Source organism: Saimiri boliviensis, chromosome 13, assembly GCF_048565385.1.
Source record: "Saimiri boliviensis isolate mSaiBol1 chromosome 13, mSaiBol1.pri, whole genome shotgun sequence".
Lineage (NCBI taxonomy): Eukaryota > Metazoa > Chordata > Mammalia > Primates > Cebidae > Saimiri > Saimiri boliviensis.
In genome coordinates, this window is record NC_133461.1 from 27,451,140 (window position 1) to 27,595,318 (window position 144,179).

General features: G+C 41.1%; 2 protein-coding genes, 1 long non-coding RNA gene and 1 other non-coding gene across 7 annotated transcripts in view; 1 reads left to right on the top strand and 3 right to left on the bottom strand.

The window, feature by feature from the left end:
- Nucleotides 1–35,822: 35,822 nt before the first annotated feature.
- SMAD4 (SMAD family member 4) lies at nt 35,823–90,183 on the bottom strand. Of its 2 annotated transcripts, none has more exons than XM_039463633.2 (12): nt 89,771–90,183; nt 73,297–73,672; nt 72,020–72,194; nt 71,559–71,588; nt 66,216–66,428; nt 63,107–63,226; nt 62,894–63,010; nt 61,435–61,485; nt 55,341–55,524; nt 53,480–53,648; nt 44,018–44,156; nt 35,823–42,546 (listed from the first exon to the last, which is right to left on the bottom strand). In XM_039463633.2, the coding sequence occupies exons 2-12, from the start codon at nt 73,543–73,545 to the stop codon at nt 42,335–42,337; spliced, it is 1,659 nt and encodes a 552-aa protein (XP_039319567.1). In that variant the 5' UTR covers nt 73,546–73,672; nt 89,771–90,183; the 3' UTR covers nt 35,823–42,334. The 2 variants fall into 2 exon arrangements, with proteins under 2 accessions (XP_039319567.1, XP_039319568.1); XM_039463634.2 differs by lacking the exon at nt 35,823–42,546 and adding an exon at nt 42,553–43,492.
- A 126-nt stretch (nt 90,184–90,309) lies between these two features.
- On the top strand, nt 90,310–105,729 carry LOC141580778 (uncharacterized). Its single transcript, XR_012513094.1, has 2 exons — nt 90,310–90,485; nt 96,945–105,729. It is a non-coding gene; the product is annotated as an uncharacterized LOC141580778 (long non-coding RNA).
- On the bottom strand, nt 101,346–101,407 carry LOC120361719 (U7 small nuclear RNA). The gene has a single exon (XR_005577854.1). It is a non-coding gene; the product is annotated as a U7 small nuclear RNA (small nuclear RNA).
- Nucleotides 105,730–130,688: 24,959 nt separating the features above from the next.
- The window catches only part of ELAC1 (elaC ribonuclease Z 1), a 15,189-nt gene continuing 1,698 nt past the window's right edge, over nt 130,689–144,179 (bottom strand). The window contains exons 2-4 of one of the 3 annotated variants that reach the window (XM_010336802.3): nt 139,263–139,427; nt 133,310–133,744; nt 130,689–131,175 (exon numbers count right to left, since the gene is read on the bottom strand). In XM_010336802.3, coding sequence (XP_010335104.1) covers nt 130,709–131,175; nt 133,310–133,744; nt 139,263–139,419 — 1,059 coding nt within the window. In that variant the 5' untranslated portion in view covers nt 139,420–139,427 and the 3' untranslated portion in view covers nt 130,689–130,708. Of the gene's footprint in view, nt 131,176–133,276; nt 133,745–139,262 lie in introns of all 3 variants that reach the window. The other 2 variants (XM_003926064.4, XM_074383428.1) reach the window with 2 other exon arrangements.

The following is a 144,179-nucleotide window of genomic DNA, read 5'->3' on the forward strand; positions in this document are numbered from 1 at the left end:
GCCTGTGGAACTGTGAGTCAATTAAACCTCTTTTCTTTATAAACTACCCAGACTTAGGTAGTTCTTTATAGCAATGTGAGAACGGACTCATACACCAATGGATAGGCACAGATCTATGGAAAAGGCAGTACTGCAGGGCAGTGGGGAAAGGATGCTCATTTCTCTTCAATAGCTCCATAGATATCCACATGAAGAAGAAAAAGAAATGTCACCCTACCACACAACATAAACAAAAATCAATCTAGATGGTAGATCTAAAGATCAAAGGCAAAACAAGATTTCTTACAGAAAATAATACAGGAAAATGTCTTCATGCTGTCAGGGTAGGGGAACTTAAAACACAAAAAGTACTGAACATAAAGGAAATGGTTGCTAAGTTTGAGTGCATTACATTTAGGAACTCCTGTTCATCAAAAGGCACCATGAAGAGAATGAAAAGGCAAGCCATGGAACTGGTGGTAATCATTGGTGCACAAATTAAAGGGCCCATCTCTAGGATATAGGAAGCATTACCAAACACCGATATAAAAAAACCAATAGAGAGAAGATCCAAGATGGCCGATTAGGAGCAGCTCAGGATTGCAACTCCCAGCGAAAGCGCAGAGGGTGAGTGGACGCCACATTTCCAGATGGATTTTTATTGCCCACAGACCAGGAGATTCCCAGGCAGATGAGACCCACCGGTCACGAGCGCAGCTGTTTTGGCCGTGGCTGTTTTGGCTGGCGTGGCTGTTTTCATCGGCACGACTGTTTTGCCGACGCCCCAGCACAGCAGTTTTCTGTACAAAATACATGGGTCCGGGCACTGTTTTAGCTGGCAATTGGAGCTCCTGGGAGACAGAGTCGCCCATTCAGCTGATTAAAAAGGGGACTGAAACAAGGAGCCAGGCCAGGAGATTCCCAGACAAAAAAGCACCATGAATCTCAGCGTGGCTGTTTCAGCCAGCGCAGTGGGTCACCACACAGAAAATCACATAGATCACGGTGTCTTTTCAACAGGTGACTGGAACACCTGGGAGAGAGTCGACCTTTCAACTAAAAAAATAAAAAATAAAAAAAGTGCTCTGAGGCAGGGAGCCAGGTGATCTGGCTCGGCTGGTTCCATCCCCACAAAAAAACAGCAATCGGAAATTCTCTGGATTGAGAGTTTCACAGCAAGCACAGCTGAACCTGGGATGGTCCAGCTTTGTGAGGGAGGGGCATCCACCATAACTGAGGCAGTCCACCACTATGGAGGTGGTTTGCCATTGCCGAGGCAGCCCACCATTACAGAGAGAGTCCGCCATTATAAAGGTGGGCTGCCATTGCCAAGGCAGTTCTAACTATACCAGTATAAACAGGACTGCAGGGAAGTTCACACGGCAGCTGGGTGGAGCCCACAGCAGCTCAGCAAAGCCTCTGCAGGCAGGCAGTGACTAGGCTCCTCCTTGCTGGGCAGGGCAGCTCTGAGAAAAGGCAGCAGCACAACAGAAACTCATAAATAAAGCCCTACCTCCCCAGAACAGAGCACCTCGGGGAAAAAAAGGGGGGGTTATGAGTTCTGCTGCAGCAGACTAAAACATACCTGCCCAGCAGCTCTGAATGAACAACAGAGCTCACAGCTCAGCACTTGAGCTCCTATAAAGGACAGACTGTCTCGTCAAGCAGCTTCCTGACCCCTATATATCCAAAGAGTCATCTCATAAAGGAGAGATCAGACTGACATCTGGCGGGTATCCTTCTGGGACAAAGATAGCAGAAGAAGAAACCGACAGCAACCCTTACTGTTCTGCAGCTGCTGCAGGTGATCTCCAGGCAAGCAGGGCCTGGAGTGGACTTCAGCACTCCTACAGCAGAGGGGCCAGACTGTTAGAAGGAAAACTAAGAAACAGAAAGAAATAGCTTCATCATCAACAAACTGGACATCCACTCAGAGACCCAATCTGAAAGTCAACAACTACAAAGACAACAGGTGGATAAATCCACAAAGATGGGAAGAAACCAGTGCAAAAAGAATGAAAACACCTGAAACCAGAATGGCTCTCCTCCTACAAGGGATCACAACTCCTCACCAGCAAGGGAACAAGGCTGGATGGAGAATGAGTGTGATGAATTGACAGAATCAGGCTTCAGAACCGCACAGCTTCATGGAAACTGAACAACTGGCTCTTGAATGTTGACTGGATAAACAATGAAATGAAGGCAGAAATAAAGATGCTCTTTGAAATCAATGAGAACAAAGACACAACATATCACAATCTCTGGGACACATTTAAAGCAGTCTCTAAAGGAAAATATATAGCTATAAATGCTCACATGTGAAGCAGGGAAAGATCTAAAATTGACACCATATCATCAAAATTGAAAGAGCTAGAGGAGCAAGATCAAAAAAACTCAAAACCTAGCAGAAGATAAGATATAACTAAGATCAGAGCAGAACTGAAGGAGATAGAAACACAAAAAAAAAAAACCTTCAAAAAAATCAATAAATCCAGGAGCTGGTTTTTTGAAAAGATCAACAAAAAAGAACACTAGCCAGATTAATAAAAAAGAAAAGAGAGAATAATCAAATAGATGCAACAAAAAACGATAAAGGGGATATCATCATAGATTCCACAGAAATACAAACCATCATCAGAGATTATTACAAACAACTCTATGCACATAAACTAGTAAACCTGGAAGAAATGGATAGATTCCTGGACATTTGCATCCTCCCAAGCCTAAACCAGGAAGAAGTCAAAATCCTGAAAAGACCAATAACAAGGTCTGAAGTTGAGGCAGCAATTAAGAGCCTACCACCCAAAAAAAGCCCAGGTCCAGATGGGTTCACAGCCGAATTCTACCAGACATACAAAGAGGAGCTGGTACCATTCCTTCTCAAACTATTCCAAACAATCCAAAAAGAGGAAATCTTTCCCAAATCATTTTATGAGAACAACATCATCCTGATACCAAAACCTGGCAGAGACTTAGCAAGAAAAGAAAACTTCAGGCCAATATCCATGATGAACATAGATGCAAAAATCTTCAATAAAATACTGGCAAACCGATTGCAACAGCCCATCAAAAAGCTTATCCAAAATGATCAAGTAAGCTTCATCCAGGGGATGCAAGGCTGGTTCAACATACGCAAGTCCATAAACGTAATTCACCACATAAACAGAACCAAAGACAAAAACCACATGATTATCTCAATTGATGCAGAGAAGGCCTTTGACAAAATTCTATGCTAAAAACCCTCAATAAACTAGGTATTGATGGAACGTATCTCAAAATAATAAAGCTATTTACAACAAACCAACAGCCAACATCATACTGAATGGGCAAAAACTGGAAGCATTCCCTTTGAAATCTGGCACTAGACAAGGATGCCCTCTCTCACCACTCCTATTCAATATAGTATTGGAAGTTCTAGCCAGAGCAATCAGACAAGAAAAAGAAATAAAGGGTATTCAAATAGGAAAGGAGGAAGTCAAATTGTCTCTATATGTAGGCAACATGATTATATATTTAGAAGACCCCATCATCTCAGCCCCAAATCTCCTGAAACTGATAAACAACTTCAGCAAAGTCTCAGGATACAAAATCAACGTGCAAAAATCACAAGCATTCCTATACACCAGTAACAGACTTAAAGAGAGCCAAATCAAGAATGAACTGCCATTCACAATTACTACAAAGAGAATAAAATACCTAGGAATACAACTAATGAGGAACTTAAAGGACCTCTTCAAGGAGAACTACAAGCCATTGCTCAATGAAATAAGAGAGGATACAAACAGTTGGAGAAACATTCCATGCTTATGGTTAGGAAGAATCAATATTGTGAAAATGGCCATACTGTCCAAAGTAATTTACAGATTTAATGCTATCCCCACCAAGCTGTCAATGACCTTCTTCACAGAACTGGAATAAACCACCTTAAACTTCATATGGAACCAAAAGAGAGCCCACATAGCCAAGTCAATTCTAAGCAAAAAGAACAAAGCAGGAAGCATCACACTACCAGACTTCAAACTATACTACAAGGCTACAGTAATCAAAACAGCATGGTACTGGTACCAAAACAGAGACATAGACCAACGGAACATAACAGAGGCCTTGGAGGCAACACAACATATCTACAACCATCCGATCTTTGACAAACCTGACAAAAACAAGCAACGGGGAAAGGATTCCCTGTTTAATAAATGGTGTTGGGAAAACTGACTAGCCATGTGCAGAAAGCAGAACTGGACCCCTTCCTGTCACCTTACACTAAAATTAACTCCAGATGGATTAAAGACTTAAACATCAGACCTAACACCATAAAAACCCTAGAAGAAAATCTAGGCAAAACATTCAGGACATAGGCATAGGCAAGGACTTCATGACCAAAACACCAAAAGTATTGGCAACAAAAGCCATAATAGACAAATGGGACCTAATCAAACGCCACAGCTTCTGCATGGCAAAAGAAACAGTCATTAGAGTGAATTGGCAACCAGCAGAATGGGAAAAAATTTTGCAATCTACCCATCTGACAAAGGGCTGATATCCAGAATCTACAAAGAACTAAAACAGATCTACAAGAAAAAAACAAACAAGCCCATTCAAAAGTGGGCTAAGGATATAAACAGACACTTTACAAAAGAAGACATACATGAGGCCAAGAAACATATGAAAAAATGCTCATCATCACTGGTCATTAGAGAAATGCAAATCAAGACTACATTGAGATACCATCTCACGCCAGTTAGAATGGCGATCATTAAAAAATCTGGAGACAACAGATGCTGGAGAGGATGTGGAGAAATAGGAACACTTTTACACCGTTGGTGGGAGTGTAAATTAGTTCAACCATTGTGGAAGACGGTGTGGCGATTCCTCAAGGACCTAGAAATAAAAATTCCATTTGGCCCAGAAATCCTATTACTGGGTATATATCCAAAGGATTATAAATCGTTCTACTATAAGGACACATGCACATGAATGTTCATTGCAGCACTGTTCACTATAGCAAAGACCTGGAACCAACCCAAATGCCCATCGATGATGGAAAATGTGGCAAATATACACCATGGAATATTATGCAGCCATCAAAAACGATGCGTTCGTGTCCTTTGTAGGGACATGGATGAACCTGGAAACTATCATTCTCAGCAAACTGACGCAAGAACAGAAAATCAAACACCGCATGTTCTCACTCAGAGGTGGGTGTTGAACAATGAGAACACATGGACACAGGGAGGGGAGCATCACACACTGGGGTCTGTCGGGGGGAAATAGGGGAGGGACAGCAGGGCATGGGGAGTTGGGGAGAGACAGCATGGGGAGAAATGCCAGATATAGGTGATGGGGAGGAAGGCAGCAAATCACGCTGCCATGTGTGTACCTATGCAACAATCCTGCATGTTCTTCACATGTACCCCAAAACCTAAAATGCAAAAAAAAAAAAAACCCCAATAGAAAAATAGACTAAAGTATGAACAGGTTTTCAGTTTCAGCATCAGAAGACAAAAAGAAAAAAATATTAATTGAACAGGCACTTCAGAAAAGATTTTTGAATGGCCGATAAACATGAAAATGTGCTAAACCTCATTGGTAATCAGCAAAATGCAAATTACAAGTACAATGAGACACTATTACTCACCCACCCAGCAGCTAAAATTAAGAAGCCTAACAAGAACTGCTGAGTGTTGATGAGGAAGAGGATCAATGGAAACTTCCAAAGACGGTGGTGGGAGTATAGGTTTGTACAACCACTTTGGAAGACTGACATCATCTAGTAAAGTTAAATATGTACATACTCTATGACCAGAAATTCCTCTCAGATATTTTTCTCAATGGCAATGTGTAACACCATGAGAATTGTACAAAAATGTTCATAATAGCCTTGCTTATAATATTAAAAAATAAAAACTATAAACAATGTGGCTGTTCAAGAATGATAAAATAGTTAAATACATTATAATACATTCAAACAATTAAATACTATATAGCATTGAAAATGAACAAACTTTACTCACTGAAAATGAATGAATTATATGCAGCAACATGGATTAATCTCCCAAGTTGCAAAAAAGTACTTACAGTATGTTTCTATTTATTGAAAATGTAAAAACACAAAATGAAACAGACAGCCCTTCTGGGCTGCAAACATATACAGTAAAACTGAAAGCAAAGCAGATTGATAAACACAGAATTCCGGGACACGGCTACCTCTGAAGGCTGGGGGGCAGGGATGGCATTGGGAAGGGCTAACAGGGGACTTCCGAGGAATAGTAATGTGCTCTACTTCTTTGCCCAGGTGGTGAGTATATGAGTGTCTCTTCATACCTTACTTACATTTTACTGATATTCTTTTATACATACCCAATATTTTATTTTGAAAATGTTTTTTGGATAAGCTGCAAGCATGCATAAGAGATGAAAATAGCCTGTAATGACGTTTTGGCCCTACCCGGGATTAAACACTCTTCATGATTCGGCACTTCTCCAAATTTTGTTCTCTGTGCTTGACTAACATATGTGTTATATATACATATATATGTATCATATATACACACACACGTGTATGTGTGCACATTCACACTTGTGTCTGTGTGTACTGGGTAAAATATACATTCATTTTCACACAAGCAAACAAATGAGCATTCCCCAGATTTGGAGAACTAATGATAAGCAAGTTCCTATTAGGCACTTTTGGAAACATAAACCCTGCCCCAGAACCCATGCTAGCTGTGCAGGGGAGAAGGGGGTTATCGGAAGATGAGGAGATTTATGGGCAAGTTCCTACCTGGGGACAAGATTCACTTTTTTTTTTTTAGTCTGCTTGCATTGTTGTTGTTTGTTTCATAATGTATTGAGTTGATTAAAAGAGCTCAGAATCCGGTTGGGGAGATATCCATTTGTAAACAAACATCTAAGTATGCCTAGCAAATGAATGTACCCATTCACCAATGAATCTTAAAAGACAGCACAGGCTGGGTGCGGTGGTTCAGGCCTGTAAACTCGGCACTTCAGGAGGCCAAGGCGGGAGGATCACTTGAGGCCAGGAGTTTGAGACCAGCCTGGCCAACATGGTGAAACCCCATCTCTACTAAAGATACAAAAATTAGCCAGGCATGGTAGTGGGTGCTTGTAATCCCAGATACTTGGGAGGCTGAGGCATGAGAATCACTTCAACCTGGGAGGCAGAGGTTGCAGTGAGCTGAGTACATGCCACTGCACTCTGGTCTGGGTTACAGAGTGAGACCCTTGTCTAAAAAAAAAAAAAAAACAAACCACAGGCTGCAGTGAAAGAGGGTGGTACCTTAGGGCTGGAGTAGAATGACCTTGGGATTATAACAGAAAATCTGGGTTTACCTCTTGGACCGATGTGACCCTAGCTAACTCTGGGGGCTGAGATGGGAGCTTGACCCCGGGAGGTTGAGGCTGCAGTGAGCCATGATCGAGCCACTGCACTCCAGCCTGAGCCACCAAGCAAGACCCTGTCTCAAAAAAAAAAAAAAAAAATCATTCTTCCCCTAGGTCGCCCAGGAACCCCTGCGTGACAGAGGCTCACTTGACCACACCTGGATTGGAATGTCCCATATGTGGCTGGCTGTAAGAAATGTAACGCTGCCAGACTGCTCCAGGGGCCTCAGCTGGAAGCTCCGCCCGTCCCTCACTCGATTGGAACCTGCAATGAGCCTGGTTTCCCAAAGCTCCGGGGGTGGCAGGATCCGTGGTTGAGAGCCAGTCTTTTGTGGCTGCGTTGAGTCCTAGTCACAACTCGCTCCCTGTGCCCTTCTGGGCAAGTCACCTCAAGGCAGTCTCCGCACGCCTTCCATTTTTCATCCATAAGATAGGGACACGGAAGCCCCTCCTCACAGGGTGGCTGTAAGGATTACATGATTCCAGGCACTGAACAATGCCCAGCATTTAGGGAGTCTTCATAAAGTACTGTTTGTCAAGCTCAGGGAAGAAAACCAAATCTAACTATGAAAAGCCAGTTTCCTCGGCGAAGCCTCATGGTGAGCTTTGGTGCCAGAGCTGAAGGCTCTTCTCCGTGAGCATCCTCTGGGCCTAAGAAAGGACAGCTAGAGGGGCCTTTGGCCTAGGCCTCAGCCGACTCAGTTTCGGCTGACATTCGGTGGTAAGTTCCTGCAGAGGAGCCAGTGAGGCTTGTCACAAAGGTCGATGATAAGCGAGGTCACCCACCCATACCGCCAAAGCTGCCGTTGACTGCGGCCCCAGCGGAGGGACCAGAGGCAGCCCAGGGAGGTTTGAGGCACTGCATGGGCCCCCCCTCCCCTCCTGGCGGGGACCCCCAGCCCCCAAAACAGCCACCACTTTAGGCATGATTCAGTATTCTAGCTTACTTAAGAGAGCCCAGGAGTTCATTTCAAAATGTCAAATGATCCTTGGTGACTAATGGTCCCTGCTGTGGTGACTATCTTCACAGAGGCTGTCCTTCCGCATCCCCAGGGCTCTGCGCTCCGGGAACATCTATCTTGGTGTCTGCGGCAAGGAGCTGCCATGTCATCAGATCGCCCAAAAAAGCCAGGGAGCCACAGAACTGCCCAGATCCTGCTGGGGTGAGCACTGGGGAAGTCTTGGCCAGAAGGCACTCCCTGGGAACGGAGGATGGGAACACATCAGTTCAACCACCCAGAAAAAAATAAGAACATTGGACAAGTGGATCTCACAGGGTGTACTCAGAAAACGACTGGATTATTTTTTCATTTCCCTCTATAGTTTGCCCACTGAAACCTGCTCTGAAGATAGCACTGATCCCACCCATGCGTGAATTTCCAGCAGGTTCTGTACCTCTCCTGCTCACTCCCAATTTTAAAAAGTCCTATAGCCACTGTTTAAAATTTTTTATTATGGAAATTTTCACACATCACCAGAAAAAAAGACAATGGCATAGTGGGTTGCCACGTTAAGAAATTACAACCGCCGGGCGCGGTGGCTCAAGCCTGTAATCCCAGCACTTTGGGAGGCCGAGGCGGGTGGATCACGAGGTCAAGAGATCGAGACCATCCTGGTCAACATGGTGAAACCCCGTCTCTACTAAAAATACAAAAAATTAGCTGGGCATGGTGGCACGTGCCTGTAATCCCAGCTACTCAGGAGGCTGAGGCAGGAGAATTGCCTGAACCCAGGAGGCGGAGGTTGCGGTGAGCCGAGATCGCGCCATTGCACTCCAGCCTGGGTAACAAGAGTGAAACTCCGTCTCAAAAAAAAAAAAAAAGAAAAAAGAAAAAAAAGAAATTACAGCCATGTGGTTATATGAATTCCCGCCTCCCTCCAACACATTTTTTTTCTGGAAAAAAAAAAAAAAAAAAAACATTTTTTTTTTGAGATGGAGTCTTGCTCTGTCACCAGGCTGGAGTGCAGTGGCGTGACCTCGGCTCACTGCAACCTCCACCTCCTGGGTTCAAGCGATTCTCCTACCTCAGCCTACTGAATACATGGGACTGCAGGTGTGCACCATCACACCCGGCTAAGTTTTTGCATTTTACTAGAGACGGGGTTTTACCATGTGGGCCAGGATGGTCTCGATCTCCTGACCTCGTGATCCGCCCGCCTCAGCCTCCCAAAGTGCAGGGATTATAGGCATGAGCCACCGTGCCAGGCCTCTGGAATGTTTTAAAGAAAATCCTCTAATTAATTTAGAAACACAAACTCCCTTAGTTCAATAATAAGTAAATCCACCCCAGCAGAATGATCCAGGACTTTCAAACTTCATTTCCAGCTAAAGCTTACTTTCCTACCCAGGGCCAGGCTACCGCAGCCTGGGAACCTGCCTGTCAGCAGGGGTCCTGGATGGGTGTTACCTGCATTCCCCACCTCAAGTTTCTCTTCCTCGCCCTCACAGTTGCCTATGGCTCCTTCAGGGTCAGCATCGGTGGGAGAGTGGAGAGGGGCGGTATTCCCACTGGCCCTGACTGGCTGGTGACAGTGTCAGCTACAAGTCCCAGAGCAGGTTCTTACTCTCTGCTCCATCGGTCTTCCCTACTCAGAGCTGGCTCCAGAGCTGACTGCTGGGCTGAACAACAGTACATGCAGAGCAAGCTGAGCCCCAGGTAAGGGGGAAGTCTGACTGCTGATGGTAGAAGCAGATATGGGAGTCCCCCCTTACCTGCAGGGCATATGTTTGAAGCCCCCTAGTGAATACCTGAAGCCACAGATAGTATGCAACTCTACCATTCTATAGGGTAGGGTTACTATCCTACTATCTATAAGGTTTGTTTTTTCCTATACGTACATACCTATGATGGAGGTTAATTGATAAATTAGCCACAGTAAGAGATTAACAACAACAATAATAAAATAGAACAGTTATAACAATATGCCAATATCACTACTCTTGCACTTTCGGGGGCACTATTAAGTCAAAGAAGAGGTACTGGCACACAAGCACTGCGACTCTATGACGTCGATCTGATAACTGAGGCATCTCTAAGTGACTAACTGTTGGGGAGTGCCTGCATTGTGGACATGCTGGAAAAGTGATGATTCACATCCCAGACAGGACAGAGCAGGACAGCACAGCATTTCATCACGCTCTTCACGCTACTCAGAACAGCCACAATTTAAAACTTACCAATTGTTTATTAGTGGAATTTCTATTTGGTATTTTCAGACTGAGGCTGATCTCAGGTAACTAAAACCGTGCATGGATAAGGGGGACTACTGTCTTGTCTGATTGCTGGGCTGGACAGCAGTGTGTGCCAGGTAAGCTGAGCATGGTGTGGTTGTCCTTCACCATGAAGACATTTTTGGTTTTTTTTTTTTTTGTTTTGGAGATGGAGTCTTGCTCTGTCAACCAGACTGGAGTGCAGTAGTGAGATCTCAGCTCACTGCAACTCCGCCTCCCAGGTTCGAGTGACTCTTGTGCCTCAGCCTCCCAAGTAGCTGGGACTACAGACGTACACCACCACGCCAGGCTAATTTTTTAATTTCTAGTAGAGACCTACAGGGTCTCAAACTCCTGACCTCAAGTGATCCACCCACCTCGGGATGACAGGCTCGTGAGCCACTGAACCAGGCCGATGAGGACATTTTCTCAGTGGAAAGAAAAATGTGGCAGAGGGGAAGGTGGGGGGAGAATATGTATTGTTTTGCCTACTCGAGGAGATGCAGGATTCTCTTCCTGCTTAGGCAATCTAGTGTCTCACTTGAGAATGTGGCCGTTGCTGGCACTTCTTGCCTTGGAACTGGACTTTCTGGTGTGGTAGCCACTAGCCACAGGTGGCCACAGAGCACCTGAAATGTGCTGTGAGTGTAAGACACACATTGGAGTTCCAAAACTTGAGGTGAGAAATGATGTAAGAGATCCTATTATGATGTTTACATGGATCACATATTGAACTGATATGTTTATATGTTACATTAAATAAAACGCTTTGTTAACATTAACCTTACCTATTTTTTTTTTGTTTTTTAAATTTTTTATATTTTTTGAGACAGGGTCTCTCTCTGTTGCCTAGGCTGGAGTGCAGTGGCGTGATCTAACTCACTGTCACCTCTGCGTCCCAGCCTCAAGCAGTCCTCCCACCTCAGCCTCCTGAGTAGCTGGAACTACAGGCACCCACTACCACACCCAGCTAATTTTTAATTTTTTAATGTGACTACTAGAGGATTTAAATTACCTCTGCAGTGCACTCTTAGAGACTCAGCTAAAACCATGAGTGAAGTTGTTACCTTTTGACACCATGTTAGAAAAACTCCTTCCCCACGCCCCCAAAATTGGCCTTAGAGCCAGTGAAGGTTTGAGCTGGATGCTTGTCTAGTTGGATCTGAGGACTAGAGAGGAATGACCTGCCCAGCTTGCAGCCACCCATGTGTCACTGCAGAGCGCTTCAGCTATGTCAAGCTGTTGCCGAGAAACAGTGGAAAAGGTGGGTGACAAACTTGCAGAAAATCCTTAGTACATTTATATTTCAAAATGAAATCTTTCAGTGTCTCCCACAGAATGACAGCTGCGGGGTGGGAGGGCTGGTCTGCACTTTCCCCACAGCCTGCGGAAACAGCAGGCCAACTGCCAGCCATCGGCACGTGGCTTCAAAGAGGTCTGGGTCTGAGGTCAGTGAACTGGCAGCCTGAGACTGAAATCTGGCCCTCAGACCTGTTTTGATTGGCCCAAAGTGTTTGACACTCTTTTTGAATCATGTGCCAGCATTTAAACATTGATAAATGTTAAACAAAACAAAACAAAACAGGTTTCTGACTTCTCTTGAAAAGTTTGCCCTGGTGGCGCGAGGCTTGCTTTCCTTCCTGTCCGTGGCCTGCTGCTGCCCCTCGGGAGCGGCATTGCTCCCTCCATCCCCACGGCCCCACTCTGCCCATCCTCTGCCCACACAGAGGCCTGAAGCAGTTGGCAGCTACAGTCAACTGGGTCTCTAGTTTCCCTTAGAGCAGAGTTGAGAAGGAAAGTGGTGTTTTTTTATACCTATATTTCTACCAAAAGGCTAGGAAATCTAAACTAAGCCAAAAGAGTTTCATGTTTCAAGAAAAGAAATCTAGAGGCTGGGCATGGTGGCTCACGCCTGTAATCCCAGCACTTTGGGAGGCCAAGGCGAGCAGATCAACTGAGGTCAGGAGTTAGAGACTAGCTTGGCCAACATGGTGAAATACCGTCTCTACTAAAAATAGAAACGATTAGCCGGGTGTGGTGGCGGGCACCTGTAATCCCAGCTACTCAGGAAGCTGAGACAGAATCACCTGAACCTGGGAGGCAGAGGTTGCAGTGGGCCGAGATCATGCCACTGCACTCCAGCCTAGGCGACAGAGTGAGACTGCACCTCAGGGGAAAAAAAAAAAAAAAAAAAAAAAAAAAAGGAAAGAAATCTATTATTTGTTTTTACTCAGCTGCTTCCCCCATTTGCTTATTTGAGGCACCTGAGTTTGCTACACTGTTCTGACTTTTTTATTGCATCCCATAAGGAAAGAGAAGGCAGTCCTTGTACCACTCTCCCATGGGGAAACTGAGGCACTGAGACGTTGCCGTCCACCAAATACAAGGACCTGGCTCGAGTGTGGTACCCAGGGTGAGGGCGTCCTGGGGATTCTTCCCAGCTTTCTAACATCACAGGGCCAAGTTACCAGGCTCTGCCTCGCCTTGGGGGCGGAATCCATTTCAGTCAGCCACCCCATGGCTGCTCTCAGGAGCCACATCCAGGCCCAGTAAAGCAAGGGGCACAGTTTAAGCTAAACTAACGACAGAAAACATTCGAGAGAGCAGTGGCCTCTGGCAAATGTTCACCTGCTCCTTTTTTGCTGCTGATGCATCCTCTGTCCCTGATGGCATCCTACCTTTGGCACCCTGGAGCACAATCCTGTCTCCCATGGTGTCTGGGGCCAGCCACACCCAGATGCTTCCAGCTTTCAGAAGAGGCAAGGCAGGGTGCCAAACAAGGGTGGGAGCCGGACTGGAACTGGGCAGCCCCCACAGCCAGGGGCGCCTCTCAGCTTCCCGCTGCAGGCCTTGGAAGCTCTTAATTGTCCCAAGAGACTTAGGGATTTTATCTTATTTGCAAATGGGCAGGCAGGACAGGACAGGCTAGACAGGGCAGGCTACCTCTGCAGGGGAGGGAACTGGGCTTTAGTTATAACTAAAGTTGCCTGTACTGTTAAAAATTAGCCCACTTTAAAAATTCTGGTTACAAGAGTGGGAAGGGTAAGGGGGAGGGGAGGGTGGAGAGAGGGTGGTTAATGAATACAAAGTTGCAGTGAGATAAGAGCAAGTTCTAATGTTCTATAGTCCTGCAGAATGACCAGAATTAACAATCATTTGTGTATTTATGTTTTCAAATAGCTAGAAGAGAGGATTTTTAATGTTTCCAAAACAAAGAAATAATGAGTGTTGGAGGTGTTTATTACACATTGTAGACATGTATGGAAATATCACTCTGTACCCCATAAATATGCAATTATTACATGTCAACTAAAAATTTTAAAACAACAAGAATAAAATAGTCTATTTTATTGGGAGGAAAAGGGACAGTTAAGTGACAAGAGCAGAGCAGGAGATGCCCCTAGCTGCTAACAGAAACCCATTCAGATCTATTCCCAAAACTGTTTCACCAACATGGAACAGATACTTGCCTACTAGCCTGGACTGCATAGCAATTCGTGGGAAGTGGCCAAGGAGGTAAGTCCTTCATTTTACTAGGAAGTGAGTGGGGAGACAGACTTACGGTGAGGGAGCTGGCCCGGACCAGGTGAGCCTCTGCCCGCAGGATTCTCATTTGTCTGCATGTTTGGAAATCACAGCATTCACACATCCATTTGCTTATTTGTTTGGGATTTTTGCCTTTGTTTTTTTAAAGTATCATGTACCAATACAGAAAGAAAAAGTAATTTTAAGAAGGTTGGGGGGGTGGGCAAAAACTGCATTTAGAATGCTGCTTTTATGTTCAAATGAGGGGAAATAATATTGTTCAGGCTCCAGGTGCAGCAGCTCATATCTGCAATCCCAGCACTTCAGGTGGCTGAGCTGAGAGGACTGCTTGAGCCCGGGAGTTTGAGATCAGCCTGGGAAACTTAGTGAGATCCCCCTGTATCTACTTAAAAAAAAAAAACTTAGCCAAGTGTGGTTGCACGTGCCTGTAGTTCCTGCTACTCCAGAGGCTGAGGCTGGACGATCACTTGAGCCTCGGAGGTTGAGGCTGCATGGAGCCATGGTAGCACCACTGCACTCCAGACTGGCCAACAAAGGGAGATCCTCCCCCCAAAATATGTATATATGCACATATTGTTCAGGGTTGATTATTTGCATCAAGAAAATGTAGAAGGATGGCCAGATGCGGGTGGCTCACACCTGTAATCCCAACACTTTGGGAGGCCACAGCGGGTGAATCACCTGAGGTCAGGAGTTTGAGACCAGCCCGGCCGACATAGTGAAACCCTGTCTCTACAAAAAATACAAAAATTAGCCAGGTGTGGGTGCCTGTAATCACAGCTACTCAGGAGGCTGAGACTTGAGAATTGCTTGAATCTGGGAGGCAGAGGTTGCAGTGAACTGAGATCTCTCCAGGCTGGGCAACAGAGCGTCTCGAAAAAAAAAAAGAAAGAAAATGTGGAAGGATATACAAGAAACTAACAAAAGTGATTGTTGGAAACCAGGTAGATGGGGACAGGTTAGAAAGAATGTCTCAAGTTATGCATTTAAAAACTAAAAAAGAAAGTACCACAAGGAACTTCATGAATAGTTTGAAAAGCAAAAGAGGAAAACCCACCCTTAATCCTACTGCCATAAAAGCATGATACAGTGTGTTCATTTTGACATATTCTCTTCCTGTTTTTATCCAGATACTTATATTTTATATACAGGTACAGACATGGAGCACATAAAACTGTGTCCTAATTGTTTTTCTGACCATCCTAAGTATTTCCTAAGTTGTTACATCGGATTCATTTTGGCTGGTTGAATAAAATAAAATTGCATCAACTTTTTTTTTCTTCACATCTCCCTCTGTTGCCTAGGCTGGAATGCAGTGGTGCAATCATAGCTCACTGCAGCCTCGAACTCCTGGCTGCAAGCAATCCTTCTGCCCTAGCCTCCTGAGTAGCTGGGACTCTAGGCATGAGCCACTGTGCCTGGTGAATGTTCTCATTTCTAAAGGCTGATGGTGCCTTTAAGGCTCCTCCCCTGATGATTCATGCACTTGGAGGTGGGACTGTGGGCATTCTCTTTCCACCCTGAGCTATGAGTGGTGGGGGGAGACCCAGGTGGATGAGTCTGAAGCTTCTCACTTAGCACAGTTATGGCTGCAGCTGGAATTGATGGGAGAACAGAACAGACCCTCTTCTCTCAGTGCACAGGCAGAAATAGAGCCAGCTGTGTTCACACTCTTCCCCCAGGGTAACTGGGATTTGTTCATTCACCTAGCACTGCCTGAGCCCCCACAGAATGGTATATTTTTAGTCTGAAATAAATACAGATTGCAAGTTACAAAAATAGTATAGAGAGGTTCCAAGTGACCTTCACCCCTCCCCATGCCCAATGGTTACTTCTTACATAAGTATAGTACAACATCAACCCAGGAAATTGACACTGATACAGTGAGTGTGTAGTGCTGTGCCATTTCCTCAGTGTGCAGCTTCCTGTAACCACCACCCATCGAGATAAAAAACTATTCCAGCCCACAATGATCTCCCACATGCTACCCTGCCCACCCCCGCCATCCCTAACCCCTGGCAATTTGTAATCTCTCCTCCCCCTCTCTAATTTTCTCAGTTCAACAATGTTGTATAAATAGAATCATACAATAGATGACATTTTAAGATTGGCTTTTTGGGAACTATTACAAATGAAACTATTATGAACATTTGTGTATAGATTTTTGTGTGGATGTAAGCTTTCATTTCTCTGGGATAAATACCCAGGAATGGCATTATTTCGTCATATGGGAAGTGTCTGCTTAGTTTTTAAAGAAACTACCAAACTATTTTCCTGAGTGTCAGTACACTTTATATTCCCACTAATAATGGATGAGAGATCCAGCCTCTCCACATTCTTGCCAGCATTTGGTAATTGAGCATATGACACACATAAACCAATCAGAGCCTCCCAGGACTTTTGTTTTTTTGTTTTTTGTTTTTGAGACAGGATCTCACTCTGTCACCCAGGCTGGAGTGCAACGGCATGACTGTAGCTCATTACTGCCTCTAACTGCTGGGCTCAGCAATCCTCCTGCCTCAGCCTCCCAAGAAGTTAGGACCACAGGCTGCATCATCACGTCAGGCTGATATTACAAAAACTTTTTTGGAGAGATGGGGAATCCCCTTGCTTTGTTGCCCAGGCTGGTCTTAAACTCCTGACCTCAAGCAATCCTTCTCAGCCTCCCAAAGTGCTGGAATTACAGACATGAGCCACCACACCCAGCCAAGAGAGGCAAATTCTTTACTGGAGTGGCTAATTGTGAGGTGTGTTAAGTATGACTTTTTGTTTTCTATATTTTTGATACTTTAGCATCTGAAGCCTTGCTGACCTTGAAGAGACTGCCCTCCCAGGGGTAGTTAATTCCTAGAAATAGCAAAAAATTCTCCTGTTGGTGTGCCTTTCATGTGCACATGAACCGGTCCAAACTCCGTATTCCCCAGCAGCTGCCTTTACTGGGCTCTCACACTTGGGGCACTACTGACCTGCTTTGCTCACTCAGGCCCAGATTATGGACAGGAGACAGGGAAATACTGGGTAGAAGAGGGCAGTTCCCCAGCAAAGGCCCCACCCTGAAGCCTGGATACCTGAGCCCTAAATGGAAACAGACATTCCTGTTTTCACACCCAAAAAGTTGTCTTTTGGCCCACCACACCTGACTATGCTGTACCCATGTAAACCCCAGACCCCAGGCTCCAGAAGGAGATGAGAAGACAAACAGAAGTGCAGAAAAACAGCAGAACAGTGTGGCAGAGAGAAGAGAAGGAGTGTCTAAACGCAAGAGGAGTCTGGCTAGAGGCAGTTAGATAGTTCAGCCACTGGATGACTAAACTCCAGGAGATCATCTTCCCACTCCATCCCCTTTCTAGCTCCCCATCCATCCTGCTGAGAGCCACCTCCACCACCCAATAAAACCCCTGCATTCACCAACCTTCAAGTCCATGTGTGACCTCATTCTTCAGTGATACTGGATGAGAGTTTGGGACACAGACACCTGTCACACTGGCCCTCTGCCCTTGTGAAAAAGCAGAGGGTCCACTGAACTGGTTAGCACTTAAGCCATCTGTAGACAGCAAAGCTAAAATAGCATACTGTCACACATGCTCCTAAGCCTGCCTGTCTGTGTGCTCCCCATCCCATAAGGTGTTTGAGAGCACGCTGGCCAAACACATGAACCACAAACTTGTCACACATCCTGTGAAGGGGGTCAGGGAACTCTCTCATTTCACAGACATTAGACAATTAGGGCAGCCCCTGCATCCTAGAGCTGCTGAGATTATTCAAGATGGCTAATCCTATACCTGCTAAACTTGCTTACCTACCTTGACCATTCCTTCCCATGACAACCACAAGGATGACTCTTGCCCACATTTTCCCCTCATGTCCTCTGCCTCCTGACCAACACCTGCTTCCCTGGGTGCCCTGTGTGTTGCAGTGTGCCCCCTCCTCTTGGGAACTGTGGGTAACAATCTCTCCAACGGCAGCTGTCTCCTGATCTGTTGGCCTCACATACCTGAATACTAATAATAAAACCTGCATTTTAAAACATGAGGACCATGTAAGCCTGTAGTTGCTGGTGGCCACCTTACCCCACGTGAAGAGAACCTACTGAGAATGAACCCAAAGAAATGTAGAGGATCCCAGCACTTTGGGAGGCTGAGGCAGGAGGATTCCTTGAGTCCAGGAGTTCAAGACAAGCCTGGGCAACATGGTGAGACCCCCGTCTCTACAAAAAAATAAAATAAATTTAACCAGGTGTGGTGGTGCGTGCCTGTGGTTCCAGCTACTCAGGAGGCTGAGGTGGGAGTGATACTGAAATGCTGGGAAGGAAAGGGCGTGATTCCTTTAAATTATACGGAAAAGGGGAAGGGAAGTGCTGGGTAGAGGGTGTGGTCCCTGGATACAGCTCCACCCCCATAGACCTACGTGAGGACAGGCATTTCCTACCCAAATGTTGCATTTCCCAAGACCACCCTGGCCTGCCATGCCCCCATCCTGCGCCTATAAAAACCCATTACCCTAGCGGGCAGACACAGATGTGCTGGACGTCATGAGGAACACATGGGCAGAAGACACAAGCAGCTTGTCATTGAGAGCCCACTGCCCGGTAGGAAGGAAGGCAGGCCAGCCATTAGCCAGTGAAAGGATGCAGAGTTTGGCCAGGGCAGTTGGAGGAGAGCTGGGCCACCAAGCAGCCCAACTCTCGGGGAAAACCATCTCCGTTTTGGCTTCTCCATTGGCTGAGAGTGCTTCCACTCAAAACTCTACACTCATTCTCCCAGCCCACATGTGATTTGATTCTTCCAGTATACCAAGGCAAGAATCCAGGATACAGAAAGCCTTCTGTCCTTGCAACAAGGTAGAAGGTCTAACCGAGCTGGTTAACACAAACCACCTATAGACGGCAAACTAAGAGACCCTGCAACACACACCCACTGGGGCTTCAGGAGCCGTAAACATTCACTCCTAGACACTGCCATGGGGTCGGAGACCCATAGCTTGCCTGTCTGTATGCTCACCTAGAGATTGGAGCAGTGGGACACTGAAGAAGTGAGCCACTCCCCAGATCGCACACCCTGTGAGGGGGACGGGGACTCTTTCGCATTTCTGGAGTATCAGAGTATCGCTTGAGCCCAGGACTTCCAGGCTGCAGTGAACCATGATTGTGCCACTGCACTCCAGCCTCGGTGACAGAGTGAGACCCTGTCAAGAAAGAAAAGGGGAGGGAGGGAGGGAGGGAGGGAAAAAAGGAGAGAGGGAGGAAGGGAGGAAGGTGTAAGGTTTATTCTCTGTAAGGTTTATTGCCGAGTTTAAAATGAGGAAACAGGCCTGCATGAGAACAATTAGACTCGGCTCCCGGGCGAGGTTGCGTGATCCTGGGGAAAGAGGCCAGGGAAGTCAGGCCTGACTCCTCTCAGGCTTGGGGTTATATAGGGAGGGAAGGTGCTCTGATTGGCTGTGGAGAAACAGGACGTGGACGTGGCAAGCTGCTATAGGTAGCTAGGCAGGATTTCTGGTGAGCCGGCTGGACGGGGCAATGTGGTATTGGGCAGGTTTTGGCAGGGCTTCTTTTAAATTTGGCAGGGTTTTCCCATGGCTGGCTAGGTGCCAGTGCAGTTTAGTGTCAGTGCAGATCCTGGTGCTGAGTGCAGAGGGGATTTCCAACAGGCGGGCTAGGTGCAGAGTGCAGAGTTTAGTGTTGAGTGCAGAGGTGGGCGTGGGGAAGCTAGATGCTGAGTGCAGATTCTGGTGATGCAATTTTCAGGCATGGAGAGGGATGGGCCTGTCGGAGCTCCCTGCAAGGCAACCGGCCTTACAGAAGCAGAAGATGGAAAGGAAGAAGGAAAAAAAAAAAGAACACAGAGGCGACAGTGTCCTGTTGGCTGGGGAGTTGGCTTAAACTATTTTGAGTTGGATTGTCTATCCCTAGCACCCTGACTGAGATGCAGACGGTCTTTATGGATGACCCAAGCACTGCACTGTGGTCAGACTCAGCCCCCAGGAGTGCTGTGGGACCGTGCTGACTGTGTCTCACCAGCTAAGAAAGGAGTGGGCAGGTGGCAGGCAGGAGGCCCCGCAGAGCGTCCACTCAGGTGCAGGCTGGGAGAGTAGCTCTCTGTGCTGTCTCCTCACCTTAAAGGGAAGCTGCATGTTCTTATGGACTCTCCCTGTTCTTTTCCCTAATTTTCTGCAAGTTCTTATTTCAAAGGAAGAATAATACTAAAATAGAGCACTCACTACAAGTCAGGCACTGTGCTGAGTGATTCATACCCAGTGATTCCTTTGAGCCTCATAACAGCTCTGTGAGGGGTGATGGCTGCCGGGTTGCACAGATGGGCAGCCCGAGGCCCCATGGACGGAGGCCCAGCCTGCCTGGTGTCCCGCTGATGGGCACGGCAGAGCTCATTGGTCTCCCTCGCTAGTGCTTCCATCTGCAGGAAATTCACCTGTAGCCTCATCCAAATCCTCATTTTCCTTCCTTGTCCCTTCATTCTTAACTCTCCCAGGCTTCATCATCAAAGAAAGCCTTTTTAGGCTGTCCTCAAGAGTGTTAGCGTCTGTTATTTAAAACAGTTTCTTCTGAGTTCCCTCCCACATTCCCCTCCTGTAATTCCAAATAGGGCACCCGGAGGGGCGCCTTCAATGGGAAACAGGTCAGGCAGAGGACCGCAGCAAGGGTGGGTAGTGGCACCTTACAGACAGTGTCCCCAAAGGCCAGGCAGCCAGGCCTTGGGACAAGACAGCACCGGGAGGGCAGGGCTAGACTCTGGAACCATGCTGGGCCAGGAACTGAAGACCCAGGCGTCGCGGCTGCCTCTGTCTCTGTAAGGGACAGTCCCGTGATGGGCGTTCTTTTCGTCCTTCCCTCAATCGCATGTAGTTTTCCTTCCCCACCATCAAGACCACCAGCAGGCCCAGGTGGGAGCATTGCGCAAGGCCAGGAGTTTGAGGCTGCAGTGAGTCGTGGTAGCACCACTGCACTCCAGCTCATTAGCTGCCATTTTTCTAATGTTCTTGTCCCCAGCATGTCCAAAAATCCGTTCTCCTGGCCGGCCCCCTACACTTTGACTCTCACCATGAAATTCCCTCCTATTTCCGTAAAACGATGCATCCCTAACATGTGGAGGGTGGAGAGCCTCCCTCCCAGGTCACAGGTCCTCCAGGGTCACAGGTCCTCCCAGGTCACAGGTCCTCCAGGGTCACAGGTCCTCCCAGGTCACAGGTCCTCCAGGGTCACAGGTCCTCCAGGGTCACAGGTCCTCCCAGGTCACAGGTCCTCCAGGGTCACAGGTCCTCCAGGGTCACAGGTCCTTCAGGGTCACAGGTCCTCCCAGGTCACAGGTCCTTCAGGGTCACAGGTCCTCCCAGGTCACAGGTCCTCCCAGGTCACAGGTCCTCCCAGGTCATAGGTCCTTCAGGGTCACAGGTCCTCCAGGGTCACAGGTCCTTCAGGGTCACAGGTCCTCCCAGGTCACAGGTCCTTCAGGGTCACAGGTCCTCCCAGGTCACAGGTCCTCCCAGGTCACAGGTCCTCCCAGGTCATAGGTCCTTCAGGGTCACAGGTCCTTCAGGGTCACAGGTCCTCCCAGGTCACAGGTCCTTCAGGGTCACAGGTCCTCCCAGGTCACAGGTCCTCCAGGGTCACAGGTCCTCCCAGGTCACAGGCCCTCCCAGGTCACAGGTCCTCCAGGGTTACAGGTCCTCCCAGGTCACAGGTCCTTCAGGGTCACAGGTCCTCCCAGGTCACAGGTCCTCCCAGGTCACAGGTCCTCCCGAGTCACAGGTCCTCCAGGGTCACAGGTCCTCCCGGGTCACAGGTCCTTCAGGGTCACAGGTCCTCCCGGGTCACAGGTCCTTCAGGGTCACAGGTCCTCCCAGGTCACAGGTCCTCCCAGGTCACAGGTCCTCCCGAGTCACAGGTCCTCCCAGGTCACAGGTCCTCCCGAGTCACAGGTCCTCCCAGGTCACAGGTCCTCCCGAGTCACAGGTCCTCCCAGGTCACAGGTCCTCTGGGCCCATTCACATGCAGACTTCCAGGGCACTTTCCTTCAAACTGTTTAAGTTTCAGGAAACTGAGACCCAGAGAGATTTAAGATCTGTGCTCCTCACTTTCCTCAGTTGTACCACAGTGATAAATATCCCCCTAAAGACTCTTGAGAATTGAATAATTACTTGTAAAGTACGTAGCAAAGCTCCGGGCACAGGTTAGTGCCAGGTGTGAGCTGTTGTTGCTGTTCATTATTTTCGTGCCTCCTGAGTCTGGTTCTAGAATTTCTGCTTTTGCTCCTGATGCTGGGGGCTCCCCCAGCCTTTCAGTAACAGGGGCTGTTGGAGAGCTGAGCCCGGGTGCCGGTGAGGACCCGGGAACGACTTTCCCAGCGATGCTCTGGGAGCCGCTGTCCCCTGGGCCTCTGGAGGGGACGGGTCCCGGAGGCCTGAGGCCTGCAGGGTCGGGCGGGGCCTCTGTCCTGGGGAGACGGACCCCGCCGCCTGCGGATTCTGGGCGGGTGAGCCCCTGGCGTGGTCCCTCTGCAGGACGGAGGCTCTTGAGGCCCTAAATCTGCAGCGGTCACAGGACGTCTCCCGGGGGCCCCCCGCAGCTCCGCAGTGAGGATCCGGACTCCGCAGAATCCAGGTGCTGGGAGCGCATCCGCGAGGCTGGGCCCGGCAGGCTCTCTGTAGGCGGCGGCCCGGGCCCACCCTGCCTCGGGCTTCGCACAGGGCCAGCCACTCGGGGTCCGCGGTGGGCGACTCCGGGCTGGGACCACTGCGCCCACCTGGGTCCCAGGACACGGTCTAACCCGGAGGCGCTGGGAGGGCTGAGGCGCCTCCGCGGACACGCGCCCTCTCCCTTCGCGGGACAAGGGCGACACCCAGTGGTGGCCGCGGGAACTTGGGCGCGCGGCTTCCCCAGCGCGGGGCGGGCGCAGGGACCCTCCCACCCCCACTGCCCTCTTCCCTCCCCTCCCTCCTGCCCGGCTCCCAGCGCCCGCGCCCGCCCCGCAGACCCTCTCCCCGTTACCAAGTCACCATCAGCGCTGCCGCCCCGGCTCCCTCTGCCCCGCAAAGGGGCAAACCCTGTCCAGGGCGGGGGCACCCAGTCTCCTTCCCAGGATCCACCGTCCAAGGGGTCCTGAATACCAAGGACTGCCACACATCTTTAACTCCAGTCTCGCCCCGGGTGCGTGGCCCGGTTACCTGTCGGACTTCGCAGTAAACGCTGCTGCTGCCAGGCCAGCCCCTTCTCGCTGGGAAAATCCGCCTCCCCAGGGCACTCAGGGGACCTCGCGCTGTCACCTCGGAAAGGGCTCGCTCCACAACTAAAATCTGGAGCTGTCTCCACCCGCTGAGCCAGGACCACACCTGCTGCGGTGGCGAGCCTTGGAGGAGACCACCATTCCCCAAAAACAGAATACAGAACATGCCAAGTTTCTGATCGGCGTGTCCACTTCAACGGCCACCGACATCTCCCAGACTTGCGCTTTTCTACGCGCCACTGTCACTGTCGGTAGCGAGGCCTTAGGAATGCCTTTCCAGGCACTAGGCATATCGTTAAGAACGTGACATGCATTTTCTCACTTTATGCTCACACCAAACCTAAGAAGTTAGGTACTTCCGTCAGCGGTTTACAGATAAAGATACAGGGGCTTTTTGGAAGTTAACAATGTTGTGAAGTTCCAATATGCAGTAACAGAGCTAAGATTTGACCCCAGGAGGGACGGATGCCAGAGCCTCTAACCTGATGCACTCCAGCCTGGGCGACAGAGCAAAAACAAACAAAAAATGAACAAATGAATGAATGCTATGCCCATTTTCCGAGGTTGCTGTAGAAAGTACTGCAAACCAGGTGACTTAAACCATGGAAATTTATCTTCTCACAGTTCCGGACACCAGAAGTCCAAAATCACAGTGTCGGCAGGGCCACGTGCCCTCTGGCACTGGGAGGGAAGGTCCTTCCTGGCCTCTCCCCATGCTGCTGGCAGTGGCCAGAACCCTGGACGTTCCTTGACTTGCAGTTACTTCACTCCAGTCTCTGCCTCCATCTTCCCACGGTGCTCTCCCTGGTGTCAATCTGTGTCTTTCCTTTTTCTAAGGGCACCAGTTATACTGAATTAAGGCCCATGCTAATGACCTCATCTTAACTTGATTACCTCTGTAAAGACCCTGTTCCCAAATAATGTCACATTCACAGGTACCAAGGGTTAGAACAACATCTCTTTTAGGGGGACACAATTCAACCTGTAACAGCAGTGAAGGGCAATGTGTCTGTGGTCTCACTGTCAATTATAGCGAAAGCTCTCCAGGCTTGGTTTGTTACAGGGAAAGGTCAGCAGCATTTATGAGGTTGGGTTGCTTTACACACTGCAGCGATGTACTGGTTTCCCCGGTGACTCCTTTCGCTTTTTATTGGTCCATCAGAGATGCTTTTGTGGTCACTGTAATGACTGTGTTTACTCCAGGCTTAAGTGCCTGTGTTTCTCTCTCTCTCTCTTTCGTGTTAGGTGTTAAAATGGACCATTAACTTGGAATATAGCCTCTCCCTCCTGGGAATTGGCAAGAATATTCTAATGTCAAGACAAGTCAAGCTGACCTTGCATTTTTACTGAAGTCCATACTCCTCTGCCTGGTCCTTACCCCTCATCCCAATCCAGCCCCAGCTCTTTCCTGCTGCTGATCCTCCATTCTAAAGCTCTACGCATGGGCTGCGCGCCCTTCCTGAAATGCTCCTCAGCCTTCCACACTTAGCTGTGTCTTTCCTGGAAGCCCCTTTCCATATCCAGTTCATCCTGTTGGAATTCTCCCCAATCTTCAATGCCAAGTTCAAAGGTCGTCTCCTCCAGAAAGCCTTCCCTGATCCTCCAGCTTTCTCCTGAGAAGACTGACCTTCAGTGCAGGCACCAACCGCGTGCTGCTTTGGTCTGAAGTAAATTTATGTCCCTCACCCTTCCTACTCCAACACAGCAGCAATGGAGAGCATCTACAGACCACACATAGAAGAAATCACTGTGGCTGCTGGGGATGTTTCGCTGAAAAAGAAAACACTTTCTGGAGTCGTGAGCCATGTGCCCTAAGCTTCCTTCAATGGCTCATCATTCCTTCAATGACTCATGAGGACTGAGCTCCTCATGGAAACTCTACCTGGGCTTCTTTGGAGGTCCTTTACACACACACATACAAATGCATGCACACAGGCGCACACACACACGCATGCACACATGCACGCACACACATGCACACATGCACACACGCATGCACACACATGCACACATGCACTCGCACACACACGTGCACACATGCACACAGGCACGCACACACACGCATGCACACGCACACACGCATGCACACATGCACGCACACATGCATGCACGCACACACGCATGCACACACATGCACACATGCACGCGCGCACACACGTGCACACATGCACACAGGCACGCACATACACGCATGCACGTGCACACACGCATGCACACATGCACGCACACACACGCAAACATGCACACACGCATGCACACACATGCACACACGCACACACACGTGCACACATGCACGCACCCCTGTTCCTAGCACAAGCTGTGCCCACATAAAGCTCCTGTCTGTTGTGAAAGATCTCTTTTGCACCCTCTTTGGTGGTATGGTGGGCAGAATTCTAAGGTGGCCTCCAAAGGTTCCTGTGCCTTGAAAAATCCCTGGGACTGTGAATATCATGGGTTTTACTCCTGTGATTCAGATGGTAAAGTTGACCTAAAACAGGGAGAATGATCTGGGTGGCCCTGACGTAATCACGTGAGCCCTTTGAAAGCAGATGGTTTTCTTCCATGGGTCACAGAAGGGGAACTCTTGAGAGCTTCAAAGCATGAGAGGGACTTGACGGTGGGTGGGTTCCGTGACTGAGCTGGAGGAAGTCACGTGGCAAGCACCTGAAGAGTGTGGTCTCTAGGATTTGAGAACAGTCCCCAACCAACAGCCAGCAAGACAAAAGGACTTCAGTCCTCCAACCGTAAGGAAGTGTATTCTGCCAACAGCCCGAGGAAGCTTGGAAGTGGATCAAGCCTTCAGATGAGGACACGCCTGGCCAGCACCTTGGTTTCAGCCTTATGAGATGCTGAGTAGAGGACCCAACTATTATATGCTGACCTCCTCCTGGACATGCAGGTTCACCCTCATCATCCCAATGACTTGGGAGACTGAGGCAGGAGGATTGCTTGAGCCTGGGAGTTCTAGGCTGTAGTGCACTATGCCCATCAGGTCTCTGGACTGTTTGGCCTCAATAATGTGACCTCTTGGGAGTGGGACCACCAGATTGCTCAAGGAGGGTGAATTGGCCCAACTTGGAAACAGAGCAAGTCAAAACTCATGCTGATCAGTAGTGAGACTGCACCTGTGAGTAGCCACTACACTCCAGTCTGGGCAACATGGTGAGACCTCATCTATTTTTTTTTTTAAAGGCTATATTCCTGACCCATGGAACACTGAGCCAATAAGTTGGTGGGGAAGAGTATTTTAATCTGCTCTGCATGTTAAAATTTTCTTACCATAATACCAGTCCAGAAAACGCAAAGTAAAATAACATTATGGCATCACTCTTAACCCAGATTGACACAGATTCCTAAATATATAATATCCAGTGTGGACAAGAGTGATGGAATATATAAACACTTGAATACACATTTGGTGGGGCTGCAAAATGATAAGGGCTTCTGGGAGACAATTAAAAAGTTTACGTGGGCATACCCTTCAATCCAACAACTCTACTTCTCAGTATCTGTCCTAGAGAAATACACTCAGAGGCATGTGAAATCTATGTATTGTACCATTTTATACTATTTAGAAACAAGTTAGGGACCTATCAATAGAACGGTGATTAGACCAGTTGTGGTAGAATCATACTGGGAATACTACAGTTTTCATGCAGTGTTTTAAAACAAAGTAGCTCTAAATGGACTAACGTGAAACGATCTCGTGCATATATCATTAGGTGCCTATATCATTCTTTTTCTCTGCTGTGTTGTTCTACGCTTGCTGGTCTGCTGGTGTTGACATTCAGCCGCTTGTGTGTGTGTCAGCTCAGCTGAGCTCCTGGGTTTATATCGGCACAGGAAGGGGGATATGGAGGGCCAGAGTGGTCTTGGAAAATGCAACATTTGGGTGTAAAAACAGAAGTGCCAGTTCTCACTCAGGTCTATGGACACAGGGACCCCGTGCCTCTATACCCGGGACTTCCCTGTCCCCCTCCCATATCATTCCCTCCATGGATGGGCAGTGGATTTTTTTTTAACAACAACAACCACATTCACTAAATCTTAAAATAGAAGTGTACCCGAGATTCTGTTTATTATTTGCAGTGAGGTAAGTTTTGGATAAATAAAATGAAGATGATGTCAGGCAAATTTAGAGTTTGAACAAATCTTATAAATAGGCCACTTGGTTCAGGGGTCTGTCACCAGACTGTGAAACAGAATCCCCCAGGGAACTTTGAAAAATACATATTAAGCCCCAGAGAGTCTGAATTAGTAAGTTTGTTGGGATACCAGGAAATCTGCATTTGTATAAATCTCCTCGAACTCCTGGGACATTCGAGTGCCACCAGCCCTGCACCAGCACTGCTGCCATCCCCCACATCCACTGTCCACTGTCTGGAAACCACTGCATCCTCTGATCCAGTTCACACTCTGCCCCTCCCATCCAGTGCAGGATGCTACTACCTTGAACGGGCATATCAATGAAAAACTGAAGTGAAGTCAAATAAGATCTGGACCACAGGTCTATGAATCTCAAATGGCAGCATAATGGGAAATGGTGATGAGAACCTGAGGACTATGAAAGGGTCTTTGGTCCTGAGAATGATGGCAGCCCTCCCATTGGCATTGCATGGGCACCACAGCCCTGGACTGCTCAACACAGATCCAGAGAACCAAGTAACTTTTATAAAACCAAGTAATGAAAAAACTTGGTTAAAACCCTGAACAATGGAGTTTGGTGCCAGGAGAGTTGTGTGAGTAAGTAAAGTTTTTTGTTTGTTTGTTTTTTAATTTTAGCCTATAATCCCAGCACTTTGAGAGGGCAAAGCAGGAGGAGGGAGGATTGCTTGTGCTCAGGAGCTCAAGACTAGCCTCCAGCTGGGTGCAGTGGCTGACGCCTATAATCCCAGCACTCTGGGAAGCTGAGGAGGGTGGATCACTTGAGGTCAGGAGTTTGAGACCAGCCTGGCCAACATGGTGAAACCCTGTCTACCAAAAAATACAAAAATTAGCCGGATGTGGTGGTGCACACCTATAATCCCAGCTACTCGGGAGGCTGAGGCAGGGAGAACTGTTTGAACCTGGGAGGCGGAGGTTGCACCACTGCTGCCCTCTGGCCTGGGTTTTTGGAGACAGAAAGAGTCTGTCTCAAAAAAAAAAAATAGCCTGGGTATCATGGCAAAACCTTGTCCCCACAAAAAAAAACACAAAATATTAGCCTGGCAAGGTGCAAACCTGTAATCCCAGATACCTGGGAGGGCGAAGTAGGTAGGATCACTTGAGCCTGGGAAGTCAAGGCTGCGGTGAGCTGTGACTGCGCCACTGCACTCCAGCTTGGGAAACAGAGTGAGCCCCGTCTCAAAGGGGAAAACAAAGGTTTTCATTTTAACATGAAGTGTAAAGTACGTTCCATGCTCTCTGAGAACTCATGGGTTGGAGAGAGAGGTGGTTTACCTAACAACAAGCCCACTATACAAAACAGGAGTTAAAGGAGACTTGGAAGAGCCCTGCAGGCTGCTTCATGGTCAACACGGGCTTCCCCAGAGTTCTATCCTATAGGGACACCACGGGCATGACAGCAGTCACAGGTGTCCCCAGCCCTGCCCTCTTCCTGTGCTTCCATGACCTGCACTGCCCCTGACTTCTGCCGGAAGCAGCACTGTGGCAGGTGCTGTTGAGTTGACCGTGGCAGTGCTGTGGGTTTTCTTCAAGTGAAGGTTTTCCCAATGGCCCAGCAGCCCTAGGTCCCCAAACCCACAAGAGATTTGTAAAAGGTCGCTACTGTCACAGCCATTCTAGTTCTGAAGGTGGGAGTGGATTTGTGGGTGCTCATTTTATGATTACACTGCATATCTTATGTATTATGTTTATTTTCATTTATTAAGTATCACACAGTATGTATGTATGTACATATGTATGTATGTATGTATTTATTATTTTGAGATGGAGTCTCTCTGGGTTGCCCAGGCTGGAGTGCAGTGGTACGATCTTGGCTCACTGCAACCTCCACCTCCTGGGTTCAAGTGATTCTCCTGCCTCAGCCTCTCAAGTAGCTGGGATTACAGGAGCACACCACCACACCCAGCTAATTTTTTTGTATTTTTTGGAGAGACAGGGTTTCACTATGTTGGCCAGGCTGATTTCAAAATTCTGGTCCCAAGCAATCCACCCGCCTTGGCTTCCCCAAGTGCTGGGATTATAGGTGTGAGCCACCACATCAGGCCCAGTATTGTTTTAAATTCCAATAAATATGGCCAAAGGGGTTGTTTGAAGGAATTTTGCATAGCACACTGTTAGCACTGGAGCTCTCGTGGCTGATCCTCCTGTCATCGACTCCTGCTTGTAGCCTCAGTCAGATGATGCCAGCTGTCCCTGCCACCAGGACTAGTGAGACTGATTCTGTCCCTGCTGAATTCCTCCTTCCTGAGACCATCAGGTAGATACCTGTGGAGAGGCTTGGCTGCCTTCCTTAATTTAAATCCCCTACACTTACCATACCTGCCGTTGCATTTCTGTTTCAGGGATGTTTTTAGCTTTGCCCATTTCTATAGGTTTTCACTGGCAACTCACTAAGGTTGCATGCTCCAACTCTTGCTTTCACCTTTTTGGTTCCAAAGAAGGAATCCTCAAGACTGCTGTCACTGATGGTGACGAGACGTCCACAGATGACAACTATGAGGCAGCCCTAGAGAAACGCTAGTCCTGATTGGAGCGCTAAGTCAGAGGCCACCTCCAGCAGAGTAAATTAATTAATGGAACTGAAAGTTTCTGTGATGTGACTCACCATAATGAAGGAATTTTATTATTCTGTTGCAAAGTCGGGGGCTCAAATGAGAGCTGCACAGAAAAACAAGCAAATGAATATACTGAGGCCATTAACTTCCAGAAAAAGGCAAAAAAGGAAAAAAAAAAAAGTTATATAAGAAAATTTACAGAATGGCCCAACTGTGAATAATGAATTAATCAAAAGTTATGATTTACTCTCTTCGGTGAATGGTGGTAGTAGTGGTATGAGAGAGCTAACTCATCATTTTCCAGAGTAGGAAGTCAGTAGATGTTTACATTTAAAAATAAAACAGAAAGAAAGATATGGCAATGTGAGTATGCTATTTAGAAAGATGTGGGTAAACCCAGAAAAAAACAGCTAAGAAACAGGAATGGGAGTGGAAAATGGGGAGGTAAGAAACTGTTCTCTTTCATCATAAGCCTCATAGTAATGACTTTTTAAAATTCAAACTTTGAGATATAGATTCACATGCAGTTCTGAGAAACGACACAGAGAAATCCCATACACCCTTAATACAATTTACCCCCCAGTTAGATCTTGCTAAATGATAGTACAATATCACACCAGGATATCCACATTAATAGAGTCAAGATAGACAACATTTCCATCCCTAGCAGAATCTGTTCCCTTTTTAGATTCACACCCATGTACCTCCCATCCCATGCCCTCCCTTGGCAACTACTAATCTGTTCTCCATTTTTGTAATTTTGTCATTTCAAGAACATTTTGTAAACAGAATAATCCATAATCTCTTGAGAATGGCTGTTTTTTTCACTCAACATAATTCTCTAAAGATTCATCAAGGTTACTGGATGTATTAATAATTTGTTTCTTTTTATGGCTGAGTAGTATTCCATGCATGTATTACAGTTTATTCAACCATTTATATGTGAAGGACATCTGTGCTGTTTCTAGTTTTTAGTTGGTATAAATAAAGCTGCTATAAACTTTCAGGTAGTTTTCATATTTCTCTGGGATAAATGCCCAGGATTACAATTGGGGGGTTATATGGTAGGTACATGTTTAGTTTTTTTTAAAGGAACTGCCAAAGTCTTTTCCAGAGTGGATGTACCATTTTACATGCCCACTAGCAATGTGTATATGTGGTCCATTTTCTCTGCATCCACACTAGCAGTTGGTGCTGCCACTATATTTTATTTTAGCCTTTTTATGTGCTATGATACATCACTGTGGTTTTAATTTGCATTTTTCTAACAGCTAGTGATGTTGAACATCTTTTTGTGGGCTTGTCATTTGTATATCCTTTTTAGTGAACCGTCTCTTTTTATCTTTTGCCCATGTTTTTTCCCTTCCCCTCAGCCCCTTTTGCCCATTTTCTAATTGGATTTTATTGAGTTTTGAGAATTCTTTATATATTCTAGACACGAGGCCTTAATTGAATATGTGGTTTGCAAATGTTTTCTCCCAGTCCAAAACTTGTCTTTTTATCCTCTTAATAGGGTCATTCACAGAGCAAAAGTTTTCCATTTTGATGAAATAAAATTTATCAGTTTTCCCATTGCTGAATTGGGCTTTTGGTGTCAAGTCTAAGAACTTCTTGCTTATTTCTAGATCCCAAAGATTTTGGTTATTTTCTCAAAGTTTTATAGTTTTATATTTTAAGTATGTAGTCCATTTTTAGTTCGTTTTTGTGCAAAGTGTAATACTTGGGTCAACATTCATTTTTATGTGTGTTCAGTTTCTCCATCATCATTTGGAGAAAAGGCTAGCTTTCCTCCATTCAACTGCTTTTGCATCTTTGTCAAAAATCAGTTGTGTGTATTTGTGTGGATCAGTTTCTGGGTTCTCTTTTGTTCCATTGGTCTATGTGTCTATCCCGCTACCAATAACACAGAGTCTTGACTACTGTAGCTAAAATATCTTAAAACCAGGTAAACTGATTCCTCCCACTTTATTCTTCTTTTTCAACATTGTGTAACTATTTTAGTTTTCCTTTACACATAAATTTTAGAATAATCTTGTTTGTATACAAAGTATCTTGTTAAGATTTTTGGTAGAAATTGCATTAAGCCTGTCAATTTTAATAAAATTAAAATTGACATCTTTACCGTGTTGAGTGTTTCAGTCCATAAATATGGTATGTTTCTCCATTTATTTAGACATTTATCAGCATTGTGTAGTTCTCAGCATGTAAGTCCTATACATGTTTTGTTAGACTTACACCTATTTCCTTTTTAAGTGATTGTAACTGGTATTGTATTTCTGTGTTCACACATTCGTTGCTAATAAAATTTTTGTCTGTAGAGCTTCTATCTTGTGTCCTTGCTGGACTCATTTATTAATTACTTGTTTAAAAATACATTCCTTGGGATTTTCTACATTGACACATCACCTGCAAATAGGAACCATTTTGTTTCTTCCTTTCCAATCTGTATATCCTTTTCATGCCCTATTACACTGGCTGAACAACTTTCAGCATTATTTTGAAAAGAGTGGTAAAATCAGACATCCTTGACTTATTCTCAATCTTAGGCAGAAAGCATTCAGTTTTTCACCATTAAAGCATAAAATATTAGGTGTAGGTGTTTGATAGATACTGTTTCTCAAGTTGAGGAGGTCTCCTCCATTCCTATTTTTCTGAGTTTTTATCAGGAATGGTTGTTGGATTTTGTCACGTGCTTTACCTGCATCAATTGATATGACAATATTTTTCTCCTTTAGTCTGACAATGTGGTAGGTTAGACTGATTGATTTTCAGACATGAAGAAGTCTAGGGTTCCTAGAATAAAACCTGACTTGCTCGTGTGTTGTTTTTAATAGGTTGCTGAATTCCATTTGCTAATGTTAAGGATTTTTGTGTGAATATTCACAAGGGACATTGATCTTTAGTTTTGTATTACAGTAATACTCGTATCATAAAACAATGTGGGAAATGTTTACTTCTCTTCTGTTTTCTGAAAGACTACAGAGCCGGTGCTATTTGTTAAGAATTCTCCAGTAAAACCAACTAAGCCTGATATTTGTTTTTGAGATTTAAAAATTATGAAACTAATCTCCTTAATAACTATAGACATACTCAAATGATCTATTTCATTTTGGATGAGGTATGGTAGGTTTTCAAGAAAAAGTCTGTTTCAACTAGTTTGTCAATTCATGTGTGCAGAGTTGTTTGTAGCATTCTCGTTACCCTTTTGATGTCTGCAGAGTCTGGTGATCTTCTGTTCCATTCCTCATATTGGATTTGTCTTCTTCTTTGTGGGTCTTACTAAAGGTTTTCCCAATTTTATTCTTTCCAAATAACCAGCTATTTCACTGGTTTTCTCTACTGTTTTTGCTTCAATTTTATTGATTTCTGCTCCAATCTTAATTTCCGTCTTTTGGCCTGCTTTCTTTCTATTTTGCTCACCTTTTTCTAGGTGCTTGAAGTGGGAGCTTAGAGTATTGAGACATCCCCCTTTTTTTCCTACGGTTTGCATTTAGTGCTACAAAGATCTCTTTCAGCACTGCTTTAGCCATAATCCACAAACATTGGTGTTTTATTTTTATTTTCATTCAGTTCGTAATTTGGTTAATTTCTTTGACCCATAGATTACTTATAAGTATACTGTTTGGAGATTTTCCTGTTTTCTGTTGATGATTCCTGGTTTGATTATACACTTCTTTTACACTTTTTGAGTTTTGTTTTATGGCCCATGATATGACTTATCTTGATTTATGTCGTGTTCACATTTGAAAGGTGTAATAATGTTGCTGAATGTTGGATGGCTTATACTATAAATTAGATTTTACTGGCCAATATAGTATTAAGTTCTTCTATAGTCTTGATTTTATGTTTTATTCTATTGATTGCTGAAAGGAAAGTATTATAGTCCTCAAATATAGTTGTGGATTTATCTATTCTTTTTTTCTTCACATATTTTGCTGCTCTGTTGTTTGGTGCATACACTTTAGGATTCTTATGTCTTCCTCATGGACTGACCCTTTCATCATTGTATGTCCCTCTTTGGTATTTTCTTTGCTCTGAAATCTATTTTGATATTAGTATAGCCCCTTACAGTTTTCTTTTAATGCTTACCTGATATGCATCTTTCTATACTTCTTTCAGCTTGCCTTTATTATTAAGTGAAGTGAGTTTCTTGTAGACAATATACAGTTGGGTCACATTTCTCAATCCATTCTGCCAGCATCTCTTTTAATTAGCACAGATCGTTTATATTTAATGTAATTAATGATATGTTAGCAGGTAAGTCTCCCACTTCCCTTTTACCTTTGTTCTGTCTTCTGTGTTCTTTTTCATGCCTTATCCTGAGTTAGTTTTTAAGAATTCTCAACATTTTTGAGAATTTCATTTTATCTGTAATGATTTTGTGTATATATTTTTGTATACTTTTTTCAGTAGTTGGACTAGAAATTTCATTATATATTCCTAACATCACAGTCTACTATTGTCATTTTACTAGTTTGAGTGAAATGTAGAAAATCTATATTCCTACAGGTTCCTTTACTCTTCCCTGTTTATAATTATTTTAAATATTTCCTCTATATACATTTTGAACCACCTCAGGCAGTGTTGTAATTTTTGTTTCAACTATCAAATGTAATTCAGAAAATTCAAGATGAGAAGGAAATCCTACTTACCCCCATTTTTGCTTACCATGGTTTTTTGGGCTTTTGTTTTGATTTTTCCTTCCTAATGGTCCCACTTCCCTTCTATCATTATTTCCTTTCTGCTTAGGGAACTTCCTTTACTACCACTCAATTAAGGTAGGTCTGCTGGCAATCGATTCTCTGCTGTCCCTGAACCCCTCCTATGCATCTGCTTGAGACCTAGTGGTAGCCCAACAAAACTATCAAAGTATAGATGTGGATGCTACTCCAAAAGTAGGGCCAGAACTAGTGACATTTTTCTTTTAGAACGCAAAGGGCTGAGGAGAAAGGGCATTACGATTTATCAGTGAGATAACAAGGGTGGGAAAGGTTTGAAGAAATGATGGAGATGTCCTAAGTTTTGAGACTGCCATGTATGGGAGAGTTGTGATGCAGGAGGAGATGGAATTAAGCACAAAGAATTAAGGGTCAAGAGCAGAAGGCAGACAAAGACACAAAACTGCCCTTTCTCCCGAAGTGTTCCACAAAGGAATGTTTTTCTTTTTTCTCAACTGAATGCTTATCTACTATCCTCCTCAAGGTCTAGTCTAAAATACTATACATTTCAGGTTAACGAACAGGTGAGAAGAAATCTTCCAGCCTGATAAACTCTCTAAAACTCATGTCAGCAAGCTTAGAAAGAAAATGTTGATGTGGTCATGCTATTTACGAGCCATGGCCATAGAAGCACCTTATATGACCACGCTCCCCTCCTGCTGACTCCCATTTCATAGAGAAGGCATATGGGAGAGAAATAGCTTTTCTTATCCCTTAGATGAGCGATGAAAGGGTCTCCAATTTCTAATTTGTGCCTCTTCTTTAAGCAACGTGGTTCTTATAATCCCCTAGCACCCATCTCTCTGATCACTCCACCTTCTCCTTTTAGATGAGAAAAGAATAGGGACTATTCAGGGTCATATTTTAAATGTCACATTTCCCATTTCAGTGGCCAAAAAGCAATAAAGGAAAATGTTGACCTAAAGCTTGAAAATTTTCTAAGTGATTAGAAACTCTTTCCAGATCCAAGACATCCACAAGCTTAAGAAAAAGAATGAGCACATGATGATTTAGTTGGCTTTCTCTTTTAATCAAAAACATACTTTGTTACAAAGTTCTCAAGAAAGGTTCAACTATTTTTTAGCCACAGACTTTAACCAGGCAAAAGTATACAGAAAGCCATAAAGGAACTCCTGGGACTTTCAACTGACCAGTTGTCCCCAAAGCAGAAGCTAAGAATGGCTCTTCTCTGGTTTCTGGCATAGCTGCATTCCTCTGAATTTAGGGGAGGAAACAGCTGGGGACTACCACCACCAAATCTGTCCCCAATCCCCCATTCGCTTCTTCTAACTGGGCTCTGCAGCCCACCAGGTTTTCATCATCTATAAGCGTTCACACTTTTCCCTTAAGTCACATGTCCAATGCATTGAACAGAACCCAATACTTGAAGAAAGTTTGCCAACTCCATGTTTAGTCTTAATCAATCCAAGCCCATGAGTCCTTCTATCAATGACAAGCAGCCTTTGCAACAGCAGCTGGTTTCATCCCTTCTTCTCCAGCTACCACAAAGCTGGCCTCTACCAGGACTCCCCAACCCCCACCCTCAACCCAGCCCCAAGGAAGGCCCCCGGGTCCTTGAAACTATTGAGTTCATTAATTATACCGATCCAAGGGTAGACTAGAAGAGAGCTCTGAATGATCCAGCCAAAAGTCACTTAATCAAAATGGACCTAAAAAGAGCCAAGAATAAAGTTAATAATCATCTACTGGTATTGTTTTCTTGAGTCATATAAACCAGTTTAATTGATGCAGTTCAGAGGAATTTCCTTGTTTTGAGCATAATATCACTAGGCATTAACAATAGGTTTTCAATCCATTTTCACTAAAAAAAAAAAAAAAAAAAAAAATTACCAGCACACCACTTAGGAGGGTGATGTCACACACATACAAACTCAAAAGTCAGAATGTCATGACTCAAAGAAAGCCTTAAGAAACTCTGACCAGAGATAACAGAGAAATGAAGGCTTTTCCCTCTCAGGTGTGTGTATGCGTGTGTGTGTGTAAAGTGTTTATTGCAGCCCCTAAGGTGGTGCTAGGCCTTTGGTTAAAATTAAGCCTTAAGGACATACTATGTAACTTTTTGTCCATAAAAGAAGAGTAATAAAATACCAAGCCTAGACTCCTTTGAATAACACAGAAATTAGTAAAAAGCCCCCTCAAACAGCAGAGCAAAGATAGGAAGAAACCCAAAACTGCTGCAAGGTAGCCAAGGTCACTTAGAATTTCAGAGCTGGAATAATGAATCTACTCCAACTCCCTCATTTTACAGATGAAGCAACTAAGGCCCAGAAGATAAATGACTTGCCCAAGGTCACACATCAAATTCATGGCAGAGGGCAAACTCGAGAGAGCAACTGTCTGGCCCAACCAAGAGTCATTACTTTCAGGTTGAACAAGAACACTGGCTCTGGACCTATTGAGAAAGCATTTAAATAAACGGTGTGAAAAGTATCCACATCAACAGAGAGAAACGATTGTCTTCACCAAAGGTTTTCCTTAGTCCTTATTACATTTTTTAAAAAAAGGAAAACAAAGCTTCATTCATTCATTTATCCATTGAAGTCTGATGTTAAAATCCCTGAAAACACCAGCAATTATTTTAGCTACTCCTTGGGGCAGGATATCAGACCCTCAATTCTCATAAAGGCACCTACAGGTCAAAAATATCTGTACAGGACTAAGGCCAAAAGGCAGGGCTTAAAAGGGGACACCAAAACAAAACAAATGGCCTTACTTTCCCCCAAGGTTTGTTTTGCTGTTTTGTGCGTTGTTTGCTGGTGTCCTCTAGGCAATGGTATTGCCTCTGGCTATTGATGCTAATTTAGTAACCCTTATAACCCCAGTTTTTGTAGCATTCAAGTGAAACCTTGCAAAATATTCTAAGGGGGAAAATATGAATATGACTCACTTCTTTCAACTACCTGAAACTCAGCAAGAATCAGAAAGCATTCTAAGCAGTCAAACTGACATCAAGTGCCAATGCAATGAGGTCCTTTTCAGCACTTCACAGCAGTGTCTTGGGTCCTGTCCCAGAATTTGTACTTGTGTTTTAAAGAAAGTTCTAGTAAGTTTGGTTATCTGGTTTCCTTGCCTAAGCAGTCAGAAATGAAGAATCAGAAAGTGAACAAAAAAATGCTAAAAGGAGATACACTAACATCCACATATGAATGGTAGCCATCAGAGAGAGAAAAAAACCAAGAGGGAGGAAGCGGGTTAAAAAAAAAACTGAAAATTCAAAACCATAGTTGTCTGAGACCATTTAGTAAAGGCAACACAGTTCTGCCTGTTTTAAGAGCCCCTGAAGTCCACAAAGACAGCTAAACACAAAAAGAAATGTTACATCTAGTACATCCTCTGATATACGTACTAAATAACTCCACCAAAAAAAAAAAAAAAAAAAAAAAAGGCTAAAAATTAAAACATTTTACTGCTTAAATAAGGCAATTTTGGATTATGTGGAAAATTTCATTCCGCAGTGATACCAGATAAACAAGATAAGCAACTTAGCAGCACTGCGACAACTGCTAGAGATGAGGCTGGGCCTAGGATCCTTTTGGGATGAATAAGGCCATGGACTTTTTACATACTTCTTGGTATATTCAAAGAAATTACTTAGTTATCAGGGGGAAAAAAAAGGAAAGGGTTGCACAAGATTCTCATAGCCTATTCTCTACAGTCTTTGTAAAAGAGGATTTAATAGATTATTTAGATAGCTGTCTGCAACAAGATGGATTCTGCCTTTACAGATAACAAACAAACAAACAAACAAACAAACAAACAAAAACGCTTTCTTCAAGCTGAGTGTACACCACCTACAAAAAATTCATTAATTGGCTTTACAGGTGATTGCTTTCATATACTCATTTACCTCAATAACCTAAATGTACCATTTTCCCAATCTGCTATCATTAAAAAAAAAATGCCAATAAAATTGGCAATAATGAAGGGAGCAAACTATAGAAATTATCAACAAAAAGAACTCTATCCCACTCAGACAATAAAACTGCTTCTCCCAAAACGTTCTCAGAAACAGTATAAACTAATGTGACTGCATAAAATAGTGAGTAACTATTAACCAATTACCATCAAACCGGGCATAGAAACATTTCTTTACCATTTTATACTTTAACCTCCATAGACACTTAAGGAGCATTATGGTAAAACGTAAAACTTTCCTTCCCAGATGACCACAACTCACCTTCCTACAATTAGCAATAAACTTTTAAAATAAGAAGATATCTATCATCTGGGAAACAGGACGTTTTATTTTGCCTTCAAAACTTGTAATACAAACATCCCTTTTACACACCACACCCTGCCCCATAAAAATGGATTTTAAGTCTGAAATGTAACACAGCTATTATGTGTTCAGTTTACTTGGATGTCTCAAGTATGGCTCTCCTTAAGCCAGACCATGCAACCTGTAAATCTATACTGTTCACAGGAGGAATGGGAATAGGCAACCTATTTAGTGGTTACAGCAATACAAATGAGCCATGTCTCTGGAAAAAGCAAGGTTATATGGCAGTGATTTATTGTCATTATCTTTGTATGCCAGGGGCAGTAAACTATTAAAAATGAGATAGACTATATCCCACAAAAGGATCTACTCCCTGGAAAATAAAGGCAACACCATGAAGGATTCCCTTTGATAATGCACTGAAAGGCACTCGACAAACATGGAATGAGGTCTCACGCTGGGTGTACATGGCTCATCTCTCATTCAGCTTGCACTGAAATTCAGTATTTTGAGTCTTTAAGATATGAGTTAGCTAGAGAAAACCCACCCAGAACCATATCCTCATCATAATTTTACCCTAACAGTAGACAAAAATTTTAAACCTGTGAGAATCTTTAGTCTTATTCATCAAAGATGACTACCGCTAAGAAATAGAAATATATATTAACAACCAAGCTCTCAGGAATAGCTGATCATAACATACTAGATGTTTTCTCAAAAGCATGTGACTAAATCTAGGTACAAATATAAGCACTTAACAACTAGAAGTATTTCTATACTTTATGGCTCTTAGTAGAAAGAAACCAAGACAGGTGGCTTGGCTCCAAAGAGATACTTCTTAACAAATATTTTCCACATACTTTCCCTAGATGATTAAACATGAAAACTCCTTAAAGTAGAAAAGGAAGTAATGAGGCCAGGCAGGGTGGCTCAAGCCTGTAATCCCAGCACTTCAGGAGGCCGAGGCAGATGGATCACTTGAGGTCAGGAGTTTGAGACCAGCCTGGCCAACATGGCAAAACCCCATCTCTACTAAAAATATAAAAATTAGCCAGGCATGGTGGTGGGCACCTGTAATCTCAGCTACCCGGGAGGCTGAGGCAGGAGAATCAGTTGAACCTGGGAGGCAGAGGTTGCAGTGAGCTGAGATTGCGCTACTGCACTCCCAGTTAGGCAACACAGAGAGAGACTCTGTCTCAAAAAAAAAAAAAAAAAAAAAAGGAAGCAATGGATTATATCAATGTACGATTAAGGTTTTAATCCAATCATCTGGATTTTTAAAAATCTGTTATTCTAAAACTCACTCCTATTCCTCATTCACAGTAAAATGGACCTAAAGTTAGCAATTTCTAGAGAAGATGTCCTCTTAGAAAACTGCCAATAAAACTTAAATCATTAAACTTTTACAGAAGAAAATCAGGTCTTTACTGAAAGAATTTGTAAGTACTCAAGAGTACAAATGAGTTGTTACACAAGTTATTTAAAAACAAAAGTCATGTAGCTCGGATCAACATCTATGTTTAAATCACAGAAATAAGCAAACTCAGTGGTTTCCAGGATGGTCTATTCAAAAGACCTTCTGAGCAAGGCAGTAGAAGCTGTGTTCACTCCAGGTCATATCAGGAGGACTATCACACAAGTGTTTCTATAGCTAAAGGTCCTCCAAGCAAAAGTAAAAGCATCTGAAACATAATCGTTGATTTTATTTCACACTACTCTGTGGACAATCTATTTATCATCTTGTAGACAATCAGGCCTATTTCTGCTACAGTAAAATAAAAATTCAAAAAATAACCAACTCTACACATGATACACAATGTCCATGGGGAAGTCCTGGTAGAGTGTGAGGGAAAAAACAAAGCTGCCCAATAGAACTGGCTGTTGCCTGTCAGTTAGTGGAAGGTATCTCACCACTGAGATTGGACTCAAAAGTGCAAAAGACAAAAAAATCTTAAAAATCAAACCTAGAATTCAACTTTGTATGTTGAGTTTCGGTTTTATTTATGCTACCAGCTAGGTAAAAAGCATACATATTGTGTCTGTGGTACAGTCAATACATCTGCAACTTTTCTACTTAAATTCTCTATACAAAGTCACTGCCAATTGATATGATCATTGATGGCAAGGGCTTAGAATAACCAAAAGATATAAAAAAGTTTGCAGTCTTGCCCCAAGATACAAAAACTGAATTTTAAACAATATCATAACATACATGATTTAAACATTATACGAAAAAAGTCACATCAAATCAAGTACAAAAATATCCAAACTACCTATTATGAACTGTAATGTTTCCATTATTCTGCACAGTATTTAACATAGAATTTAGCAGTTTCCAAAATACTCATTAATTAGTTTAAGCACTGCCACCTTTGCAGAACAGTGAGACATTAGGTAGAGTGACACTGCTTTTAGTGTTTTAAAAAATACAAAACCTTTCCCTGTGAATTAATGAAGGAAAAGAAATTCCTCTTCTAGGCTTTTTAGTAACCAATCTTGTGCCTAGAAATACGGAAGAATACATCTACTGTTTAAGAGGGGAAAAGTATACTTCTTGATAAACAGTCATCCATTAGGAATAACAAATGTAATTTTAAATGACTTTTTTTGTCTGGTAATTTTAAGGGATTCTCAATATACATACAGATTAGTGTTTTTTGCCTTGGCAAAAATAAAACTGAAGTTGCAAGACAATCAAATGAAATCATCTTCACTAATAAAACTTGCAAAAAATATTTTGGATGAAAGGTTATAATACATTATTATTTTACTTTTTAAAAACAGTAAAGTTACTCTTGGTAAAATTAACTCACCCACATGGCACATTATTTTTGAAGTAAGTAGGTTCAACAATAACAACTTGTACACAAAATAACATAGGTGAATTAACTTTGAGAACTTCTCTGCCTTTAAAATCAGCAATACTGGATTTATTCTGTAGAATGATATACATATTGATGTTCTGCAGATAAAAGGCTCTAAGACGTTTTAAAGGGCTAAATTTTCTAGCACTGGAATGATTCCTTCATACATAATGGGTGAAGAATTAATAAGAATGTGTTTCTCTTAATCTTCAAGCTCTGAGTCATGCCTGAAAAGTTCGAAATAGGAAAAAAAAAATGTTTTAATCCAGTTTCTGTCTGCTAGGAGCAAGGCAGCAAACACATTTTCAACCCTTTATGAAAAGATAAAGCAGAACAAAAGTGAAATATATCTTCAGATTATAAACAGGATTGTATTTTATAGTCCACCATCCTGATAAGGTTAAGGGCCCTAAGACCTCAGTCTAAAGGTTGTGGGTCTGCAATCGGCATGGTGTGAAGTACTTCATCTAGGAGCTGGAGGGCACGGTGTAAGTGAATCTCAATCCAGCAAGGCGTTTCTTTGATGCTCTGTCTTGGGTAATCCGGTCCCCAGCCTTTCACAAAACTCATCCTGAGTATGCATAAACGACGAAGGTCATCAACACCAATTCCAGCAGCAGCTGATAGACCTAACAGAAAAGATTTGGAAGACATCAGAGGGACAGGGTGATCTCTTCCCATCCTCCCTACATTCTAAATTAATAAAGTGACCAGCTTTCAATATTTCATTCTCCTCAGCATGTAACTTCTCTGCTAAAGTGCCAAGAAGTAACTGTAGATCTAAACTTTATCAAAAAGCTGAAAACTTTTGGTTAAGGAACTTTACATTCCACATGTGTCTTTAGCTACAACCAATTATAAAGTAAATTACCACAATCCACCAACACCTCACCTATTTTTCTCTTTAGAAGTGGAGGTGAAGGGATAAGAAACAACTTGTTTTTAAGAGACAGTGTGTGTCCACATATTGGTTCTAAAAGCCTTACTGTCTAAACAGCCTAGTTCAGAATAAGACATAACTAATAAAGGAGCAGTTAATATTCCTAGTTCCACTAAGACCTCTTAGATGACCCAGATGAAGTCTCTCAATTTCAAAGTGTAACAGAGTAATACACTATTACTCAGTGGTGGCAACTGGTAAGAATATGAAATTTAATAATAGTTCTGGATTCTTCAGTAAAAGCATGTTTATAACACTGAAACTAGCAAATTAATGGTTTAGATCCCCAAATTTTAAAAAATCAAATTCTCTCAATGAATATGCCTAATCTACCTCTAAATTGTAAACTCCTGAACATAAGTCACAATAGAGACTGCATCTAATTTTCCAGTCAGAACATACAGTCATATAGTCCATCTGCATTCATCAATATTACAATGAAACTAATGGGAGGAATTTGCATGTACTGTAGAGAAACCTGCAGGGCCACTGCAGTTTTCTTAGCCAGTGTGATTTGCTTACCACACTGAAGAGGTTAAGAACAGGGGTTGAATGAATCACTAGTTATGCCTTCAGACGTGGAAGATGGGTGCCACGTGTTTCCATCATAAAAGTCTATAGTCAGGAGTTTAACTCTGCAGTAAAAAATTCCCCATCAGTGTGAAACCTGGCACACAGTTCAATTTTACCCTAAAATTAAAAAAAAGTCTACAAGTTATCAAAATACCATTCTTAGTTTTCTCTCCATGTTTAGCACACTTTAAAAAAAAAAACTGGAGAGGTGTCCAATTCTGAAATTGAAATATCCTTTCCTTACTAGAATAAAGCCAAGCACTTCAGAAATGACAACCCACCCTGGCTGGTGAGGCAGGAATTATAATAGGCATCAGCAAAAAAAGAGGAGATGGAATAGTATAATGTAATAATCATCCCCTTTCTCCTTTATCCCATACTCCATTTTTGATACAAGAAGAATGCAAACAGGGTCACAGGCAAAAAGCAACTATTACAGAACAGATTTTACCAATTCAAAAATGTAATCATCCCAGTCAAAAGAACTTTAATTTCTATTGTTACTCAAAGAAACTAGTCAACTGAGTAAATCAAGATAAAAATATCAACTATTTTATCTTTCTAAAAAAAATCAAAAGCATACTTACTGATAGCTGGAGCTATTCCACCTACTGATCCCGGGCCAGGGATGTTTCCTGCCACGGCTGCTGCCTGGGCAGCTGCTGCAGCTTGTGCAGTGGCCGCCTGCTGCTGCATCTGTCGATGACACTGACGCAAATCAAAGACCTTTTAAGAAAAAAATTTCATATTATGAGTCCATAAAGAAAAATTTCATACATCAAAAACCAATGGTTGACTTATTTAAACTCAGTTTCATTTTAAGTCTCACACAAAAAGAATTAACTAAAACATGTAGATTTTTATGTACATTGTGACTGGTATAAAACTAGTTAGGAAAGGTGGCTTGGAGCTCACCAAGATCGTGTTAACGGCACGATGGCTTTGGCTGCCACACGCCTCTGTATCTTTTAGTTCGATGTGGGTCAGCTGTTATTGTCCTTGTGAAAATCTGTGTAAAATGAAAAATTAAGAGGTCCCCTTTCCCCTTTCACAACCAAATTGCTGAGTTTTCCTTAGGCTGGAGTTGATAGCTTTGGTCACCTGGCCAACTTTCTGTGTTATCATTCTTGCTTATTTGGAGTTTAACAAAACGGCATTGTTGCTACATGAAAGACATCAGTATTTTTCAGAGATGCATACTTCAGCAAATAGAAGCAAAGTAATACCCAGGACTTGTTTTAAAATACTTAAGAAACGAAAAAAAAAAAAAAAAGACTAGATCAAGCAAATTTAAAATCATAACTACTTAATCTGTGTAACAGGTACATGGGATTTCATTACTTTCTCCCTACATTTCTTTATGTTTGAAAATGTTCATAATTTTTAAAGAAAAAAAAAAGCCTAGTTTTAAATCCCAACAGTGATATCTGCTAATTATATGGGTTGAGTTTCTTTTATCTATAAAGCGAGAATGCTAAATATACATACTTTCATGAGGTTGCTGCAAACTTGGTACGTATAGTATTGAGTTACTTATTTTGTTTTTGGCCTCCCCTGTAGTCATTTACCTTTCAGGATGAGTTAAGAGTTAATAAATAATTTCAATTTTATCAACCAAGTGGAAAACTGGCATAGTAAGGAAGGGGTAGCCGTATCTACCCTTATGCTCATGAAAGCACTGGAATGTTCTTTTAATAAGCAACAAATTACAGATAATAAATCACATCACCTTTTTTTTCTGGGGGAAAAATCTTCCTAAAATATTTGCTTATTTGCATTTTTAAAAAGCACTGAAAGATTACACAAAAATAATTTGTAAGAAAGGAAGACACAGGGTAGAAGCAAGGCTGCTCAATTTTAAAACAGGTTGCTGTTTTAAAGTCACTTTAATTTTTGAACCATGTGGCTATATTCCCTACTCTAAAGCGACATGGATATTTTTTAAAGTCCTATTATGTACATAAAGGACCCAATATGAGCAAGCATAATTATTCTTGAAAATAAGCGAAATCAGAGAATACAGAATTAGTTGATAAACAATAGTTTAAAAACTTAAACCATAAATTTTCAGATGCTTGAAAAAATTCTGATCATCTTCAACCATGGTATTTATATGAATCACAAAAACATACAATAATATATTCTCTCCAAACAGCAAATCACACTCCTACTTATTCCTATTTCTCTACTCAGTGTCCATATCCTCAAAAACCCTTTCCCAATTAGCACCAGTGAAGGACAACATTTAAAGATATGAATCTGTCAAATACACATGTAGGTATATTCTGGACTAACTATTAGGTCCTAAAATACTTTAGTAAAGAAAGCATGACAGGGGCATGGTGACAGATGCCTTTAATCCCAGCACTTTGGGAGGTCCAGGTGGGAGGATCACTTGAGTCCAGGAGTTCAAGACCAGTTACAACCGCATCTCCACAAAAAAATTTTAAATTTAAATGAAAAAAAGCATGACAAAGTCAGGATCTAGGAATCAAAAAGCCCACAATACCCAAAACTGAAACCACTACTTTCTCAAATTTCTTAACAGTCCATTTATTTCAAAACTTCTGGGCTATGACATTTGGAAGGCATTACCCAGCACGGAACAAAGCAAAGACTCAAAATATTTGAAATGATGAATAGCTCTATAAACCACTTTTTTTTTAAAGAAAAAAATTAATGAACTTCATTTTTTAGAGCAGTTTTAGGTTCACAGCACAGTTAAGCAGAAAGTACAGAGTCCCTGTCCCCACACACAACCTTCCCCCACTAACAACATCCTCATTACAGTGGCACACTTGTTACAATCAATGAATTTACAATTACGTATCACTATCACCCAAAATCCAGTTTACATAAAGGTTCACTTTCGGTGTTATACATTCTATGGCTTTGTACACATTGATGACGCTGAACATCTTTTCACATGCTTGTCTGCCATCTGTATATCGTATGCTTGTCTGCCATCTGTATATCTTCTGTGAAGTGTCTGTTTACATCTTTTGCCCATTTATTTATTGTTTTTTGTTAAGATGGGGTCTTGCTATGTTGCCCAAGCTGGTCTTGAACACCTGGGCTGAAGGGTCCTCCCAGATCAGCCTACCAACTAGGTGGGACTACAGGCACATGCCACCACACCTGGCTTTTTTTTTTTTTTTTTTTTTTTGGTAAAGATGAGGTCTTGCTCTGTTGCCCAGGCTGGTCTTGAACTCCTGAGCTCAAGCAATCCTCTGGCCTTGACCTCCCAGGGTGCTGGGATTATAGGAGTTAATCACTATACCCAGTCTATTTTGCCCATTTTTTTACTGTGCTGTTCATTTTATTGTTGAGTTTTAGGAGTTATTTGTAATTTTGGGTAACAATCCTTTATCAGATGTGTCTTTTGCAAATATTTTCACCCAGTCTGTGGTTTGTCTTCTCATTCTCTAGGCCCGTCTTTCACAGAGCAGAAATGTCTCATTTCAATGAAGTCTGGCCTTCAGGTCTTTTCTTCATGGATCATGTCTTTGATGTTGTATCTTAAAAGTTCTCACTTTTTCTCTTATATTATATTCTAGTAGTTTTATAGTTTTATGTTTTACATTTAGGTCTCTGCAACCACTTTTTTTTTTAAACCATCACTAACCAAGTATGGTATGTACATAATCTTATCTAGAAGTAGGGAATAAAACTTAATTATAATCTCCAAGATTCAAGCATGCCTTTAACATTAACACTTCCCCACCCCATGGGTCATTAAAAAAAAAAACCCAAGTAATACATCACACATAGGCTCTTTCCAATATGTTGTAAATAATTGCAATTAGGATTATTTCAGCCGGAATCTATGCTAACGTTAGCAGCACATATTACAGGTTATCCACATGGATTAAACTTTATGACCTGCATCTGCAGACATAGTAAAAAATAATTCATTAGGCACACACCTCAGCAAACCTCCCTTCCACAGATTATTTATGTAATTACAGTGCTCAAACCAGAAGACTTAAAATTATTCAGTTAGGCTCACTACTAACTAAAACCTGTGTTGCCTCCTGACTTCACACTGTAACTAATCCACTGACAACTGATACCATAATAGATTCCATTTGTTATACTGGATGATAAAATTAAAGTTATTACTGAAATGCTACTGTCTTTCATAATCTGACTAAATTGTTAACAAAGGCAATTCAAAGTAATCAAAGGCTTTAAATAGTCTTTTTGGCTCATATCCAAAAAATATTTCTGACCACCACTCCTAAGCTAATTTCTGCTTTCATTTATTTAATCATGTTTTCTGTGGTCACTCTATAAATTTATTACAAATTCATTACTTAACAAAGATGAGTATCTCATAAAGATCACTGTCAACATCCAGGAGTCAAATTTTGCCATTTTCCTTTGACAAGGCTTTAACTGCAATACTATATAATCTTAACAGTAGAAACAGTAATCCAGAATGAGAAATGCACCTGAATGTAAGATTGTAATAAGGACTTGCTAAGTTACCTGACTTAGGGAATCACAGTATGTGGTAATTGGGAATAAATTAAATGAGGTTCATAATACTCTCTGACCTAGCCCACCAGTAATTTAGAAGCATCTGCTGCCCCTTCCTCTAACATAAATGTGTTCAAAAACAAACCCAACTCATTATTACCGGAGAAAGTTTGCAAATCAAAACTACTATAATAAGGTTATACTTCACATATACTACAATGGCTAAAATTAAAAAGACAGGTAACAAGTAATGAGAATGTGGAGAAACTGGAACCCTTATACCTGCTAGTGAGAATGTAAAGTGGTACAGCCATTTTACATACAGTCCAACAGTTTCTCAAAAAGTTATATATAGAGTTACCTTACAATCCAGCAATTCCACTTGGGTATGTACCCAGAAGAAACAAAAACACACAAATACTTATACACAAATGTTCATAGCAGTATCCTTCATAATACAGCCAAAGAGTGGAAATTATGTCCATCAACGAATAAATTCATGAACAAAATGTATGTGGAGTACTATTAAGCCATAAAAAGGAGTGAAGTATTGGTATGTTCTACATGGATGAAGCTTGAAACATTATGCTGAGTGAAAAGAAGTCATGAAAGACTACATTATATAATTCTAATCTACATTAAATGCCCTAAATAAGCAAATCTATAGAGACAGAGAGAAGAACAGTGGTTGTCTAGAGCTACTGGGAATGGAGATTTAGGGGTAATAGTTAAAAGGGTATGGAGTTTCTGCAGTCACAAAAATGTTTCAAAATGGAGAGTAGTAATGACTGTACCATGTTGTGAGTACACTAAAAATCATCGAAATGTACACTTTAAATGGGTGACTTGTATGTCATACGAATTCTCTCAAAACCTCAATAAAGCTATTAAAAAATGCCCAACGCTAAACAAGACAAAACAAAACAGATTTTACTTGAGAAAGCAAAAGAACAAGGCCACTTAAAGAGAATTCAAACATTTGCTTCATGTGAAGCTTGTAAAATGTCATTTTGTTATATCAGACTTTCATACGTGTAAGATGATTACTACGTCATGACAGAAGCAGGAAAAAAAGCCAACAAATTGGGAAAAAAAACTACAATTTGGTCCTAGGTTCTTGGCTTATAAAATGAAATGAAATTACAGCTCTCCAAGTCTGTTTTCCTCATCTTAATTAAAAAGGGAAAAGCGTGTGTGTGTGCGCACATGTGTGTACTCAAAGTGTGGGCACTCTTTCCAGGGGTGCATGTTATCTACATATAATTTACCCCAGTAATATCATCTCCTGTGATAATCTGATAACCTACAAATCTCTTAGTCACTGCTACCCAAAAAATGAATGAAGAAAATGAATATGGTTTATTTCAAGGTATACAGCAGTCCTCCCTTATCCATGGCGGATATGTTCCAAGACTTCCAGCAGATGCATGAAACTTTAGATAGTACTGAACCCTGCATATACTGGTTTTTCCTATGCATACATACCTAATAATAAAGTTTAACTTATAAATTAGGCATAGTAAGAGATTAACAACAATAGCTAATAATAAAACAGAACAATTTTGATGACATCCCAGCACTTTGGGACCATTATCAACTAAAAGATACTGGAAGACAAGCACTGTGAGACCATGACAGACAATCTGATAACTCAAGTTGCTTAAGGTCAACTTAAGGTTGACCTTAATGGTGGATAGTGGAGACAGCATGGATATGCTGGACAAAAGGTTTTACATCCCAAACAGAATGGAGTGAGATTTCATCACGCTTCTCAAAACAGTGAACATTTTAAAATTTATGAAGTGTTTGTTTCCGGAATTTTTCATTTAATATTTTTGGACTGTGGTTGACCATGGATACCTGAAGCCACGGAAAGTTGAAATTGTGGATAGGGGTTGTACTTGCAACTGTCTCTTTCTGACTAGTAAGACTCTTCTGAAGAACAGTCATATACTTGGTAAATACAAATAATCCTTTTAAAATCTTAGACATTAATGTAACGAAATGAGATATTGTTTTCTAACTCCAAATATCTTGTCCAAAAAGATATTTATCTACTGTTCATAGCAAAAGTAAGAGATCACTATTAAGATCTGTCCAATACAGTGGTTTATCAAGTGATGACTTGTCTCACACACCTTGGGGGCTTTTCAAAGACCATCTGTACCAAAATGTAAGTAAGTTTCAATGTATTTATTTGACAATCCAAATTACATTTGCAAGACTCTACATTATTTAAGCTCAATTGTTTTACATACTGCTCCATATCTGAACAGGTTCATAAGTACTATCTGGCACATAGTATATATTCAACGCTGCAGATGTCTATCCAGTCTCTTTAAATTACGTAACATGTAAGCGACTTCTCAATCAAGATGGGTAAGTGGGTATACACAATCACCTTCTCTCTCTGCTCCAAGCACATGCCAATAACAGAACAACTATTTAAAATAGTCATCCTCTCTTCATGATCAAACTGATCATGAAATTCATATGGAAACAATCCATACGTCCAAACTGATGATAAATAAAACCCACAGTGGAAAGCAGAGACTAAAGATAGGAGGTACTAGGAGTACCAAGACCACATACAAAGGGCAGGGGACAGGAATTTGACTTCTTAGAATAACATGGAGACAGTCAACAGCCAAACTCTCTGGGAGCTACAACTGGGCACCTGCCCATAAATCAAGTGCTGGTAAAATACAGTCAATTCAGAAAGAAGTACACCTAGGAATAAAATATTTGCCCATGGCAGGGATATGTTTCAGAGAAATCTATGCAATCAGGAATTAGGCCCTGAGCATACCTGCAGAACAGAACTCAATTTCCTCAGGAACAGAGTCCCCTACTTCCTAAATTTGTAAGATCTGGTTCTGAGATGTGAATCCCAGATGCCAGGGTAAGGCAAAATTGTGCCACAGGGTGAAGCAAGGAAAGGATGAAAAAATACAAAATAAAATGAATGAATTTTCTCAAAACAAACTTAGCCAACAAATACAAAATGGACTACAAAACATAAGGAAATCCAAAACCATTAAAAAATAACAACAACAGACCAAGTACAGTGGCTCACACCTGTAATCCCAGTACTTTGGGAGGCTGAGTTGGGCAGATCATTTGAGGTTGGGTGTATGAGACCTACCTGGCCAACATGGTGAAACCTGCCTCTACTAAAAATACAAAAATTAGCCAGGCATGGTGTCGTGCACCTATAATCCCAGCTACTGGAGAGAACTACAGGCTGAGGCATGAGAATCATTTGAACCCCAGAGGCAGAGGTTGCAGTAAGCTGAAATGATATCACTGCACTTCAGCCTGGGCAACGGAGCGAAACTTCGTCTCAAAAATAATAACAACAACAAAGCACAAATACCTAATACAAAAGTTCCTTGTGGAAAAAATTGCAAAATACAAACACTTTCCACCTCACAGACAATTCCATTATACACGCCACTCTAGACTTATCAGTACATATAAACAAATACAAATATCATGACATCATTTAACAAAAATGGGATCATAGTCTATGTTTTATTTACATATGTATGTATTTGTAAGACAGGGTCTCACTCTATCACCTAGTCTGGACCACAGGGCATGATCACAGCTCTCTGCAGCCTTGAACTCCTGAGTTCAAGCAATCCTCCCATTTCAGCCTCCCAAGTAGCTAAAACTACAGGCATGCACCACCACACCCAGCTAATTTTTATTTTTTTCGTAGATGGGGGCTATCACTTTGTGGTTCAGGTTGGTCTTGAACTCCTGGCCTCAAGTAATCCTCCAACCCCGGCCTCCCAAAATGATAAGATTACAGGCATGAGCCACTGAATCTGGCCTTATGTATTGTTTAATAACTAACTTTTCTACACCATGAATATCCTATCCATAAATATTTTGTTGTTCTATTCTGTTGTTCTGAAAGACCAAAACTATAACTGATGCTCTATTGCTGAAAATTTTAATGGAGAATTGACACTAATTTTATTAAGTGTAATAAATAGCACTGTAATTATGTTTTTCAGAAGTCCGTACAGATTTGTGAGTCACACAGGAGTATTTTATGAGCGACTCACACAGGAATATTTTATGAGTTACTGACGTGTTTGGAATTGGCTTTAAATGACTCCAGGGAAAAAAAAGGAAGGGGTAAAAACAAATTAAAGATTAGTAAAATGCTGATAATTGTTGAAGCTGGATGATAGGTACATGTGGTTTATTATTTTCTCTATACTTGGTATGTTTGAAAGTGTCATATAAAAAATTCCAATATTCTTTAACTGAACTATAACTGGAAACGAGAAACTGAGTTTGCTATTGTAAGGCAATCAGGCAATTCCATTTTTATAGATGTTATAGGGCTATATTATTTTTATCCTAAGCAACTTCCTGGGAACAAGTTATGAGATACAGTTAATTCCACCAGTTTACAATCACTGACAATGAAAATGTTGAAGATGACCCAAAATTAAAAATATATTTAGGCTATCTAATTAAAATTATCTTTTTCTTTCAAAAACAGGTTATATGCCAGGCATGGTGGCTCACGCCTGTAATCCCAACACTCTGGGAGACTGAGGCAGGTAGATCATAAGGTCAGGAGTTCAAGACCAACCTGACCAATATGCTAAAACCCCGTCACTACCAAAAATACAAAAATTAGCCGGGCACGGTGGTGCGAGCCTGTAGTCCCAGCTACTCGGGAGGGTGAGGCAGGAGAATTGTGTGAGCCCAGGAGGCAGAGGTTGCAATGAGCCAAGATTGTACCACTACTCCAGCCTGGGTGACAGAGCAAGACTCCACCTCAAGAAAAAAGGTTATATTGTACAGTGAAATTCAAATAGGCTGAATATGTAATAACTAGTGAAAATATTTCAGGCTTATCAGGTACTTAATTTGAAAAGCTATTAATTTTAGAATTCCCTTCTGTAAAATCCTAAAGATTGGCTAAGATGAAAATCCAGAGTCTGATTCTTACAAATTTCAAGTCAAAGGAAGTTAAGTTTGGAGGTTTCACTCTGTATTTTCAAGAGCCTCTGTATTACTCTAAAATGTGTAACAGATCTGGCGCAGGGCTAAACCTATAATCCCAGCACATTGGGAGACTGAGTTGGGTGGATCACTTGAGGTGAGGAGTTCGAGACCAGCCTGGCCAACATGGTGAAACCCCGTCTCTACTAAAAATACAAAAATTAGCCAGGCATGGTGGCATATGCCTATAATCCCAGCTACTCGGGAGGCTGAAGCACAAAAACTGCTTGAACCCAGGAGGCAGAGGTTGGCAGTGAGCCAAGATCACACTATAGCCTGGGTGACAAGAGCAAAACTGTTTCAAAAGTAAATAAATAAATAAATAAATAATAAAACATGTAATAATTTGGAACCACAAAACCAGATTACTGATAATGTCAACATACACCCTCAGAAAAATGTGCTTTATACTTAAAACACAATTTCTTATTATTTAATACATAAAATATTTTTCTATTCCTTCCACCTGGATTTCAATTCTTTTCACAACAAATAAAGCTTTAACTCTAAAATATTCAAATAAAATTGTAACTAACCTTTATATATGCACTTGGGTAGATCTTATGAACAGCATCTCCAGGTGCACGCCCAGCTTCTCTGTCTAAGTAGTAACTCTGTACAAAGACCGCATGGTCGCTAAGGCACCTGACCCAAACATCACCTTCACCTTTACATTCCAACTGCACACCTTTGCCTATGTGCAACCTTAGGAAGAAAAAAGAAATTACATTTCATCTTGATAAATATTTTAAATTAAATTTTAGTTCAGACTATATAGCATGCTTAATATTGAAAAATTAAAAAGAATAAAGGACATCATATAAAACCAAAAAATAGCTATTAACACTTTGGTATATTTTCTTTTTTCTTTTCCTGTTCATATCTAATAATGATGCATATACATACAGGGCTTACTATGTGTCAGGAGCATGCAGTATGAATTCTCGTTAAACCCTTACAACTCAGTAAGTGCTATTATTCTCATTTTTTAAGATAAGGAAACTAAAGCGTACTGTCTAAATTGATAGTCACTAGCCACGTGACTATTTAAATTAAATTAAAACTAATTTGAAATCTGATTAGTCAAATATGTCAGCTATAATTTAAGTACTCAATAGCTACATGTGGCTAGTGGCTACTGAACTGGGCAGTGCAAATATAAATCATTTTCTTCATCACAGAAAATTCTATTAGCCAGAACTGGCTTAGAGATTAATTTGCCAAAGTCACATGGCAAGTGAAAGAGCCAAGATTATGTGCTTAGGCACACATATCCTTAAAAAGCTGAGATCATACAGTAGCTAAAATGGTATTTTCTTGTAGTATTTCACAATAAGCATTGCCATTTCAGTATATAAACTTTTTTTTTTTTTGAAATTGAGTCTTTCTCTGTCATCCAGGTTGGGATGCAGTGGCACAATCTCAGCTCACTGAAATATCCGCCTCCCGGGTTCATGCAATTCTCCTGTCTCAGCCTGCTGAATAGCTGGAATTACAGGTGTGCACTAACACATCTGCCTAATTTTTGTATTTTTAGTAGAGATGGGGTTTCACCATGTTGGCCAGGCTGGTCTTGAACTCCTGACCTCAAGTGATCTGCTTGACTCGGCCTCCCAAAGTGCTGGGATTATAGGCGTGAGCCACTGCACCTGGTCTCATCATACAAAGTTATAAACATTTTAATGACTATATAAAAAATGAAAAATTTGTCTTAACCATTTCCCTTTTATTACCAATGTTTAACATTATAAGTAAAACTTTGAGAAACATGTTCTCATTTAATATGACTTTCTTTCAGTAATTTGTAGAAATGTATGATCACAGAAAATTTTCAAATTGAATTCCAAAAGGTATATTTACTATTCAAAACATAAAAAAGGCCGGGCGCGGTGGCTCAAGCCTGTAACCCCAGCACTTTGGGAGGCCGAGGCGGGTGGATCACGAGGTCAAGAGATCGAGACCATCCCGGTCGACATGGTGAAACCCCGTCTCTACTAAAAATACAAAAAATTAGCTGGGCATGGTGGTGCGTGCCTATAATCCCAGCTACTCAGGAGGCTGAGGCAGGAGAATTGCCTGAACTCAGAAGGCGGAGGTTGAGGTGAGCCGAGATCGTGCCATTGAACTCGAGCCTGGGTAACAAGAGTGAAACTCCGTCTCAAAAAAAAAAAACGTAAAAAAAACTAACATAAAAAAGCCATCTTTTATCATTACATGTTAAACAACACAAACATCTACAATTAAGATGGCGTGCTTACAAATTCTGAATTTTCAACATGACCTTTATTCCTTTGTTTATATTTAAGAACACATACATGTAGGAAAACCTAACTTTGAACAAAAGACAATGTACTATGCTCAATTTTTAAAGTAACTATCTAACTATACAATCAATACCTTGCTCTCTCAATGGCTTCTGTCCTGTGGACATTGGAGAGTTGACCCAAACAAAAGCGATCTCCTCCAGAAGGGTCCACGTATCCATCAACAGTAACAATAGGGCAGCTTGAAGGAACCTTAAATGTCTCTCCTACCTGAACATCCATTTCAAAGTAAGCAATGGAACACCAATACTCAGGAGCTATAGGAAATAAATAGGAAAGAACATTCTCCCATGAGAGAAAGATATAAGGCTTTCACTTGCACTCCACAAGACAAACCATTTCCTAAAAGAAAGGGTGAAGGGAGGAGAGAGGGAAATGTAATGCACCCAAAACAACTGGATTAAAATAATGTAAAGCATTAAAAAGTAGGAGTTTCCAAGTCTTCTATTTTCTAACTCAGTACCTAGCACTGTTCTTAAATGGTTGCTAAGGCACCTGACCCAAATCAAATATCATCGTTACCATTTTGTTGTTGTTTTTTGAAATTTCTAATTACCACTTACCCTGAAGTTCTAAAAAGTTGTTTTTTAAAATCTGGAATTTGACTCTTACCTCAAAGGACCAGGTCAACTGAGAATTTAAAGAACATAAATCATCAGAAACTAAAATAAGTTATTTTACCATGATGTTTCATTTGACTACACATATTCTCTATGTAGTCTCAACTTTTATTTTTATTTTTTGAGAGGGAGTTTTGCTCTCGTTACCCAGGCTGGAGTGCAATGGCGCGATCTTGGCTCACTGCAACCTCCACCTCCTGGGTTCAAGCAATTCTCCTGCCTCAGCCTCCCAGGTAGCTGGGACTCTGGCGTGCGCCACCATGCCCAGCAAATTTTTTGTATTTTTAGTATAGAGGGGGTTTCACCTTGTTGACCAGGATGGTCTCAATCTCTTGACCTCGTGATCCACCCGCCTCGGCCTCCCAAATTGCTGACGTGAGTCATTGCGCCCAGCCTCAACTTTCATTTTTTAAAAACACATTGACCCTAAGATGTATTCCAGGGAACTGTTCTCGAATAACATCAATTCATGACATATTTTTATAGATTCCCTAATTGAGAGAAAGTGCATAAGCAGGTCAGTTATCCCATCCTTGAGTTAACGTTAATTATACTCTAATCACACAGTTGTTGTACGCACAGATTCTCAACTGCCTTTTGGGTATAAGGTCATTTGTCCTATGTATGCCATAGCAAAAGATAGTTTTAGTGAAGTCAGGTTATGCTAACTACCACAATTTTAAGTTTGATCATGTATTCAGTGTATCTGAACAACAATATATAATTTTAAATAATAAAAAAAAAGAGGTGCTACTTTGTTTGGCTTGCAGAGACAATTGATCAAGCATTTCTAATTTTTATTTGAATACAATTATTACATCAAGCCCAAATACATAAAAATTATTTGGCTTTCCTTTTTTAACTCATTTAACAGATATCTATAGAGCATCTAGGGACCTTTCTGGGCACTGCACACACAGTAAGAAACAAAACAGCTACAGTCCCTGTTCTCACAGAGGTACAGGGCAGACAAGTAAACAAATAACTCAGATAATAATGAACACTTATTTGGAGAAAGTAAGATAGGGCATGAAACAGCAGATGATTCGGAAGAATACTTCAGACTGGATGGTAGGGGACGTCCTATCTGAAAAGATGAGATCTGAAAACCTTCCATCTATGTGAAGACCGTGAACAGATTTCAGAGAGGAAACAAAAGCAAAGATCCTAGGGTGGATATGGGTTTGACATATTTAAAACATTTATCTGTGTCTCAATATGCTATTTATGAACATTAAACTAGAATTTGAAGCAATAAAACTTCCAACAATCTTACTTTCAACAAAGTTACTTAGAACGACAAGATCTTAAGGGAAAAAAAACCTAAAAGAAGCATGAATGATGCTTAATATTTAAAAAAAAAAACAACAGGCTGGGCACGGTGGCTCACGCCTGTAATCCGAACACTTTGGGAGGCCAAGGTGGGTGGATCACCTGAGGTCAGGAGTTTTCGAGACCAGTCTGACCAACATAGAGAAATCCCATCTCCACTAAAAATATAAAATTTGGGGGGCATGGTGGTGGGTTCCTGTACTCCCAGCTACTCTGGAAGCTGAGGCAGGAGAATCGCTTGAACCCAGGAGGCAGAGGTTGCAGTGAGCCAAGATCATGCCACTGCACTCCAGACTAGGCAATAAGAGCAAAACTCCATCTCAATAAAAAGAAAACAGAAAGAAAGAAAGAAAAGAAAAGAACTTGTCAAAGCTATGTACCCTAACTGCTTTTCAAAATGCTGCCAAGCAACAGAGTACTTTCCAATGAAGAATTAATAAAACAGATCACAGGAAGATTGAATACTTCAAAACTTAAAAACTCAAATATTTTGCCATGTCACTCTAATGAATTTGTCACAAAGATAAATATTTGTTTAAATATATTTTATTATGGTTAGAACATAAAAACCAGTGATATACTAAGTGTCTTCACTCAGTGTCTTCTTAAAAAGCCAGTTTTGAAGTATTTATGAAATTATTTTCAGCCGGCATAGTGGCTCATGCCTGTAATCCCAGCACTTTGGGAGGCCAAAATGGGCAGATTACATGAGCCCAGGAATTCAAGACCAACCTGGGCAACATGGTGAAACCTTGTCTCTACGAAAAATAGAAAAATTGGCTGGGTGTAGTTGTGTCCATCTGTAGTCCCAGCTACACAGGAGGCTGAGATAGGAGGATCACCTAAGACTGGGAGGTCAGGGCTGCAGTGAGACATAATGCCACTGCACTCCAGCCCAGGACACAAGAGCGAGACCCTGCCTCAAAAAATTTTTTTAAATATGTTTTTGTATCTTTAAAATATAAAAATACATCTCAAAAACTGTTTAACATATATATATATATATATATATATATATATATATATATATATATATATTTTTTTTTTTTTTTTTTTTTGAGACGGCGTCTTGCTCTGTGGTCTGGGCTGGAGTGCAGTGGCATTATGGCTCACTGCAGCCCTGACCTCCCAGACTCGGGTGATCCTCCCATCTCAGCCTCCCATGTAGCTGGGACTACAGATGGACACATCTTTAGTTTATAGAAAACTAAAGTTTTTACTATAGAAAATGTAATGTGAAGACATTACATTATACTATGGAAAAGAAGCTTCAGCAAACGACTGATAGGGATACTGGTTAAACCAAAACTACAGAGATCATCTAAGACAAGATAACAATTACCCAATGTTTTGGCAGCCCAAAAAAAAAAAACAGTAACAGCACTTACAAGTAGTCTTTACACAATCAGTCCAAATAATAAATTTTGTTATAAACAAATATTTATAACGCTAGGTTTAAAAAAAAAAAAAAAGAGGGCTGGGCGCAGTGGATCACACCTGTAATCCTAGCACTTTGGGAGGCTGAGGAGGGCAGATCATGAGTTCAAGAGATCCCACTATGTTGCCCAGGCTGGTTTCAAACTCCTAGGCTCAAGTGATCCTCCTGCCTCAGCCTCCCAAAGTGCTGGGATTACAGATATGAGCCACCACACCAAGCTTGAAGAATTTAAAAAATGTATTTTTAAGTGATTTTATCTTTAATCTTTGTGGGTACACGGGAGGTGTATATATTTATGGAGCACGTGAGATGTTCTGATACAGGCATATAATACATGATAATCATGTCTTGGAACATGGGGTACACATCCACTCAAGCATTTATCTTTTGTGTTATAATCTAATTATACTGTTAGTTATTTTAAAAAGGACAGTTAAATTATTGACTACAGTCACCCTGTTGTGCTCTAAAATACTAGACCTTATTCATTCTAACTACTTTTTGTACTATTAACCATCCACACCTTCCCAAACTCACCACTACCTTTCCCAGCCTCTGGTAATACTCTCTGTCTCCATGGGTTCAATTGTTTTGATGTTTAGATCCCACAAATAAGAACATGTGATGTTTGTCTTTCTCTGCCTGGCTTATTTCACTCAATATAATAACTCCAGTTCCATTCAAGTTGTCACAAGTGACTAAATCTCATTATTTTTCATGGCTGAATAATACTCCACTGTATATAAGTCAAGCTTAAAGAATTTTAAGCATACCAGAATGGTACAGGAAGTTCCCCCATTGTACTCATTCCTCAGTTTCAGCCATTATCAACTAATGACCAATCTTGTTTCACTCATACTTTTTTTTTTTTTTTTTTTTTTTTTTTGAGGCAGAGTCTTCCTCTTGTCGCCCGGGCTGGAGTGCAGTGGTGCAATCTTGGCTCACTGTAGCCTCCGCCTCCTGGCCTCCCAAGTAGCTGGGATTATAGATGGCTACCACCACGCCTAACTAATTTTTGTATTCATACTCTCACGTTCTTTCTTCATTCTATATTGTGTTGAAGCAAATCCTATATAATAGTTGTATATGTAAGTATCTTAGTATATATTCCCAGTAAAGGTTTTCTAAAAATATAAACACAGTGTCCATAATGATTAAAGGGTAACATACAATTCTTAATAATTGTTCTGTTAATAATTTTCTTCGTGTAAATAATGTTCTGTTATTATGTATGTTGGTTTCAATTTTTCTTCTAGCTGTTTAAAAAAACAGAAGGGAGTATCTCTGTGTTTATAACTTTTCTCATATTTTAGTTTAAGAGATTTACACAATTTCTAGATTAAAAAGCCACATTACAGTGGCATCAGAGTATGAGAACCAGTTTTATGATGCTCACTAGCAATAGATGTGATAGTTTAATAAACTTTTTGCTGATTTAAGAGGCAAATATTTGTTCTAGTTAGGAAAAAAGTGAGGCCAGTGGGGGAGAAGCATTCTTTTAACAATATATATTTGACAATATATATTTATTATCTTCTTTAATGGATTTTGTGTTTTATTGTATATTGTGATTTTAAACATTTTTTAGGTCAAGGGGTCTAGTCTTTTCATAAACACTTTGAGAAATGTGATATACAGAAAAGTACATAACACAAGTAAGTATAAAGTCTAACTTCACTAAAACTAATACTCATGTAACCACTACCCAGATTGAGAACTAAAACATTACAGCACCCCAGAAAACCTCCTACCCCATGAATTTTCTCTGTCAAGACCTTCACTTCCCTTCTCCCCAGAGGTAGCCACAGTCCTGCTTTTTATGGATTCACTTTTTTTTTTGTTTTATTTTTAAATTTTTATTTACATACATATTTTTGAGACGGACTCTCACTCTGTCACCCAAGCAGAGTGCAGTAGTGCAATTCAGCTCAGTGCAACCTCCACCTCCAGGTTCAAATGATTCTCCTGTGTCAGCTTCCCGAATAGCTGGGATTATAGACACCCGCCACCACACCTAGCTAATTTTTGTATTTTTAGTAGAGATGGGGTTTCATCATGTTGTCCAGGCTGGTCTCGAACTCCTGACCTCAGGTGATCCACCCACCTCGGCCTCCCAAAGTGCTGGAGTTACAGGCGTGAGCCACTGTGCCCAGCCCTTTTTTGCTCTTTGAAGTGATGAATATATTCCTAAACAGTCTAGTTTAATAATCTGGCTTTGTTTTTTTAATTATATAAATGGAATCTTGATTCATGTAAATGAATATATCGTGATAAGAAGGAAAATCTAGAGTCTGAAGAATGAGAATTTTTTTTGCTGGCAGCATCCTTGAGAGTCATTAGTGGCTCCTGACAACTTAGGGATCTCAGTGTTTGTATAGCTTAGTGGGAGATAGTCTGCAGGAGTGAGGGTAGTCAAGGCTCTGAAGAAAGACCTACCCTAGATAGAATCATAGGTGGGGATAGGGGTGGGGCCATTTAGCTAGTCATTTGGATCTCTGTTTTTGATTCAGCAGTTGCCTTTGGCCTCTTGATAGATTTAATTCATTCTTTTCACAGCAGAACTGGTGTTTAGGCCCAACATCTCCTGGTGATTAGAAAATAGCATTAACTAGTTGAGGTTATGCATTTATAGCAGTATGCATTGACATTAAAGCCTATATTTGATTAACTCATGTCATGATGAGTATTGTACTTATCTGTGAAGTGACCCTCTAATTATATTAAAACCTGTACTAAATCAATCTAAACATAGGGAATCAATTTTTAAATACACTTACCAGGATGATTGGAAATGGGAGGCTGGAATGCAAGCTCATTGTGAACAGGCCCTAAAGAAAAGACAATAAAAATTCCATTTTTATTTATTAAAAGTTGTCTAATGCTAAAACTTTTGGTAAATCTTACTTATATATAACTATTATAGGTTAAGAGTTGTTTAAAAGAAGCTTACACAACATTTAAGAACTTAATTAAATTACTTTACAATAAGCAAATCGTATTGAACTATTAATAATTTTGCGGCTATTTAATAACTAACATTTTAGTGCTACCTGCCAAGTGCTATTATTACACAATTTAGACATAATTTTACATCCAGTATTTAATACAGAATAAAATGAATTATTCATGTAATGTGCAATACAGTACAATTTATAGTGCAATGTATAATAATAAACTGTGAGGTCTATCCTAAAAACAAGTACTTATGTTAATTAAGGATGTTATATAATGAAATTGTAGCTAACATAATTGAAAACTTGTTATATGTAAAGACACTGTGCTAAACACCTCACATAAATTATTACATTTACTTCTTACAAACACCCCTTGACGTAGATACTACTAATACAACTCTTGAGGCTTAATGAGGTGAAATAACTTGTCAATGGTCACAGAGCCAGTTAAAGGTCCAAACCCAACACCCATAACCACTATGATGGCCCAGGGAGCCATTAAAAATTACGTTCTCTTAAGAAATAGAAAAAACAGTAACATAACTGAAAAGAAGCAAGATATATACAATACATATATAGTAGGAGCCCTCTATCAATTTACATATACCTGTTTATATGACTGGAAGGAAAATGACAAAATATTAGAAGTGGCTATTTTTGAGTAGCAGGATTCAGGGTAATTTTGCTTTTCTTATTTACCCTTTTCTATATTGTCTAAGTTTTCTTTGGTACTATTAATATTATAATGAGATTGATTTTACTAAGCCATATGAACAATGCTCCTATTCTACCTGAAACTAGAGGCTATCTGTAGGGTATTCCTCCCAATCATGCCGGCATAGAGTTATTGAATAGATTCAACATTATCCAAAGTACACTGAATACTATGCTGAGGGAAACCTTGAGAACTTAGTGCTCAAAGGGTTTCAATTCATTATGGGTGGATATACAAGACGCACATGAGATCTAAGAACATATACAAAGCAAACAAACAAATGAATGGAAATCAATGTGATGTTAATGAAACATTAGCAATAGAGAAATAAATGTATTCAGCAAACATGACTCCTCTAAAATAAAAAGGTATAACTATGAAAAATAATACTGTTCACAAAAAATACTGAAAAGCACTACTTAATGAAACAAAATCACGGGATGAATAAAAGATGTAAAAACATTTCTTAAACAAAAAGAAAGAAAGAAAGAAAGAAAAAGAAAACAAAGCCCTACCAAAAAAAAGAAAGAAAAAAAAAAAGCCCTTACAACAAAAACAAGAGCTTACAGTAATGTCCGGGATGGGGCGGCATAGGCGGGTGGTGCTGAAGATGGCCGTTTTGGTGGTGAGGCAAATTAGGTGTGTATGGTGCGGTCCTACTTCCAGTCCAGGTGGTAGTGCTGTCTAAAAATTAAGGCCCACATGGGTTAATTTGCTTTTATAAAGGCTGCCTACTTTTTTCTCAACTATTTAAAATATTTTTTTAAAGTATGTACATACTATGATGGTAAGTAGCTGGCTGACCAGTAAATCCATTCTGCTGCTGTCCTGGCTGAGGCCCTGATGCTATCTGCAACAGTCCTTCACTATGGCTGCCCCCCAGTATACTGGCAGGCTGACCTAGGGGAACAAGAAGACATTAACATGGTACATTCATAGATGTCATCTTATGATTTCATATACTAAATGAAGGACCAATTTTATCTGATAATGCACAACTATAAAGATGGGCAAAAAGTGTAACTCACCCATGGCCTATCAGGTAAAAAAACCTAAAGTCATCTATAAAGGCAAACCTTAACTTGATGAAGCTCAAAATTATTCCATTTTAGGTCATTTTCTCGCTAATTTTAGTGGCTTATTTCTTCACAAATATATTTTAAATGCCAGCAAAACACCACTGTCTGGTCTATCATGTTAACTTCTTCAAAAGTAATCAGTTCATCCCTGGCCACTCCATCGGCTCTCTCTGGACCTTTCTGATTAGGACCCCAAAAATCCAGGCTCAAGAAAATGTTGAAAACTGAATAATCATTATCAGCACTGGTATTGGTAATGGCAGAATGCTAGGGTTTGACAGAGAAAAGCCGAGCAGGAAATTATTTTAAATAGGATGTGATGGTGAAGATGAGGAAGTTAAAAAGATCTAGCTCCGCTGTCCAATTGATATACCATTTACTGGTTAAAAACAAAACAAAGCAAAAAACCATCACTATACTCTGAAATTTTTTCAAGAGCTTTTATAAACCAAGAATCATTTCTTTTCAAGAACACCATCGTATTAGATTTACAAGAAATTAGTTGCCCTCTCTCTATGTAATATACCAAGAGAACCAAGCCTCTCTTGGCTTCTATTCTATTCAAAAATCATTCTATGATATTGCTTACCGTCCTACATTTTTAAGGCTTCTTTTTTAAAGTAAAAAAACCTTGATTTCTTAAAGAGTGGTAATTAAGTCAACTGTTTATCCCATTTGGAAAGCACTAAATTTACAATTATTTTTCACTGGCATCACCTCATTCTTTTCTAAATGGGAATATAATCTCATGGAAGAGAGTAAATGTTGCCACTTCTCAAAGTATCAAAGAAAAGAAATATTTTTCTTTTCTCTACACATCACATTTCCTTAAAGCTAAGAATTACAAAACCAAAAGCTAAAGAGAATATTTCAACACTTCCAAATTATTTACTTGTAAAGATGACATCTTAGCAACCTCCCTTCCTACTAATCCCCCAGATTCTGCAAGTTATCTTTAAAGGTTAATTGTGGTTTTGTCCATGTTTTTAACAATTCTACATACTACATACTCTTAGCTAACTTACAAAAACTGTCACTAACTACACAAGGTAAGTTGTTTTAATTTACAGGTATTTAGAAGGAAATTCTTAAAATATTCAGGTGTCAAATGAACACAAATTGTAAAGTGACCCATTGTAGTTACCCATACTGAATAATTCCTTATACAATTCTAAGTATGTAAAATAAGGTTAAACAATTTAATACAACCAAATCAGCTCATGTAAAACAGCCTTCCAAATCTATTTTAGTTCAACTTCTTTTCTTTAATTTTATCAATATACTTTTTGAAATCTAAGGCAACATTTTGACAAAAGTTCTAAAACTTTACAATATTTATAGTATTCAATTATTAAAATCTACCCAATAAATACCAGGATAAAACCTGTTCCATTTCATTTAGCTTTTTCTAATCTTCGAATAGGACTCAACTTGAGGGAACAAAACAGTCAAAATGAAGTCACTTTAGTAAAAATTAACAAAGGCACAGAAATTCAGTGTCCAGATAATATCAACAGAAGTAGGTAGCTGTGCTCTAGCGCTAACCTATGTTCAAGTGGCTAAAATGTACCTTCTTTTATTTTCTAAAACTACTCACTGTTTGTCAACCATATTCCTAATTTGGTAAATAAAACGTAGACAGGTAGCAGAAGAACCAAGTCATTAAAGATCTGGGTAGGTGCTTAATCTACATGACCCATTTAGAATATGATGCCCATACTGAGACTGTCATCTCTTATATAGCAAACCAAAAACATATTGCTTCAGAGTGGTATAATGAATGAAAGAGATGAAATTTTGGTATACTTCACTTGAAAACTCACAATTACAGAAATCAGCCCCCATTTATTCTAAAGATCAAAATTTCTATGTTGAATCTAATCTGATAGTAAAGCAAACAGAATAATGGTAACTATTCTATTTTGGTAGCAACTAACACAGTATTAGCCCAGAGCTGTCAAAAATCTGTTCTGATGTGGGTTTATATGCAATTCCCTTAGCAACTGCATGCAGCTAACACCATACACATGCCAAGACAATGCTCTATGATTTATTGGGGGGTGGGGGTGGGGGGAGGCTTCTTCATTTGCCAAGCAGCAAACTATCAAACCTTTGGTTACTGTGAAAATAACAGAACCAGATCATATAATCAGGCCCCCAAAAACCTGAACCTAGTAGCCCCTCTCCCTCCTATGACAGGGCAGAAAAGAAGGATTCTTCTGAAACAGACTTTTTTTTTTTTAAATATATATATATATTTTTTTAAAGATATAGAATTTAGCTTTATATCAAAATTGACTAAATTACTTAATGTCTATCTTGAGATATATATAACAAATCTGTTAAGATCCCTTTGCACAAAGAGAAAAATCAGACAGTTATAAAGTAATATTATCCCAGATAAAGCGAAATAAGAATACTGGATTAAAAGAAAGGTTGCCATTCCATTAACACAGACCTTCATAAACATCTTGGATCAAAACTACTTGTTAACTATTTAAGTATTTCTCCAAAATCTATCTGAGAGCTGAAGATGCTACTTCTACATGTAATAGTAAAGTGCAAATCATTAATTTAAATTAGATCATTAATTTAAATCATAGATCATTAATTTAAATCATAGATCATTAATTTAAATCAATATTATAATCAAAGCCATTACTTAAATTCCAAGTGATTGTATACATCTATTTAATACCTGTTTACCTATGAAAGATACCACAGTTACTTTTAACGTTTACTTAATTGGCATTTCCCTCCAAGTGACAGGACAACTCAACTTGCTGACTACATTTGGTTCTAGAACTCACTTGTGGAAGCCACAGGAATGTTGGGAAAGTTGGCAGTGCTGGTAGCATTAGACTCAGATGGGGCTAACAGAGCTGGGGTGCTGTATGTCTCTGTTGACGCACGATTACTTGGTGGATGCTGGATGGTTTGAATTGAATGTCCTTCAGTGGATAACGATGGCTGTCCCTCAAAATCATGAACATATTCATCCTTCACCATCATACTTGATGGAGCTATGTAGAAAATTAGACATATTTTAAATTTGTGTAAGCTTCTATTCCCAGAAAAAAAAAATCTTATTAGCAATATAACAACATCTAAAATCAATTACGGTGTAAATAACTAACTTTAATTCAGAATTTTTTTGTATTATTTTAAAAGCATACTACTTTACCAGCAAAAGTCACTTATTTAGCAGTAATAGCATCAGATATATTTTATCAATCAATCTGACTCTCAAATTTGAAGCTAGTCTATGTTCCAACAGCCTCCAGCAACAATCCTAAAAGGTACTCCTCAGTTTTTTGATAAACCTAGAATAATAATCACCTAAATACATAAGGCAAGCAAAAACCAAATGGCTGGAAAATGTGTATCCAGCTGAGAAAAACAATTATTCAGTCTAAATCGAGATTGGGTACTTAACTGTATCTTTTTGCTAATTTCACACTGTGGAAATATGACTGGGATCTGATAGATATCCAATTCCATGACCTAGATTTACTGTTAAGCAGTATTTTAATACACTTTAAAAATGAAGTGTATTAAATGTCCCCTATAGATTTAGAACCAAAAGGTAAAATTCTAAATGAAAAGTCAATCTGAAATTTCCCTCTAGAAACCCAACCCAAATAAGAATATTTGATAAGTACACGGTGTGAGAAAACTCAATAATCAATATCTTTCACCTATGTGCTTACACCTTTACAAGCAAAGCTAGATTCCAACTGATATAACACTTTTCCATAAACAAACCAGGAAATATTTGCTCTGTTGCATGAAAAAAGAAACCGGAAACTGAACTGCATTAATGTTAATTCTCTGCCCAGAATCTTCCCATTTGTTTTTAGGTTATTGTTTTAAGGTTTGCTTTTTATCTTTAGCAACCAATCCTTTTCTGCTTCTGAACTAACACTACTCCAGAACTTAACAGTCCACTGAACTAATAGTAGGTTCTCTTCACAAAGCAGTCAATTAGTAGACCACAAAAAGGCATTCCTTTTTTCATTAAGAACCAACCTATTATTTCCCTTATCTTTCCCTATGTCAACCTTTGAAAACAAATCTACTACATGTAAATATCAGTTAAGTTACATGGCTATTTTTTTTTTTATTAAATTGAGACATTTCACAGCAATAATAATCATCCATTGTGCAAGTTTCTTAAGAACCTCTTAAAAGTTCATGCATCAAAAGTCATGAAGATGATATTCTGAAGACCCATAAATCCCATTCCAAAGTTCCTCTTCAGAAATTTAATGGAAACAAAAAGATAATCAAAAGGATGCTTAACAAATTGTATCAATAAAAATGTATTGCTAAATACTTAACAAAATATATCAATAAAAAAACTGAACCCAATCACTCATCACTAACTTTGGCCAAATAATAAAAAATAGGAAAAAGAAAAAAAATGTTTGAGGCATAAAATCAGTACATCTACATTTATTCAGCCTTGTATTATACCCTTCAACAAAGTTCAATGATTTTCTTCATATAAATCCTGCCATCTCTAATTACTTCCTGGACATTTTAGGGTTTTTGTTGTTGTTGTTGTTATAATGACTGGGATCTTTTTACCAACCTACTGGCTTTGCTAGCTGATTTGAGGATACAACTGGTCAACTTGATACTCACTGCTTCAGCTTTTCAGGTGACTCTTCAGCTTAATCAGCAATCATAACATCTTTTTGTACCAACTGGATTTTGCTTTTAAATAGTTATGACTCATAAATTTTTCTTGCCTTAAATATGCCGGCTAAACTTCCCAAATGTAAGTTTGAAACTTCTACTGGTGTACAGATCTCTCTAACCAGATATTCTATAATAACTGTTTTTTAGGTAAAACTGAAGGTATCAACAAGGATAGAAAGTCTGCAATATATTTTTGCCAAGAGGAAAAAACAAGTTACAAAACACTATTGTACACTATGATCATATGCATGTTTAAAAAATCATATACTGTAAGTAAAAAAGCAAGGTCCAGAATAGTATGCACAGTATACGTTTTGTGTAAGAAAGGAGGTATGTATTTTTTGCATATAGAAACCCTGGAAGGAAACACCAGAAACTAACAAAAGTGATTACCTGAGGTAGGGGGGAATGGGGGCAGGGGTGGGAGCACTTCTTTTCACTGTATACCTTTTTATAGTATTTTGATTTATGGACCATGTATTGCCTATTCAAAAAAATAAAATTAAAAAATATATAGTATATATTTTTTATAGTCCAGAAAAACAGACACCAAATTGTTAAATATTTCTCTTCATGGGCTAGCATTCAACAAATTCATTCACTGAAAAGATATTTCTTGAGCACCTATGTTCCAGGTACTGTTCTAGTACTTGGGATAGACCCATAAACAAAACAAATATCCCTGCTGTCATGGAGTTTGCAGTCTTTTGTAGTATTTTTCCATTGTTTAAATATCTAATAGCAAGCAAACATTACTCCAGCTTCTCCTAGTCGTCTATTCTTGGGCAAGTTCCCTCACCTCTCCAAGTAGCAGTCCCTTCACCCATTAAAGTATAAATAATCCCACCTCCCATATAGAAGTATCATGAGAATGATAACACAATACTCAGAAATCATTTAGCTCAATCTGACCTGATACAAAACGATACTCAGTAAGCGTTACCTATGGTTATTTCACCATCTTCTTAGAGTAATCATACATATATATATAGTGATCACAAACTGTTCTAAGAGGACTGGGCATGATGGCGCATGCCTGTAATCCCAGCAGCTTGGGAGGCCAAGGCAGGTGGATCTCCGGAGGTCAGCAGTTCAAGACCAGCCTAGACAACATGGTGAAAACCCAACTCAACTAAAAATACAAAAAAAAATTTAGCTGGGTGTAGTGGTGAGCACCTGTAATCCCAGCTACTCAGGAGGCTGAGGCAGGAGAACCGGTTCAACCCAGGAGGTGGAGGTTGCAGAGAACCAAGATTGTACCACTGCATTCCAGCCTGGGCAACAAGAGCGAAACTCTGTCTCAAAAAACAAAAAAGTTCTAAGAAGGTCAAATAATATACTCTTTATAGGTGACAAAGAAGCTGAAACCACTGGGCCCACCCTACATCTGTATTCTTTATCATCACCAGCAGGCAGGACACTGCACCTGTCTGATGGTATTATCACTCTCTGATTTATTTTTTTCTCTCCTCCACTAGACTATAAGCTCACTTAAGTAGAAAAGACATATCTTATTATCTTAGCATCCCTGGAACCTAAGTACCAAGCAATACATGCTCATTAAATATTTGTTAAAATGAATACACAGGTCAACTTGGTCATAGAAAGTTTCATGAAAGATAAAAGGCAGGCTGTAAATGATTACCACAAGACTTTAACTCAAAAATGAAGGAAATGTCCCATTTTCTTAACTTTTTAGTTACCTGGTCTTGTATTATTCCTTTGTCCAAATCTAGAAGGAGCTGTGAGAAATACACCTTGTTTTCTGAGGAAATAAGGCACTGAAGACACCCTTTACAAAACCACCACTAGGGGGATCTACAAGGCTGAATACAGCTCTAGAGTCATTAAAGAAAGGCTGTCAACCCATACAATCCCATTGATAACAGTGCCTCAATAATTTTAGGATAGGGGAGGTGTGTGATAAGCATTCAGAATTTGAACCCCTTCACAAACAGCCCCATAGAGAGATTCAGATACACTTATCATTGCAGTCTCCCAACCTTTAATATCTACTGAGCCAAATGTTTTAATTCTCCAAAAACGTGGATGGAAAATGAAGATATGAAGTGTGTTTACTTTCAAAAAAAAAGAAGTTATATGATATCAATGTCTGCATGGCAAAGAGGCAGAGCTTTAGCCAATTTTAAAGCAACCCTTCCCAGACCACCACAACAGCTCCTAATAATAAACCCACACTTCTCAGAAACCTACTCATCACTAACAAGCACCACAAGGCACTAAGTCTTCCTTCCTCCATTAGTGATATGGGAGAAAGGTGGAAAATAAAAACAAGAAGACTTGCAAACTCTTCCTCAATTTTGGTTAAGGTCACCTAGTATTTCTGACCCATCTCTAAAATTCTGCAAACAAAAAAGGTCCCAAGTTACTACTCATTTCCCTCCAGAACAATAGCACACCTTTCTAAGATGACAGTGGTTCCTTTTTTTTTGAGATGGAGTTTTGCTCTTGCTGCCCAGGCAATAGCATGATCTCAGCTCACTGCAGCCTCCACCTCCTGGGTTCAAGTGATTCGCTTGCCTCAGTCTCATGAGTAGCTGGGATTACAGGCACCCACCTGGCTAATTTTTTGTATTTTTAGTAGAGACAGGGTTTCACCATGTTGGCCAGGCTGGTCTCGAACTCCTGACCTCACATGATCCACCTGCCTCAGCCTCCCAAAGTTCTGGGATTACAGACATGAACCACTGCACCTGGTTCACAGTGGTTCTTTATAAGAGTTTCTCTGCAAATTAATTACTTCTTACAGAAATTTTATTAAGTTCTAAGTAACAGAGCTAAAGCTTTAATAAGACTCCATTCTCAAATATTACACTAAAAAACAAAAACATACACCCCCATTGGTGTTTCATTTTCTCACCTTAAAACACTTTTTCAATAAAGTAAGCTGTGATGGGCATATGCTTTTAAAGTAGCCTTGATTTATTTACTCAAAATGTAACAAGACTGAAAAAACACAAATGAGTGCAATTTTAAACCATTCTCAACATTATATAAAAATATAATTAGACTGAAATGAAGAAACAATAGAATACTGGTATTTTTACTGGATATGTTATACGTGATTCCAAATTACCAAACATTCTGGGTACTTAACATCCATTTAAACTGACTGTGAGATTCTCTTCAAAAACAGTGCTTAACTTGAAAAACTGCCTTTGTATTTGTTTTTGGTTAATTCCCCTATCATACTTTTTAGAGTACTTTAATTCATAAATTACAGTTCAAATACAAAGAGCAAATAGCCAATTTAAATCCAGTTTTAAACACTGACACGCCCCCCCCCCCCAATCTAAATTTCCAAAGCAGTAAGTTATTTTCTTGTTAAGGTTACTGCCGCCCACACAAACTAATTAATTCTAGATCAACAAAAAAACAGAGAGGATAAAACACAAGAAAGAGAATGTAATAAGAAAAAGATTACCTACCATTACTCTGCAGTGTTAATCCTGAGAGATCTTAATTGTTTAAAGAGGGGAAAAAATAAAACATTAATCATTACGATGAAAATATTTTCCATTTAAAAACAGAGAATGTAAATTTAAGCCAGAGATTACAAAAGTTCACGAACCATTTCAATTCAGAAGTAGCATAAACGCTATCTAACAATACATACACTAAGTATTCAAACTTATAATGATTTCCATCTTATTTCTCAAAAACAATGTTTTATATGGGCAAAATGTCAACTATAATACTTGGTTTTAGTAGCCAAAATATAAGTCTGTTCTTGAGTTCAAATTTAAATATTTATATTAAAAATATCTCATTCTTTAACCTTATTTAAAGTCCCGGGCTATCTTCCAAATTTATAATTTAACTTACAAAAAGTAAAACACTAGAGATCATTTTTCCTTTATGTTTCTAAGGATAAAAAAAGTCTACTTACCAATTCCAGGTGATACAACTCGTTCATAGTGATATGGATTCACACAGACACTATCACATTTTAAGTCAAATGCATACTGACAATATTTAACATGTTTTAGTTCATTTTTGTGAAGATCAGGCCACCTCCAGAGACGGGCATAGATCACATGAGGAAATCCTTTCCGGCCAGCCACCTAGAAAAATAAACGACCATTTATTCGTGTGTCACATTATGCAATACACTTTACATATATTCTGATTTAACCCTCACAATCCTACCAAGTCAGTATTACAATCCCCATTTCATAAATGAGAACACTAAAATTCAAAATAACTAACTTGGCCATGTCACACATCAGACCTAGAATTTAAACACTGGTATAATTTCAAGGCCTGTGCTCAGGTTTTAAAAATGCAAAAAGTGGGTGGGCCTGGTCGTTCACACCTGTAATCCTATCACTTTGGGAGGCCAAGGTAGGCTCTCTTGAACCTAGGAATTCAAGACCAGCCTGGACAACATGGCAAGACCTTGTCTCCACAAAAAATAAAAAATTAACCAGGCATGGTGGTGTGTGCCTGTAGTCCTAGCTACTCAGGAGGTATAAAAGGACTAAGCATAATCCAGTTGTTTCAATGTTCATACAATATCAAAAAAGAAAACACTGCCAGGCACAGTGGCTCACACCTGTAATCCCAGCACTTTGGGAGGCCAAGGTGGGTGGATCACCTGAGGTCAGGAGTTTGAGACTAGCCTGAGACCAACATGGTGAAACCCCATCTCTACTAAAAATACAAAAATTAGCTGGGCATGGTGGCACTCACCTGTAGTCCCAGCTAGTTAGGAGGCTGAGGAGGCAGAAGGATTGCTTGAACCTGGGAGGCAGAGGCTGCAGTGAGCCAAGACTGCACCATTGCATCCCAGCCTGGGTGACAGAATGAGACTCCGCCTCGGGGGGTGGGGGGGGGGCGGGGGAAGAAAGAAAAAGAAAACAACAGACTACAAAAATGAATACCAAAGTGCTAAAGGAATTTCTTGCAAAATGTGGGTTGTCTTCTGCTTTTTATTTTCCAAATTTTCTCCATTGAACATTTTTCTGAGTCAGAACATAAAAAACTTTAAAATTTTATCTTTTGCGTATTCTTCCACATATTCCCATAATGCATATTTGTATTGAATGACACCATCTGAACAGATGAAGCATGCATTAAATTACCCTACAGAAACTTGAAGGGAAACTTAGCAAGTCTTTAAATCTGCCACCACAGAGGGTATAGAAAAATTCTTGTAAGACTAACCTGAAGTCTCCCATCCAATGTTCTCTGTATGGTAACACATTTACTAGGATGAGCTCCATTTGTAGTTATGGCTGTTATTAAAGAATCCAATTCATCTTTTTTTTCCTTCAGCTTCTTTACCAAACTTTCAATTGCTCTTTTTGCAAATGTTTCACTCTCTCCACCTTGTCTATGGCACATCAAACTATGCACAATGCTCAGACAGGCATCATTACTTGTTGGTGTATTCGTAATAGACATATTGTCCATTTGTTCAAGTTTTTCCTTTTAAATCAAATATGTCTCCAATTTCCAGAACAATTTTTATCTTTTGGAAACAGTATAAAACAACAGGTAACGTTGCAAGTAAAACTGTTACACATGTATTCAAGATAACCTAAAAAAGAAAAAAAGACACATATCAGAACACATTTCACAAAGTAGATTTAAATATACTTGGAAAAAGATGAAATTGCTCTGGTTAAGTCAGAGATTCAATGCACATAATTAAAATCTGATGCTCAGAGTTGAAAATTACTTAAAATTCTTATAAAATATTAACCATGAAAAATAAATTTTAAAAATAAAATTACTTAATCAAAATGTCACTTTCTGACATTCCAAAAATATTAAAATTAGGTCTCCTAATTATGATAGTGACACGCTCAATTGAGTCTTACTGACTGTACTAGTCACCCGAAAGGAAAATCTTACCAGGACTTTTTTTAAAGGATTACTTATGAGGATTAGTACTTTAAAGTAGTCTTGATGAACAACCAGCTAAACCTAAAGGTCTATCATTAATGTTTATGAAAAATTTACCATCGCCTGGTATGAAATGCTACCTAGCAGTTAACACTGACCTTTGTTAAAAGAGACCAATAAGGGTCTCTTTTATTCTAAAAGACATTTCTCCAAAGTTAATGGCCAATAAGCACATGAAAGCTCAACATTAGTCATTATGGAAATGAAAATCAAAACCACAATGAGCTACCACTTGATACCTACTGAGATGGGTAAATCAAATAGACAATAATAAGTATTGAAGAAGCAGAAAAATTGGATCCTCATTCACTGCTGCTGGGATTACAAATGGCACAAGTACTTTGGAAAACAGCCTGGTATTAATATAAAATGTTAAACACAGTTACCGTATGACGCAGCAATTCCCCTCTTCACAATTCTGCTTCAGAGAAATTAAAACCTATGTCCACACAAACCTGTACATGAATGTTCACTGCAACACTGTTCATAACAGATACAACTCAAATGTCCATCAACTGATGAATGTACAAATAGAATTCCATACAATGGAATATCATTCAACCAGAAAAAATAAAGTACTAGTACATGTTACAACATGGATAAACCTCGAAAACACATACTAAGTGAAAGAAGTCAGTCACAAAAGGTCACACATTATAAAATCCCATTTATATGACATATACAGAATAGGCAAATTCACAGAGATAGAAAGTAAATCAGTGGTTGTTAGGGCCTGGCAGGAAGGGGTATGAGGAATGACTGCTAAAGAATATGGTATTTCTTTGTTATAATGAAAAAGTCCTAAAAATTTATAATGGTGATGGTTGCACAACTGACTATAGTAAAAACCACTGAAACATCACTTTGAAATAGTGTATTTTATGGTATGGAATTTATATCTCAATACAGCTGTTCTTTAAAGAGATCACTAAATTTCTCAAAAGATTTGTAAAAGCAACAGGGTAAATTACTTTCAAAAAAATAAAATAAAATAAATGAAGATTAAAAAAGAATCCATTCAACAAGTAGAAAAATAAAGTAACTTATCTGATCCCAAGACTCTACACAGAATAGGAAAAGGCCATTAGCCTAAGAACAAAGAAAATAAAGCAAGACTGAAGCCTGTACTTTATGTGCTAGGTTGTATTTTATTTGTTCACTGAAGTTGCATTCCAGATTTATTTTGTTTTCATTTTCTTTTGCTGTATACTTGAATCCTTAAACCCTCCCACAAGATTAATAAAACTCATCATTCTACCAAAATCTCTTCCTCTTCTAAAGACCTTTATTGTTAAAAAGTATCAATTACACACAATTACCCAGTCTCGGAAAGCTTAGCCACAAAGATCTTTGCTCTGCCTCTGTCTTTCACTATCCCTACATTCATTCCCTCACAGTTAGAAAATTATTTACCTCAGTCATTTCTATTTCTCCTCCCATTCTCCCTGCCACTGTTGTAGTTTTAAGCCTCTTCAGAATGTACACCAATTACTTGATATTTAAGACTTGCTTCTCCCTGTTATCCTTTTACACAAATGTTTGTCTCAACTCATAAACCCCATGCAGAGAAGCAGCTTTTCATACGTCTGATAGCACTTGCCCACACTCAATACACATATGCTGAAGGTATACTTTCCAAATAACCAAGGTTAACCTACATGGGCGATTTTGGAGTCAGAGATCTGGATTAGAATTCCAGCTTTCATAGTAATAAGAAAATGAAGTTACTCTGAATCTAGATTAAAAGGAGGGTCTATAGAAGCTCAAAGGAAAAATTATACGTAATGTGTCTGACACACAGTGTTCAGTAAAAAAGCTACTGTCAAAATATTAAAATGTTTAATTGTGGCCAGGCACAGTGGCTCACACCTGTAATTCCAGCACTTTGGGAGGCTGAGGCAGGTGGATCACTTGAGCCCAGGAGTTTTGAGACCAGACTGGGCAACATGGCAAAACACCATCTTTACTCAAAATAAAAAAATTAACCAGGTATGGTGGTGGCGCACACCTGTTGTCCTAGCTACTCAGGGAGCTGAAGCTGTAAGATCACCTGAGCCTTAGGAGGTCAAGGCTGTGCCATAATTGTGCCACTGCGCTCCAGCCTGGGCGACAGAGTGAGACCCTATCTCAAAAAAAAAAAAGTAATAGTTTTATAAGGAGATTCTTCCTAAAATACATTACGCATTTTTCTTTTTTTTTCTCCTATTAAAATCTGTCTGAGAAAATGTAGGAGATTAGCCAGGCATGATAGTGTGGGCTTGCAGTCCCAACTCCTCAAGAGGCTGAGGCAGAAGGATTGCTTGAGTCAGGAGTTCAAGGCTGCCTCCAGCCTGGGCAACAGAGTGAGACTTGTAGAAAGAAAAGGAATCAGGAAAGAGGGAAAAAGAAAGATGTGCTGAATTACACATCTGATAACTCCCTACATGGGAGATTTTGGAGTCAGAGATATGGATTAGAATTCCAGCTTTCACAGTAGTCAGTTATCTGATTACATATCTGTGCCACATTGCTGCCACAAATTAGAAATCCAAGAGAACAGCAAGAACACTCTCACTTTAGAAATTCCCGGCACCACCCACAGTTCCTGACATATACCAGGCAAGTGTTTGTGGACTGACTACAGATTTTTATTCTGTGGAATTATCTTAAAACAAATTAGAAGAGTGCAGATGCTTTTGAAGTCATTTTCTGATATATTCCAAAAGATATGTCTCAACCTACAGTGCAATTAAAATGCTTAAGTGTAACTGTTCCACCACAATCTCACCATGTCACCATTTCTAAAATTTATGCTATTCTGCGGCCTTAATAGTATCTCAAAGTTTGTTTTAAAGCCAAGTTGTTTTGAATACAAATGATAATGACCTTGCTTTCTTAAACAAATAAAGCTTTCTCATCTCTCTCTTTATTGTATTCCTATGAGAACAGTGCCTGAAACATAATTAAAAGTTCTGTATATAAAAAATAACACTAGCAGGAATATACAGATGTATTCCTACATTAAGTGGTTCTAGATTATGGAAGTAATGGTAGGCAAGGGCATAATACCAATATAAATAAAATTATATATTCTGATTAAAGGTCTAGCAGCATAACTGAATGTTAACATCTCTTTCAGTTCTCTCATCTATAAAATTGGAACGCCTGCCCTGCCAACTTTACAGATTTACTGTGGTAATCAGATGCAACAATGTACATAAAAGCAATTTGGGAACCATACATTAACCAATTCAACAAACAATGTATGTACATAGCACTACAGACACAAAAACAGGTGGCGCACAGTAAGAAAGTGGGTCTGGACTCTCTCAGACCAACATCCCATTTTTTTCTGACAATTTATATCACCACCTTAGCTTTACTGAAACAAAATTCTAAACTATTTACATATATTTTGAAAATTTAACAATGCCTTAACTATAACAAAAAGAAGGAAAGCCTTAATATATAATGTGTATTTCCATCTATAAATACTCAGGCATGCCAACTAAGAATGTATAATAAAGAAGTTAGATGCTTGCACTTATATATAGAATCATCACAAATATGACAGCTACAAATTCAGACCTTCCAAGACAAATGTGTTATACTGGCAACTCAAATAGCACACTGGCACTGCAGTCAGTAACACGGATTTTCTCAAATGGTGAACCCTTAAACAACTTCAATTAAGAAAATGAATTAATGAGAGGCTGAGGCAGGAGGACTGCTTGAGCTGGGAGACCGAGGCTGCAGTAAGCTATGATTGAGCCACTGCACTCCAGCCCGAGTGACAGAATAAGATTTGGTCTCAAAAAAACAAACAAAAAAACAAAGGCTGGGTACAGTGGCTCAGGCCTGTAATCCCAGCACTTTAGGAGGCCAACATGGTTGGATCAGTTAAGCTCAGGACCAGCCTGGCAACGAAGTGAGACCCCCCACCCCAACCCCTCCACAAAAAAATACAAAGAATTAGTCGAGCATAGTGGCGCATGCCTACAGTCCCAGCTACTCAGGAGGCTGAGGTGGGAGGATAGCTAGAGCCTGGAAGGCAGAGGTTGCAAAGAGCCAAGACCACGCCACTGCACTTTAGCCTGGGCAACAGAGCCCAAGGAAAGGGAGGGAGGAAACGAGAAGGGGGCGGGGGAGAAGGGAGTCAGGCAGTGAAGAAAAAAATAAATTAAGAGAAATTTAATTCTTGGCAAAGTGAATATATATTATAGAGTTAGGTTCTGGGCTAATTATGTTTTTCTCCTACATGAATTTCTGGGGCATCTGATAGGTCTTGTGGGATGCAAAATAATTACTCAGTCTCTCGCATTGCAGGATGGCATCCCTGGCCCCCAACCCACCAAACCCATCCACAAATTTCCACTACATCCCTCAAACAGCAGTACTTACTCCACTGAGAACTACTAATCTGGAAGACCCAAACATATTATTACATAAGTAACAGATGCTAAAAGAAGCAGGTATAAAGTAATTTGGGACTATAAAAGAGGGAGCATGGAAAGTTCCTAGGTAACTTAAGTCTTGGCAGAATGTTCAGTCAGGGTTGGCTAGTCTATGCTGCAGTGACAACCAACCCCCAAAAGATCAGTAGCTTAAAACAAAAGCTTATTTTCTGCATAAGACAGAATACATGTTCATCACAGATCAACTGGGGGCACTGCTAACTGTCATCTCTCAGAAATTAGACTGACAAAGGCTCCATTTCTACATATGTCCTTAAATAGCAAAAGGGAGAGGACAATTCATGTATCTTCTTTTAAAGGCTACACTTCTGCTCATGTTTGACTGGCCAAAGTCATATGGCCATGCCAGGAGTCCTCAACCAGGAGCAACTTTGTCCATCAGGAGACACTTGGCAATATCTGGAGGCAATATATGGTCATAACTGGGTACTACTGGGCAGCTAGTGGCTAACGGCCATGGTTGCTGCTAAGTACCTTGCAATGTACAGGACAACCCCAAAACAAATTATCCAGCCTAAAATGTCAACAGTGCCAACGCAAGAAACTCTGGGCCATACCTAATTTCAAGGTAGGGATGAGACAGACAAAGAAGCACAATACTACCATATAACAGGGAAGAACTATCAGAATTCCGGTAGAATAGTATTAATGGATTATCATGCATGATTAAGAATTTGACAGGCTGAAGGAAAATGATGGGGAAAAGCAGAGATGAATAAGAGCTTTGTCTAGAGTAGGTTCATGGTAGAAAAAGAGAAACAACAGCATTAGATTTGTATTAGAAAGAAAACTTCAGTGAGAGCATAGAAAACAGCTTTGGAAAAGGAAATAGAAAACCAATTAGGAAACAATTACCACAATAGTGATAAGATCCTAAACTAGGGGTATGGGCAATGGGCCACGGAGAGGAGGAGAAAATCAGTGAGATATTTCTAGGTAGAAAAGACTGACATCTCTAACCAACTGAATATGAAGGGTGAAAAATGGAGAATAGTCAAAAGATGACCCATTTTTAGATAGGTTAACTCAATGATTACAAAAGAACAAAAAATTTAAAAGGAGGTATGTAACAAATTCAGATTTAGGTATCTTGAGTTTGAAGAGATTAGTAGAGAAGTTAAGCCTATCTGAAAGGCACTAACATATACAGGTATTAGATCCAGTCAAGTACAGAGTAATGAGAGGTAAAGAGTCAGCAAAAAGAGACAGCTGATTCTTGTCAGTACCTATTGTTTTTTTCTTCTAGCCTTGCTATTAACTGTAAGCTGTCACCTAACGTTGACCATAGGTATAATAATCAATGGACTAGAAAGCCAAAGAACCAAACTAATTAAGATACTCTCTAAAATTAAACAAGCTGAATACTGGCCTGAGAGGCTCTCATATAAATTCATATATTTTAGGTAATGACTGTTGGCATTTTTTATTTCTCAGATGTTAGTTTACATCTGAATTAACTGTACTGTATGTGTCAAACATATATTTTCTAGAAGTTATGTGTTTTGATCAGTGATCAATAAACTACTTACTATGGGAATATCTGAGAAAAGTGCTTAAATTTAACTAGAGGAGGGAGAAAAAAGCTGGGCCTGGTAAAATATCACTAAGAAGAAACTCTAAACTTAGATTTACCAACAGGAAAAAAAGGGGTAGTCTGCAGCACAAGCTCAAGACTAAATCCTAGACAGCAAGTTGAGGTTCTTCAAACCGAGGGCAGTCGTAGAACTTCCAAGACCACAAAGAGTTTATAAAGCAATAAAAACAACACAAACATTTTTTTTTTTAACTTTTAAGATGAACTACACAGGATAAATTGAGAAGTATGCTTCTTGTTTACCCGTGTGTCTTAAATTTAAATGTCATTTTGGTATGACACCTTCAGTTTAAATGACCTTATTTAAAAATTATCCTTTTGGGATTAATAAATTAAAAGTTGTTAAAAGAAGAAACAATAAAGCACTATAGGTGGACATCAGTTTTTGTGTACTAGCATACATTTCCCCATTTGTAACACGGCAGTCTGATTTTCCAAGGACAATCTTCCTATCTGACCAGATGGGACAATTCCCAGATTAACGAGAGCCACCCCCGACCACAATGTTGTTTCAGAGATGAAAAATAACCCAAGGCAGGCCAGTGACATAGCTCCAGCACTTCTGATGGAACTACAGAGAAAAGAAAAAGCTCTCTCCATGCTTCCTTGAAGCTAGGAGTAGTTAGACTGGAAACTACCTGAGAAACAGAAAGGAAGCAAAGTCAAGAGTCCTGGTAATGCTGCTTGAAACCCTAGATACGGCAATCTGAGGCCAGCTCTATCTCCAGACCAAGCCAATGAATTCCCCTTTTTACTTAAGTCTGACTGCTACATGCTCCCTGATAACTGAACAAAAACTGAATGACTAACATCCTTAGAAAAAATAGCAATATAGTACAAACTACATAATGAAATAAATCAGTAATTTAGAACTAGTTACTTTAAAACAGCAGCTCTCTCTCTCTGATCTCAGGACCCCTTAATTCATATTTGAGACACAGTCTCACTCTGTTGCCCAGGCTGGACTGCAGTGGCATGTTCTCAGCTCTCTGCAACCTCCACCTCCTGGGTCCAAATGATTCTCATGTCTCAGCCTCCCAAGTAGCTGGGATTACAGACATTTGCCAGCATGCCCGGCTAATTTTTGTATTTAGTAGAAATAGGGTTAGGGTTTTGCCATGTTGACCAAATTGAGTCTTTATATTCTTAATTTTTTTTTACTTTTTATTTTTGGGGACAGAGTCTTTCTGTCGCTCAGACTGCCGTGCCATGGTTCAATCATGGCTCACTGCAACCTCTGCCTCCCAGGTTCAAGCGATTCTCCTCCCTCAGCCTCTCAAGAAGCTGGACTACAGGAGCACACCACCATGCCCAGCTAATTTTGTATTTTTAGTAGAGATGGGGTTTCACCATGTTAGCCAGGATTGTCTCCATCTCCTGACCTCGTGATCCGCCCACCTCGGCCTCCCAAAATGTTGGGATTACAGGCGTGAGCCACTGTGCCTGGCCTATATTCTTAATTACTAAAGATGTCAAATAGCTTTTGTTTATGTGGGCTATATACATTGATATTTATCATATTACAAATAAATAAAACTACTAAAATTTTTGGTATTCATTTTGTTAATTCATTTAAAATAATAAACCCATTACATGTTAATATAAATATCTTATGAAAAATAGAATTTTCTACAACAGAAGTTAGGAATCAAGAGTAACACTGTTTTACATCTTCACAAGTTTCTCTTAATGCCTAACTTAATAGGAGACAGCTGGATTCTCATAGCTGCTTCTCCATCCAATCTGTTATGATATGTTGTTTTGGTACATGAAGAAAATGTGTCTCGCATGGATAGCTCACTGGAGTAGTATTTTAATAGCCGTTTCAGAAAATAATAAATATTCATCTTTTATTCAACACCAAAATTCAAGTGGCAATTCTGAAAGGTTAGTTACAATGTGGAATCTGAACCTGTATCAATGAACTTTTTGGCTCTGATACATAAAAATCCATTTGTCTATGCTGTACTTTGAATGGATCGCCTACCCATTCATGATTTTGTAACATAAATTGGTCATTTGGGAAAATACTGGTTCAATGAGTTATACAGATCTTCCTAATGTTGACACACTTCCTCATACTCCCCCCACCCCCGCCTCCACCCCTTACACACATCCACAACACAGTTTCGCTCTATAGCCCAGGCTGGAGTGCAGTGGTATGATTCTAGCTTAATGCAGGTTTGAACTCCCTGGCTCAAGCGATACTCTCACCTCAGCCTCCAGAGCAGCTAGAACTACAGGCACATGCCATTACACCTGGCTAATTTTTTATATGTTTTTGTAGAAACAGGTCTTGAACTCTTGGTCAAAAGCAATTCTCCCACCTCCACCTCCCAAAGTGCTAGAAATACAGGTGTGTACCACCGTGCCCAGCCCAACATATTTTTTTTTAGATCACATTCCTTAATATCACCACCCATCTTATCAGAAAAGTCTTTTAAGTATTAAGAAACTGGCAAGTTCATAGTGACAGATAGGTGTTTCCCAAAAATCTAATTTTAGCACTGGCTACAAATGTTTTCCTTGAAGTGGCTGTCTCACTTATTCATTTCCAAGGAATTACCTGCCAAATACTCAAATCTAAATAGCTATGGCTTATCTGTCATTCTGTTATATAAAAACAAAAATGGTGTCCCATTAAAAAGCAGCTAGTTCAGCTTGCAGCTAAATCACACAAGGGCTTTTCCTAGAAAAGAACACTGTACTTCAATGTGCAGAAATGCTTTATGCATACTTCTCATTTAATCACATTGAATATTAAAAAGATAATGTACTCCAGGGTAGAGATTTTTAAAATTAAACCTTTCTACTGCTGCAGAAAGGGGATTATTAAGTGAACTGGCATTTTTTCCAATGCTTAACATGTGTTTGACTATAAAAAACAAAGTAAGAACTCATACCTTTGGTATAATTGCCTAGATACATTTTAAAGTGCTGGCAGTTTATCCACCACTACTCCTTCACCATCCATACAAATGTCCTCACAGCGAAAGGGCAAATAATGTCTCAGTTTCATTATGAAAATAATTTTGATTTTGTGAACCCCTTAAATATAAGGATCCTAGGGATCTCCAGGAGTCTGTGGACAATACTTTGGGAACCACTGTTTTAAAAGATGGTGGAAACTAAAGTGAATTTTAATAACTGATAACTGAAAACCGTGTTTCATAAAACTTAAATGAAATAGACTATCAAGCCATCTAGCTTATTCCTTCAAAGGGGATGAATCAAAATTCCCTACAGGTTAGGCAAGTTCCACTAACTACAATCAAGGATGGGGCTGTACCTTTAAAAAGTACTTGGAAGTCAGAGGTTCTGTTAGTTTTACAGAGCACTCATCTAGTCTACAATCTTCACTTTACAAATTAAATACTATGAATAAGGGGCCGGGCGCGGTGGCTCAAGCCTGTAATCCCAGCACTTTGGGAGGCCGAGGCAGGTGGATCACGAGGTCAGGAGATCGAGACCATCCTGGTCGACATGGTGAAACCCTGTCTCTACTAAAAATACAAAAAATTAGCTGGGCATGGTGGTGCATGCCTGTAATCCCAGCTACTCAGGAGGCTGAGGCAGGAGAATTGCCTGAAGAACCCAGGAGGCGGAGGTTGCGGTGAGCCGAGATCGCGCCATTGCACTCCAGCCTGGGTAACGAGCAAAACTCCGTCTCAAAAAAAAAAAAAAAAAAAAAATACTATGAATATATGCAACTGATTAAAAAGACTAATTACATAGAGGTTGTATCATTTTTCTTTACAATTAGCCAACTCTTTCATTATTTCAACATCTATGCACATTCTTCCTCCAACTAGTTTTAGTAGGCATGTTTACGACATAAGACACACCTAATATGTTTATGTACAATGATTCCTGGCTTAGCTTACCCCATTAAATATTATTTCCAGTCATCCTTTCACTAGATGATTCAATTTTTACAATGACTGACCATTTACTCATATCATATGCTCTAGAATTCACTAGTGAATATCATTGACAAATATCCTTAATTGAGTTTACATTTAGAAATACATTGACTTGAAAAGACCTGAATAGCATACACTCATCCATAAAGTTACAGAAATAATACCTTACTATAAAAATATTCAGTAGCAGTCCTAGTTGTAAATCATAAATAAGATTTGCCCAGCATGGGCAACAAAGCGAGACCCCCATCTCTACAAAACAATTTTTAAAAATCAGCCAGGCATAGTGGTACATGCCTGTAGTCCTAGCTACTCTAGAGGCTGAGGTGGGAGGATCTCTTGAACCCAGAAGTTGAAGGTTACAGTGGATTATGATATTGTCACTGCACTCCAGCCTGAGTGAACTGTCTCTAAAAAAACAAATGGATAGACAAATGGATAAATAAAGCAACAAGAATAAGCATACTAAAATAAACAAAGCCCTTAGAATCAAGAGATACTTTTTAAAAAATGCAGATTCCCAAGTCTCCTCCAGTCCATTCCCATTCTGAAGCAGCATGAGTGTTGCAATCAGGCAGGGAAAAAATATATTTTTTTAAAAAAATAGCTTTTCCAGAGACAGATGAAACTACTCCAGCCCTTGGGACCTACTTCAGGTGATGTAAATGGAGAGCTGAACATGCCCTAGATGATCTCTAAAGATGCACTAGCTAGCTGGCCTAGTTGAGCAACTGTCTTGCAGTGTGTAAGTTAAGCCCTGACAGAAAAAGCCCAATGCAACCTGCGTCTCAGAAACTGGTTAAGTGACTAGTTAACTGGTGGCTAGAAAACATTATAGTTTCCAAGTAGATTAACACCCTAAGAAGACAATTTGCACTGGGAGTTTTATTTATTTTTTAAGAGTCAAGGTCTCACTTTGTTGCCCAGGCTGGCCTTGAAATCCTGGGCTCAAGTGATCCTCCAACCTCAGCCTCAGGAAGTGCTGAGACTACAAGAGTAAGCCATCACATCAAGCCCACTGGGAGTCAGATGCTAACTTAGGGACTTAAAGTAATTAGTCTCCAAAAGGAGTACAAGTAAGCATTCGAGAATATACTTTAAAAGAAGAGCAACTTCCTATAGAGTGATGATAAACTAACTTCTCATAATGGGAAATACGGTTTCCTAAAACTTACTACCAGACAGTTCAAATAAACTGAAAGTAAAGAAAGAAACAGAGGAGAAAGGAATATGTGATAGGAAGGGGGAGAGAAAGAAAGAAAAGAGACAGACACAGACGCAAAACAAATATGGCAATACTTTCAAAAGACCCATTAAGTGTGAAATGACTACACTGTGCATGTGTATTTCACCGTATTAAAGAATGTAAAGCTAACACAAGTGAAACAGTTCAAAAGAAAAAGTCAGAGGACCCTAATGGCTCAATCACTGTGGAGGGCTAACCTGGCTGCACCCCAGACCAACCAAATCACATTAATTTCTGGGGCTGGAATTCGGGCATCAGTATTTTGTAAAACTCCCCAAGGTATCTAAAAGTACAGCCACAATTGAAAACTACTGGCCAGGCATGGTGGCTCATGCCTGTAATCACAGTACCTTTGAGAGGTCAAAGTTGGAGGATCACTTGAACCCAAGAGTTCAAGACCAGCCTGGGCAAGAGAGAGAGACCCTGTCTCTACAAAAAATTTTCAAAAAGTGTGATGGTGCATGCCTGTAGTTCCAGCTACCAGGGAGGTTGAGGTGGGATTGCTTGAGCCTGGGAGGTAAGGCTGCAGTTAGCTATGATTGCAATACTGTACTCTAGGCTGGGGCACTGAGCAAGATGAAAAGAAAAAGAGAAAGAAAGAAAGAGAGAGAGAAAGAGAAAGTGAAAAAGAGGGAGAGAAAAGAGGAGAGGAGAGACCATTGCCCTAAGCCTTGGGAGTAAAAAAGGCAATAAAAAGATAAATTTCGGCTGGGCGAGATGGCTCCCACCTGCAGTCCCAGCACTTTGGGAGGCTGAGGCTGGTAGATCTCCTGAGGTCAGGAGTTCAAGACCAGCCTGGCCAACATGGTGAAATCCCATTTCCCCACTAACAATGCAAAAATTAGCCAGGCGTGGTGGCAGGTGCTTGTAATCCCAGATACCTGGAGGGTGAGGCAGAAAAATGGCTTGAACCCAGGAGGCAGAGGTTCCAGCAAGCTCAGATCATACCACTGCACTTCAGCCAGGGGGACAAGAGCGAGACTTTGTCTCAAAAAAAGATAAATTCAACACATTTACAAGTTTTCCAAACTGCAAAAAACTCTCATTTGAAATGTAAATAATGAAATACAGTCTTTGAGTCTAAGAGTCTTTACCATTATCGCCAATTTTAAGCTGATTAAAATGTTAACAGACCCCTCTTTATGATTGGTCTTTGATACTTATCTGTCTGATCTGTGATATAATTTGCAGTAGCAACTTGTCGAGACTTAGATTATAAGAACTTATAAATTATAAGAATCCAACTATCTACCATCTCAGCTTTACATATGTAAGCACTACGCTAGGTTTCACTCACTTTCATAGTTAAAAACAAATATTCCCAGATGCTGAATGCACCATGTAATAGTGTCAAGGTGACACAACCTAAAATATTTTGTTCCTGAGAAACTAGATTCAGTCAAATTTCCCATCACCAAAATTACACACTTTAGAAAGAGGAAAAAAAAAAAAATCCAAACTTCTAAATCTGACTTATGATCAAGTGTATGCTTGGCATATGCAAACAGCATCACTCTACAAGCAGCTCAAATGAATATATCTAGATATATTTGTCAACTGTTTGAATTTCTCATTTTGCAACAATTGAGACTTCATCAACTGTTGAACAAAAAGTCCAAAATTTGATAATTTTACAAAACTGTATTAAATGCTGTGTTACGGCCACGCACAGAGGCTTATGCCTGTAATCCCAGCACTTTGGGAGGCCAAAGTGGGTGGATCACCTGAGGTCAGGAGTTCAAGACCAGCCTGACCAACGTGGTGAAATTCTGTCTCTACTAAAAATACAAAAATTAGCCAGGCACTGTGGTGGCACAGGCCGGATTCCCAGCTACTCGGGAGGCTGAGGCAGGAGAACTGCTTGAACCTGGGAGGCAGAGGTTGCAGTGAGCCGAGACTGTACCACTGGACTCCAGCCTGGACAACAGAGCGAGCCTCCATCTCAAAAAAAAAAAAGAAGAAGAAGAAGAAAAAAATGCTGTGTTATTCTGGTCTAAGTCCTTTAACTGTATATAACAAAACATTTCTTGTCAGGTTACTTTTATACACAATTAACAGTCATCTCAGAGCCACTATTCATCAACAATCTAAGCAAAAAAAAAAAAATTTCTTCGTAACTACACAGTATTCCAGGTTAACAACAACAACGAAAAGAAATCCAAACATATATAATGAGCACTGAAATAGCTATTACAAGATGCTTAAAGAACCAATCACTCTAAAACAAAATCACTGAATTAAAAATGGAAAAAAAGGTTAAGTATGCACTAGAGAGAAACAAAATGAACTAAGTTTAAACACCAGCAAAACCTGTTTTCACCAAAATAGGCAAAAATTTAGACAAGCCTAAATATGCATTTTATATATAATGAAGCCTTCAGATTCTATAGGGTTAACCTCCCTAGTAGAGGCCTCAGTAATTCACACCTCAATTAGAATAGTGTCTAATGATGTTACTATAACACTGACTCAATCAGAAAGAAACTGCTTCCAAGTGGGAGAGCTGCAGTGTGACTGGGCAGCATAAATTAGGCTAATGCTTGCTCCTTAATTTGGGGGAAAGAAAAACTGAAGGGGAATACAGAAAAGGAATTCACACAAAATGGCTCGACTAAAATGTAGCTTAAGAAAGTGAAGCACAAGTTTTCTAAAATAAGATTTGCTGCTTCCTAGTATAGGCAGAATTGCTTCAAGCAGCAAAACTATCATAAAAAGTCAATCATCCACGTAAAACTTATTCCGAAATATTTCAAAGTGACTTTCTCAGCACAAATTTTCATTAAGTCTGAAAAACAGATTTGCAGTTTGTTTTGTTCTAAACTCAAGATTTACACTGAAGGCACTGACCTAAACAGAGACATACACCCCCACTTCAAAAATAAAAAAGCCAAGATGCAATACTTCTTTAAAACTCACCCAAAAACCTGGAAAGCAAAGAAAATGCCACTTCTATTAATAAAGTCAAATGTTGTAACAATTTTATCTAAAAAGAAGCTTTTAGTTTTAATTCCAACAACTTAAGCCTACATAATTCATCACTATGTTTAGATCTAAAGCTACTCCAAATTACAAATGCTTGGGCTATCTCTATTTGTTCTGTAAGGAACCTATTTAAGTATACAAAATCATGACAGCATTATGGAAGAAACATTAATTTAAAAAATCCGTGTTTTGAAATGCTAATCATTTACAGTTTGGAATGTTATGTACTAATCACATCAGAACTTTCCAATATAGAGAGAGTAAGTCCTTAGCACAAAAAAAAAGTTACACTTTAGAACTTCCTATATTTCAACTAAAATATATATAGTCTCGACAGAGTATGGCAAAGTAATTTATGAAATTCACCATAAAAATTATTTAAATGCCATGTTCTAAACCTAATTACATTATGCATTTCATTTTTTGAGACTCTAAATGTTTTTTTGCCAGCAAAAAGTAGTGAACCTACTTCTTAAATACCCGAGTAACCAAGCTGCTACTAAGACTAAAAGGATTCTAATTCCGACAAAAGTCAAAGGTTATTAACAAAAATTAGCTAAGACTGTATGTCTGCAGAAAGTCAACTCAGGCTGATTCCCTTATTGTTGTATTTATTATTCCTAAATAACTGGCAATTCCACCTTAAACTACGGTGCAAAAACTAAATGCACTAAGAAATTAATTTGGAAATAAGTGTGTGTGTGTGTGTGTGTGTGTGTGTGTATTAAAAACAAATGTACTTAGGTTTTTGAGGGGAAACAGCTATCAATCTTCAGCAGGGCTTTGAAAAACCTCTGCACCAGCAAATAAACCTTTCAGGTTAACTAAACACACTCGTGTCTTTGAAAATCTAGTTTGAGAAATCCTAACAGCAGTTTGGGGCAAGTGATGGAGCCACCGCCCTCCACCCTCCACCAATTTCACTCTCAGTACATGTAGTGCTAACAGTAAGATCAACTGTGTCTTTTATTAGGAAGCATGTTACATAGGGGGAAGAAGGGGTTCAGTTAGGTGCAAGAATGTGTCCGGCATACCACCGTCACTCTCAATACTCAAAAACTAAACATATCAAAGACAGAGCGTAAACTGGCATTGACACGACTAGGAAGAGAAAGTAAAGGACAAAGAGAAAACAGAAATCGGCTGGAGAAAATAAATTAAGACAAACAATTTACACCTTTCATTTAGACCGTAAGGCAGCACTCCAGCCGACCCAACGCGCTCAGCCGGGGCGACCGAGAAACTACTTCAGAACAACAAAGAGCAGCGGCGGCCGCGGCAGGAGTCCCGTCCGAGTTTAACTTGATTCTCCCACGAGCTGCAAGCGGAGCTGGGGGCCGGAGGGACGCGAGGCACCGCCACCCGGCACTCACCCAGCCCGCCCGGCCCAGCTCGCCAGGTAGCCGCGGTCGCCCTCCCAGCGGAGCCGCGCGCTCCCCGCCGCCGCCGGGAGCCCGCCCCGGGGCAGAGAAGCCGCGGGCGGGGTGCGCGGGCCCGGCCGGGGGAAGGGGAGGGGACATGGCGCGGTTACCTGGGCTCGGGCGGTGGCGAGGGGAGTCCGCTCTCCCGCCGCTGCTGGTCCGCGGACGCGCCGGACCCGTCGCTTTCCCCCGCGACCCGGAGAGCTCCTCGGCCCCCGCCCCGAGGCGTCCCGGCCAGGCCGCCTCTCCTCAGCGCCGTGCCGCTGCCCGCGCCGACCTGACCGCCTCGAGCTCCCGGGCAGCCCCGCGGCGGGGGGCCTCTCTCGCGAGGCACCCGGCTCCCCTCACCCGCTCCCACCCGCTGGGCGCCTGCGGAGCCGAGGGGAGGGCGAGAAAGGCCTCCCGAGGAGAGCAGGAGGGCGCGAACGCAGGCTCTGCCACCCGAGCCGCTCCGTTACCGCAGCGGCGACGACGATCAGGGCCGTGTTGTTGCTGCCAACTTGTCGAGAGGACACTGAGCATGCGCGCGCGGGTACCACATCCGGGTAATTTCAGGGTTTGGCCCTTTTCCCCCGCAGCTTTCCTTTCTCCCGGCTGCCCCCGCCTCCCGTCCCCCGCCCCGAGTGACGGGGAGGGTCGCTCTGCGCAGGCGCCTGCGGGGCAGCGCCAGTCGGCGGGCGGCTCTGAGTCCCGGTCTGGGCCTGGGCCGCGACGCGGGCGGAGGGCGAAGGCCTGCTTGAGGGAGTGGTCGCCGGGGACCTTGGCATCTCTTTGCAAAAAAGTACCCAAGCTGCGCAGGAGAGCTCGGCGTTGAGTGGGCGTCCAGTAAGTGTTTATAAACAGTGATGAGCCCGGCCTTTCTTGGTTTTTTGTTTTGTTTTGTGTTGAGGACCTGCGTAGGCACAAAAATTGGCCTTCAGCAGCCAGTCGCCAGCTCGGAGGAGAAAGTGGCTAGGTTGCAGGAGTCCACCTCGGGAAGCAGCAGACGCCGGCCGCGCGCTCCCGTCCCGGCAGCCCCGAATCACTAGCCCCACAGGGGTTTCGACTCGAGAGACACACAGTACGGAATCCCGTACTGCAGAGCCTTGCCAGGCGTTGAGTGAGAGAGGTTTTGACTCTCGGAGCTGGAGGGGAACTTCGACTCCTACTAACCTGTTAACTAGGTTATCTCTTTGTTGGGGGGGGGGGGGGAAGGCAGACGCTCTGCTTTTGCCTTTATGCTTCTTTTATTTCATTTTTTACAAGACACATGCGTTTCTTTTTTAATTTAAAACGCATTAAGGATATATTTTCGCCAAGCAGGAACTACTTTGGGACTAGTTTTAGTCCCTCCAAAACTACTGTTGAGCCAGTTCTCAAGTCATTTCTTAGGTCATGTAGCCCAGAAACCCTCCTCACCCACCACACGCCTTCGCCACGCATCCTCAGTGCCTCATTCTGTCCTCCACATCCTGGGCCATTCCTTTTTTTTTTTTTCACCAGAAAGCCCCTAAAGCTTCAAATTGGTGTTCTCTTACCACTGGGGTTTATGAAGACCAGTTTTAAGGGATTTCATTTCCATATCTTCCATTGCTATATGTTCTATTTTCTAAAATTGCCCAGCTTGAGAAGGGAGCTAAGGACAAAACTGTCCCTCTCTCTCCCACCTTACAAAAGAAAGTCAGAATTCTCACCCATTACTAAGGTACACTCCGTCAATGCAGAACCTCCCCAGCAACCCAAAAGAGGCAATTCAAATATCGGTATCTATGCTGAGAAAGTAAATGACCTTAGGTGAAGGGTATTAAATTATTCTGCAAGTCGGATAGTTTTCCAGTCTTTTCTGTCAACAAAACTGAAGGAAGATCTATCAACTGATAGATTACTAAACTTGATTTAATAATAGTACAATAGGTGATTCTTAGGTAATACACCTCAGAAGAAGTTTAAAAAAAAATTGAGACATTGTTATAACTAAACTTCTTCCATTCCGTCTTAGTTACCTATTGCCGTATAACAATATCAGCACAAATATAGAAGCTTAAAACAACACACATTTATGATCTTACAGTTTCTCTGGGTCAGGAGACAAGGCATGGCTTAGCTGGGTACTCTACAAAGTGAGGCTGGAACAAAGGATCCGCTTCCAAGCTCATGTGGTTGTTGGCATCATTCAGTTCCTTGCAGGCTGCAGGACTGAGGGCCTCAGTCCCTTACAGGCTGTTGGCTGGAGACCCCTCTGTTCCTTGCCATGTGGTCCTCTCCATAGGGAAGCTAACAATATGGCAGCTTGCTTCTTCAAAGCCAGCAGTGGGGAGAGTCTCAGCAAGACACTGGTTTCAATCTTATGTAACATCGTCACATACACAGTGTCACTCATACCCTGTCACTTTTGCCATACATTGCTGGCCAGAAGCAAATCACAGGCACCACCTACACTGAAGGGGAAGGAGACACACAAAGGCATGAACACCAGGAGGTGAGGTTCATATGGGGCTTCTTTAGATTCTGTCTACAACACTATTTATTTATGCAAATGGCATTCCCTATAAGATCAGCCTCTTCTCAGAATTTCCCTTCAGGTTTCCTTCACCTTTTTACTTAAGGGAAACCCCAGCTTTGCCCTGGAACACTGCTCCTCCTTCCACCTCTCAAATATTGGCAACTGTGTTTTCAGCCTTCGGCCTCTCAGTGCCTGGAGGTGAGGTAGGTTTCCTTCTTGCTTCTTAACATTGCTTTCAAGCCATCCCTTCTCCTCTAAACCAGCAGCTTTAAATCTTGCCATCCAGCACCTCTATCACTGACCTCACTCCCCTTCATCTCTGCACAGTTTGCTCCTGTCAGTCACTCTGATGCCACTTCTGTCCTAGCGCTACGTGATTATAAGCTCTTCCCCGTACCCTGGGCTCTCAGTTCCTTTTCTTCTTCTCCAGGGATCTCTCATTGCTTCAATTTTGTGATCTTACAGTTACTCTGAGTCAGGAGTCAAGGCATGGCTTAGCTGCGTCCTCTACAAAGTGAGGCTAGGACAGAGGATCTGCTTCCAAACTCATGTGGATGTTGGCAACATTCAGTTCCTTGTAGGCTGCAGGGCTGAGGGCTTCAGTCTCTTCCTGGCTATTGGCTGGAGACCCCCACTGTTCACCATGAACCTCAGGTAGACCCTTAATGCTGTTCAGCAATTCTATTATACATCCCTGCTCTTCTGGATTTTGTACCTTCTCTGTCCTCTAAGTTGCACATTCTCCCCTTGATCATTTTGGATTTTGTACCTTCTCTGACCTCTAACTTGCACATGCCCTAACTCAGCCACTTAACTCCCATGGTCATAATCACATCCCTTATCAAACTCTGCAACTTCTTCATTATCTCAGTTTCAAATATCTCACACCCCAGTCACCACCTCAGTCTTCCAGGTCACTCCTTGTAGTACTCTAATTCCAACAATTCTTGAACCCTCATATCCGCTCTCACCCAGCCTCAACCCCTGGCCAATCACAATCACTCTTATACATGCCCTCAGCCCCGTTGCCTTTCTCTCCCTTTGTTGCACTTGCTTGGCAAAGCCATGATCCTGATTCAAGCTAGCACTCACGCATCTGAATGTGGCTAGAGAAGACACAATCACACTGAGTACTTTCACTTTAATTTCATCACTATGAACCTCAGGTAGACCCTTTGTGCTGTCCAGCAATTCTACTTCCCTCCTCCATTCTTCTGGATTTTGTACCTTCTCTGTCCTCTAACTTGCATGTCCTCCCCTCGATCATCCTCTGTTAATACCCTTGTTTGAGAAAATTGAAGCAATAAGAGAAAAACTTCCACAGAATCTCAACATCACCCACAGCCATATACCAGCCTCTACTCTGCCTTTCCCATCCTCACATGGTTGAATTGCCATGTTCCTAGCTAAAGGAGCATTGTCACCAAGACACAGATCCCAGTCCTATCTTGCCTAATCAAGATCCTCACTGTCACTCCAGCAATTATCCTCCTATTCTATATTATCAATATTCCTCGACTGGGTCATTCTGATAAGCTTATAAGCAGCTGTGATTTTTCCAGTCCTACAAATTCTTCTCTTTAACTTATTTCTACTGTCAACTATCACCCATTTCTTTACTACCTTTGCAACAAAGCTTCTAAGAGAGTTTTCTATGCTTTGTCTGCAGTTCTCCCACAGCAGCAGAATACATACCATACAATACCATTTATATAAAGTTCAAAAACATGTCACACATGATACATATGTTAAGACTCCGTATATATGTAGTAGAATCATTACACACCAGGTTACATACGTGGCATATTATAGATCATCAGCTGAGTGGTAGGTCTCCCACCCTCTCTTAAACTCCATCATGCTTTCATCCTTACCACTCTATCAAAACTACTCTTGTGAAGGCCAAAAATGAACTTCACATTGGCTAAACCCAATGATCTAGTCTCAATTCTCATCTTGATTGACATATCTGTAACAGCTGACACAGCTAATCACTTAATTCACCTTTGTTAACCATATCCTCTTTGTTTTCCTCCTTCATTCATGGTTCCTCCTTCCCTGTCTTCTTTGCTAGGTTCCATCTCTTCTCTCAGACCCCTTAACCAGGGCTCATTCTTTGAATTCTTTTTTTTTTTTTTTGAGACAGAGTCTCCCTCTGTTGCCCAGGCTGGAATGTAGTGGTGCAATCTCGTCTCACTGCTACCTCCACCTCCCAGATTCAAGCAATTCTCCCTGCTTCAACCTCCCAAGTAGCTGGGATCACAGGTGCCTGCCACCACACCTGGCCCATTTTTAGTAGAAACAGGGTTTCACCATGTTGGCCAGGCTGGTCTCCCAACTCCTGACCTCAGGTGATCTGCCTGCCTCAGCCTCCCAAAGTGCTGGGATTACAGGTGTGAGCTTCCCACACCCAGTCCCTTGAACTCTTTTTAATCTATACTCATTTCCTTGATGTCACCAGTCTCCTGACTTTCAATACCATCTAAGACACATGATATCATCATATATGATGACAACTCCTAAATTTATATATCTAGCTCAGACCTCTTACCTGAACTCCAGATTCTGATATCCTCAAACATGTCACAAACTTTGCAATATTCTCTCTCAAACTTGTTGAACCCACTAACTTTCCTCTCATTTGATAACTATTGTTCAGGTTGCTCAGACCAAAAACCCTGAGTAGTTTGACTTTAATTTCATCACCATGAACCTCAAGTAAATCCTTAGTGCTGTCGAGCAATTGTGGACTCCCTTGTTTTCCCATGCCCCTGTCTAGTCCACAGTCAGAGCTACCTCCACTGCTACTACCTGGTCTGAGCCACCATCATCTCATCTTTGGATTCATCTTCTAAAAACTCTCCCTATTCTCATGCTTGCCTCTTCCCAACATGATACCTTGAGTAATCCTTTTAAAATGTAAGTCAGATGTCTTCTCTCTGCTTAAATTCCTGCATTAAATCATCTTCATTTCACTTAGAATGAAAATCTACATCCTTACAATAATCTAAAAGGTTCTGTAAGATCAGCACCACCACTCCACCCCGAGCATTACCTCTCTAAATCTCGTCTCCTGTCAGTCATTCTCCAGTACGTTCTAGCCTTTCTGACCTCTTTTCTTGACCCTGGAAGATGCTAGCCGTGCTCCCAAGTTAGGTCCTCTGCACTGGCTGTGCCTTCTGCCTTGTACATGTTTCACTCAGATACCTGCATTGCCAACTCTCTCACCTCCTTTGGTCAAAAGTTACCTCATTGGAGCCTGCCTTGACCTTTTAAAAATCACAGCCCACTCTTAACTCTCTCAATACACCCAAAGCCCTTTTACTCTGCTTTCTCTTTTGCTGTAGCACTTCTAACATACTATATGATTTACTTATGTGTGTGTTTATTGCCTGTTACCCCCAACTAGAATGTAAGTTCCATGAGGGCAAGTATTTCTCTGTAGTATTTACCAAAGTATCCCAAGTGCCTAGAGTAGCTATTGACATGTAGGAGGTGCTAAATAAATATTGGTTAAATGAATGAACAAAGTGTTTTGTGCTTCCATCCACAGAAATGAAAACTAGGACTAGGTTTGACTCATTCTATTTCATTCAGCAAAAATATCCTGTACTTTAATTTTAATAGATACCAAAATATGTAATATTTTATGTTGTTCAGATCAATTAGGTATTAAAATTTTACAATCAAAATGAGCTTTTTAAGCTTATCAGACTCAGTCAAGAATTTTTTTTAATTGTTTTATAGGGAAATGTGTTAGTTGGTCAATAAAAGACTCTCCAGCTTAAAATACTATATTAAAGTGCTCAGGGGTAAGTGAAATGGAAATACAAGATAAGAAAAAAAAAAGAGAGTGATGTAAAATTTCTTTTAAAGAAAAGCTTGTTCATGTATTTTTTAAATGGATGATAGATGCATTATGATCTCTAAATTTCCTTGGATACATTTAAAGAATGATGTAACAATCTTATTTTAAAATGCCAATAGTTATGCCAGAAATAACAAACCTTACCATTATTTAAACTTGTGATGAAACATTTTAGATATGGCCTTTAAAAGTACAAGAAGAGGCCAAGGGTGGTGGCTCACACCTGTAATCCCAATACTTTGGGAGGCCAAGGCGGGCGAATCATGAGGTCAAGAGATCAAGACAATCCTGGCTAACGTAGTGAAACCCCGTCTCTATAAAAAAAATTTTTTTTTTTAAAGGTACAAGAAGAAACACAGTTTTTGCCAGGCATGATGGCTCATGCCTGTAATCTCAGCTACTCAGGAGGCTGAGGTGAGAGGATTGCCTGAGCCCAGGAGTTTGAGGCTGCAGTGGGCCATGATCATGCCTCTGCACTCCAGCCTAAGTGACAGAATGAAACCCGATCAGTTATTTAAAAAAAGAAAAACAAAAGAGAGGGAAGGAAGGAGAGTGAAAGAAAAAAGAAAGGAAGGAAGAAGGAAAGAAAAATGAAATAGAGTTTTTCAAATTTCTTTTAGGAGAAAAGCAAGAAATCTTGAAGACCATACTTTCAAAGTGCTCAAAGGGAGCCAAGCTGCTGCCAGTTCTCAGATACATCTCTGACAGGGGCAGGCAAAGGCTTGAAAGGTTTTATTTTCCTTTTGTTTTATTTAATGGTTCCACCTCCTATGAATGGAAGCTTTCCAAGGGTGGGAGAATATAGAACTTTAACCTTTTCATCCCAGGGGTGGGATGCTCTTCCCTCCAGCAGAGGACCTCCTGGCATAAGTTAGAATCATGGCATTTTAGTGTCAACCCAGTGTTTTAGGTTTTGTTTTGTTTTATTTTTTAGAGATGGGGTCCTGCTGTGTTGCCTTGGCTGGACTCAGACTCCTGCATTCAAGTGATCCTCCTGCCTCAGCCTCCTGAGCAGCTGGGGACTACAAGCATGCATCACTACACCCAGTTTAACCCAGTGATTTTTAAAATAATCCCAGTTGCTCCTGAAAATTACTTAACATCGACTAACCTGAACATTACAAGTGATTCCCACATTTCTAAAAGCAATAAAATAAACTCTGTCATCTTTTTGGCTTAAAGCATACAGCCATAGAAATGAATTACCTATTCAAAATTTTAGATTGAAACTTGATTCAAAATTGAGATTGAAAATGACTGGAATGCAGGTCCTGTCTGGAATATTCTTGTTCTTGTCCTTTAAGACTCAGTGGTCCTCTAGGAATGGTGCCCTGCTATGTCAGAGTTGGCTACCCTTTCTTTCTGCTTTCAGATTAGGCTGTGAGTTCCCTGAAGATAGAGGCTCCTCTTCCCCATGTTCTCTGAGTGCCCAACACTGGGCTTGCCTAAGGCAAGCATCAGAGAACCAGGAGATGAGGCTGGGAAGATAGATCTGGGGCCAGACAATGAAGGAAGCCATGCTGATGAATTGAACTCCATTCAGGACCAGATATGCTTGGGGTTTTTTTCTTCCTTTTTTATAATCTTATTGAGGTACAATTTACATATTACAAACTTTACACAATGGACAATTTGATGCATTTGGGCAAATATATCCAATGCGCAACCACCACTACAATCAAGTATTAGAACACCTCTCTGCCTCCAAAAAGTTCCCTTGTGCCTCTTTGCAGTCAGTGCCGCCTCCCAACCGTATGCTCCTGTCCCCAGGCAACCACTGCCATGCTGTCTGTTCCTAAGGCTTTGTTTTTTCTAGAATTTCACATAAATAGAATCTTTCCATATGCAGTCTTTTGTATTTGGGTTCTTTCACTCTGTGTTGTTTTTGAGATCTGGAATGCTACTGTGTATCAGTAATTAGTTTTTTATTGCTTAGTAGTATTTCATTTTATGTATATGCAAATCCACAGAAACAGAGGTAGATTAATAGATTAGTGGTTGTCAGGGGATGGGGGAGTGGGAAATTGGGAGGTATTGGGTTTCTTCATGAGGTGATGGAAATGTTCTGGAATTAGATAGTGCTGAGAGTTGTACAACATTGTAAATATATTAAGAATCACTAAATTATACATATTGAAATGGTTAAAATGGTGAACTTTAGGAAAATTTTATGTTTTAAAAAGTTAGATTTTAGCAAGCATCACAAGCATGTCACTAAGTGAATAATCTTTGCAGTCTGACTTGGGTCAAGTCCCCATGTCACTCTTTAACTAGCTATGAGACCTTGGACAAAAGATCTAAGTCTCAGATCCTTCTGTAAAGTAGGGGTAGAAATACAGCCCATCTCATGGAGTTGTAGTAAAAATGAAATGAGACAATACGTGTGAGCACTTGGCATGGTGCTGACAAATGCCCGATTGGTGGCAGTTTCTTGTTTAATCCACCTGCACCTGCCATGTGTCAAGTCCATTACATGTCTTCACCTATTTGATTCAACATGAAAGAGGGACTATTCCCAATTTACAAGTGATGAAACTGAACCATTAAGAGATTAAAAAGTAACTTGTCCCCATATTGAGGGACATTCCATAACATAACTAGTCTATAAATTCCAAAAATGTCAATGTTTTAAAAGCAAAGCCTAAGGAACTGTTCCAGGTTGAAGGAGACTAAATACACAGGACAGTTAAATGTCATGCGTGATACTGAATTGAGTCTGGGGAAACAAATGTTGCTATAAAGGACCTTATCGAACAATAGACACAATTGGAAAATAGCTTAAAGATTAGACTATACATATATAATAGATTATAGATTAGACTATATATATAATAGACTATACATTAGATAATAGTATTGAGTCAGCATTAGATTTCCTGTTTTTGATAACTGTAGCATGCAGGCCAGAACTAGGGTGAGGCAGCAGAGGCTTGTAAGGTACAAAGTTGAAGGAAGCCCCCTTGAGGGGACACGCACTCTCAGGCCTTGTTAGCCTCCCTCTATTTCTGTCCCTGGTGTTGTGGTTGTGAAGAAAATGTCCTTGTTTTAGGAGCTACACACTGAAGTATTGAGGGTAAAGACATGCAGGTATATGCAATTAACTCTCCAAGAATTCAGGAATAATCATCATACGTAGGTAGAGAGAAAAAAACCATTAAAGTATACATTGTAAAATGTTAATAGTTGATGAATCTAGGTAAAGTATATACAGAAATTCTTTGTTCTATTCTTGTGAGTTTGATTTTTGTTTTTGTTTTTGGGTCATTTGTCCCTGTGATGAAGTTTACAGCAAAGCTGGAATTTGAACTCTGCCCAGTGTGTGGTGTGGTGCTACCCTGAAACGCAAATAGCTCTACTCTGAAGCCAAGGCCTGGGAGGGCCTCCTGATCAGTTGCCTCAGAGCAGCGTTTCTCCTACTTTAACATGCACACATATCACTTGGGGGTCATATTAAAAAGTGGATCCTGGCCGGGCGCGGTGGCTCAAGCCTGTAATCCCAGCACTTTGGGAGGCCGAGGCGGGTGGATCACAAGGTCGAGAAATCGAGACCAACCTGGTCAACATGGTGAAACCCCGTCTCTACTAAAAATACAAAAAAAAATTAGCTGGGCATGGTGGCGCGTGCCTGTAATCCCAGCTACTCAGGAGGCTGAGGCAGGAGAATTGCCTGAACCCAGGAGGCGGAGGTTGCGGTGAGCCGAGATCGCGCCATTGCACTCCAGCCTGGGTGACAAGAGCAAAACTCAGTCTCAAAAAAAAAAAAAAAAAAAAAAAGAAAGTGGATCCTGATTCCTTGGATCTGAGAGTGGGCTGGAGACTACATTTCTAATAAGCTCCTAAGTGAGGCCAATACTGCTGGTTCCAGAGGCAAAGCCCTAGACTTCAGGGCCCAGACCTGTGTAGGGCCTAAAATCCAAAATATATTGGGGAGGGGAATAATAGAACACTAAACTATTTAGAAGACAGTCCACAGTCATGATTCTACCCACCTAAAAGGCTTTTTGATAAAAGTTGAACTTTTCAGACCTTGTTTCCATTCAATAAACATGCAGAGTTAGCCTACTGGGTGCCATATCTTAGAATTCAGAATTGAATGGCAATGGACATGAACTGAAACAGTTACAGTTTACCCAGTCTTTCCCTTCCCCCAGTAGACTCCAGATCAGACTTACATCTAGACAGCTTTTAGTCTATCAAGTAAACAATTGATGGCATCTAACAGTTTCCCTCAGTGTCACAGGTACAAGAGAGAATATTGCAAGCAGGGAGTGCTGGAAATGACAAGTTCATCAAAAGCAAAAAACCTGCCAGGTGCAGTGGCTCACACCTGTAATCCTAGCACTTTGGGAGGCTGAGGCAGATCATTTGAGGTCAGGAGTTCGAGACTAGCCTGGCCAACATGGCAAAACCCCGCCTCTGCTAAAATACAAAAATTAGCCAGGCATGGTGGCATGTGCCTGTAATCCCAGCTACTCAGGAGGCTGAGGCAGGAGAATCACTGAAGCCTGGGAGGTGGAGGTTGCAGTGTGCTGAGATTGTACCACTGCAGTCCAGCCTGGGCTACAGAGCAACACTCCACCTCAAAAATAAATAAATAAAAATTAACATTTTTTAAAAAGCAAAAAACTAAATTTCAAAAAAAGAGTCGGCACTTGTGCTATGGTGTCATTTCAGTGATGAAATCTAACGAATATCTATCTAATGAATATTTCTGCCTTAACAGTCTACTTAAACAACACCAAATTTTTATCAAACTTCTTTAGCATTTTTCTTGGGAGGCAACCTTGAGAAAAAATCATTAACTTTAGCTTAGACCAAAATCACAGTTCCTATTTTTTTTAGAACTTCAAGGATAATCAAGAGTTACCTTTTTAAGGTAAGAATTAGGCCCAGCAGATGGGTACTGAAGAGAGTAGGAGACTGTGAGTGCTTGAGTGGGCATAGACCTCACATCTGCTCCTCTGGACAAGCTGTGTGTGAGGGGCAGAGAAGGGAGGGTGTTCCAAGACCCAGCCCCTCATCCAAGGAAAGATGGAAAATCCCGCCCCTCTGAGGGTCCGCTGTCCCTTTTTCCCGGGGCTGCTGCTGCCTCTCTGCTCTTCCTTCTTCCCCTTTCCTTTCCTGGCTGACTTTCACTTCCCTGGCATTCTGACACGCTTCTCCCAGCTGCTGCCCTTGAACTGCCACCTCCTTCCTTCTTCCTGTGCTGCACCACCCAGGGGAGCTGGCTCCCAGGATGAGCTGGGGCGCAGAGCTTTCTCAGGTTGAGGGAGCCGCCTCCAGGGCTCAGGTACCAAGGCATCTACATCTTTTTTTTTTTTTTTTTTTTTTTAAATAGGGCTTTCCGGCAAAAACTGGAAAGCCTGCTAGACAAATTCTAAAAGAGCTGTAACACTGGCATCTACATCTTTAATCAGGAAGGAAATAGTACCACATAACCGTGGCCATAGCTGTTTTCCTCCCTCCTCCTTTTCAGGGAGGCTGGTTCCCAGGTCACCTCCTACCTGGTTCAACAATAACATCTCTCCTCTTTAGAAAAGATGCTGTGGTTCAAAAGCCCCTCTCAGCCCAGCTGCCTTCCCCAGCACATAGATCATCCCCATTGCCAGGGAGCTGCAGTGTGGCTCTGAACTTGCTGGAGGCTACACTGATTAGTTAGAATGCAGGTCCTGACTGCAGGCCTAACCACAGTCCACAAAAGCTCCTCCGAAAGTGTTCTTTGTTGGTAGGTTTGACGCAAAGGCCCAGGAATGCGGCTTACACAGTCCTGATCCCACAGCTGGCCCTCCATCCTCACTGCTCTCCCAGGAGAAGATGGGCTTGGCTTCTTCAGCCAAGGACAAAGCCACAGTGGACAATCGCAGGCACAGGCCCAAGGTTTGCCCTCTCTCCTGCCTCCATCTTTACAAATCTCACTCATGCATGAGGCCAACTCCCCTCCCTCTGATGACTCCATCTCTGCTCATCTCATCCAAACAACCTCAAGCCACTCCACTGGCACTTGATTTTGTAGTCTTTTGTGTATGTATTCCACTTCATCATGAGACAGTAGCATAGAGGCTAAGATAATGGATGACCTTTGAAGTCAAATGGACAAGCATTCAAATCCTGGCTCTATCTGTGTGCCCTCCTGGCAAGTTACTGAACCTATCTCACCTTCAGTTGCTTCAGCTCTAAAAGTAGGTATTAAAACACTTTTTCAAATTTTTCTTTTCCTAAAATGTAAATGAAAATTCTCATCCAACAAAAATGTATTGAGTTTCTACTGTTTCAGGCATTGCTCTAGATGGAGATATAGTGATATATGAGACACATTCATGACACTTAAAGAACTTATTAAATATATTCTTTATAAAGACACATGCATGCATATGTTCATAGTTGCACTATTCACAATAGCAAAGACGTGGAATCAACTTAAATGCCCATTAATAATAAACTGGATAAAGTAAATGTGGTATATATGGACCATCAAATACTATGCAGTCACAAAAAGGAACAAGATAATGTCCTTTACAGGGATGTGGATGGAGCTGGAGGCCATCATCCTTAGTAAACAAATGCAGGAACAGAAAACCAAATACCGCATGTTCTCACTTATAAGTGGGAGGTAAATAATGAGAACACATGGATACATAGAACCACATTCACTGGGGCCTGTCGGGGGGTAGGGGATGAACGGAGGGAGAGGATCAAGAATAGCTAATGGATGCTGGGTGTAATACCTGGGCAACGGGATGATCTGTGCAGCAAATCACCATGGCACATGTTTACCTGTCTAACAAACCTCCATGTCCTGCACATGTACCCAGGAACTTAAAAGTTGGAAAAAAAAAGCTTAATTCTAGTGGGTGGTACTTATGATGAATGTGGCCAAACAGATAATATAAGCTTAAAGTGACAATTGCTATTTTATTTTAAAACACACACACACAGAGAGGCCAGGCATGGTGGCTCACACCTGTAATCCTAGCACTTTGGGAGGCTGAGGCAGGTGGATCACCAGGTCAGGAGTTCGAGACCAACCTGACCAACATGTTGAAACCCCGCCTCTACTAAAAATACAAAAATTAGCCAGGCGTGGTGGTGAGTGCCTGTAATCCCAGCTACTCAGGAGGCTGAGGCAGGAGAATGGCTTGAATCTGGGAGGCAGAGGTTGCGGTGAGCTGAGATTGTGCCGTTGCACTCCAGCCTGGGCCACAAAAGCGAAACTCCAAAAAAGAAAAAGAAAAAAAAGAAAAAAAACACACATAGAAAATGATTAGATTGGAGGAGGAGGAGTACTATTTTAGATAGGGCAATCTGGGGAAGTTCTCTGAAAAGGTGACATTTGAGTAGGGACCTGAATGATGGAGAGAGCTATGCAAAAATCTGGAGAGAGCTGATGTAACGATCCTGAAACAGAAACAACCTTGGTGTATCTACGTAACAGAAGTAAGGTCAATACAGTTAGGGTAGGGTAAGAGAGGAGTGAAGTAAGAGGTGAGATGGGAGAGGTAATGTCTGTGGAAGAGGCTCCATAATTTTTTTTTTTTTTTTTTGAGACGAGTCTTGCTCTGTCACCCAAGCTGCAGTGTAGTGGCACGATCTTGGCTTATTGCAACCTCTGCCTCCTGGGTTCAAGTGAGCATGTCCAGCTAATTTTTTGTATTTTTAGTAGAGAAAGGGTTTTGCTCTGCTGCCCAGGCTAGAGTGCAGTGGTGCCATCTCGGCTCACTGCAACCTCCGCCTCCCAGGTTTAAGCGATTCTCCCGAGTAGCTGGGACTGCAGGCACACACCACCACATCCAGCTCATTTTTGTATTTTTAGTAGAGATGGGGTTTCACTATGTTGTCCAGGCTGGTCTCAAACTCCTGACCTCGTGATCCGCCCACCTTGGCCTCCCAAAGTACTGGGATTACAGGCGTGAGCCACCGCTTCTGGCACCAGCAAATATTCTTAAAGGCATTTAATTTTTCTAACAAGGCTGCATGCTCTTTGAGTGCATTCATTCATTGAACAAGTGTTTACTGAGTGCCTTCCAGGTGCCATTAGGCTACAAGAGAGGGATATTATGAACAAAACAGAAGTAGAAGGGAAAAATAATTTTTAAAATGAGCAGGATGCAGTGACAAGATCACAGAGACAGCTGAGGCCACCTATTGCAAACTTGGGAGCTAAACTTGGACTCAGGGACATCCTGACACTTGCCATTTTATAATACACGTTGCCTGGAAAAGTGCCCAGTGAATCCGTATTTGGGTATTAAGAGATGGAAAAAGATACACAGGGTAAATACAAACTAAAAGAACTCCAGGGTAGTAATTTTAATATCACTTAAAACAGACTCACCAGCATCTGGTGAGGGCCATTGTGCTTCATCATAACCTTACCTTTTAATGCCATCATAATGACAATTAAATTTCAATATGAGTTTTGGGGGGGACATTCAAACCATAGCAATGGAATACTACTCAACAATAAAAACGAAATGAGTCACCAACACATTCAAAAACATGGTGGTGGGCCGGGCGCGGTGGCTCAAGCCTGTAATCCCAGCACTTTGGGAAGGCCGAGGCGGGTGGATCACAAGGTCAAGATATCGAGACCATCCTGGTCAACATGGTGAAACCCCGTCTCTACTAAAAATACAAGAAATTAGCTGGGCATGGTGGCGCGTGCCTGTAACCCCAGCTACTCAGAAGGCTGAGGCAGGAGAATTGCCTGAACCCAGGAGGCAGAGGTTGCGGTGAGCCTAGATCGCGCCATTGCACTCCAGCCTGGGTAACAAGAGCGAAACTCCGTCTCAAAAAAAAAAAAAAAACATGGTGGTTGGGCCACCCAATTTGAGCATCTGTATATTATACAGTTTAGTGATTAGTTATGCTCATATAATATTTATAGTTTGGAATACTTATGTTGCATTTGTGGTGTTAACTATGGCCCCGGTATGTTCATGTCCTAAACCTTGAAACATGTGAATGTCACCTCGAATAGTGTTTTTGACTGTTTTCTGTTGTTATAACCGAATACCTGAGGCTGGGTAATTCGTAAATAAAAGAAATTTATTTCTCACACTTCTGGAGTTTGGAAAGTCCAAGGGCATGGCTGGCATCTGCTCAACTTCTGGTGAGGGCTTTCAGGGTGAAGGGCATCATGTAACAAAAGAGCATGGCATGCGTGCTCAAGTCTCTCTTCCTCTTCTTAGAAAGCCACCAGTTCCGTCATAGGAATCCCACCCTGATGACCTTATCTAATACTAATTACCTCCCCAAATCTCTCCTTCCAAATACCATCAAGATATGAATTTGGCGATTCAGTTTTCAACACACAAAATTTGAGGGGCATATCCAAACCATGTAGCATATGGCAAAAAGGAGTTTGTAGATGTGACTGAGTTAGGATCTTGAACTTGGAGATTATGCTGGATCGTCCAAGTGTACCCAATGTCCAATGGTCCATAAAAGGGGCACAGAAGGAGTCAGAGTTTGAGGAAAAGGTGATGTGGATTATAGAAGCAATAACTGGAGTGATGCTCTTCAAAGATGGTGGAAGGGGACACAAGCCAAGGAATACAGGCAGCCACAAGAAGCTAAACAAAGCAAAGAAATGGATTATCCGCTCAGAGCCTCCAGAAGAAAGCAGTCCTGTCAACATCTTGACTTTGGCCCAGTGAAACCAATTTTGGGTTTCTGACCTCCAGAACGATAATAAATCCATATTGTTTTAAGTCACTAAATCTGTGGTAATTTGTGTCAGTGGCAATAGGAAACTAATACACCTGGGGTACTTGCTAAATATACAAATTACCATCCCTCTCCTATATAAATTCTGATTATGGAAGTCTAAGCTGGGATCCAAAGAATCTGTTTTTTAACAAGTGTCTAGGCAATGTTTATCTTCAGGTAAATTTGGGAACTGTTGCTGTAGTGAACTGGGATAGCTCCGTCAAATTCTTTACCACCACTTTATCAGTGATGGATTCCATCTGGTTTGGCTACGAGTATGGAGACATAAGCAAGGATTGGCTAGACCTGGCACTCCATTGTCCTAGAGCTTGCGACTGGTCCACAGACAGACCTGTGGTCCACATTGACCAATCACAATCCTTCTGTAAGACATTATACGTGGAAGCCATCAGTTCTTTCTTTGTACTGGGATTTGGTTTAACAGTGGTACCCTAGCATGGAGTATTGGCCCACCACTGCTGGCAGCCAACTTCTCTGACTACGTGGAGGAAGCTCATTTGCAGTAGGAAAGAAGATAATAAACAAGGAAGCAATGTAGAAAGCCAGAAGGAGAGAGAAAGGGAAAACCCTAATATCCTTTGAGCCTCAGATCCAATTGCATTTGATGTTGGTATCATCCCTGTTTTTTTTGTTTGTTTGTTTGTTTGTTTTTAACCTATGAGAATCAATACATCTTACTATTCTTCAACCTCATTGAATTGGTTTTCAGTCTCTTGAAATATACAGTCTCCTAACTCTCACACTGGGGTGTTACCTGGAATGGCAGGGGAATACATTTTTTGCATTGTCTGGCTTTCTTTTCTCCTATTTCTGTGTCCAACATCAACTGCTTCATATTTGTCTATGCCAGTTTACGCTAGTCTGATCAGCATTTATATACTAAAAAAAGAATTTATAAACTAATTGTGTAGAAATTTTAGTCACTCTGTCTCTACCACTCACTCTGACTCCTTACAGCACAAGCATTTTCTCCCTCAACCACATAGTCCCCAGCATCTGTATGTTCAGGCTGATTCTCTTTTCTGCTTCTAACTCCTGCCCACCCCTATCTATTCAATAACAAGAAATTCTGGAGCAGTGACTCTCTTCCAATGAAAACAAATGTAAAACGCCAAAGTACTACCTACAGAATACCTTCTGTGACTATATTTTATGGAGTTTATAGACATCTTTAGCTTGAATTTTAAGGAGCAAGGAGATTGAGTGTTGACTAGAAGATTCTCTCCTGTGGTGTTGAGTTGCTTCATTGATGATTCTTTTTTTTGATTCCTAAGATGGTCAGCTCTAGCAGATGCAGCTAAATACTGTTATCTGCAACATTTGCTTGATATAAATCCTCCTTGCCAGGGGGATGGCGCTGTAACATTTACAAAGTGGGATTAGGCATACAAGACCCGTACCTTGCTGAAGGCTCACAACAGACCACCATTGACAAGGTTCTTTGTAGAGTCAGGCTTTAAATATTGGTGGAAGAAAATGAAAATTCCTCTACCAGGAAAAAACGCTTTCCTCTACCAGTAAAGTAAAAAGGGCAGTCAAGAAACCCAAGTATGATCTTGGCTCTGCCATTTGTTACCATGTAGTAAACTTAGGTAACTCAGTTAAAACCTCTAGGTTCTAATTTCTTCACATGTAAAATGGAATTCATGATACTTCCATGCCTGCTTACTTCACTGAGTGGTTGTAAGAATCAAATAAGATACACAAATGTAAGGTATTATTATGCACTATACAATTATAAGGTATAATTAGGATGCCTTAGTCCTAGACATCTTTATTTGTCTTTTTTGGATTGTAACTATTCTACTTACCAAGATGGAAAAAAGTGAATTGCTTTTCATAAACCAATTTATTTAATATCCATAGGTTATGAGTTAGGAATTATGCAAGCCCACATATAGCATAGTAGCAAATTTAGAATATCAGTTAGGATACTACTGTATGCAAAGGGTTGATAGTTCAAAGTATAGAAACACATAATAATGTAAATAGATGCTATAAATAGATGCTATAAATGTCTGCAAAATATGCCTAAAAATGGTCTTTAGCATATGCTTCCAAATTCTCTCTGGATTACAGATTTCAAACGAAACAAAAAACCTAATGGATTTGGACCAGAGATCTTTAAAACCTTCTCCACCCCCACAACTGTCTTTATTTAATACTAAATTTAGAGCAGATGGAGAAACCAGCAAGCAAGACAATGCTACATCTGCTAATAGATTAATACTGCTGAGCCAAGCAACTAGAAAAATCTTGAGTGGTCTGTACATGTTAGCAGAGCTACAAATAATGCGAGGGCTCCTGCTTTTGAGGAATTTATAATTTATGTAATTCAGACACAGTGTTGTTTGCTAACACTGACTGAGGATTTACTATGTGTCGGGCACTGTTCTAACTGTTTTACTCAAATTGACTCATTTAATCTTCCTAACAACCCTGTAAAATAAATAGTTATATTATCCAGTTTACAGGAAGACACTGAGTCTCACAGAGAAAAAGTGACTTTGCCCAAGATCACCTGGCTAGTAACAAAATTGGGATTCCAAAGCACACACTCCCAACCACCATGCTAAACTGTCCTTTAGAAAGCCACAGATAGGGCCAAGCACAGTGACTCACTCATGTCTGTAATCCCAGAATTTGGGAAGGCTGAGGTGGGAGGATGGCTTGAGCCCCGAATTTCAAGACTACCCTGGGCAACATAGCAAGACCTCATCACTACTTAAAAAATCAGCCAGGCATGGTGGTGCACAGCTTTGGTCCCAGCTACTTGAGAAGCTGAGGCAGAAGGACTTGAGCCCAGGAGTTGGAGGCTGCAATGTGCTATGACTGCACCTCTGCACACCAGCTGGGGTGACAGAGCAAGACCCCATCTCAAAAATAAAATAAAACAGACAAAGACAGATAGGAAGAAATAGAATGTGCTTTGACTTCACTTCATACTTGCCATGTATTGAATATTTTTTAAAAGGCCAACCTACCCCAGTTAGAATTCTCTACAGGTCTGTATCATAGCACTTATGGTAACCCTTGCATACAGTAGGTGCTCAGTTAGTATATATATTAATTTCATGACCAACAAAATTATTTTAGATCCTTAGGTTGCTTTGAACATAGAATTATCACAAGAACTTAAAAGTAGTTCTTGTGATAATGATCAATGTCATGACACATGCCAGACCTCTGAATTCTGGCAAGTTCCGTATCCAGTACATGTGTTCAGACTGCATTGTCACTGCCATCTTCCCTTCTGCTTTCTCCCTGAAGGCTGTAAGTTCCTTGAGGGCAAGGATAGTGTCCAGGTCATGACTACATCCTCAGTGAACAGCCTGGTGCATATTAGTGAGGAGTTTTAATCGGGAGTAACAGAAGCTCAGTTGGTATTTGTGAAAGCAGAAAAGGAAGTTGGAAGGATGCCGGGAAACTCAGGTTCCAGCATCCTGGAACTGCAGGAAGAACTGCAGGAAGCAGAGGAGCTCCAGAAATTGGACCAAGGGCTCCATGCTGCTGGGACTCCTTTCTTTCAATCCATCTCTTTCTCTGCCAGGGAAAAATACATCCCTCAAAGCCCTTAATTCACAGCCTTCTAGCTCAATAATGTGACACATGTCAAGGGGCTACTTCCTCTTCCCTAACTCTAGTGAAAATGATCTTGAGGAAGTCATGGATTGGCCAAGCTTAGGTGGTGAGCTCATTTCTGACCAATCATCTGTAGCACACCAGTTGGCCATGCCTAGAGCGTGTGCTTATCCCTGGGGATAAGTGGAGTGTGGGATTAGGGTAAGAATGATGTGGAAGCATGTCAGATAGCCAAAAATAGCTATCACACACCAGTAGGTAATTGAAGTAATTGATAATTGAGAATATGGGCTGGGAGTGTGGAGTGAGTTATTTCCTTAAAGAGTTGACTCCATACTGAAAAATAATAAGGCTTCCCTGTTATTCAACTTACATTCATTCATTCAACCAATAGTTTTTACATGTCTTACCAAGGGCCAGGCCTACTTTTAGGTGCCAGGTGTACTTACAGGAGGCAAAACATTCCCTGTCCTCCTGAATTTCTATTCTAAAATGGGGAGACTAACAATAAACAAACAAATGTGTCAACACATAATATGTCAGCTGATAGTGTTAGGAGAGTAATGAAAGTGTGGTAGAGAGAAAAGAAAGTGCAGAATTGGGGTGATGCTTTTCATAGGGAGAACAGGGTAGGTTGTTTTGATGAGGTGACATTTGAGCAGACACCTGAAGATGAGAGGGTGAGCTCTGTGGACAGCTGGGGATGGAACATTTCAAGCACAGGAAAGAGCAAATGGAAAAGCCATACAATGGGCACCTCATGGTACAAACAAGAACAAGGAGGCAGAAAGAGAGGAGAGGTCAAAGACAGTGAGGTCAGAGCTTCAAGGCTCCCCTCAGCCTGAGCAGCTGTTGTTGGGGTTGTGGAGAATTCTAGATGGGGTAAGGGGAACCAGGCTGCAGTCTGGAAGAATTCTGCATAAGCATGTCTGATAATATGCCTAAAGAGAGATCAGAAGAAAGGGACCAGAATTTCCAAGAGTCCAATAAATTATTGATTTATTTTCTCATTCTAAACTCACATTCAGTTCTGAACCTGTATTAGGGTTCTCCAGAGGGATATAGCCAATAGGATATATGTATATATAAAAGGGAGTTTATCAGGGAGAATTGGCTCACATGATAGCAAGGTGAGGTCCCAGAATAAGCCATCTGCAAGCTGGAAAAAGAGAGACGCTGGGAGTGTGACTCAGTCCAAGTCTAAAAGCCTCAAAATCAGGGAAGCCGATAATGCAGCCCTTAGTCTGAGGCTGAAGGCCCAAGAGCCCCCAGGAGCCCACTGCTGGGTGTCCCAGAGTTCAAAGGCTAAAGAACCTGGAATCTGATGTCCAAGGACAGGAGGAGAGTAAGCAAGCATCCAGCATGCGAAGAGAGAGCGCAAGAAGACTCAGCAAGCTGCTTTGTCCCCCTTCTTCTGCCTGCATTGTTCCAGTCTCTATTGGAAGCTGATTGGATGGTGCCCACCCACACTGAGTCCCAGTCCAACAACTGAAATGTCATTCTCATCTGGCAACAGCCTCACAGACACACCCAGTAAAAGTGCTTCCCCAGCCATCTCAGCATTCCTCCTTCCAATCAAGTTGACTTCTGTATTAACCATCACAAGTCCACCTCTTGTCAACTTGGCACTCACACACACCTTAAATCCTACTTATCTCCAAATAAAGACAATAACAAGGTGATAATTCTACCCAACATAATGCAACTATCCTTTGTACAACTGAAAAGCACTAATCCTTAACTTAAATACTGTTACATAAAATTAACAACACTTATATGCTGATGTAAAGTCACTAAATCTTCTGTTATATCATAAAGGAACAAGAAAAGACATAAAACAAAGATATCTGCTTAATACAGGTGTATATATGCACAAACATAAACATATTAACAAAATAAGGAGAGAATACTCATGACAATTACAGTTCTCGTTTCTGAAGTTGGTCATGTAGTGGTAGCTGGTATTGATAACTACCTTCTTCTACTACTCATTCTGTATTCCCTTTGCTTTCAGCAAGCACCTCAGCTGGTTGTAGTCTTTCACCTGGCAGAGTAACCCGAGCCTTCATTTCTGAAGGGTCTGGGTCATTTGTATGTAGTCCTGCCTGAATTGGGTTGCTGTAGTTTCTCATTGACCTTAATTACAGGGCAGGGTGATACTAACAGACACCCTAAAGGATTTCCTAAATTCCAGACGTTCTTCCTTTCCTCCATTGTGGAGTAGTGGTCTGATTTCATCTTGACAGTCTGGGTCAATCGCCCCAGGCAACAATGAATCTCTCTTCTTAACCTGTTGACTGAGAAGCACGAGGAGCCTAAAGTAGTCAGTGGCACTCTTAAATTCCAGGTCAACACAATTGTATTGTGTCTCCTGGTGGCAGCATTTCTCCCTCTGGAACTAAGACCTCGAGGCAGCAGAACAGAATGTCATGGGAACAAGAAGCAAAAATTTTGCTAGTGGGTCACTAGGGGTAATGGTGAGTGGTGCCACTTCCACTTCCACCCCTTGGTTCCTGGACCTGTGAATCCTGGCTATGGGAGAAACAGTACCATATACTAGACACTGATTCAGGGCATATACAGCCTTCTGGAGAAGGCTTCAGTCCTGTAAAGCATTGTCACCTAGTTGGCATTGTAATTGCAACTTCAAGGCCATTCCACCATTCTATCAAGCAAGCTGCTTCAGAATGGTGGAGAATATGGTAAGACCAGTGAATTCCATAAGCATCAGCCCACTGCTGCATTACTTGGGCTGGGAAGTGAGTTCCTTCGTCAGAAGCAATGCTGTGTGGAATACCGTGGCACTGGATAAGGCATTCCGTGAGCCCACAGATGGTCGTCTTGGCAGAAGAACTGCATACAGGAAAGGCTAATCCATTTCAGAAGTAACGGTCTATCCCAACGAGGATAAACTGCTACCCCTTCCATGATGGAAGTAGTTCAGTGTAATCAGCCTACCGTTAGGTAGGTGGCTAATCACTCCAAGGAATGGTGCCATATCAAAGGCTCAGTGTTGGTCTCCACTGCTGGCAAATTGGGCACTCAGCAGTGGCCGTAGCCAGGTCAGTCTTGTGGGGTGGAAATCCATGTTGCTGAGCCCATGTGTACCTCCATCCCTGCCACCATGGCCACTTTGCTCACGAGCCCATTGGGCAATTACAGAGGTGTGGGGAAAGAGGTTGAGTAGTGTCCACAGAATGGGTCATCCTGTCCACTTGGCTATTAAAATCCTCCTCTGCTGGAGGCACCCTTTGGTGAGCATTCGCATGGGACACAAATATCTTCAGTTTTTGACCACTCAGAGAAGTTCATCTACATACCTCTTCCCAAAATCTGTTGCCAGTTTTTCAGTCATGATCCTTCCAAGTCCCTGACCAGCCAAACCACTGGCTACAGCACATGAATCAGTATATAGTCACACATCTGGCCATTTCTTTCTTCCATGCAAAGTGTGCAAGTAGGTGCACTGTCAGAGTTCTGCCCACTGAGAAGATTTCCCTTCACCATGGTCCTTCAGGGATATTCCAGAGGGGGACTGTAGTGCTATAGCTATCCACTTTCAGGTGGTGCCAGTATATGGTGCAGAACCATCTATAAAGCAAATATTCTCTTCCTATGTGAACTGATCATAGAGAACTCCTCAGGAAGCCATAGGTGCAGCTTGGGAGAGAGAAGGCTGGGTCACAAGAGTAGGAATCATGGGTGTTTGGGCCACTTCCTCATGTAACTTACTTGTGCCTTTAGGACATGCTTAAGCCCAATTATGTATCTGCCACTTTCATTTGATGACGGAACGCTGTTGCCCATGCCCGATTTTATGGTTAGATGGGTTAGAAAGCACCCAGGTCATGACAGGCAGTTCAGGTTGCATGGTAACTTGGTGACCTGTAGTCAAACATTGCATTTCTACCAAGGCCCAGCAGCAGAGCTGTCTCCCAAAAGCAGAGTAGTTACCTGCAGAAGAAGGAAGGTAAGGCTGTGCTTTGAAATCCTAGAGACCACCGCTGTGATTCACCTATGGGGGCTGGCCAAAGGCTCCAGACAGCATCTCTATCTGCCACTGACACCTCAAGCGCCACTGGATCAGCTGGATCACATGGCACAGGTGGCAGAGCAGCTTGCACAGCAGCCTGGACCTGTTGCAGAGTTTTATCCTGTCCTGGGTCCCATTCAAAACTAGCAGCTTTTCGTGTCACTCGATAAATGGGCCAGAGTAACACACCCAAATGAGGAATGTGTTGCCTCGAAAATCCAAATAAGCTCACTAGGTGTTGCGCCTCTTTCATAGTTGTAGGAGAGGCCAGATGCAACAGTTTATCATTTGCCTTAGAAATAATATCTCGACAGGCCCCACACCACTGGGCCCCTAGAAATTTTACTGAAGCAGAAAGTCCCTAAATTTCAGTCAGATTTATTTCCCACCCCCGATATGCAAATGGCTTACCAAATAAGGCCAGAGTGCTTGCTACTTCTCACTAGGTCCATTCAGCATAATGTCATCAATGTAATGGACTGGTATGATATCTTGTGGAAGGGGAAAGCAATCAAGTTCTCTGTGAACAAGATTATGACATAGAACTAGAGAGTCGATACCCCCTGACGTAGGACAGTGAAGGTGTATTGTTGGCCTTGCCTGTTGAAGGCAAATTGCTTCTGGTGGGCCTTATGGACAGGAATGGAGAAAAAGGCATTTGTCAGATCAATAATTGCATATCAGGCACCAGAGGATTTGTTAATTTGCTCAGGCAGTGAAACCACATTTACTACAACAGCTGCAATTGGAGTCACCACTTGGTTAAGCTAATGATAATCCACCATCATTCTCCAAGATCTACATCTTCTGCATAGGCCAAATAGGAGAGCTGAATGGGGATGTGGTGAGAATCACCATCCTGTGTGTTTCAAGTCCTTAATTTACTATTTTCCTAGGTAGAGGCATTCTTTTTTTTTTTTTTTTTTTTTTTTTTTTGAGACAGAGTTTCGCTCTTGTTACCCAGGCTGGAGTGCAATGGCGCGATCTCGGCTCACCGCAACCTCCGCCTCCTGGGTTCAGGCAATTCTCCTGCCTCAGCCTCCCGAGTAGCTGGGATTACAGGCACGTGCCACCATGCCCAGCTAATTTTTTGTATTTTTAGTAGAGATGGGGTTTCACTATGTTGACCGGGATGGTCTCGATCTCTCGACCTCGTGATCCATCCGCCTCGGCCTCCCAAAGTGCTGGGATTACAGGCTTGAGCCACCGCGCCCGGCCGGTAGAGGCATTCTTAATGACTTCTATTTGGCCTTTCCCACCATAATAGCCCTCACCCCACAGGCCAGGAAACCAGTGTGGGGATTCTGCCAGCTACTAAGAATATCTATTCCAATTATACATTCTAGCATTGGAGAAATGACCACAGAATGGATCCAGGGACTCACTGGACTCACTATAAGTCAGACCTGAGATAAAACTCCAATAATTACCTGACATCTATAAGCCTCTACTTTAATTGGAGGGCCATAGTGACTTTTTTTTTTTTTTTTGGTTGTTTTGTGTGTGTGTGTGTGTGTGTGTGTGTGTGTGTGTGTTGTTGTTGTTGTTGTTGTTGTTGTTTTTTGAGATGGAGTCTCATTCTGTTGCCCAGGCTGGAGAGCAGTGGTATGATCTCAGCTAACTGCAACCTCCATCTCCCAGGTTCAAGCGATTCTCCAGCCTCAGCCTCCCAAGTAGCTGGGACTCCAGGTGCGTGCCATCAGGCCCAGCTAATTTTTTTGTGTTTTTAGTAGAACTGGGGTTTTACCATTTTGGTCAGGCCAGTCTTGATCTCCTAAACTCAAGTGATCACCCACCTCAGCCTCTCAAAGTGCTGAAATTACGAGTGTGAGCCACCACGCCCGGCCCCACAGTGATATTTTTGCTCCTGTGGAATCAATGACAGTTCAGAGCCAGTATCCAGTAGCCCCCCCAAAAGTCTGATTATTTCTCTTTCTTCAGAGCACAGTTACCCTGCTAAAAGGCCAGAGGTCTCCTTGAGGAAGGATAGGAGAAGGATTAACGGTATTCTGGGTTCTGGGTCTGTAAATTGGCTCAAGTCTGGAAATTGATTAAAGGACCATGATTCTCTGTTTTTATAATTCAAATTGGACTTTTGTTCACTTGACCTGGAAGTTTTCTGCTTATACAGCACAAGTAAGAATATAGTAGGCTTCCTATTGATTTCACTTCTAGGAACACCATGATTCATTAGCCAATGCTAGAGCTCTCCAGGTGTCAGACTATTCTGATTGCTGCTTTGCCTCTGTCCATTACTAACTATGCCCACCTTGCCTTTAATAGTTGAGTGCTGCCACTTGGCCCCTGCCACCTCGGGATCCAATTATTCCCATTGCATTTAAGTTTTTCAGTTAGTGCGATTCCCACTGTAAGATCTGGCATTCAGAAAAGAGCAATCACAGAGCTCTTCAAGGATGCTGGTGCTCCCTTTACAAATCTCTTTCACAAGGTACTGGTAAAAGGTATGTCTTCTGGACCCTCCCCATTGGGATGAATGGGTCCTCATTGACAAAGGCACTATAACATTCCAATATCCCGAAGCCTTTGGATTCTTCCTCTACATTAAACCAGGAAAGATCAGGCAACTTCAGCTCACTCAAAATGGGCCATCTTTGGATCCATGTTTCAGCTAACCAAACAAGTAAATTATAAGAACCCTTTTAACTCCCTAAGCTGCAACGTTAAATATAGAATCTCTATTTAGTGGACCCATAGCAGTAAGTTCAGCCTGATCCAACTTTATGTTTCTTCCTCCATTATTCCACACTCTTAATATCCATTCCCATACCTATTCCCTGGACTTCTGCTCATGTAAATTAGAAAACTCCAGTAGTTGGAGCCAGTATCCAGTAGCCCCTAAAAAGTTTGATTAGTAGTTGGAGCATAGCATGCCTTCTCATGAATCACACCCTGAACCTCACCTCTAGGGGCCTGAAGGAACTGGAGTCCAGTTAGAGTCCAGAGGCAAAGATGAGTGGTGGAGGTGGGCCCTGAGGAAAACCAGATTGTCTTTCCTGGCAGCTGCCTCAGGGGAGGACATCGCTGTTTCCCCAGGCAACGCAGGCTTAATGTCACGGAAAGCCTGGTACTGCAGTGGGTGAGCAAAAGCATGTTGCCATTACTGGGGATGGGATTGCCATTTCCTCTAGCAATAAAGGCTCATCAGAATTTAAGAGCTCAGGTGTCCCCAGCTTCATCAGTCCCCCATGTTCCCATCCCAATTTATAGGGTCCCGTCTTTCCCTATCAAAGCCCTCCCTTTGACAGTAGACACTTGGTGAGGCTGAGCATGAACATTCCATTGCAGGTCAGCCACTTGCGTAAGAGCTTGTATCTGATTTTCACCAATTTTAGCCTTTGTCCACAGAAGAGAAGACTCTCACCCAGGGCTCCCTGAGAAACTTTTAGGCTATGCATGTGTTTCTAGAACCAGGACATAGAATCCCCGAGCTCATCCTTTTCCTTCATCACTTTGCCGAGGGAACTTAGGAGGAACCAACCAACTTCATTATATCCCTTGGTTCTCTGCAAATGCTCAAAGGTATGATGTAGAGAGTCACTAAACTCCTTGCCTCTTAAGGACAGGGAATTAGGAATATCAAATGCATTTATTTTGCATAACTCTCGAAACGGTTCAAGCCAAGGACTGTAAGTGCTGTCCATACTATTAGAAATAAAGTCTGAAGCATTTCGGTCTAATCAGATTAGATATCCAACTCCAGAAACTCCAAAATTGACAAAGGAAATTTATGCTTAAAATTTATGTTCCTCTAGGACCACTCCTGGTACCAAAACCTGTATTAGGCTTCTCCAGAGGGAAAGAACCAATAGGATATATGTGTACATGTATATAAAGGAGTTTATCGAGGACAATTTGCTCACAGGATTAGCAAACAAAGTCCCATGACTGGCTGACTGCAAGCTGGAGAAAGAGAGAAGCTGGAAGCATGGCTCAGTCCAAGATTGAAAAGCCTCAAAACCAGGAAAGCTGACAGTGCAGCCCTCAGGCTGAGGCTGATGGCCAAGAGTCCCCAGGAGGCTGCTGATGCAGGTCCCAGAGTCCAAAGGCTGAAGAACCTGGAGTCCGAAGTCCAAGGGCAGGAGGAGAGGAAGCAAGCATTCGGTACAGGAAGAGACAGTGTGAGAGAGAGAGGACTCAGGAAGCTGTTTCTTCCCCTTTTCTGCCTTTGTTCCAGCTGTGCTGGCAGCCGATTGGATGTTGCCTACCCTCACTGAGGGTGGGTCTTCCTCTCCCAGTCCAGGAACTCAAATGTCAGTCTCCTCTGCCAACACCCTCACAGCCACACCCAGGAACAATGCTTCCCCAGCCAACCAGGCATCCCTCAATCCAGTCCAGTGGACACCTAGTACTAACCATCAGAGTAGTACCTAATTCTAAACTCATTTGGATAGGTACGGTGACTCATTCCTGTAATCCCAGCACCTTGAGAGGTCGACAACAGCGATCACCTGAGGTCAGGAGTTAGAGACCAGCCTGGCTGTTTTGCCAACATGGTGAAACCCCGTTTCCACTAAAAATACAAAAATTACCTGGCCTGTAATCCCAGAAACTCCGGAGGCTGAGGCAGGAGAATCGATTGAACCTGGGAGGCGGAGGCTGCAGTGAGCCAAGATCGCGCCACTGCAATCCAGCCTGGGGGACAGAGCAAGACTGACTCAAAATGAATAAATAAATTCATAATTTGTACTATTTTTCCTAGCAAGAACCTACATTAATCTCCCCTTCCTTTCTTCCATGATGTAAACTTCAGGTTAAGCAAAATCTGGAACTTGATTTACACTGAACCTGAGAGATTGGGGGTGGGGTGGAGGCTGATCACACAGGAACTGGTAGACTTTGATAGGGATTTTGACTTACTCTTGAATGAGATCCGATATAACTGGAGGGTTTTGAGCAGAGTAGTAACATGATCTGAATTATATCTTCAAAGGACCACTCTGACGGCTGGCACTGAAACAGACTGTCTAAACCATCACTGTCCAGTTGAAATACAGTGTGAGCCACATATGTAATTTAAAATTTTCTAGTATCCACATTAAAAACCACAAAAAGAGACAGGTGAAATTAATTTTAGTAATGTATTGTATTTAACCTGATATGCCCAAAGTATTATTTCAACATATAATCAATGTAAAAAAATGAATGAACTATTATTATACATTCTTTTTTTATACTGTCTTTAAAATCCAGTGACTTTTTTCCACTTACAGCACATCTTAGTTTGGACTAGTCACATTTCAAGTGTCCAATAGCAACATGGGGCTAGCGGTTTTAACACAAGTCAAAAAGCAATGTTCCCTGGCCCCCAATCTAGAGGGTTGGAGGCATACCTTATCCCAGCCTATAGGCTGATGGAACACTCTGAGGGCAGTTTCCAAAACCCCAAAGGAGTTAAACCTCCTCTGAATGATGAGGGAACATCCTAGGCTCCAATCTGAAGTTTAATAATGATAATGTTTAATCTGTATATGGCACTTTCTGTTCTAAGTGCTTTACATAGTTAAATCATTTAATATTTTCTTTTCTTTTCAATAGAGACAGAATCTCACTATTTTGCCCAGGCTGGTCTCAAACTTCTGTCCTCAAGTAATCCTCCTGCCTTGGCCTCCCAAAGCACTCAAATTATAGGTGAAAAATCATCTGCTTTTAAAGGGCTCCCCTGATTGAGTTATGCTCACCTGGATAGTTTTACAGTCAACTGGGACTTTAATTATATCTGCAAAATCCACTCACAGCAATGCCTAGATTAGAGCTTGACTTAATAAGCAGGAGATAATAATCTTTAGAATTCTGCCTAGAGTTTTTTGTCAAAAATGTTCTTAAGTCAATTTTCCACAGATGTATAACCTATGTTCAGAAAAGCACCCAAATCACATCTGAATAGATTTAATTTTCACATAGTAAACACACCCATATTAACTCCTACCTAGATCAAAACTTTTAAAAGTTCTTCATACATTCTTTAGTAGCCTGCCTCCGATGGTCCACCAATTACCCAGCTTCCTGGTATTTATGCCATCTGCAATCCTTTTCCCTTGAGTGTGCACTGGATTTATTGATTCACTTCTAACAAATAGAATATGGTAGAAGTAATAAGATGTCACTTTCAACTTTAAATAATAAAAAGACTGGGTTTCTGTCATGGGTGCTCATTCTCTCTCTGGTTGCTTGACCTGAAGGAAATCAGCTGCCATGTCACGAGGCAGCCCTGTGAAGAGATCCATGTGACAAGGGACCAAGGTCTGCCTACAACTACATGAGAAAGCTTGAAAGTGGATCCCTTGCTTGGGTCTTCAGATGAATCCACTGCACTAGCTGGCACCTTAACTGCAACCTCATGAGAGATCTTGTGCCAGAAGCAACCAGCTAAGTTGTTCCCAGATTCCTGACCCACCAAGACTATGAGATCATTGTTTTGGGGGTAAATTATTATGTAGCAACAGCTAACTACTATTTAATTCTAGATTGAAATCCTTTATCAACTATAGATATTGTAAATATGCTCTACCATTCTGTGGCTTGTTTTTTCACTCCCTTGATAGTGTCTTTTATGAATGGAAGTCCCTAATTTTAAAATTCAATTTTTTTTTTTTTTTTTTTTTTGAGACAGAGTTTCGCTCTTGTTACCCAGGCTGGAGTGCAATGGCACGATCTCGGCTCACCGCAACCTCCACCTCCTGGGTTCAGGCAATTCTCCTGCCTCAGCCTCCTGAGTAGCTGGGATTACAGGCACACGCCACCATGCTCAGCTGATTTTTTTTTGTATTTTTAGTAGAGACGGGGTTTCACCATGTTGACCAGGATGGTCTCGATCTCTTGACCTCGTGATCCACCCGCCTCGGCCTCCCAAAGTGCTGGGATTACAGGCCTGAGCCACCACGCCTGGCCCTTAAAATTCAATTTAACCACCTTTTTCTTTATTATTCTTTTTTATTTTTATTGTATTTATTTATTTATTTATTTATTTGAGACGGAGTTTCGCTTTTGTTACCCAGGCTGGAGTGCAATGGCACGATCTTGGCTCACCGCAACCTCCGCCTCCTGGGTTCAGGCAATTCTCCTGCCTCAGCCTCCTGAGTAGCTGGGATTACAGGCACGTGCCACCATGCCCAGCTAATTTTTCGTATTTTTAGTAGAGACGGGGTTTCACCATGTTGACCAGGATGGTCTCAATCTCTTGACCTCGTGATCCACCCGCCTCGGCCTCCCAAAGTGTTTGGATTATAGGCGTGAGCCACCGCGCCCGGCCTTCTTTATTATACTTAATGCTTGTATTTTGTTTTAGTAATCTTCACCTACTCCAAATAAAGGAGCTCTTCTGTATTCACATTCATATATAAAATCCATTTGGAATTGATTTTTGTGTATTAAGGTAAAAATCTAGGTAATCGATTTTTTCATTATTGAAATCTGATTGACCCTCCATTTATAACAAAGGCAACCTTGTCTTTATTGCATAGAAATTTCATATTTGTCATAAACGGCATAGATATGTGTGGCTTTTTTCCCCCAAACTCTTTCTATTCCATTGGTCTATTTGTCCTCCTTGCAACAATATCATTCTAAGTGACTGCAGTTTTATGATATGTCTTGATATCTAATAATGTAAATCTTTTACTTTTCCTTTGCATGCCTATATAAGCTTTAGAAACACCTTCTCAATTTCTTCCTGCACATATTCACATAAAAACCCGCAGATACTTTGATTGGATTGCATTGAAACTACAGATGAATTTAGGGATAAATGACATCTTTCCAATACTGAATATTCTTAGTTTATTAGCGTGATACACCTTTCCATTTATTTGACTTTTCTTCATTTGAATAATATTTTGTTGTTTTAAGTGGAGAGGTTTCGCATATCTTTCATTAGATTTATTCCTAGATTTTTGATAGTTTTGATCTTTCTGTAAATAATAGCATTAAAAATTTTTCTATTTGTTTGTTGTTGGAATATAGGCAGAAAGTTGATTTTCTTTTCTTTTTTCTTTTTTTTTTTTTTTTTTGAGACCGAGTTTCACTCTTGTTACCCAGGCTGGAGTGCAATGGCACAATCTCGGCTCACCGCAACCTCCGCCTCCTGGGTTCAGGCAATTCTCCTGCCTCAGCCTCCTGAGTAGCTGGGATCACAGGCACGCACCACTATACCCAGCTAATTTTTTGTATTTTTAGTAGAGACGGGGTTTCACCGTGTTGACCAGGATGGTCTCAATCTCTTGACCTCGTGATCCACCCGCCTCGGCCTCCCAAAGTGCTGGGATTACAGGCGTGAGCCACTGTGCCCGGCTGGTAGCTCTTATTCTTAATAAGAGTTCTTCTCACAAATGACTATTAAATTTTATCAAAAAATGTTTTATACCTATAAAGATTGTCTTAGCAGTTTTTCTTCATTTATTTTATTAAACGAAAAACATGGATTTTCAAATGTTAAACGAAACTTGCATTCCTGGAATAAACTCTTGTTATAAAGAGGTCTTATTCTTTTTATATTTCACTGGATTCAATTAGCTAATTATTTTCTTCAGCGTTTTTATGATATAGACTAGTATGTAATTTTCCTTTCTTTTAATGTCCTTACATTTTGGCATCAAGGTTATGCTGAACTCATAAAATGAGTTAGAAAGTTTTCCCTCTTTTTCTACTTTCCAGAAGTGTTTGGAGAAGAAAGGTGTATTTTTTTCCTTAATTGTTTAAAATGATTCACTAATCTGGACCTCAGGATTTTTTATTTTTGTAAGAAGGTTTCTTTTTTATTAAAATTCAATTTCTTTAATAAATAGAAAATCTAGACAGTCTATTTATTTACTTTCTTGTGTCAGTTCTGACAAATTATGTTTTTTTAAGGAAGTTGTTTCAGTAACTTTAAAGTTATAGTATTCTTTTTTATCCTGCTAATGTTAGATATGTAGCAATATTTTACAAACATAAGATCTGTAGCAATATCTCATTTTTCATCCCTGATATAGGTATTTTGTAGACAATATTTTTCATAATGTATTATTGGATCAACTGATGAATAAATAAATAAAATGTGGTCTGTCCACAGAATGGAAAATTAATTGGCCATAAAAAGTAATAAAGGACTGATACAATGTGGACACATCTTGAAAACATTATGCTAAAAGAAGCCAGTCACAAAGGACCACATATTGTATGATTCCATTTATCTGAAATGTCCAAAATAGGCAAATCTATGGAGACCGCAGATTAGTGGTTGCCAAGGGATGGCAGGTTTAGGGGATGGAGAGGAGTGGGAGTGAGTGCCAGTGAGTATGGGGTTTATTTGGGGGATACTGAAATGTTCTACAATTGATAATGGTGATGGTTGCACAAGTCTGAATATGTGAAAAACTACCAAATTGTATGGCATGTGAATTATATCCCCATAAACCTGTTTAAACAAATCTATCCTTGGAGAGATTAGATCCTCCTTCAATATTGTTCAAAACAACAAGTTGGAAACTACCTAACTTATAAAAGAAGACGTTATCATTCATTTTTTTCAATCTCAATACAATATTTCAATTATCAGTTTCACTGGTATCCCAGAAGCTTTTCATTCTGGAACAGTGCACAATAGTACAGCAAGACACTTCGATTGCAATCGTTTTCAGGAAGATCAAATTTAGGAAATATTTCATATGATAATATGCCTGTCTATCTTTGCATATCTCCAGGGGTACTATTACCTAGACTGAAGACCACTATACTAGGATATACTGCTTCTCAGTATAGGCATGCTGGGGAGGATTGTGTCCTATTATCTTCTAGATGTGTGAAAATGTAATTCATGGGAGGGCTCTTTGTAAGCCAGTTGGGATCAGCATTTGGGTTGCTGACCCAGACATGGGTACTTCTACAAGGTCACTTCCAGCCCAGGATGCCTCAAGGAGATACAGTCAGACAAGCCAATGATGTCTGGAAGCCACAACAATGTAGAAAACAACCCAGATAACCTTGGTTTCATTTGGTGACTGAACTAAACATTGTGTAGTTCTCTACCTGAGGCTGCCTGAGCCATTTCTAGCAATTAAAGGTAGATTTATATAGCTGGAAAACTTGATCCCATGCCGTTCCCCTTTTACTTTCTCGTGGGTGCATTTCATCTTTGTACCTTCCATGTCTGCTGAGTATATAATTAGCATGCTGACATCTGAGCAGCAGTGCTTCTCAGCTAGCTTTACTTAGGGATGGACATATTTTTTACTTTGGATAAACTTATGCACTGCTCCTCCCCAAAAAACTTGCTTGTTATACTGAATATGACAGCCTTTTAACCCTTGAAACATATCAAGGACACAGAAATATCTGTGTCTAGATGTCAGCTGGAGTTACCCTGTCCTTTAAGATATACATGAAATTGTCTCAATCCCTGTCACTCTCATTCCATGGGCTACGTAAAGGTCAATGTCCTCCTCACAATTTTCTGAAAATAATTGGGAAACATGGGTTCTTGTCATTCCCTATGACTTCAGCTCCTGTGAACTGTACTAGTTTGAGGATTGTCCCTCTCTCTCCCCTGCTGTCCTTTTCTCCCCCAGTCAACCCAGTCATGGAATTTAGATCTTGTTCAACTTTCATAGTGTGCAGGGCTGGGGAGGGATCCCCAAGTCATGTGTGTCTAGCAGACTTCAAATAAAGTTAGGGAGAAAGTAGGGGTTTAATTCCAAGCTATGCAGGCAACATAAAATTGAGCATCAGGTATCTGTGTTCTTAAGGGAACACAGATAGGGATTTCCTGCCTGTATAGGGATCCAGACTCCTGACTGGGGCTTGGCTGTCTCCTCTGTTCTATTTTCCCTATACATTGCAAAAGCCAACATCCCAACTTTTTAGACAGAGTAAATCTTTTTTTCCAACCCTTCCCAAGGGTCTAGGTTTCTGACTGCATATTACATGACAAAAAACTAAAGCTTTAAAATTAGTACTTACAAGGATTTGCCCCATTAAAGTCACAGACAAATATTATCCTCCTTCCCAGCTTTATTTCAGACACTAGGGGTGGGAATTTTGTTTGTTTTTAGTATCAATCAGGAAGAATTCCTAGGAAAACAAGACACTGCATATTAACTGAATAATAGGATGACAAGGAAAACTGAACCAGTCAACACTATATATTGAGTGCCTAATATGTTTCAGGCACCAAGCTAGGCACAGAGGGAAACAAAAGACAGTTCTGCTCTTGGGAAGCTTACAATGCTAGTGTGAAAGAGAAACATCACTCTCAGAAGCAAAATGAAAACAGTGAGTACCAAGCACCAGAAAGGTCAGGTGCAGGTGCTGTAAGAGTAATATTTGGCTGGGCAGCCCGGTGGCTCACACCTGTAATCCCAGCACTTTGGGAGGCTGAGGCAGGTGGCTCACGAGGTCAGAAGATTGAGACCATCCTGACTAACACCGTGAAACCCCGCCTCTACTAAAAAAAAAAAAATACATTAGCCAGGCGTGGGGGCACACACCTGTGGACCCAGCTACTCAGGAGGCTGAGGCAGGAGAATTGCCTGGGCCTGGGAGGCGGAGGTCACGGTGAGCAGAGATTGCGCCACTGCACTCCAACCTGGGCGACAGAGTGAGACTTCGTCTCCAAGAAAAAAAGAAAAAGTTTCAAGCAGGGGGCATGTGAGACTCAAATGTGCATTCCGAAAAAAACAAAACAGTCAGCCTCAGACTGCAGTATGGAGAATGGGACTGGAATGTTACAAAGGCTTGATAGCAGCTGCTAACTGCTTGGAGCACCCATTGGGAGACACGCAATTGATAAGGTTACTCAGAGCAGCATGTCATCTGTATATGTGTTTTAATGTAATTTTTAAACTAAATGAATATACATATACAAATAGTTTCAAATATCAAATAGCACTAATACTATTAGGCTTATAAAAAATAGCAGTCCCCTGACCATCCCTCCTCACCTCCTTGACCCTTCTGACCCCTTCTTCCACTCTTAACTATTCATCTGGTAGTTCCTCCTCCCCTCCCTCTGCTTTTTAAAAACATACTATGCTTAGAGTACTATTTATTTTTCACTTTTAGACATTGTTTACTTCCTACTAAGGAAGAAAAGAATTTTTTGATCTTACCCATCCCGCATTCTATTCTTATCCTGCCAAGAGAGAACACTCAAAGCATTCCCAGAGCTTCCTTTTCAGTCTTCCCATGTAAGAAAAATACTGACTCATTCATTACCTGAAAAATCCATCAATCAGTAAGGACAGAACCAGCACATTTCATGATAAATGTATATCTTTGTGAGTAAAAAAGTACTTTCACTGTACATCTGTCATGGACATATTTGAAGCAGTAAGAATTTTTACCCCTAAAGTAAAAACTAGCAAAATTTTAAGTTGGCATAAGAATATTCAAGGAAATCACAATACGTGCTACTTGAAAGACACAACAAAGTTATTGGCACTGGGAGGTGAAAATAATCTTCATAGGACTAATGTCTTGGGGAAGAAGTGTTAGCAAGGTCATGAGCTGATGATACTCCGTATCATCTCCAGATAGAATACCAAGACAGGCCACTCCTATTCACTGCTGCTAGGAGTGTAAAAGAGCATGAAAAACCATGGGCAATTCCTACCCAGAAGCTCCAAAAATAAGTCACATTTTCACCCTCAGAGAAATCAATTCTAAGGAAGGAAATACTCAGAGATACAAAGATTTATGCATAAGAATATTAATGATTGTGTTATTTATAATAATGAAAAACAATGTCACTGCCCACAAATAAAAAAATGGTTAAATGATACTGTATCTATCGAATGCAATAATAGAAAATCATTAAATTCATGGTTTCAGAGAACACTTAATGCCGTGGGGAAATGCTCATAATATGCTAAATGAGAAAAACAGTTGAGGTCAGCCTACATATACACACATACAAACATAGGTAGACGCACATACAAAATATCTAAACACACACAAAATTTTAAAGGCGCATAGACAGTGTTTTTCCTCAAATATGGTTTGCCACTCACATACCTCAGAATCACCTTGGGGGCTTATTAAAAATGCATATTTTTAATAAGACTTAGTGATTGAGTCTTTGAAAGCAGAGCCTAAGGATCTCTGTCTACCTACACACCCTGAGTAATCCTGACTCACCCTTCAGTTTGAGGACCACTGGGTCAGAAATAACAGCTCTCTCTGGGTGAAGGAATTGTGAATAATTGTCTTCTTTTCTTGAATCTTAAAAATATTCTCTACCAAGCATGTGTTGCTTTTATAATTCAAAGTTCATTAAAGTGCATTAATGAGGCATGAGTATTAAACAGAGCTGATTTAGGGTCTATTTGGGCAAGTGTAAACAACTTTGGAGAATTCGAACATGCACTTTTTTTTTCTCAAGACAAGAGTCTTGCTCTTTCACCTAGGCAGTGCAGTGGCGTGATCTCAGCTGACTACAACCTCCACCTCCCAGCTTCAAGCAGTTCTCCTGCCTCAGCCTCCTGAGTAGCTGGAATTATAGGAGCCCACCACCACACCCAGCTAAATTTTTGTATTTTTCGTAGAGATGGGGTTTTACCATGTTGGCCAGGCTGGTCTTGAACTCCTGACCACAAGTGATCCGCCCACCTCGGCCTCCCAATGTGCTGGGATTACAGGTGAACCACAGTGCCTGGCCAAAAGTGTACATTTTTAAAAGTTTAAAATAAGTAGGTATCTATGGATTCCTTACAATTAAGTCAGTTTAGGACAAAGGAAGTAATGTATTATGTGTAGACATGGAAATCATTACCTCAATGAATTGTGCAGGTAAAAAATATAAATAGAATAATTTCGCAATCTATAGAGAATAGCATTTCTAAAGTCCCAAGATCTTCCTTGGCAAAAAAAGAGGATTTGGTAATCAAATAAATTTGGGGTTCATATTATGGTCCCCCTCCCCACTTAGAGTCAAATCCTTGGGTAGATTACAGGTTCTGAGAAATCCCATATAAACTTCATTCTTCATTCTAGCTCCGCAAATTCTTAGAATGTCCCTATCATTGAAAACAAATTCTGGGCCAGAAGAGGGTCTAGAAAAAGTTCTCATCATGGACTGATACTCTACACTTGATCCAACGTATCGTTTCCACATTCCCATGGCCTCTGAGGGCTTAGCCCATATGTATTTATAGAGCCTGATTCTAAGGGCATGGCTCAGGTCAGCTACAAAGTAATGCTCAGGAACAGCAAAATTTGAGTGCCCAGGCTACAAGATTAGAATATGTGAAGCAACAAGATTTACTTTTATCTACCTGTCTCTTTCACCACGCTGTGAGCTTACAGCTAGAATTTTGCCATTTGTCTGTTTTATGTACTACCAACACAACAAAGTCTGGCACTTATTTATTACGCAGTGAATGGGCACCACCAACCAGGTGGTTTATATTCTTTCTGATCAGTTCAGTAATGAAATGGGCTAGGCATTTAACCATGTCCTAAAGTGTGTGCACTCATGTTATCAAGGCTTCATTTTAAAAGCATTTCTGAATGCTTACTATAGGTGGGCCATTTCTTTTCTTTCTTCTTCTTTTTTTTTTTTTTTTGAGACAGAGTCTCACTCTGTCACCCAGGCTGGAGTGCAGTAACATGATCTCAGCTCACTGCTGTCACCCAGGCTGGAGTGCAGTAACGTGATCTCAGCTCACTGCAACCTCCACCTCCCGGGTTCAAGCAATTCGCATGCCTCAGGCTCCCGAGTAGCTGGATGACAGATGTGCACCACCATGCCCGGCTACTTTTTATATTTTTAAGAGACAAAAAATGCAAATTTTTGTATTTTTAGGGTTTAGCCTCATTGCCCAGGCTGGTCTCAAACTCCTGGCCTCAAACAATCCATCTACCTCAGCCTCCCCAAGTGCTGGGATTACAGGTGTGAGCCACTGTTCCTGGCCAAGATGGAGTCTTGCTATGTTGCTATGGACTTGAACTCCTGGGCTCAAGTCATCCTCCCACCTCAGCCTCCCAAGTAGCTGGGACTACAGGAACATACCACTGCACCCAGCTCTAGGTGGACATTTCTAAGGATGTAGCAGTGACTAAGACATCGTCTCTACCCTCAGGGGCTTCATGCATTACAGATACTCATCCAAGCCATTCTAGTCCTAGAGTCCTAGTCTCTTGCACAAATTTGGGTACATATTAATGTCTAATTAATGCTTATTTGAATTGAGTTTAGAAACCATGACAGGCTTCATGCATGGTCAAAGTTTGGCACTTGGCGGGCGGGAAGAATCTACAGTAAGATAGACCATTCTAGAGGCTGCATCAGGATTATCAGATCTCAAGTAACCAAACCTATCTTGATCATTCCTACTTTTTTCTTTTTTGAGAGAGAGAGAGATAGAGGGTCTTGCTCTGTTGCTCAGGCTGGAGTATAATAGCATAATCATGGCTTACTGCAGCCTCAGCCTCTCCAGGCTCCCACCTTGGCCTCCTGAATAGCTGAGACCACAGGCATACACCACTATGCCTGGCTAACTTTTGTGTTTTTTGTAAAGACGGGGTTTCACCATGTTGACCAGGCTGGTCTGGAACTCCTGGGCTCAAGCAATCCACCTGCCTTGGCCTCCAAGTGTTGGAATTACAGGCATTAGCCACTGCCCCCAGCTGGTCATAACTACTTTGGAGTCTCCAAAACTAGCCAGGAGTCAAAAATTTTGGCCGGAGAAGCCCCAGAACCCAGAGGAATTGAACAGTATGTACTACAACAATGTTTCTAAATACATGTGCTATAAAGCTTTCTAGGTTCCTGAGATGTTAATACATAGTATTGGTGAAATAGCGCTGAGAAAGGGGTTCAGTAGAGCTGACAGGCCTCTGTACTACAGGATTTCTCAACACCCTTAAGCAATGTGCTATGCTCCTTATATATGTTTTCTTGTTTAACAATCTGTGAATTGAGTCTTAGTGTTTTTCCAATTTTTGAAATGAGCACACTGAAGAAACTCAGAGTGTTACCTGCTCCAGACCGTAAGTCACAGAATGGGATTCTGGGATCAGGTCTTTCGGGCACCAAACACTTGTTTATGATCATTTGCAGCAATACTGTTTTTAACATGCTGATGAGCACTACGCCACTCCTAGAAGGACAGACAGCATAAAGTGTTTCCCAAACTGATTTGACTGAGGAGCCTTTCTGAGTGAATCAGCACTTAAGACTAGCTTTCTATGGAACACATTTTAAGAAACATTGAGGGGCAAATGATTCAGAGATATACCAGACAGAAGGAAGGTGGAAGGCAGCTCAGAAGGAAGAGCTATTCTAGAAAGAAAAAAAATTTTTTAATTGTGCTGAACGAATTATTAATAGGGACATGAAAATGAAACCTCAGTTTAATAGATAAGCATTTTTTCCTCCAGGTTCATAAGCTTCACTTGATGGCTCATTTCTTTAAAATGTTACTTGGCATGACATTGCAATTCTAACATATTCACTCTTTCGGATTGGACTTGCCTAGTAATTCGACTCATTATGTCACTAATTTTGGTAAACTATATTCACATCAGGGGTTATCAGCTTTAACTTGCTGTATTTCTCAATGGGTCTGCAATATGCATTTCGGGGTGAGAGGATTCTTTATTGTACATGACTGATCAAAACTTTTATAGGACATCCCTGAATCCTACTGACTAAATTCGAGTAGTAGCAGTACCACCAATACCATCAATACCATCATCTTCATCACCACCCCCGCCCCGCCTAGTCAGTCACTGTAACAAGAAAACATCCCCATAATTTCAAAACTCCTTCTAGAGGAGCAGGGTCAGCTCAGCTGAGAACCATGGGTTAAGAGCCAACCAGAAAGTTCAATAAAATGTTAAACACCTAGCCAAACCCTGTATTCAGTATTACAGCAAAGCTATGCTCATGCTATCGTCAATCCTGCATGTCCAACATCTCATGACATTTCTCCCTATTCTGTTAATAACACAAACAGATTCAACACAAACTGCCAAAATACCATTTTTAGCCACGAGGGCTGAGTCCTGTGCACTTTGCCAACAGCAGCAATAAAGCTGGGCAGCAGCTAAGCCCAGGACTGCATGGAATATTGGCTGATATCCATGGTAGCAGCACAAAATGAGAAGTATACCTGACTAGTCTATCAATTTGTCAAATTTGGGCTTTAATAAGGATGCTGGGGTTTTTTCCTCTTAAAAAGATTTATTATCAAAAAGCTTACTTCCTTTAATTATACTGAGTCAATTCATCAAAGCAACTCCATTCTTTTTAGGATTATTAGGGCCCAAATGATTTCAGACTAAAACAAGAAATAAAAAGCTGGACTATAGGTTCAGTAACATATCACAGACATGTCAGTATGCACTCAGGAACACTGGTTTTATTTCTTGATTGGAATGCTTATCACCATAAAATCTTCTGCTAGAGTCACTTCCTGGAGATCTAACACTGATTCAGCTTGCTTTTTTAGTTCTGCAATGCCATCTGTTTCTCCTTCTCTGGCCAAGGCAACTGGTTTGTACCTCTGACTAAAGTGAGTCAGAACCAGCCTCTTTGCACGGCACAACTTTGCAAATGTTGCTGCCATCTGTGGTGTGCTGTGGCCGTGCTCCTTCGCTTTGTCCATCTGGGCATCATCCAGGGTTGCTTCATGGATCAACAGGTCTGCTTCAAAGCACAGCTTTACTCCTTCATCACCCACAACCCCAGAGCAGTCCCCCAATATGCAGATTTTTCTTCCAACAATAGGCTTTTTTAAGACATCTTGGGGAGAAATTATAACCCCATTTTCCAGAACAACGGAAATTCCATTTTTCAGCTTCCCATAGGCAGGACCTGGTGGAACACCTAATGATGAAGGCAGATAACATTACATCATAGAAATGGAATTTATGACTTTTCAAGTCTATTTTAACAGCATTGCAAATAGCTAATGGAAAAGGCATCCATAATTGTATGTTTTGCTACTTGTGGAAAACTGGAATTACTTACACATTTTAAAGATTTCAGTGTTGATTGATATTAGCAATGTCTTAGTACTTAAAATAATTCTCATGCATGCATGTCAGACAAGTTTTAGTCTCCTAAGTATCACTATTATGGTCAGTATAACATTCTTGATTCTCTGCAGTGCATGGAAACAACAGTTTTTGAGAGTGCTTTATTTAATAAGCTCACCTTTGGGTAAAATTTAAGAGTACATTTAAATAATGATATAAACAGGCTGGGTGCAGTGGCTCATGCCTGTAATCCCAGCACTTTGCAAAGCCAAGGCAGAGAGATCACTTGAGCTCAGGAGTTTGAGAGCAGCCAGGCCAACATAGTGAGACCTTGCATCTACTAAAAACACAAAAAATTAGCTGGGCACAGTGGTGCACATCTGTAGTCCCAACTACATGGGAGGCCGAGGCATGAGAATTGCTTTAACCCAGGAGGCAGAAGTGGCAGTGAGCGAGCTGAGATCCTATCACTGCACTCAGCCTGGACAACAGAGTGAGACTGCCTCCAAAAAACGGTTTAATCAACACCTAGTCAAACCAAGTGCCTACAAAGTAACTTAATAAAAAATTGTTAGAGAGGATTGTTTGTATTACAAGATCAAGGAGCATTTTTTTCAGGCAACTGTACACTATTAATCTTCTTGGCAGACGGGCAGTTCCACATTTATCAAAGTGGGCCTAAATTTCATATTAATTTAAAATAAGATCTGATCATCACTATGGACAATACTTACAAACTAGTAAATGTGACCACAGATTCTAACACAGATCATGTTTAAAGTTTCCAAATATAATAGTATTTCCACGGGCTTTCAGGTAACAAAAATACCCTTGGCCTAAGTCACTTTTCCTCATTATCTAGCATTTTATTTTAGTTGAGGAAGATAGTGCATAAATAAAAAAACAAACACACACATAATGCCACCATACTTTTTACAGTCACGGCCACACCATGCCCGTGAAGGCAGTGACGCTGGAGATATAATGTACCTTGTACCTGGACTCTACCTCATAAGAGATGTTGAAGATCCCCTCGTGCATCCTGGCTTAGCATGGAGAAGGTGTGAAGGCTTAGATGGGCCCCAAGCCCACCTCTATATGATGGCTTTCAACTGTGATGAATTCTGGTATATAAAACTGGCTGAGGCACAGCATTTTGAATACCAAATTAATTTAATCAAGCTTAAATTCGTAGGCAAAGTAGATAGAGAAGGAAACTAAAAGCACATGGTTGTAGTTGCAAGGTTAAAAATTATGGCAAAAATTCTCAGACCAAAGATGTCATCAAAAACACATATCAAAGGGAAGACATGAAAAAATAAAGCCTGAACCTAAAACCACCACCACTACCACCCAAATCACCTTGCCAACCAAGATAGTGTAAGGTGAAGACAGACTAAGAATGTGGATCCAGGGAGCTCAGGAGGGGATTCAGATGTATACTTGGCTTTTGCTCTAAGTAGCATTTTTTGTCCCCATGGATTTTCCTTAATAAGCAAACTTTGGGCAAAGGGACTAAGTGGAGAAAATGTCAGTTTTAGGCCTGGGATAGAGGAATGGAAGTTTACAAGTTTACTATGGTACCTTTTTTTTTTTGAGACAGAGTCTTGCTCTGTTACCCAAGCTGGAGTATAGTAATGCCATCTTGGCTCACTGCAGCCTTGACCTCCCAGGTTCAAGTGATTCTCCTGCCTCAGCTTCCCAAGAAGCTGGGACTACAGGTGCATGCCACCATACCCAGTTAATTTTTGTATTTTTAGTAGAGATGGGGTTTCACCATGTTTCCTAGGCTGGTCTTGAACTCCTGAACTCAAGTGATCCACTCACCTCAGCCTCCCAAAGTGCTAGGATTACAGGCATAAGCCACAACACCTGGCCTTACTATGACACTTCTTACAGCTTCAGTTAACAGGAACCCTACTGATGAGAAGGGGGAAAAAAATGCTTACCGAGGTCTTTTAGTTTCTGTGCATTGAGTTTACCTGGGCGTTTCTTTTCCAAAACTGAAAACCCAAATGAGGGAATTCTGTGAAAGAGGCGAAATGCTTTTACAACAAACTGTTCATCATCAAACAGAAGGTATGAGTTTTCTTCTGAGTCTAGTAGGATAGTTCTTCCTTGTTCCTCTTTGGGAGGACTGCCTGCTCTATTCACAGGTATAAATTCTTTTAGTTCTTCTGCAGGACATTGATCTGCTGTGGGAACCAGTTCGTGAACCACATAATGGAAGACCAGCTCTGTGTGAGAGAGTTCCATGGTTCGCCAGATAAAGTCCCGAAGCCCTACAGGGCCATAGATTTCAATAGGCTGTTTGGACACAATGGAGCCACTCTGCAGGCTGATTGTGCAGAGGAGCCCAGGAAGGCCAAAGAAATGGTCTCCATGAAGATGTGTGATGAAGATCTTGGTAATTCTTCCTTTTGATTGAGACAGAGAATATACATTTGGAAATTTTTCATTAAGTAAAAACCCATACAAAGTTATTTGAAACAAGTCTAACAATTTACATTAAAAATAGTAAATTGAATTTAAAAGTTCTACTTACCATCATAAACTTAATTTGTTTACATTTTGCTATATGATTCCAAAAGCAAGAGCTTTATTTCACCAGATGGTTTTTATTGTTCGTTTGTTTTTAATAGTTTTTTTTAAAGAGACAGGTCTCACTCTGTCATCCAGGCTGGAGTGCAGTGCTGTGATCATAGCTTACTGCAGCCCTGACCTCCTGGGCTCAAGTGATCCTACTGCCTCAGCCTTCCAAGTAGCTAGGACTACAGGTAACTACCACCATGCCTGGCTTTTTTCTTTTTTTAAATTTTGTAGAGATGGGGTCTTGCTATGTTGCCCAGGCTGGTCTCAAACTCCTGGCCTTAAGCAATTTTCCCACCTCGGCCTCCCCAAGTGCTGGGATTACAGGCTCTAGCCACTGTACCTGGCCCCACCAGATGGTTTCAATAAGATATAACTTTTTTCATAAAACATCTTCATATTACATAGTTTTACAGCTTTCAGAGTATTTTCTTACATTTTCTGTCACATTAAAAAAAAAAGTAAAATACAAAGTGTACCAAAAAAATTCACTTAACTATTAAATAAATAGGCTTCAAGTATCAAAACCATCTAGCAATTATATTGCCCCCTACTGCTCCCTCTGAGAAAAGCAAACATGTATTACAGGAAAACAAAATGTTCCACTGGCTCCAACTGACTGGACCAGTGCCTGAACCCAAAATTGCCTTTTAAGGACTCCCTACACTGGACAGGGATTAACCAATCAGGTCACAGCCTGCTTTTCTGGGTGAGGTTGAAGAAGATGGAGAAAAGGAAGGAGGGTGAGGAAGGGAGAAGAAAGAGAGGAGGCAGAAGGGAGGTAGGAGAGGAACAAGGTAAGGAACTGAGAAGGAGGGTGGGCAATAGATGCCAGAATGCAGGAGAGCTGATCCCCTATGCTATTATGTAAGGGTACTTGGGTCCATTCTTCCTTTCAGTCTGAACTAATATAACAGCTTTTTCAGTGCATACTGGCTTAGGTTATAACTTGATTTAGCCAATGGTAAACTGAATTTATTGCTGCAATGTGGCAGGACGCCACATCAGCATTTTCTGAGATGTGCCACACGGCATTTCGAAAGAAGCAATCACAACTAACACATTTCTAGTACAAAAGAGGCTTTTGGTCCTTTGCTCAAAGCCTACCTATTTTAAACACTTGATGCTATAAAAGTATAGAAACAGTTTATTGACACCATAAAAGAACAAGAAGAGTTTACTACAATGCAATTTGTCCCATAATATCAAGTGTTCTCCAAGCAAGTCTTTCCAGAATTATGACATCAAGCCCAGGCCCCAGCAACAGAGAACAACAGGTTGGGCACAAGCTGATTGAGACCTTGCGAATCCCCAGGAGGCACTCTAGAAGTTTCCTCAATATGCTCCTTTTTGCTGTTTTTTGACTGCCTGAATCCCTCATTTCCCCCATCTCCCTGTCCAGCTTACCAAGCTACCTCCATGCATGACCTGAGGACTCTGCAGACAAAAGAACTATATAGCAGTAGGGCCAGGTGTGGTGGCTCACACCTATAATCCCAACACTTTGGGAGGCTGAGGCGGAGCGGGGGGATCACCTAAGTTTGGGAGTTCAAGATCAGCCTCACCAACATGGAGAAACCCGATCTCTACTAAAAACCCAAAATTAGGTGGGTGTGGTAGCACATGCCTATAATCTCAGCTACTTGGGAGACTGAGGCAGGAGAATCGCTTGCTTGAACCCAGGAGGTGGAGGTTGCAGTGTGCCAAGATCACGCCACTGCACTCCAGCCTAGGCACCAAAAGCAAAACTCTGTCTCAAAAAAAAAAAAAAGAACTACAGCAGTCACTGAGTCCAGATCCCCCAGTAGCCTCAAAACCGCCAACATCAGACTTTCTGGGCCCTTTCCTTATCTACTCTAAAACAAAGCCAAACTGAACACAAAACAACTTGTGAACCTGAAGTGAGGCAAATTAACCGAAAAACTTCTTCCTACAGTTATCAACAGTTTCAGGGAGACAAACATTGCATTTTTTAAAAAACTTGATTTTGAAGGAGAAGGAATGACAACCACAATCATCGAAAGTATGAGGAAGCTCTCAAATGAAGACAGAAAAATGCCTGAGTTCCCTTTCCCTTGGGAACAAGGAAGTTATGGGGAAATATGTCATCTACAGAGGAGTGGAATACTGAGCATTCTCTAAAAATGAAGACATAGGTATATTTACTGGATTTGGAAAAGCTGCAATATATTCTTTGTATACATTGCTCAGGTGATTTAAAAAAAGCAGGTTATGCCAAGAGCAGTATAATTCTATGTATGCAGAACTAACACACACACACACACACACATACACACACACACACATACACACACACACACACACACACACTCCCATACTATCACCACATATATATATATATATATATATATATATATATATATATATATATATATTTCACCTATGACGGATGGGGGGCTTGGACTTTTCTTATTTACACTTTTCTGTTTTGTTTGAATTTTTACAATAAGCATTTATACTTTTTATCTAATTTTAAAAATCATGCTCATAATACTTTTAATAATCATTTCATGTGTACACATGAGTATATGGTGTAGAATAATATATATGGAAGACTTGGAAACACGGAAGGGTGGCTGGGGGTGGTGAAGGATGATTTATCTGATGGGAGCAATATACATTATTTGGGAGATGGATACAATAAACCCGAGACTTCACCACTATGTAATATATCCATGTAACAAACTGCAATTATATTTAAATTTATATCAAAAAAAATTTCATAATCATTAAAAATTTTGTTTTATTTTTTTAGAAGCAGGTCTCACTCTGTTGCCCAGGCTGGAGTGCAGTAGCACAATCATAGTTCTTGAACCCCTGGGTTCAAGTGATCCTCCCACCTCAGCCTCCCAAAGATTACAGATATGAGCCACCATACCCAGCCCATTTTTAAGGGGAAAAAAGAAGGCTTATGCTTGTTCTTTAAAACTCTAAAAGAAATGGAGATGCCAAACCTGCACTTCTTAATCAGTCAGAGATGTGCATATTAGGACCCTGGAAGCTTATAAGAAGTATGTTTTGCTAAATAGAAACTCCTATGAAACTCAAAACTTACTATCCCTGGAGGTAGTACAAGCTGAAAGGGTTTCAATGAACCAAATAATGATAGGTCCATAATAGGCCATGGAGAGAAATTACTATATATTGAGGGTGCTGCATTCCATTTTGAGACTGGGGGCGTTTCAGTACTAGAGAGTCATATGTAATGCTCTGGGATTCCTCTCTCACCTTCCTCTCTGAGGCCAGAAATTTTTTTCTAAGCCTATGGAATGTTGTAAACTAAAGGTTCCCCCAGGCTTTTGGGGGTATTTTTTGGCCAAGATTAGATTTACCAACTGTACATAAGAATGTATGCATTTATGTTTATTTATTTGTTTGTTGAGACAGGGTCTTGCTCTGTCACCAGGCTAGAGTGCAATGGCTGATCCCGGCTCACTGCAGCTTCGACCTCCTGGACTCAAAGGATCCTCATGCCTCAGCCTCCGGCTGGGACCACAGGTGCACACAACCACCCCAACTTTTTTATTTCTTGTAGAGATAGAGTCTCTTTATGTTACCCAGGTTAGCGTCAAACTCCTGGCCTCAAGTCATCTTCCTGCTTTGACCTCCCAAAGTGCTGGGATTACAGGCAGGAGCCACTGTGCCCAACTCCAAGTGTTTATTTAAAACCTATATAGACTGGGTGCAGTGGCTCACACCTGAATCCTAGCACTTTGGGAAGACGAGGCAGGTGGATTGCCTGAGCTGAGGAGTTCAAGACCAGTCTGAGCAACATGGTGAAACCCCATCTCTACTAAAAATACAAAAAAGTTAAGCTGGGTACAGTGGCTCACACCTGTAATCCCAGCACCTTGGGAAGCCGAGGTGGGTGGATCATGAGGTCAAGAGATTAAGACCATCCTGGCCAACATGGGGAAAACCCCGTCTCTACTAAAAATACAAAAATTAGCTGGGCGTGGTGGCGCATGCCTATAGTCCTGGCTAAGGCAGGCAAATCACTTGAACCCGGGAGGCAGAGGTTGCAGTGAGCTGAGATCGTGCCACTGCACTCCAGCCTGGTGACAGAGCAATACTCTGCCTAAAAAAAAAAAAAAATGTTAGCCAGGTGTGGTGGTGCGTACCTGTAATCTCAGCTACTCAGGAGGCTGAGGCACAAGAATCATTTGAACCCAGGAGGCAGAGGTTTCAGTGAGCCGAGATCATGCCACTGCACTGCAGCCTGGGTGACAGAGCAAGACTCAGTCTCTCACACACACACACACACACACAAATCACATAAAAAGAAACTGTAAAATATACTTGTGGTGTGTGGTGCATACTTTAGGTGGTTCCTGTGGCTCCTACTTCCTGGTGTTCATGTCCGTTCATGTCCTATAATCCCCTCTCCTGAGTGTGGCTGGGACTTGTGACTTGCTTCTAACCAGTAGAATATGGCACAGGAATGCAATATGATTATGTTATGGGACGTAAGACTCGTTAGCAGACTTACTCTAGAGTCTCCTTCTCCCATGCTGGCTATGAAGCAAGCTATCATGAGGCAGAAACCCACAATGCAGAGAACTTGAGGAGCTCAGGGCAGGCTGTCCTACCACTGTAAGGGTACTGCCAGAGAATAAATGATTACATATAATTCTCATAACACCCTTTCTACATAGATTTTTTAATCGCCATTTTCAAGATGGGGAAAGTAAAGTTGAAGTTTGCTGATCTGCTAAGGTCACAAGCCCATGACACAACCGGAACTAGAAACCAGATCTGCCTGACTCTGAGCTCAAGCTTTTCACCATTAGTACTCTATCTCCCAGGTGCTGGCCTCTGCTCACTCCATTCCCTCTCGCTGAAATGCACTTCTTTTCCTCAGCCCTGGAAATTCTTCCTCCTTATTTGACAACTCACAGGTCAACTTCTCTGAGAAGTTTACCCTGATAACCCAAGAGGGAAAGAGCATCTCAGCGTCTCCCTCCAAACATTTCCTACCCTTTGCATCCTCTCACGAAAATGGTAGAAATAAGTATGTATACTGCTTCCTTGCTAAGGGAGTGTCCATCTGATATGCCTGGTATATTCCACTACATTTCCCAAACCCCAAGCCTACATGAATCCTTGCTTTCAACATCCACAGGATAAATGAAAAGCAAGTAAATAAGTAACTGAAGTTCAGTGGATGTGGCCAGATGCCTGTGGGCCTTCCAAGTCTCACCAGGGTCTAGCATTGAAGTGGGATGCAACCATCAGGGCTGTTTCTGAACAAAATGTCCAACAAGTGCCAAGAAAATGAAGCAAACAACAAAAAAATCTTACTGAGATAGCTGAAGGCACACTAACCTGCTTTAAGTTGGCTTTTCATAAGCTGTGTCTGTGTTCCCTCCCCACAGTCAAAGAGCCAGCACTCGCCCTCACACCGAAGGACCACAGCAGAGGCACCCCGGGTTGGAGATGGGTATGCTGCACCCGTCCCCAGAAACGTCACATCCATAGACATCTTCCACCCTGCAACAGAGTGATCATCTGGGGATTATCACTGCACCAAAAACACATTCTTGTAATATTTACCATTATTATTTTGTGGTTATTTAGAACAGTCTGAATTCCTGTTCTCTTATAGTATTCCACACATATCCGCGGTAAGATTTTAATAACTTGGCTAAAACTACAAGTTAACAAATCTTGTATAATTGTTCACACACCCAAACAAACAAAAATAACCAAACCCAGGCAATTAAAAACTGTAATTGAATTCTAACTATATGATGCTCTCAAAAAGGCAAAACTATGGAGATGGTAAAAAGAACAGTGCTTGCTAGTGATATAGCAGGAGGGAGGGAAGAATGACTAGGCGGAACACAGAGGATGTTTAGGGCAGTGAAACGATTCTGTATGATACCGTTAAGACAAACATGTCATTATACATTTGTCAATTGTATACAGAATGAACAACACTAGAGTGAATGAGCCCTAATGTAAACGTTAGTTGAAAATGTACCAATATTGGCTCATCAACTGTGACACATGTAGCACATTTTTCTTTTCTTTTTTGAGCCCTTAAGCTTCTGAACATGTACCATATTAATGCAAGATGTTTATACAGGGAACACTGAGTGGTAAGGGATAAGACAGCATATGGGAACTCTCTATACTTTCCACTCATTAATTTTAAAAAATTCCTTCTAATAAACACTGAACAACTCTAGTTGAGATACTGGGCAAGAGACGGTATTTAATTATGACCAACAAATGGTATCTCTGATGCCCATGATGATCAGCCCTTTCTCTGAACAATCATTAACAGTAATGCTCTGTGATGTTCTACAGTCATGCTGATACTTCACAATAATGCTGACAAATGTCTCACTCCCTAAATTACATGGTCCATGATTCACGAGGACTTGGGACTCTGTTATTTTAAGTGATCAGCAATAACCTGTTGAATGTGCAGATTTATTCCAACTGCTGACACTATTCCTTTCATGATTTCTAGGCACATCTGACATCTCTGATATACTTCTGAGATGGAAAATGTGTATCAAGCAGAATAAATTAGAATAAACTGAAACTTATACATAACTGATTATAGATTATCCACATTGATGGCAGAGAAGAAAACAAATAAGCTTAAGAAAAACTACTATAAGAGAATTCAACAGCTGGATATAAAATATACGGAAATTTCAATAACTCTTCTCAGTCTTAGTAATAAGATAAAAATAGAAATGGGGGGAAAAACTCATTCCAAGAGCAAAAACAAAATTGCCAGAAATAAAGTTAGCAGCAAAGGAACAGCACCCAAAAGATTCACAAAAATAAGAGATATACATTATGTCTTTGGTAAGATGACTTGGTATCACAGAAATGTTCATCTTTCCTAAGTTAATATAGATATATTTGGTGCAAATTCGATCATATTTCCAGTGGGATTTATTTTGGAACAGAAACAATACAAAAATAATATGGAAGAAAAAAATAAATGCCTGAGAAGGGGCAAGAAAATTACAAAAAGCAGTGAGTAGTGACTTGTCTTTCTAGGTATTAACATTTACTAGAGCAATCTGATGTAATTAAAACAGAATAGGCCAGGCATAGTGGCTCATGCCTATAATCCCAGCACTATGGGAGGCCAAGGCAGGTGGATCAACTGAGGTCAGGAGTTCCAGACCAGCCTAGCCAAGATGGTGAAACCCTGTCTCTACTAAAAATACAAAAATTAGCTGGGTGTGGTAGCTCCTATGTGCAGTCCCAGCTACTCAGGAGGCTGAGGCAGGAGAATCACTTGAACCTGGGAGGCAGTGGTTGTAGTGAGCCAAGACTGCACCATTGCACTCCAGCCTGGGTGATAGAGTGAGACTCTGTCTCAATCAATCAGAATAATATTGGCACAAAAGTAGAGGTAAAAGGGAAGGGAAAGTCCAGCAATAAACTACCTAGCTATGGGAATCAATACAGTATTGATAAACCACATTTTACATAAAGGTGTAAAAAGTGTGGTTTCTTTAATGAATGGCACTGACATAATAGGCTGTTCCAGCAGAAAAAAGCAAAGCAAGATGCTCATTTTGTATTGTATATAAAAATACACTCCACATAAGTCAGAAATTTAAATGCAAAAATCCAGTAACATGTTCCAAAAATTAGAATATTTATACCTTTAACTGTAGAGATGGGGAAGCACTTATTGGCAAGATATAAAACCTGGACATTTAAAAATCAGACATTTTCACTAAATAAAATATTTTATATATCAAGACTCATAAAGTCAAAGGACAAGGAAAAAAAACTGAAAGAGTTTGGACCCCCTTATGACAGAGAGTTAATGCTCCTAAAAAAGTTTATGCAAATGCATTCAAAATACAAAAATACTGGTGCAACAGAAAAACAGGCAAAAAGGATATATATACATGTATATATAGGAATCACAGAAGAAATCCAAATGGCCTATAAGCATAAAATGGGTTCAAACAACTATCATGTATCTATTTTAAAAATTTAAATAAATAAATAAAAGGTAAGTGTTCAGTCTCCAGATGGTTAGTGGAATGCAAAATGCAGAAAAAAGAGGCTGGGTGCAGTAGCTCATGCCTATAATCCCAGCACTCTGGGAGTCTGGGATGAGAGGATCACTTGAGTCCAGGAGTTTGAGACCAGCCTAGGCAACATAGTGAGACCCTGTCCCTACAAAAAATTAAAAAACAAAAATCAGCTGGACATGGAGGCACGTGCTTGTAGTCCCAGCTATTCAGGAGGCTGAGGCAGGTGGATCATTTGAGCCTGGGAGGTTAAGGCTGCAGTGAGCCATGATCTCACTGCTGTACTCCAGCCCGGGTGACAGATCAAGATCCACTCTCACAACAAACAAAAAAAAGAGGCCGTTTACCACACATCAGCTAGCAGGCAAATATCAATGAAGCACAGCTAGCCAGTGCTAACCAGGATGAGGGTAAATGGGTACTGCTGCGATTATGCTTTGAGAGAATAATTTGGCAATATATATTACCAGTAATAATATTGCTGTTGATAATTATATGCTTTCATCTAGCAATTCCCATTTTTGGGAATCTACCCTAATAATAAAGATCTATGTACAATGATGTATATTGTGGTGCCCTTAAGGTGGCTAAAATATGGACATGATCTAAATATGTCAATAGGAAAATGGGTACATTTGACTATTATTTATTCTATCAACTATTTATTCTTCAGCTAATAGAAAGTCAAGTCTGCAACTACTGTCCTGGAGGGATGACAAGGAGAAAAGTTACAGATGGCTATGGTATGATCTCATTTTTATAACAATGCCCCAAACCCCTACATTTATGTAAGACAAAGTCTGATGTGGGAGAAGATACACACCATCCTGTTAATATGGGTTATCTCAGAGGTGATTAAAGTAATGGGGTGGGGGCTGCACGGGAAATTGTTAACTTTTCTTTTAAATATGTGGATTGTTTTATGTTCCAATGAGTGGCACTTTATTATTTTTTTAATTTATTTTTACTTAATGCTGATGCTTTTTTTTTTTTTTGGAAATGTGTCATACAGCCAAACATGCTTCTCTAACTACATACTAGTCTTTCTTTCCATTTTGGGAAACAGCTCCTCCCCATATTTCCTGCCCCCAACCTTCAGATACAAAGTGGTGCATCTCTATCTTACGCATAACCTTGAGGTTATTGCTAGTATCCCTTCCATGTGTTACTCTACATTTTCACCTCCAAGATCAAGTCTTCCCCTGATAATAAAGGAGCTTTATTTGCAGAAGCTTCCTTATTGATTTGTAGGATCCGTAAGAATAAACAGAATGCAGAAAGTTAACATTTGTAAAGGCTAATTAACTGCAGAAGGAATAATAGAATATAATCACTTTGTCATCCCTAAGAAACAGTGGATCTAGACAGGTAGTGTATAACCCTGGGGGCCTATTAGTATCACAGGGAGAGCTTTTGAAACGTATCAGTGAAGGTCAGGTTTGGTGGCTCATGCTTGTAAACTCAGCACTTTGGGAGGCTGAGGCAGCAGGATGGCTTCAGGCCAGGAGTTCAAGACCAGCCTTCGAAACATAGCAAGATCCTGTCTCTATAAAAAATTAAAAAATTAGCCAGGCATGGTGGCATACACTTGCAGTCCCAAACAAAACAAAAAACCGTATCAATGCTTGGGCTCCATCTCAGAACATTTAGATAGGAAATTCTGCAAGTGAAACATGTTTTAGTATTTTTTTTTAAAGCCTTCTCCTGTGATCCTAACATGGAGTCAGATTTGAGAACCACTTAGTGAAAGGCTAAACAGGTGTCCCTAAACTTTTTACACAGGGGGCCAGTTCACTGTCCCTCAGACCGTTGGAGGGCCGCCACATACTGTGCTCCTCTCACTGACCACCAATGGAAGAGGTGCCCCTTCCTGCAGTGCGGCGGGGGGCCGGATAAATGGCCTCAGGGGGCCGCATGCGGCCTGCAGTTTGGGGATGCCTGGGCTAACAGAACTGCAATGGATGGATCAGGCTGACCTAAACTCTCTAGTCAACTAATGAATCTTTTTTTTTTTAATTTTATTCTGAAAAACTTCAGACACATACAGAAGCAGAGACTAGCATGATGCATGCCACACACCCACCACTGAGCTTCAACAATCATCAACTCATGGACAATCTTGTTTCAGCTGTATACCCCACCCCCATTACTCCAAGAATACTTGGTAAGACAAACATGTGCTGTCTGATAGAAGTACCCCATTAGGCAGCATGTACTGTCT

Bases quoted from the DNA above. Each gene is read 5' to 3' on its own strand.
- SMAD4 (XM_039463633.2), bottom strand. From the start codon at position 73,545: ATGGACAATATGTCTATTACGAATACACCAACAAGTAATGATGCCTGT. The intron at 63,227-66,215 runs GTGAGTTCTAGA...TTGTTCCCCTAG, and splicing joins CATTCCTGTGGCTTCCACAA to GTCAGCCTGCCAGTATACTG. The intron at 42,547-44,017 runs GTAAGTATGCTT...CTTTTCTGTTAG, and splicing joins TGGAATAGCTCCAGCTATCA to GTCTATCAGCTGCTGCTGGA.